The sequence below is a fragment of the Prionailurus bengalensis genome, chromosome A3 (genome assembly GCF_016509475.1).
Source record: "Prionailurus bengalensis isolate Pbe53 chromosome A3, Fcat_Pben_1.1_paternal_pri, whole genome shotgun sequence".
In the NCBI taxonomy this organism is placed as follows: Eukaryota; Metazoa; Chordata; class Mammalia; order Carnivora; family Felidae; genus Prionailurus; species Prionailurus bengalensis.
Window position 1 is genome coordinate 5,720,660 of NC_057354.1, and position 139,546 is coordinate 5,860,205.

The 139,546-nt window shown below is 54.0% G+C and overlaps 4 protein-coding genes, 3 long non-coding RNA genes and 1 other non-coding gene across 11 annotated transcripts in view; 3 read left to right on the plus strand and 5 right to left on the minus strand.

Annotated features, from left to right (window-relative positions):
- Positions 1 to 7,594: 7,594 nt before the first annotated feature.
- On the minus strand, positions 7,595 to 22,470 carry RBM38 (RNA binding motif protein 38). Its single transcript, XM_043553612.1, has 4 exons — positions 22,013 to 22,470; positions 21,077 to 21,200; positions 20,544 to 20,598; positions 7,595 to 8,087 (listed from the first exon to the last, which is right to left on the minus strand). The coding sequence occupies exons 1-4, from the start codon at positions 22,247 to 22,249 to the stop codon at positions 7,784 to 7,786; spliced, it is 720 nt and encodes a 239-aa protein (XP_043409547.1). The 5' UTR covers positions 22,250 to 22,470; the 3' UTR covers positions 7,595 to 7,783.
- A 13,657-nt stretch (positions 22,471 to 36,127) lies between these two features.
- Positions 36,128 to 58,110, minus strand: RAE1 (ribonucleic acid export 1). 4 transcript variants are annotated; one of them, XM_043553614.1, is made up of 13 exons: positions 57,850 to 58,110; positions 57,378 to 57,412; positions 55,327 to 55,423; positions 54,670 to 54,774; positions 52,515 to 52,607; positions 46,910 to 46,996; positions 46,080 to 46,166; positions 45,884 to 45,955; positions 44,794 to 44,901; positions 41,125 to 41,231; positions 40,968 to 41,043; positions 40,214 to 40,408; positions 36,128 to 36,565 (listed from the first exon to the last, which is right to left on the minus strand). In XM_043553614.1, exons 3-13 carry the CDS (start codon positions 55,414 to 55,416, stop codon positions 36,479 to 36,481), a joined length of 1,107 nt encoding a protein of 368 aa, XP_043409549.1. In that variant the 5' UTR covers positions 55,417 to 55,423; positions 57,378 to 57,412; positions 57,850 to 58,110; the 3' UTR covers positions 36,128 to 36,478. The 4 variants fall into 4 exon arrangements, with proteins under 4 accessions (XP_043409549.1, XP_043409551.1, XP_043409552.1 ...); XM_043553616.1 differs by having other exon boundaries at positions 57,378 to 57,497; positions 57,850 to 58,010; XM_043553617.1 differs by lacking the exon at positions 57,850 to 58,110 and adding an exon at positions 57,576 to 57,727.
- Positions 58,111 to 58,143: 33 nt separating this feature from the next.
- LOC122467236 lies at positions 58,144 to 59,605 on the plus strand. The gene is made up of 2 exons (XR_006292866.1): positions 58,144 to 58,826; positions 59,073 to 59,605. It is a non-coding gene; the product is annotated as an uncharacterized LOC122467236 (long non-coding RNA).
- A 3,098-nt stretch (positions 59,606 to 62,703) lies between these two features.
- SPO11 (SPO11 initiator of meiotic double stranded breaks) lies at positions 62,704 to 75,859 on the minus strand. The gene is made up of 13 exons (XM_043553618.1): positions 75,634 to 75,859; positions 73,336 to 73,449; positions 71,967 to 72,055; positions 71,475 to 71,541; positions 71,144 to 71,252; positions 70,506 to 70,592; positions 69,754 to 69,790; positions 69,314 to 69,423; positions 67,774 to 67,873; positions 67,422 to 67,459; positions 66,408 to 66,484; positions 63,878 to 63,989; positions 62,704 to 63,376 (listed from the first exon to the last, which is right to left on the minus strand). The coding sequence occupies exons 1-13, from the start codon at positions 75,762 to 75,764 to the stop codon at positions 63,257 to 63,259; spliced, it is 1,191 nt and encodes a 396-aa protein (XP_043409553.1). The 5' UTR covers positions 75,765 to 75,859; the 3' UTR covers positions 62,704 to 63,256.
- Positions 75,860 to 75,932: 73 nt separating this feature from the next.
- Positions 75,933 to 86,562, plus strand: LOC122467238. The gene is made up of 3 exons (XR_006292867.1): positions 75,933 to 76,024; positions 76,467 to 76,585; positions 85,738 to 86,562. It is a non-coding gene; the product is annotated as an uncharacterized LOC122467238 (long non-coding RNA).
- On the minus strand, positions 78,688 to 78,821 carry LOC122467467. Its single transcript, XR_006292976.1, has one exon. It is a non-coding gene; the product is annotated as a U4 spliceosomal RNA (small nuclear RNA).
- Positions 86,563 to 117,878: 31,316 nt separating the features above from the next.
- Positions 117,879 to 124,646, minus strand: LOC122467239. Its single transcript, XR_006292868.1, has 3 exons — positions 121,984 to 124,646; positions 118,648 to 118,771; positions 117,879 to 118,092 (listed from the first exon to the last, which is right to left on the minus strand). It is a non-coding gene; the product is annotated as an uncharacterized LOC122467239 (long non-coding RNA).
- Positions 124,647 to 124,772: 126 nt separating this feature from the next.
- BMP7 (bone morphogenetic protein 7) overlaps positions 124,773 to 139,546 on the plus strand; it is a 93,298-nt gene continuing 78,524 nt past the window's right edge. The window contains exon 1 of the mRNA XM_043553619.1: positions 124,773 to 125,733. Within this exon, the coding sequence (XP_043409554.1) occupies positions 125,316 to 125,733 (418 nt within the window). The 5' untranslated portion in view covers positions 124,773 to 125,315. The remainder of the gene's footprint in view (positions 125,734 to 139,546) is intronic.

The following is a 139,546-nucleotide window of genomic DNA, read 5'->3' on the forward strand; positions in this document are numbered from 1 at the left end:
CGCGGCGAGCCTACGCCACCCACACCAGGCCGACAGCCGGCCGTGTCGTTTCCTCCTCGCAGCGGCCCGGGGAGGGCGGCCGTGCTGATGACCCCACAGGCAGGTGACACAACCACGACCCAGCTACCTGTCGCCCAAGGGCAGGCGGTGACGGGCCAGGGCACCTGGCCCTTTGCACGTCGCCGTGAGGGCCCGCTGGCACAGCCCTCAGAGCCCGGAACACCGACCTGAGCCTGGATCAGCCGTTGCCGCCCAGGCCACTCTGCCCCTCTGAGCGTCAGTCTCCCCCTCTGTAAAATGGGACCATTAACCCAGTCCGCATGGGAGGGTCCTGACAAGGAGGGAACGAGCCGGCACGAGGGAGGATACCAAACCGCACCCCCGGGCAGCACTAAGCCCAGAGCCCCGCTCCAGGACCCCCAAGGTGGAAGCCGTGTGGGCCTCAAGTCCCGCCCAAGCGTGACGCGCCACATCGATGAGGAACAAGTGTGGCTGTCATCCCAGAACGGCCCCTAAGGCGCCAGGCGACCTCGGGCGAGTTCCGTGAGCGCTCCGAGCCTCGACCGCCCCACGTGTGACGTGGGCACGGTGAAGGACCCAGCTCGGCGGGCTGGTGTGCAGGGGGACCGAGGACACAGGCGGGGTCAGGATCAGCCTTCGCGAAGCCCCACGGGACCGTCATGCCCCGGACGCGCGGCATCAGCTTGAGACACAAACTGCAAGTCGTCTACGCAGTGGACGGTCTGCCTCCTTCCGTTGTAACGAAAGGCTTCCTGTATTCCAGACAGCTGTGCACCCAGGGAAACACCTACGTTCCCCGCCCTCCCTCGCGTTTAGGTATGGCCAAGTGACTAAGATCTGACCAATGAGACGGAAAAGCAACTTCTGGCAAGCCTCCCTGGGAAGTCGCAGCCCGAGGTTCTCCTTTCACCTTCCCCTCCTTCCTACTGCTGCTAGGAACTTGGACATGACGGCTGGAGCTACCGCAGCCATCTTGTGCCATGCGACGGTCTCGAGAAAGTAAGCTATGGACTAAAATAGCATAATGGGAAGTTACAAGGAGTGTGAATTCCTGATGGCTCTGGACTGCCTGCCTCAGCTCTCTTTTACGTGGGGAAAAATTAGCTTGTAACTAGCTAAGAACCACTATCATTTTGGCTCGTCTATTGAATGCCACTCAATCTAATTTTTCTTCTTCTTTTTTTTTTACGTTAATTTACTTAACTTGAGACAGGGAGGGGGAAGGGGTAGAAAGACAGGGGGAGAGAGAGAATCCCAAGCAGACTCCACGCTATCAACGTAGAGACCTCATGAACCGTGAGATCGTGACCTGAGCCGAAACCAGGGGTCAGACGCTTAACTGACTGAGCCAACCAGGCACCCCTTGACCTAAGTGGACATTGCGTATGTGGAGGTTGTATACGTCCAGAGTCTTCGTCGCAAGGGACAGAAGAACAAAATTAACATGCAAAAGGGGGAATTTATTAGCTCTTGTAACAGAAAGGCCCGGGAGTTGGCTTCAGGCATAGCTGGATCAAGGGGCCCCCAACGGTGTCACCAAGACCCTGTCTCTTCTTCACTCCTCAGCTCTACTTGCCCTTGGGCTGCTTTCCTTCTCAGGCAGTGTCTCCATAAGGCACAGGTCGTCCCTCCCCATCCCCATCCCCAACAGCTCCAGGCTTATCTGCTCCCAGCCTGGCTTCCCAGCAGAAAGAGCTTCCTTCCCCAAGAGTTCAAGTCCAGGACTGACTCGCATGGACCCCAACTGGGTCACATGCCTATCCCTGGGAACCAATCGCTGGGGCCGGGGGACTAGAATATGCCCACCCTGTCTGCACTGTGGAGCTGAGCTGGGGGGTGGCCCCAGGCTGAGGCAGTCCAGCTCCTCAAGGGACAAAAGCAGGTGCTACTCACCCAGGAAGGCAGTGGATCCCGGTGCCACCCAGCGATCACCTCAGCTGTGCAAGAGACTGGGGATCAGAGAAGGCAGGGGCTGGGCAAGCCCCACCTCCACCCCAGGTATAGGGGGCAGAGTAGCACGGAGGTGACATCGTCTGACCCCAAACCCAGCCCGCCCCTTCGTGATTACACCCCCAGAGCGGGAGCAACAGCCCCGTGGTCTCAGAGGAGCCCTCTTCTCCTCTGTGGCCCTCGGTTTTCCTCATCTGGAAAGTGGGATAACGAGGCTCCCAAGCAGCAAAGGAAGTGCCTCCCTGAGGCCCGCGTGGCTCACACCGAGCCTCTCCCTCCCTGGGCACCCTTCCCCGGCCCCGGCCCCCCACCAGCTCAGAGGGTAACAGCTCGGAGACCTGCAGGCGAACTGGCTGGGGGAGCCTCTCTGCCCCTGCCTCTGCCGGGTGCCGAGGGGAGAAACAGGTCCCTCCTGAAGGACCCCTGAGGAGCAAGGGGGCCACAGGATTCCCAGCACAGCCCAGTATGTGCTGATCCCCACGGTGGGGCTTAGGCTCCCCCACCCCTGGCTTGTCTAGGCAGGTGCCCCCCAAGCGGTGGCTTCCTGGGGAACGGGATCCCCGGAAGCACAGCACAGAGGGGGCATGAGGTGGGAGGGAGGCAGGAAGGGTGTGTTATGAGCCAATCATCACGTGGGCAACGGGAGTTCCATCCCACCGGGGGACACGCACCCCAAGTCGTCCCCAACCCCCAGGGGTGAGGGGGCGGGGGTGCTCGCCTGGCCCCACCCGGCCCTGCTCCCATGGGGCCGCTCCCGGGGGCTCATCCCCCCGAGGCTGGAGGAAGTGAGCCGGGCGGCGGGCGGTGGCCCTTGGCAGCCTTCCGGCGTGCCAGGAGAACATGGGTGCCCGCAACGCCCCGTGTCTGCAGCCACAGCCCTGGGCATGTCCCGCCCTGCCCTTTCTGCCCCGTTCTTCTCTCTGCCCCGCTGGCCAGGGCCCGGCCCCGGGGGCCAGGCGTCCAGGGTCACAGCCCTGCCATCCCTGGCCCCTGACCCCGGGCCACCTCCCCCTTCCCCAGCCCCCGCCCCGTGCCCTCCGAGCCACCAGGCCTGGCTCAGTGCCTACTTCCCTCTTCCCTGGTGGGTCACAAGCGTGAGCCCTTCAACACACTGGCTGCTGCTGACACGCTTCACGTGGACCCCAGACCACGGTGGCGGCTCTGGGCCTGTCACCAGCACGTGTGTGAGTGAACATGTGTGTGCGTACCTGGGAGTCAACATATTTGTGTGCCCACGTGTGCATCTGTGTGTCCCGTACATGTGTCCGTATATGTGTGTGTGTGTGCATCCGTGAGTGTGTGTGTGTGTGTCTGGGGGGTGGGGAGAAGAGGGGACAGGGTGCTGTGTGTGCATAAACGCACATGTGTGTGTGCCCGGCCCTCTGGGCGTGCGGGACCAGGGACGGCCTTACTGATGGGGACGAGGAAGGAGCCGGGGGGCCCCCGGGCCCCTCCCTGAGCCCGCGCCCCAGGCTGGCTGCGGGGGAGACAGCTAAGAAGGGACAGGGAGCCGTGCCCTCGGAGGACGGTCAGAGCCCGTTTCTCAAAGCGTCAGGCCCGCGCCCCTCGCCTCCCAGGCAGGTCACCTCCGGGGCCATGGGGACCCTCAGAACGTCCGAGAGAAGCGCCTGGCGCTGTGCCCGAGCCGGGTCAGCCCCGCAGACGTCCGCAGCTGTGCCCACCGTCACTATTGACGACGACGGTGGCCGAGACTGGCGGCCACGGCCCCGGCCCCCCCCAGCGCCACCGCGGTTCACCCTGCTTCCCGCTTGGAGTGGGAAGTCCACTGGGACTTTGGCAACTCTGCCTGCCCTCCGTTTGCCACCATCCAGAGCCTCAGTCCTGGGACCCAGGAGGGCGTTTTCGGGGCTCCGAGGCCGGTCCCCGAGGCTGCCACCGGCTGATTAGCGACAGGAAATGGGCTGGCAGCGGGTGGCCCTCCAGATAAGCCTGGCAGCGCCCGCAACCCCCTCCCGGCCCCCGAGCCCTTATCAGCTGCAGCAAGTGTCTCTGAGCTGGGAGCCCCACGCTGACCTCCCTGACCCCTAGCCAGTGTTGGCAAAGCAAGACCCGGCAGGCCGGGGGAGGGGGAGGCCCGGGTCCCCGGTAAGAAAAGCCAACAGGCCCGGCAGGATCGCACCTGACTCGACCCTGGGAACCCCGACTCTTCCCTGGGCAGAGGCCGGGGTCCCGCACCACAGACAAAGGGAATTTGTAAATCTCAAAGTCAAAGTAACTGGAAAAGGCCCCAGGAGGCCCCTGGGGGACCACCGGGGGCCCTGGCCAAGCCCCCTCCTCCCATCGGGGTGACCCCATCTCACTTCAAAGCCAAGGGCTGACCAGCGGAGCAGTCGGTGGGTTCTGGGGCCACATCCAGCCTTGAGCAACTTCTCAGCTCACCACGCTTCCTCCTGCCCCATTCCATGTGAACACTGCCGTGACTGGTCTCTGTCCCTCCCTCCGTTCCCCTCCTGGTCCAGCCTCTCCTGGCTCAGGACCACCCCAGACACTCTACCCCGAATGGACGGTCCTAAAACTCCCGCCAGAAATCTCTGATGCCCACTCATCACCAGCCGGATCAGGTGATGCTTGCAAGCTTCAGTTTCCCTGAACTTAAACTTTTGGGCTGAGAGCTGAAGGAGGGACTCGGCCGGTAGAAGCTGCAGGACTCAACAGCACGTGCAAAGGGCCCGTGGTACGCTGTGACTGGTGTGTCCGGCGAACAGCGAGGAGGCCAGTACGGGCCTCACAGCACCGGCTTTTACTCCCAGGACAAGGGGAGCCACAGAGGGCTCTGAGCTAAGAGACATGACCTCTCTTTTGGTGACCGGGACCCCTCTGGCTGCATGTGGAACACGGACCGCGGGAAGACGAGGACAGAAGCAGCAAAGGGCCCACGGCGAGGGTCCAGGACAGGAGGGGATGGTGCCTGGGTTGGGGGCAGATTCCTGATAGGCTTCGCTGGTGGAAACGTCAGACCTGGCAACAGGTTAGATGTGAAGGTGAGGGAGAGAGAGGAGTTGAGAGCAGCTGGAATCTCTGGCTTGGCCAGAGGGGGAGGTGACGTCTGGGCCAGATGACAGGATGGGGACAGACTGCATGTTATGGGGCCCGACTCTGCTCTGTGGGAGTACATCTGGCCCAAAGGAGGCCCAACCCGAGACCTCGAAGCCTTAGCTGAAGCCGGCCCCCTCACCAGGGTGCCCATTCCCTTCCCACTAGCTCCCCAGGAGCCCCTCCACCCCGCGCAGCCCAGCTGTGGTGTCCACCCCCTCCCAGGCTCAGGGGCCTCTCCGCTGACAGCATCGATCAGACCACACTGTGCTCAGCTCGTCGGGTCACGTGTGCACGCCGCTATCCCTCCCCAGACTGCAGGCCACAGCAGGACCACCCCTGGGTTTCCCCAGTTTCCTCAGCTCCGGTTCCATCACTGCCCTAAACTTCGTCTCCTCCAGCCACACTGGCCTTCTTTTCCATGCATCCTACCCCAGGGCCTTTGCACTTGCTGCTGTCTGCCTAGAACCCAGCCATTCTCCAGCACCCTGTGACACCTGCTTCACAGGGCTCAGCGGTATCCAAAATTATCCCATTTGTAGGCTTGTTAGGTCACCCTCACTAGATTATAAACCCCAATGGGATAGCATCGTGTCTGTTTTAGGACTCTCTTCAGTGCTTTGCCTCTGACCGGCCCATGTTTCTTGGAGTGAATGACTTCATCCTCTTTCCAGGCTGAACACTTCCTCCGTGAGTCCCCCGTGATTTCTCCCGCATGGAGCTGTGGCTCCAGCAGAGTTCTGGGAAATGCCAGAACTATCCCTGGGCTGGGCCCCCTCAGCCCCAGACCAAGACTTCCCTTCCTTGACCTCGCACCCTGCCTGCCTCCCAGCATCCCCTAGGGCAGCTGGCCCACACACCTGCTGTTCTCTCCTCTCAGCAGTCCTCACTCAGGTTCTTCTAGAAGCACTTCCCTTCTCCTGGGGACAGGTCCCTCCATCCCACGGGGTTCCGGGGAGCCACCACTCACACCATCACGCTGGCCCCTGACCCCATTCCCAGGACGCTGCACACAGCTCGTCACCTATGCGGAGCCAGTCAGCCCTCCCCTGGGTTTTAAGCAGACTGCAGGGGAGCAGACACCCAGGGCATGGGGGGGAGGGGCATCAGCTCCTTCCCTAGTTCTTGGAAAGGGGGGTGGTAACAGGACCCCGTCTGTCCGGTCACTCTGGATGGCCAGAGGCCAGTGCGGGCAGGTGCTCAACAAACACTTGACTAAAATGCCCGGCTCCCGAGCTGTGACACCAAGTGATCACCGTGGCGGTGGGGGGAGGGGGGGTGGAGGTGGGGGGAGGGGGGTGGAGGGGGGGGGGCAGCGATGCCGGAGGCTCCCGTGCATGAGAAAAATTACAGACCAAGTTTTTCTTTAAAGAAAACAAGTTTTATTTTTATAATCAGAACGTTCTAATAAAAATATTATTATAATATTAGCTACCTTTATTTTCTGGGCTTTGACTCTGTACCAGGCGTGCCGCAAAGTGCTTGCCCACGTCGGTCAGCCCCCTGAGGCCACCACTTCCCTGAGGTAGGTCCGAAGGAATACCCCCAGCGCCCCCCAACTTGGCGGCCCGCCCTCCCCAAACCCTTCCACGGGTCTCCTCCGCGAGGCTGCCCCTCGGCTCACTCCCCCCTTCCTCTGAGTGGGGGCCACCGCACGGCCCATGGTGCTCTGTCCGGGAGCCCCCCGCCTGGCGGCACCTCTCTCGCCCCACCCCCCCACCCCGCCCCCAGACCGAGGCCCCCCCCCCCCCAGGAGGCCAGACGTGTCTCTGCTCAATCCCAGGGCCCCAGCTGCTACACAGCAGGTGACGCCACGAGGGAGGGGGGCAGGCAAGGCCGGGTGGTCCTGCACTCGGAGCCCCGCCCACTCGCTGGCGGCCCCTCGGCCAGCATCACCTGGGGCCACACTCCCTCCTGCCCTTGGTGGCTGGGGGGGGGGAGGACACCCTGAGACCACTGCCCGTGGCCCAGAGAGACCTGCCTGGAGACGCCCACCCTCCGAGGGGCTCCCGGGGCCGGCAGATGCTTCGTCGCGCGGAAAATACTGCCACCGTCGCCTTGGGCGGAGCCATCGACAAAAGTGAGTCTCTCGAAGTCAAAAATAGGTTCTGGATTCTTGGTGGTGGGAGTTCCCGTTTAAAAAATAGACTGCGATTCTGAAATCATCTTAGTAGCAAAACAAGGACCATAAGAAAAAAGTTGCAGCTCGACAGAAGGGGTGTCGCCGGCTCCCCGTCGCCAGCGTGGGGTGGGCTGTCGTCTAGAAACGAGAGTCCCGGAGGCAGACGGGCCCCCCCGCACCTTCCGCCACGGCTCACCGCCCGCTTCGGCGGCTCTCTCGGGCTTCCCTGGAGTAAGGCATCTCCGAGCAGGGGCGAAGGGCAGCCGGTCCGCGGGGAGGGGCGGGGGAGGAGTGGGGGGGGGGCGGGAGGGCCCGGCCAGGTGCGGTGGGGACAGGGCCGTGGGCGCCTGGGGTGCGGGGAGGGGCAGGAGAAGGGGAAGGCGGAAGGCTGGCGGTGTGTGCGAGGTCTGGGTCGTGTCTTCGAAGAGCGCGCGGCCGTCCCTTTTTCCGAAGTCCTCCCTCGAGACGCGGCGGGTCCTGGGTTTCAAGAGAAGCGGTCTCCGGTCCGTCCGGGGTCAGGCGGGGCTCCCGCGGGGTCTCCGGAGGTACATGCGCGGGCGCGCACCCCGAAGCCCGGCCGGCCGCTTGCCCGGCGTGGGGCCGATGGGGCCGTGACGCCAGGGGCGGGAAGGACCCTCACTGCATCCTGTCGGGCTGCAGCTGCGGAGGCTGGTACTGCACGAACGTGGCGCCCGCGGGGGCCGCGGCCGAGAGGGCCTGAGGCACGGCGGCCGGGTAGCCGTAGCCCACGAAGCTGGCGGCCGTGGCGGGCGAGGCGGCGTAAGGGTACTGGTCAAAAGTGGCCGGCGGGTACTGGGCGTAGGCCGGGCTGGCTGGCGTGTATTCGATGTAGGGGGAGGACAGCGACGGGACCGGGGCGGCCGGGATCACCACGCTGGGCTGGACGATGGCTTGTGGATAGATGTAGTGGGGGGTCAGCCTGCGGGGCCAAACACAGAAGGTCTGGGTCAGGGGACGGGGCTGTGGAAAGCTGGCTCCGGAGCGGAGGGGCTGGGGGATGCTGTGTCCCCGCTCCCGAGGGACCGCTCGTCGGTCAGATGGGTATGGCAACAACACATCTTCCTGGAACACACCAGCCGTGCTGCTACCACAGGGCCTTTGCACTGACTGTTTGCCCTGACTGTTCCCACTGCCCATAACACACGTTCCCCGGCTCTCCAGAGCCCCCCCTTCCCAGTGAGCCCTTCCCAGGCGCCCCCCCAGCCCAACCCAACGCTCTGCACTCCAGCCATCCCCCCACGAGGCCCCCCACAGGGCCAGCGATTTGGGGGACCCAGGTTTAAAAAGGATTTAGAAGTTTCAGACGGTGACAGCAGAGCATCAAGTCTAGCGTGGGCCTTCTGAGCTCAGGTCCCCGTGTGGCTGCCAGGTCACACCCCGGCCCTCCGCCTCCCTGTTCGTCTCCCCAACCAGCCGCCACCACCGGGGGACACGCTGCGCTGTCCCGTCCTCCTCCCCAGCTCCGGAGCTTTGCCCTGGTCACCGACAGCCCAGAGCCCGGCCCACGGCAGCTCGGCGAGCCTCACCGAGTGAGGACTGCGGGAGTGAGGCACGAAGGACAGCAGTGAAGACGAAGAGGACGGGAAGCCCTGGGAGCAAGGCCACCGACCACGCCCGGCGCCCACGGAGCCGGGTCCGAAACCGAAACACCTTCACGCGGTGCCTGCTCGGACGCGCGCTCAGGCTGCCCTTCACGTCACCACCTTGTTTCACGACAGAGAACGGAGCTCAGAGGGTCAGCGGCTCGGCCAAGGCCCCACGGCGATGAAGTGAGGGGACCCTCCTGACCCACGCGTGTGTCCCATGCCGCAGGCTAATGTGCAAAACCGTCACCGCACGCCCGGGATGAGTCCCACGTGTCACGGGTGGGGAGACGGGGGCACAGAAAGGCCGTCTCGGTGTGGGCCCGCTCGGCCAACCAGGCGCTGGGCGGCCCCGGGCAAGTGGCTGGGCCTCTCCGGGCCTCGCCGCCTGTCTGCTCCACGTCAGGTACCCGGCAGCCCCATCGGGGCAGACGGCCCGGCCACGGGCATCAGTCTCTCCTCCGCCTCTTCTCGCACCAGCACGGGGCACGCGGGACCCAACTCCCTCCTGCACCTGTGGGGTGGGGCCCGGCTCCAAAGAGAAGCCGCTCGGAAAGAACAGGGGGCCCCGTCCTCCGACACTCAGCCGGGGCAGACACCACGGCAGCACCCACAGGATCGGCGACAATCCCGAGAACGCCAGAGGGTCACCTGCAGGGGCCGCAGCGGCACCGATGTCCCTCCAGACGCACCGTGCTCGGCCCCACGCACTGCCCTCCACGCTGCCGGGAGGAAACCGAGCAGCGGACCCGAGATGCCGTTTATGCTGTGGTATCACTGATGCTAAAGCAGCCAGATGCGTATTTATACGCGGGCCAAGGCGGCTGAGGATGGGCGAGGCGGGCCGTAGGGAGCTGCCGTTTTTACGGGTCCGAGAACCCACGTCCTATACCGCACGACGTCCTGAGCGCACAGGCAGGGGCCGGGGCCGGCGGAGGGCTCCGCGGGTCGTTACAGGGCCGATGGGTTCCCGCGCATAACCAGGAAGAAGGGGCGATACTCACGGGGGCCAAGCGCCCCCCACGGTGGGACAAACCAATGGGGTCTCCCCACGCTGCGAGGGGGAATGACACGTGCCACGGCGTGGATGAGCCCTGAGGACGTGCTGAGCAAAGGACGCCAGACCCAGAAGGCCACTCCCCCGACAAGAAACGTCCACACGGGCAAACCCGGAGGAAACGGGGGGGGGGGGGGGGGGGGGGGGGGCGGGGGCGAAGCGCCAGGGGCTCCGGCAGGGGGCGGGGCCGGGCGTGAGCGCTCGCGGGGCTCCTCTCGGGCCGATGGACAAGTTCTGGGTCAGGCAGAGCGCGCGTCTGCACACGGCTGTGAACACACTTAAGGTCTGAAAACAGCTGTTCGGTTTCAGATGTTCAGATGCTCGGTGACCCGTCCTTTGCGAGAGACAAATCCCGCTGCGGGGTGAGCCGCCCGCGAGGGCACGGCGCGCAGGGCTGCGACGATCTGGCAGCAAAGCGGGCGGGAGTCTGGGGCACACCTGCCGGTGCCTGCGGGGCCCCCAGCGCCGACCGCGCCGCCCTCCCCGCCGCCCTCCCAGCGGCAGCGCCCCAGTGTTCCCGCAGTGCCTCCCCACCCCCACCCTCTGCCGCGTGTGCCCGGGCAGCTTCCGCCGGGATCCCCGTGCTCTGGCTCCGGGCCACAGCGCCCATCCCCCTCCACCGCCCCCACTCCAGGAGCCTCCGCCGACCACCTCCGTCCTCCCCCATGCAAACCAGAGCCTTGAACAGAGCCGGGCCTGGGTTCGAATCCTGCTCGGTCTGCTGAAAAGTGCAACAGCGATCTCGCGTCTGCCGGGGCCAGGATACGGCCCCCGCAGCTCAGATTCCAGCGGGGCGGACAGACACACAAACATACCAACCCATGACCCGGAAGCGGGACTGCGGGGAGTGGTCAGGGTAGGCTTCTCGGAGGAGAGAGCAACTGCACTGAGCCCCGAGGGCAAGACAGAGCTGGCCGTGGGGACCGGCAAGGCAAAGACTGAGGCTGGAGCCAGCGTGTGCGCGGGAGGGGCCCGGCAAGGGTGCCAGGCTGTCGCTTTGAGACCACATCCCTGGGGGCTGCTGTCCCACCTCAGCTGCTGTCCCGTCCCAGCCGTGCCCTGCAGCACCTCCGACGCTCAAGGCCATCCCCACCCGGGTCTGTACCTGCCAGCGACCCCCTGGAGCCCTCACCTCCCCTGCATCTCATGTGAGCCATGGGGAGGGCTCTGCCCCGACCCCCAGGGCCTCTTCCGAGGCCCAGCTCTGGAAGGAGCCGGGCACACAGCGTGTTGATGGAACAACAGGTCACGGGGAACAGGTTCTCCGCTGAGAAGGACGAGGGGCTCCCGCAGTCAGGACGCTGCCCAGGAAAGGAGCAAAACGGGGGCACGATGAGGTGTGCCTTGGTGCAGCACCCACTGGGACATCCCTGGCACCACGAGAGCCCCCACCCGGCTCCTGGAGCCTCGGGAACATCTCTCACTTCGAGGCTCTGGAAGCCTGCAGCCCAGAACTTCTCCAAACATGGGCGGGGACGCCCCTGCCTTAGACACCCCCGAAGCACGTGCCAAAAAGGCAGATCCCCTGCAGACAGAGGGGTCAGAAGGGGTGACAGGCCCCCAGGGATCCTGATACACACCCACACTCAGAGCCACTGCCTAGACCCGGGCTTCACCCTGTCCACACAGCAGAAGGATCCAGGGCCGCAAAAATGACAGGTTTCGGGTGCCTGGGTGGCTCAGTCGATTGAGCGTCCGGCTCTTGACTTCGGCTCAGATCGTGATGTCACGGTTCGTGAGATTGAGACCCCGGGTCAGAGTGCGGAGCCTGCTTGGAATCCTCTCCCTCTCTCTGCCCCTCCCCGCTCTCGAGCGCGTGTCCTCTCTCTCAAAATAAACTTAATAAATACACACGTAAGTAGGTAAGACAGACAAACAGGGCTCTGGCCGTATTTCCCCAAGGTCCAGCCGGATGAGGCAGTGGTCACATCTGCCAGGTCCTGCACTCTCCCCTGTCAGGACCAGAGCTCTGTCCCAGCCTCCACGGGTGACGGAGGAACTGTCTCAGGCTGGGGAGGAAGGGAGACACCCGGTCCCTGACACCCCAGGATACAGCCCACCTGCGTCCGCTCACCTGCTTCCCTTGAGCCTCTGCCCCGCCCCCACTCTATGCAAAAAGTCCGAGATAACCCACAACGCGTTTTAAAGCCACAAGAGGTACTGTGTCACCGCAGTGGCAGAGTCTCGCCTCCTTGTCCATACGCTGCCTGGTACCTGAGCCACAAGGACTGGCTGCTGGCTGGAGCCTGTGACCGGGGCCCCCCTCGGGGGCCAGCTTGGGTCTCCAAGAGGCCACCCAGGTGGCAGGGCAGTCCCAGTCCAAGGCCCAGCAGCCAAGCTGCTCAGTGCATCCACAGAGACTGGACCCCCAACAGGTGTGTGCACCCCAGACTGGGATCAAAAGGAAAAGAAGGAACGAGGGGAGGGGGGCGGGTCCTGCCGCACAGTGGGGCCAAGAGTCAGAGGGGGCCACAAAGCCCCAGGAGGCAGGGCACGCGCCCCAGGCAGTTTCCCTCCAGCAAGGCCGCCCCTCGGCTCTGCATGTGGATTTGCAGAGGCTGACCTCAGGGCCTGCAGGGAGGACCAGGACCCCCCGCCAGAACGGCGGCCTCAGCCAGGGCGACTCTGCCCCTCCGAGGGACACCGGGCCACGCCTGGGACATTTCTGGGTGCCACCCTGGTGGGTGGAGTCCAGGGAGGCCACCAATCCCCCACAAGGCACGGGTCGGCCCACCGTGGAGACTCCTCCAGGGTCACACCCCTCACGTGCGGACCCTGCCGTGGAGCAAACTACAAAGCGAAGGGCACGCGCTCGGCTCTTGACCGCCCTCAGGGCCCAACGCCCCAGCCCGGTGGGCGCGGGGAAGGAGGCCGGGTGGGGACGGAGGGGCAGAGCTGCAGGGGTGTGTGCACATGCGCCCACGGGGACCCCACTGAGCTTCCGGGGGAGAAAGCAAGCCCAGCCAAACCTGCCTGGCGCAGCCCGGCGCCCCCCTCCCCAGGCCCGCACACACGGCAGGAACAGGAGGCCCTGGCCAGGGGGCAACAGGGGCAGGGCCCGCGTGCCCCGCACGTTCCTTGCCACCCCACCCACTCCCCAGAAAGGCTGGGGCGCCACCAGCCTCCACGTGCTCGACCTTCAGACCTCTGAAAAGGCCACAGGCCGCACAACACTCTGCGGGCGAAGGCTGGTCTGCCACCAGGGCAGGAGCCCCCGGGGGACGGTCCCGCCCACTCTCCCTCCGCTGCGGCCCAGGCCCCCCCCCCCCAATCCCCCCAACTGTGTCTGTTCTCCACACCCCGCCCACCTCCCCAGGGCAGTCAAGCCTCCGTCTACCACACCCCGTCGAAGCAGGTCCTCTGTGCCTGCTTCTGCCCCCATCCGGTGACCAGAGGGTCATCTTAAAAACATCCAAGACGGGGCGCCTTGGTTAAGTGTCTGACTCTTGATCCCGGCTCAGGTCGTGATCTCCTGGTTTGAGAGATCGAGCCCTGTGTCAGGCTCTGCACTCTCGCTCTCTCTCTCTCCCTCCCAAAATACGTAACTTAAAAAAAAAAAAAAAAAAAAAAAACCCAAGAGACCAGCCCACCCCCAGGATCAGAACCCTCCAGCGGCCTCCACCCTCCCCAGAACCACACCACTCCCCCTATGGCTTCCCACACAGCCAAGCCTCAACTCCCCCTGCAACTCTTCTCTACCCACTGTCCCTACTCTCACCACCCTGTTCCCCGGACGCAACGGGCACCTCCCCCAACGGGCCTTTACACTGGCTATTCCCTCTGCTTGCAGGCTTCTTCCCCAACCTCCAGCCTCACCTCCTCAGAGGCCTTCCCCGACCAACCCCCAGGTCAACGCCACCACATCCCACCCACCCCCGGCTTTATTTCCTTCTTACGACCTGAGACCCGTCATTTACTTTCCGTTCTGTTTTCTCGATGAAAATGTAAGCCCCCCGAGGGCGGGCACTTGGTGCCGACGGCCGGGTCCCGAGCACCTAGCACACCATCTGTCGAGTGCAGAGGGCCTCAGGCAGGCCGCGGGATCGCCGGCACCCAGAGAGCAAAGGAGCCTCCCTTGGGCATGCTGCCTGGGTCCTGGGATAGAAGCTGCAGCCCTTTACAAGGCAAAGGAAGCAGCCCAGCTGGAAACAGCTATTGCCGGACGGGGCCCTGCTCGCAAGTCGGGGGGCGGAACCTGGCGGCTCGGTTCAAGGCTGGCTCTGGTCCTCGCCAGGTGCCGGGCTGTGTCAGCGCTGCCTCTGTGGGGTGAGTGAGGTCACCCTCACCGCTAGGGCTGCGTGAGGATTTAATGCTCTGCACGCCCCAGAGAGCGTGGCAGCACCAGTGACCTCCTCGGGCCTGAGGGACGACAAGGGAGAGCCCCCAAGCCGGCCAGGACGCACAGAAGGTCCTCCCTCTCACGGCCACCTGGCCCCAGCCCCAGGGAGAGCAGACCAGGAACCCCGGAGGCAAAACCGGACCAGCCAGCAGGACAGCTGGGCCCACGGTCGGAACCTAAAGGTCAGGTGGCCCGATGCTCACCAGGCCTGCTCCGACCAGGCGTGACCATGACCTGCAGGACCGGGGGCTCGTGGCTTCCTGACGGCACACGGGGCAGCCGCGAAGTCTGCCGGGACCCAAGGCATGGCCAAGGGCACCCCAGCGGACTTGGCCCAGCGGAGGTTCAGGGGCAAGAGCCCTGAGTCTGGACCCTGGCCATGCCTGTCCAAGTCCCTCAGCCCTCTCTGGCCTCAGTTTCCCCATCTGTAAACTAAAGGTGCCAGCCACAGAGCCCAACAGGGCCTCTGCTGCGTCCCCAGAGGCCCCTTCAGGAGACAGAGGTCTCGGGAGCCTGAGTGGCCCAGTTGGAGAGGCGGCTGACTGCTGCACACACTCAAAGCAAAACTCCGCTAAAAGGAATCACTACAGCCTCGGAGGACTCATTTTCTGAAAGCAAAGCCACCCCCAAAAGTAAGAACAAAAAAGGCAAATGAGACCGTTTCACTTTTTCTGCTCCCTGGAGGTTTTCGCCAGCCGTGCTGGGGACCCAGGCAGCCACCGGGGGCGCAACTGCAGGCTTCTGGAAGGAAGGGGCGCGGGAGGCAGAAAAGCAGGTCCGCGGCTGGGAATCCCCGGAGGGGGCACGTGAATGCTCCCTGGGGCCACCAGACAGCAGGCAGGGGTGGGGCAGCGGCACAAAGCAGGTAAGCCGTGCCTCCGTGGGACGCCGCCAGGCCTCCCCCGAACTTGTCCAAACCCCGACCCACACCTGCGCCCTCTCCTCCAGGCCCATCCGGCCTTCCACGCGCTCAGCCCAAACCTCTGGAATCTTCTCAGGCTCCTCCGTCACTCATTCTTTAAAATGTATTGTATTCGGGATCCCACAGCTGCTCACCCTGGCCCGAGCCAGCGGCCACCCCAGCTGCGTGGGGACCCCGGCCTCCACCGCACGGGCCACACAGCAACCAAGGGATGCTGTAAGGACACAAGTGACCCGGCCCTCAGCCACGCAGGGCCCACCTCAGTCCCGCGTCACTCGGAATAAGATCTAAATGCGCCCCTGGGCCCCCCAACTCCCCCACTCCCTCCCCCGGCTCACGCTGGCGTCCCCGGCCCGGCCGCCCCTCCCCCCACAGCGCCTACCGCCACCGGGCCTGCCCACACTGCCGCCGGGCTGCAGGCCACTCTGCAGCTACGATCCGGGACGGCATCCCCACGGCATCCGCGGCCTGCCACAGAGCTGGCAAACATCTGCTGAACAAACGGGCCGAACGAATGCCCGGCTTCCTGCTTCCACCCACGTGGGAAGGGTCGGGAGCACGAACGCTCTGCTGAGCCCTCGTCGCGTTCACGCGGGAGGTGGGGAAACTGAGGCTCAAGGAGGAGAAGTCACGACCACGAGGGATCACACACACAGGCCACGGAAAAGCGCCTCCGGGCTCTCGGCCCAGTGCTCTGGCCACGGCAGCGCGAGGGGGCCGGCTGGGCCACCCGGGAGCCCTCCCGCCCCGTTCCCCCTGCTCCTCCCGCCCCAGGGCACACCCTTGGGGGTGGTTCAGACACCCGCAGGCCTGTCTGTGGCCAGGCCTCTGTCCCTCGGCTCTCCGGCCCTCAGGCTGCCAGGGCAGCGGGCCGGAGCGAGGAGCTCATCCTTGAGAGGAACCCAAGAGCCACCCCGGAGGCTGGTTTCTGTTACGGCACACGGGGACAAACAACAGGTGTGCACCGGCGGCCCACCGGGAGGGCCACGCGCCGACCCACGCCTCGCTCCAGTGCCAAACAGGAAGCTACGGTGTGGGGAGCAGGGCCACCCCAGGCACCCTGAAAGTAAAAACAAGCCATGTGACGCCACAGCGGGGAGCAGGCACCAGCTTCCTCCCAGCCCCCACAGCCTCCCGCTCTGACCTCACTTCCTGCCGCGCCCCCCCCAAAGGTGCTGATCCCACGCCCGCCCCCCACCCGGCCCCCCACCCAGCCCCCGAAGCAAAGCTCTGCGACTCACCACCCCTGCCCCGCCCAGCCTTTAATCTACTTCGCATTAGGAAACAGCGGGAGAATCCCGAGAAGTTGCAAAAACAGCACAGGGAGGTCCTGGGTGCCCTCCTGCCGCGTCCCCCAGTGGTGACGTCTTACACAACCCAGCGTGAGACCAAAACCAGGCACCTGATGCTGGCACGGTGCTATTAACCAGGCTGGAGGCCCTGGTCAGGTTTCGGCGTTTTTGGGGTGTGTCCCAGTGTGTCGTCTCTGACCTCCCGTCGCGGGCACAGATGGCCTTCCCACGGCTGCGGTCCCCATGCGAACCGCCCACCCCCACCCCCGACCCTGGTGACCCAGGTACCGGGCTCGGGCCCCTCGGCGTGCACACACCTGGGGCCTGGTGATGGCGGGGACAGCGGGGGCCTGCCCAGAGAGCATAGGCGCCCCTGGACCCACAAGGCATGTACCGCCCCAAGAGGGTCCCATAGTGGGTGTCAGTCCTGGGGTGCCTGGCTCGGATTTGCTCAAGAGCTGGCCAGAGGGAGGTGCTGGGGCCTCGTGGAAGGAAGGAGCCACCCAATCGGGCCCCCGGCCCCACACTGCGTGAGCTCAGACAAGTTTCAGCTCACCCGGTGCCTGCACGGGCAGCTCGGGCAACAGGCCTTGTCGGAGGGCTACCAGGAGCTGGGTCCCTGACAAATACAAGTCTCTCTGTGGGCCAGGCCCCCGACCCACCGGCTCTGCACAAAGGCACCCACTCAGTGCTCAAGTCAGCCCTGCATCCTGGTCTCCATCCTGGTCATCTCCGGGGAGATGAGCCCAGGCAGACCCTGGGATCCTGGCTCCAACACAGGATGACCCTGCTGTCTGGGACCTGGGGCCCGGTCTCACCCTGGCCACAGAATAGGACTTGCGGTGAATGGATGTGAAGGCCCCAGCAAGGCCCCCTTAAGAAAAGGGACGGGGGCTGTGCCCAGAGAAGCAGCTGGCCCTTCAAAAATAACCCAAGGAGAGGTTCCAAGTACAGCCAGGCCCAGGACACACCTCAGACCCTGGCAGGTCTTAGGTCTAGCCCTGGACATATACACTCTGACACCAGGAGGTCCCTTCCAGACAAGGCTCAAAGCTCTGCCCGGATATGTGCCCTCTCCAGACCACTTGGAACTTTCCTGCCTGCAGGCTGCCGACTGTCCCACCCGGGGGGGGGGTCGGCCAAGAGATGCTCAGCTGGATGGTCTATGGCCTTGGTCATGTCCTCTCATGGTTAAGTCACTGGTCACCTGCCAAGGAAGGATTCTCCAAACCTCAGGCCTTGGCCCCACACACAGTTACATGACAGGAATGCACAGCCCAAGTTAGGTCCTGAAAGACCCCATCCCCCTTAAAAAAAAAAAAAAAAAAAAAAAAAATCCCCGAGAGCCAGGGAATCCAAGCAAAAAGTGTAACTTGTTAAGAAATTCTTTGGCGAATCTCCCACGCTGATGCTTACGGCCCCACAGGCGAGGATTCCGCAGTGGCCTTGCCCAAAGGTGGGGCCGTGCAACCTTTAGACCTGTGCAAGGCATAGGATCGGAGGCAGGAACTCCGGGGGAAGTTCGGCCAGGCAGGAGAGGGGTTAACTGGTTGAAAAGGCCGAGCTGCCCAGCCCTGGCTCCCACCGTGCCCTCGGCCCGGCGCAGGCCCAGCCTCACTGCCAGCCCGCAGCACACAACACTGACTGCTGAGTCAGGCCAGCCGCGCTCCCGCCCGATTGTTCTCGTTTGCAAAGACAAAAGACAAAAGGGACGCTGACGGCCCAACTCTCCCAACCGAGGGGCACTGGGGGAAGGCAGCTGACCCCGGGCCAGCCCAGCCCTGCCTCGCTGGGAGAGCACCCCCAGGGGCCCCTCCCGCCACCCTGGACCTCTCAGCGAGGCCTGGCGGGAGGCGGCGGGACCCTGAGAAGCTTTGGGCCACCGGCTGCTGGCCACGAAGACCTGGAAGCTCCCTCTGACCCCTTGTCCCCGCCTGGGTCTCCGCCCCCTGGCAACCAACAAGAAAAGCCCGAGGCCTCTTCGTCGTCACAGGTATTAGATGCCAGCCAGAGATTTAGTTGCAAGACACGGTCACGTGAAGTCGGGAACGCACGGCGGTAAGATCTGCACCGACCCCCAAGCACCCTCGCGTGGGTGGCACTCAAGGGACCGTGAGGGGAAAGGCTGGGGCACCCTTCCTACCCGCCCACCCCAGAGAGCGGCGGCTGAGTGTGGGCTCGGAGCCAGTGGCCCGGTTTAAGTCACGTCACTTAGGTCACCCCGACAGACTGTTAACCGCTCTTCGCCTCAGTTTCTTCATCTAGGAAGCGAAGGTAACATCAGCCCCAACCTCAGAAGGCTGCTGCGAAGACAGGAGAGGATGGGGGGCAGGGGCACAGAGCACCCGGTCCGGCGTGCCGGCACCGTATGTGAAGAGGTCATTATTTCCATCAAGGAAGTCACAGACGAGGAAACCGAACGCTCAGGAAGAAGACGCCACCTGCCATCTGCCAAGCGGACCCGGCTGGAATGTGGCAGAACCAGGATTTGAACCCAGGTCTGCAGGCTCCAGGGGCCAAGTCCTGACAGTGACTGGAGTCCTAGAGGCAGCTGCAGCGGATCCGAAAAGAGCTCAAACGTGCTCGGGGAAGGAGCTGCTCCATGGTAAGCAGGACAGAGCCGCTGATGCCCGCCCCCCTCCACCCCCGGTTCTGTGCAGCTGGCCCCTGCTCCAGGCCCTGCCCCTGGCCACCTGGGACACACCTGGGGAACAGCGCCAAGGCTATGGAAAATGAGGAATGCCCTCCTCACGTGACCTGGACCCCAAGCAGGAAGAACTTCGGATGACGGCAGATGTCCCCAAATACCTCCCAAGACGGCTCCAGACATTTATGAAGCAGATGCCAGGGCGAGAAGGAAACCCAGAAGCACCAGCTCCCCGCCGCCCCCGGGCTCCCTCCCAGGAGAACAGACTGAGAGCTGGGCTCCCACGCATGCCAATCCACGCCAAGGCCACCAAGCAGACACAGACGCCGCGTGTCCGGGCGAGCACCCCCAGATCGTGGGCACGCAACAACTCCTCAGCCATCTGTGTGACCTGCCCGGTCCACCCGAGCCCAGCTCCCAGCCCTGCCAGGGAAGCCAGGTGGTTCCTCGAACTGTGCCTCTTTCTAGGGCAGACACATGCATGTGAGACACACACACACACACACACACACACACACGCACACGCACACACACACACACACACACACGCGCAGCTTAAAGCAAAATCCAGAGCCTGGGATTTGGTTCTGACAGCTTGAGAAGCACCAACGTTCTAAAAGGGGCTGTCTGTGTTCTCACCGCCCTCGCCACCCCCAGGAGCACACCCCACCCCCGTCGACACGCTGCCGGCACCGGGACACACAGCCAACATCGATCACGGGGCTGGGAAGTCACACTGCATGGCAGGCTCTTTTGTGCCCCTGAAGTGTGTGTGTCCTTCCACAAGCAGCTGCCGGGACTTATTAGAACTTAAAAAAAAAAAAAAAAAAAAAAGCCAGGCAAGGGTGAGATGCGCTGAACCACAGCACGTCGGACAAAAGGCCCACAGGCCGGGCCCACTGGGGCTGGACAGCTGGCCCCGGTCCCGTCTCACCTGCTGCAGCTTTCATAAATACCAGACCCCGGATGGCAGTGGCCTGCTGGCACCATCTGTCAGGCACCAGAGCGGGTCACCCGGCACCCTGAGAAGAACGCAGCCGCCGGGCCCACAGAGCACGGGCAGCACTTCCGGAGCCTTCACTGCCCTCCCTCCCCACAGGCCTCTCCCGAGGTCTCCGCGCACAGAACTCAGAGAGGCCGCTACCATCCCCATTCCACAGAGGGAGCTGGGGGAAACTGAGGGACAGACGGCTGTGTAGGCTGCCAGAGGTCACGCAACCGGTCACAGGGAAGCCAAGACTTGAAACCAGGCTCCGGCAGCCTCCGTGGTCTCTGGCAGGACTGGAGGAACGCTCTCGGCCTTCTCTCCGTCCTCCCGGCTGGCCCTGCCTCCCCGCCCTCCGAAGGCAATCAGGTTTATGGAAGATCGGAGAAGGTGACGGTTCGCAGACACGGAAAGGTAGATGCAAAGGGCATCGGTGGGGCTGGCGGTCCTCGGATGAAAGACTCCCTCGGGCCAAGGGGCGCCCGGGGCCTGCTTGGCCAGGTCTGCTCACCACCCTCCACACCCACCCCAGCCAACAGTGCCCACTCACCCGTAAGTCCGTTGGATCAAAGTGGGGTGCAGCTGCTGTACTCCAATGGCAAAGCCTGAAACGAGAGGCCACGCAGGGGCTCAGCCTCACCCAAGGGAGCAGAAGCACACAGCCGTGCCCTCCCCCATCAGAAGGGACAGATAACTGGCTTCCTCTACACTCCCAGGCCACCTTCCCACAAATCCCGAAGCTCCCTGCCTAAGAAAGCCAACGGAGAGGGGTAACAGCGGCCTCTGGGTATCTGTCCCCCTGGTCGCCAGCCCCGGGGAACAACTTCCTCCTTCCCTGGCGGACGGCTGACAACTGGCTGATGCGCCCTCCTCGCCCTGTCCCGCTGGCACATGCACCTGGACGACGGGGTCCAGCTCCCAGGCTAGGGGATGACTGCCCAGGGACAGCTCTGCAAGCACATGATAGCTGACGGCCACTCCTGGGGCAGGGCTGGGGAAGGGGGGGGCCCTTTCCACCCCACAGATACCAACACTGAATATAGCAATCAAGACGAGCCAGGAAAGGAAAACACAGGCTCTCACCCGTCTGGAGGCTCCTCGGCTTGGCACCCAGATACGCCAGGTTCACGTTGGCCTTACGGCCATCGATGTTGGGGTTCGGGTCTTTGCAAGCTCTCTCCGCCGCCGCCCGGTCGGCCATGGTCACCTAGAGGAACACAGATGCATCAGGGGTTTCCCTTACCGGTGGGAGGAGCAGAGCCCTCTGCTCGGGCAAGAGGCACTCACTTCCCCCTCCCTGGGGGGCCAGTTATTCAGAACCTCTGACCCAGTCCCCACCCCCACCCCCCCACCATGGGGCCCTCCTGCAAAGGTGCCCCTGGATTCCAGTTCCTCCATCCAAGTTCATGTGCTGGGAAACCTAGCTTTAGGAACAGAAATGATCCCCAGGGGAGACAAGGAACTTCCCCCTTTCCTCCCCAAGGAAGGCAGGGGCCCCGAGCTAGTCCTGCCTGCCTGTGGGGGTGCGAATTTCCTCGTGGGAGGGGTTGGGGGACACCGGTTAGAAGGAAAGTAGGAGACGTGCCTTCAAACCGTTTTTTTTTTCTTTTTTTACTTAAGCCGTTTGTTCTGGGCGTTTAAAGGAACTCTTGTAAAATACTGGAGGGGAGGGGAAGGGGTGCTAAAGGCCTCCAAAGCGCCCTGAGGTGAAGCCTCTTCTGCTTGCTTGTTGCTCCAGGAAGTCCTGGGAGTAAGCCGACTGTCCCCAGAATCTCTCCACAAACTCCGAAGCGCTAATTGAACACAGCGGCTCTCCCTTTTAACCAAGGAGTGGGGTGGGGGCAGGGAGCCGCGGCCGAGTAGCGGCGGCGGGACGGGCTGGAGCGTGAACCTCCGCCCCCGAGCCCAGGAGGGGGCAGCAGGTGCCGGGGCAGCTGGGCGTGCGCCCGCCGGTGGACTCGGCGCCCCCGGCGCGGTAAGTGCGGGGCGGGGTGCGCGCCCGGCCGCGGGGCCACTTACGAAGCCGTAGCCGCGAGACTTGCCCGTCTGGCGGTCGGTGATGACCACGGCCTCCTCGATGTCCCCGAAGCCCTCGAAATACTTCCTGAGCGAGGCGTCGGTGGTGTGGTAGGGCAGGCCGCCCACGAAGATCTTGGTGAACGTGGTGTCCTTCTGCGAGCCGTGCATGGCGCCGGAGGCGGCCGGGGGCCGCGGGAAGCCCGCGCTCGGGGCGCACGGCGCGGGCTGCAGCAGCATGGGGGGGGGGGGGCGCCCCGCCGCCTACGGACCCGGGCCGCGCGGCGCCGCGCTCATGGGCGGCGGCGGCGGAGAGCGAGCAGGACAGCAGCGGCACCGGTCCAGCAGCCGGGCCCGTCCACTGGCGGGCCGCTCCCACCGAGTGCGCCTCGCTGCGCTGCGCTGCGCTCCTGCCGGCGCTGCGGGCACTCTGCGCCCCGGCGCCCGCCCCCGGGCTTTGTAAGCGGCTCCGCCCCTAGTCCGCCGCAGCCACGCCCCAGCCGCGGCCCCGCCCCGCCCCGGGAGCGCGGGGCCTGCCGGGAAGCGTAGTCCCGGCCGCGCCCCGCGGCGCCCGGCGGGCGGGGAAGACTTGGGGCGGGGCGCGCACGCGAGCCTGAGTGAGCAGGGTCGCGTCCCCGCCGGCCCTGCCGTCCCGGGGGGCTCTCTGCGTGCCCGCAGAGGTCTAGTGAGTTAGAGTCAGCGACGGTCAGCATGTTTATTGAGCCAGGGTGAGATGGGACACAGCAACATGTATTAAAAGCTGAAATGATTCTTGTTTTATATGCACATATGATTCACTCGATGAATATTTTTCAGGGCGTTTCATGCGACACTCCAGGATGGGGGCTGCAGGGACGCACAGAACTTACGCCCTAGCTCCGTGGAGCCTCTATGAATAAGACAAGTCAGCGCTAAAAATACAGTGGACAACCCGGAGGGACATAAGCCAGGGATCTGCAATCCAGGAGGGTCCAGAGTGGTCCCAGAGACCCCCCCTGGAGGAGGTGACTGGGCAGAGGAAGTTGTTCTGGCCTCTTCCAGCTGATATCAGGGATTCCTCCCTGTAGGTGGGCGACCCTGGGGGAAATGCAAGCTGAAGGCAGTCCTGTCTCTCTGTCTTTGTCCCCAGCCATGGAAACAGGCCATCCCGGAGCCTCTGTGTGCTCCACGCCAGGCAGGACGGGCTACAAGAACTTGTTCAGAGTTGTTAGGAATTTCAACGAACAGGAGAGCAGTAAACCAAGTGTGGGGCCTTTCTGAGCTTGGGGCCCTGGAAGCTGGCCCTGGCACCAACATCCCCCACTGGTGGGTCACACCTTGGTGCAGAGGCCGACTCTGGGCACCTCAGATCCTCTGCTGTCCCAGCACAGCTGTGGTGACAGCTCTAAGTGAGGTCACTCCTGGCCCTGACCCTATGGCCTCCTCTGGGACAATGGGATACAGGTGGGGCCTGGGGGGCTGGGAGGGGCACCTGGTGGGTTGGGGGGCGGGGCGAGTCGTGTTCCCTAGTCTTTCAGGATTTCACCCGCCACCTAGGGTGCTTGACTCCAGGCCCAGACAGACTGTCTCAAGTCCCTGGACCCTGACCTCACCTTCCTTCCCTCAAGCCTCTCTGCTCCAGGCCCCTTAAGCTGGGAGGGGAGCCCTAAATTTTCAGCAGGTCTCCCCGAAACACACACTTCTCCGTCCCACCTAATTCCTCCCTTGTCCTTTCGCACACGTTCCTGCAGCACCTCAGACACACTCCTGCCTCCTTTGGGGCCTTTGCCTCATCACTTGCCCTTTATCTTGCCCGTGTGTGTGTGTGTGTGTGTGTGTGTGTGTGTGTGTGTGTGTGTTTTAACGTTTTATTTTCTGAGAGAGCATAAGCAGGGGAGGGGCAGAGAAAGAGGGAGACACAGACTCAAAAGCAGGCTCCAGGCTCCGAGCTGTCAGCACAGAGCCCAGTGCAGGTCTGGAACCCACACTTGAGATCATGACCTGAGCCGAAATCGGACCCTCACCCGACTAACTCCCGCAAGCACCCCTATCCTGTGTTTTTTTTTTAATTTCTTTCAATGTACTCCTGTTTCCCGAACCCCTGCCCACCTGCTCATTTACAGCCTCTTTCTCCTGCTAGGTGGGCGGGACCCTGGATGTTTTGCTCCAGCTGTAAGGCCTGGCAAGCAGAGGGCCCTCGGGAAATGTTTGTTGACTGAATGCACGACGGAATGGAGGTGAGAATTCTCCACCAGACAAGGGGCACTTTTAAGAGAGCCCTTTGGAAACTTTGATTAAAGTGTGGCCTAGATTTTTTTCCTAGAGGCCAGGGAAGGCGGCCACTGCCCGGCCACGTGGTCTCGGGCAAGCTGAGTCCCTTCCCCGGGTCTCAGTTTCCCCTTCCGTGACAGACAAGGCCTCTCTGAGGCCGCCCTGGCAGTGGCCACGAGGGGCTCCGGCGGGGTGGGCGGTGCCTTTCCCAGCGGCGCAAGCCGCCCAGGCGTCCCGCCTACAAGTCCCAGAGCCGCCCGCGCGCGGCCCCGCCCTCCCGCGCGCGGCCCCGCCCCCTCCCCCCCCCCCCCCCGCGCTCCCGGAGACCCGCCGGACAAAACCGGGAGGCACGCAGGACGCGAGCGCAGTTGCACGCGGGGCGGCTGGCGTCTGTCTAGCACGTGCTGGCGCTGCGGGGGCCTGGGGTCCCGAGCCAGGGCGGGGACACAGGCTCCGAAAGGGGGAAAGCGCGGGGCTCCGGCGGGGCGTTTGTGCACCCCGGGCCAGGCGGGCTGGCTGCGTGCACCTCGCGCTCCTGCCCGGCCCCGGAAGGGGCCAGGGGGCCGGGGGCCATGTGTGTCTTACCGGGCGCTTGCCCGGGTGGGGTTTCGTTCACTCGTTCATCCTGTGCCCCCTTATGCTTCCGCATCCCCGACCTCTCTGCCCATGGGGTGGCCGCACTTTCCCACTGCAAATAGGAGACCAACGTAAGGACCCACCACCGCCCTAAGAGCTTACATTTCAGGCGGAGTAGAGAGAGGGCGAATGAATGAATGGTGAATATTAGGTTTTATATTCAGGTAAATTTTTCTGGTTAGGCTGTGAGAGGGAGCAAAGAGGAGAAGAAAGATGGCCAAGAGATAACTGTTCTTTAGAGTCAGGGAAAGCCTGTGGGAATTGGTAAAAGCCAGAGCCATTGGAGGACAGGAACAGAGAGAACAGAATGAAAAGGCTTAGAGCGACTAACGTTTATCCAATATGTATTTTTTTGTTTAGTTTTTATTTATTTTTGAGACAGCAAGAGAGAGAGGGAGACGGAGGGTGAGCAGGGGAGGGGCCAAGAGAGAGGGAGACACAGAATCCAAAGCAGGCTCCAGGCTCCGAGCTGTCAGCACAGGACAGGACAAGGGGCTTGAACTCACGAATGGTGAGATCATGACCTGAGCTGAAATCGGCCGCTTAGCCAACTGAGCCACCAAGGCGCCCCCACCCCCATATGTTTTTTAAAAATTTTTTAATGTTTAGTTTTGAGACAGAGCACAGTGGGGGAGGGGCAAAGAGAGAAGGGACAGAGGATCCAAAGTGGGCTCTGTGCTGACAACCCGATGCAGGGCTTGAACTCATGAACTATGAGATTCCGATCTGAGCCAAAGTCAGACTCAACCAACTGAGCCACCCAGGTGCCCCATACCTAATGAGTACTGGGCACTTTTATGTGGTCGATCCTCACACACCACTAATGATAAAGGTCATTTGTCCTGGCATACCTGTTTGGGGTCAGGTCCTTGACTAGGTGACTTACTATTAGATGATTTAACCTTGGGGTGCCTGGGTGGCTCAGTCAGTGAAACGTCTGACTTCGGCTCAGGTCACAATCTCATGGTTCGTGGGTTCAAGCCCCATGTCGGGCTCTGCACTGACAGCTCAGAGCCTAGGGCCTGCTTTGGATTCTGTGTGTGTGTGTCTCTCTCTCTCTCTCTGTCCCTCCCTTGCTCTCACTCTCTCTCTTTCTCTCTCTCAAAAATAAATTTTAAAAAATTTAGATGATTTAACCTCAAAACAGCCTTTGTCATATGTAGGTACACCCAGTTTTAAGGCAGTGGGCACTGAGGCTCAGAGTGGCTTCCCCAGGGCCACCAAGTGAACGATGGCCAATCCATGATCCCCTTTTATTCTCCCCACAGCATTTAAGGGAGATTTGTCTCCCCACTTTGAGGGCTGCGCAGGTGAGACCTCAGAGAGGTTAAGAGAAGTGATTAAGTGGAAGTCTTAGGGGGCAGGCCCAGACTTTCAGGTCTGGAAACATTGGCCCTTGTCTGAGACCGTGCCTGGGCGTGTGCGCTTGTCATGGGTTGAATTGTGTCTCCCCCAAGATATGTTCAAGTCCTAACCCCTGGTGCCCACGAGTGTGACCTGATTCGGAGGTAAGGTTTTCACAATCTAATCAATGTAAGAGAAAGTCACATCGGATTCGTATGGGGCCTAATACCGTGACTACTGTCCTTACAGGAAGCCCATGTGAAGGCGCAGACTCAGGGAGAAGGCCGTGTGACAACAGTGGTGGAGACTGAAGAGATGTACGCACAGGCCAAGGAGCGCCATGACCCCTGGAAGCACCAGAAGTGACGAGAAAGGCACGTGTGGAACAGATTGTCCCTTCTTCGTGCACTCGGAGGGAGTACGAGTCCTGCTGCCACCTTGAGTCTGGACCTCTGGCTCCAGGACCACGAGAGAATGACCTTCTATTGTCCTCAGCCACCCAGCGTGTGCTCCTTTGCTGCGGCAGCCCTGGGAGACTAACGCGATTGGAGAGAGGAGGAGGACAGAGCCCTGAGCAGGTGGAATCACACAGTTTGTCACGCTCGGGTCTCAGAACCGTCTTCAGAGCCACGCGGGGGTCCTGGGACTCCTGGGTGTCATTCCAGGCCCCAGGCCTGAGAAGCCGCCCTGTGCCTCCCTGGGCTTCAGCTGCTCAGCCGGGAAAGGTGGGGATCCAAGAAAGGATTCTTCTGCGTGAAACACCACCAGTTTATGTCCATTCCCGTCCTCACTGCCCAACCCCTACTGGGAACAGAACCGGCAGCCGCCTTCCCCTGCGCCCCTCCCAGGTGTCTCCGGAGCCTGGGCTCTTTCCCACAGCGACAGCCAGGCTAGGACCTCACCATCCCCACCTGCGTCTCGGAGGCACCATCTGGATGCAGCCCGAGGATCGACTCAGATCTATCTTTAGTTTTCTGCCCATCCCGGAACGCGGTCAGCCCGGCGTTTGGATCAGTGGCCGCTGAGCTGGATGCTCCCAGAGCCTGGGACTCAGGCTGCATCCAGGCCTCTCTTCTGGCATCCCTCAGAAGCCCGTGTCCCTGCCCCACGCCGTCCTACACCTGCATTTGCCTCTCTATGGACTGGCGGTCTCCCCACTAGAGGTCACCTCCGAGAGGCTGCTGGCTGCTTTGTTCACTGCCACGTGCCCAGGGCCCGGCACATGGAAAGCACATGATAAATGTGTGCTGAGGAGGGCGCCTGGCTGGCTCAGTCGGTTGAGCGTCTGACTCTTGATTTCAGATCAGGTCATGATCTCAGGGTTCATGAGTTCGAGCCCCGCGTCAGGCTCCGCCCTGATCGCCCGGAGCCTGCTCATTCGTCATTCGTTCTCTCTCTCTCTCTCTCCCTCTCTCTCTCTCTCTCTCTCTCTCTCAAAGTAAGTAAATAAACTTTAAAAAAAAAATCCTTTAATAAATGTATGCCGACTGAGTGAGCCAACACACGAATGAATGAACAGAAGACTGGGATTGGAGGTGTTGGGGGGGGAACCCCGAAGCCTGTCTATTCTAATGGAGACCCAAGCAACTCGGGCTTTCTGCGGATCCCAGCCAAGGTGGCCCCTCGTCTCCATGCCAGGCTGCAAGGTAGAAGCGTGCGGGCCACCTGCACCCACCCCACCCCCAACCAGAGGCCTGAGGAACCCTGAAAGAAAACATCAACACAGCAAATCGAAAAGGATTTGCTCAAGTCTCTCTGCGGGAGACTTGAGGCCCGCAGACTTGGACGCGTTAGCGGAGCCCCATGTACCCGCCGTTTCAGGTTTGCAAGGCTCCTTTCTGCTTCTCCTCGTCACGTGGTCAAAAGCCACCCGGTGTTCTTCGCGAAGGCAGTGGCAGGGCCGTGAGGAGAGAGCAGAGGGCAGGCCAGGAGGAGCCGGCCCTACATTTGTGAGCCGTGCGCATCGCACCCATCGCAAGCCTGCCGGCAGCCACCTCCCCGGGCCTCGGTTTCCCCGGCTATGAAATGGACGTGATGGTAGCAGCTTCCTCGTGGGGCTCCTGCGGGGCCGGGAGACACAGAAAGTGCTGAGGTCAAACTCATACCGAGTAGGCGCTCAGTAAACGCAAACTCCTGCAGTTTTCGGTTTTTTACCAGCACCCCTCAGTTTCCAGCCGACACAGCTGCAGTCTGGGCCAGGTGGGGAGGTGGGGACCTTGTCAGCCCTCCCACACGTGCTCCTTCGGCGACTCCCGTTGCCTGTGGGACAGAGTCCCAAATCCCTTTGTTCGAGATGCCCTCCCGCCCCGCCCCCAGTACAGAAAGGCGCCCCTCCCTGCTTCCCCCAGCCCTGTCCCCTCTCAGGGGCCCTCCCTTCTGTGTGGGCCTGGGCCTCCCCCCTCCCCCCGCAGTCTGCCAGGACCTGAGGCCTCTCCTCCGATAGATGGTTCCAAACAACAAATGGCTAGAAATGTCACGGAAAACAAGCACATTCAAAAAACGCTATTAACGTGTTTGCAAATGAGCAAGTGATACAGGAACGTGTGTGCCCTTCCGTTGACGCGTAAAGTACCAAAAACGAGCGGTGGCTTGGACGATGCCAACGTTGTGGACGACCCGGCAAAATGGCCGGGACACCGTGCTGTGCGTGTGGCTCAGAGCCGCTCAGGTTCAGGGTCATGGCGGCTGCTGAGGCTGCACGGCCTGTGGCCTGCGTCCACGGCTCGTCCGCGTCGGTCGGACTCTGCCGAGGAAGACTTTTTCCCTCGCCAAGTTCACAGGCCCTGAATTCTGTCCACGGGCCGGGTGGGTGTGGGGGCCCCAGGGAAGAACTCCTCTGCGTCAGTTCCTCCGGTCGTGGTAATGAGTTACGCACACTTCGTGGCTCCGGGTAACACAGATTTATTCTCTCATTCTGCTTACTCTGGAGGTCGGAGCCCAACAGGGGACTCATGGGCCAGAGTCGAGGTGTCGGCAGGTCTGGCTCCTTCCGGAGGCTCTAGGGGATACATCCGTCTCCTTGGCCCTTTTCGGCTTCTGGAGGCTGCCGCCTTCCTTGGCCGGTGACCCCTTCCCTCGTCTTCCGAGCCGGCTGCCGGGTGGGCTCTCCCATGCTGCATCACGGTGACACGCTCTCCCTCTGCCCCCGTCTTCCAGCTGCTGAGTGGAAGATGGTCCCCCCCATCACCAGCATAATCGCCCCGTCTCAAGGCCCAGAGCCCTGGTCACAGCTGCAAAGCCCCTTTTGCCACATGCGGTAGATCGGAAAGCAGCGGCCATGTGTGGGGCTAATGAGGGTGTTTCATCAGTAGACAACCTGGGGCACCGCCTCCGTCCACCTTAGGAAAGTGGCCACTGCCGATCTGGAAACGTGGATCATAAGCAGGGCAATTCCCCCGCCGGAGGCTGCACGCTTTTTACTTTTTGGCACTCCGCAGGCGAGCAGGTGTGTGTGCCGGGAATTTGCAGGAAGTCGCGTCCTGTAAATGGAAGCCTCTTTCCCCCCCACCCCACCCCCCACCCTGTGCGGCTAATCCCGGAGCTGTGAGAAACCCGTGAGAGCCAGTGCTCGGGAGAGGGCTGAGCCTCTCTGCAGTGGGAGTGAGGTGCCTGCCCCGGGGGCCGGGTTTTCCCAGTGAGCACTGGTCCCGGGACCCTGCCCCAGCAGGTGCAGCCCGGCAGGTGCATCAGAGGCTGGCTCTAGGAGCTGGGGGGTGGGGGGTGGCGGTGAAGGTACAGCACGGACGTGGAGTCTATTCTGGGGCGGTGGGGGGGGGGGCAGGGGGCGCCGTGTCACACAGCTGGAAGGCAAACGGCTCCCTGGGAACACTGTCCTAGTCAGCTCGGGCTGCTGTGACTAAGGACCACAGACTGGGGGCCATGGATGACAGACATTTATTTCCTCACAGTTCTGGAGGCCAGAAGTCCAAGATGGAGGTACTGGGGGGGCTGGCAGGGTGATTTTTGGGGGGAGGCCCCTGTCCTTGGCTTGCAGATGACTGTCTCCTCCCTGTGTCCTCACATGGTTTTTCCCGGGTGTCTGTGTCCTAATTTCTTCTTAGAAGGACAGCAGCCATATTGGATTAGGGTCCACCCCGGTGACCTTATTTATTTATTTTTTAATTTTTAATGTTTATTTATTTTTGAGAGAGGGAGACGGTGCGTGAGCAGGGGAGGGGCAGAGAGAGAGGGAGACACAGAACCCAAAGCAGGCTCTGGGCTCCGAGCTGTCAGCACAGAGCCCGACGGAGGGCTCGAACTCACGGACCACGAGATCATGACCTGAGCTGAGGTCGGAAGCTCAACCGACTGAGCCACCCAGGCGGCCCCGTGGTGACCTCATTTAACTTCATCACCTCTGTAAAGACCTGGTCTTCCCGTACAGTCGCCTTTGATGCTCTGGGGGTTGGGACTAAACATAGGAATTTGGAGGAGGGGACACAGCTCGGGCCACAACAGGCACCTACTCTGCTTTTGCAGGCAACTCTCAATCGAACAGAATCATGCTTGGGGCCTCCCACGCTGGTCAAGGGGCCCCTGCTAAGTCCCGCTGAGGCGGCCAAGAACTGGGGTCCTTGTCACACGAAGTCCCAGGAGATAAAGTGAACCCTGGCACCGCGAAACACGCGACGAATCCGAAGACAAGGGGAAAGCCATGCAAGTAGTTCTCTCAGAAAAGTCCACTTCCATGGCACTTTGGCTTTAAAGGTCACCCCAGAATCAGAGGTGATGGCGGACGGGGCGCTGGAGGAAGGGGTGGGGCGCAGCCCTGCAGAGACGTGCGGCAGGGGCAGGCAGGAGCCCTTGGGCACAGTGTCACGGCCAGCCCCTCCGGGCCCCAGAGCAACGGTGACACCAGGGGCCATCTGTGCTGAGACTCCAAAGCCGGGGAGTGGGGCCTCTTGCTTCTGACCCGCGGTGGAGAAGAACCGGGGACGCAGGAAGCGATGCCCAGATGACCCAGAGGGCAGTGTGGGCTGGGCCCCGGGCAGTGCTGGTGGATGAGTTTCTTCTTAGCACTTTTGTTCTCTCCCCTCCGCTGCCTTCCCCCATCCCTCCCCCCGGGGAGAAACTCAAACTGGTAAAATAGCTACTTTTCTTGAGGGGCTGACTCATGTGTTAAGGAAGTATGCAACCAGCGTTTTATTTGCTTTGGAAACAGCCCTTCCCTTCGAGAGTCTTTGTCCGTATTAGTGACACAAAATTCACGACGACTTACACACGCCAGGCTGTAGAATGGTTCGCTCTGCTTATGTGAGCCTCGTGGTGATGAAAAACTCTCAAAAAAAACAAAACAAAACAACAACAACAACAACCCCAAAACTCTCAAAACTACAGCCGCCAGCCTCTCCTGCCTCCTCCCACCTTCTGCTGCTTGAGCTCCATGAAATCCGGGTACCCTCGCTTTGCAGGCGATCCCGCTGGCCGGTCTCTGGGGGGTCAACCCAGCCCCCTCTCTAGGGAACAGGGTGCTCTTACTGAAACTGCTCCCGATAGCCTGCAGCCAGGAGGCATTTCCCACCCACTAGCCCAGGTAGGTGGAGAGGGTTCAAAGGCACCAAAGTTAGTCTCCAAATGGCCCTTTGGGCCACCAGGGTCCACCTGGGAAGGAGATTTGCATTTCCTGCTCTTTCCTTCCCAAACCAGGGCAGAGGGATGCCAAAGGGTGAGTGGGTTCTCAGGGTCGCCCACACCGACAGGTAACAAAACCCCAATGTCCCGTAAGGGAACCACGGCGCGGGGGGTGGGGGGGGGGGGAGGCATTGAATTTTAAAGTAGAGAAGTCAGGAATCGGACCTCTGAAAAAACACTGACTCCAGTATCTCCTAAGGAGGCCATCACTCTCGGTAAAGATAAAGTGTATAGTTTTGAAGAATATTTTTCTAACGGGGTAAATACTCCTTCAACCCCACTGACAAGCTTAACGACACCACCAAGTGGAGAGCCAACCCTCATTTCCCGGAACAAGTGCAAGGAGAACACAGAACCGCCCCCCACCCCCCACCCCCCCCCCCGCCCCCAACACAGGCGCCGGAGTCGCTGGCGCCATCTGCCGGCCGCTTTGAAACACGCACCGGAGATCCCAAGACCGCCCAGCGCGTGACTTCCGTCCCTGTAGGGCCCCCGGGGGGGAAAGGGAAGCTTCCCACGGATGTCATCCCACCTGGAAGTTCCAGCGGTGGCAGCAAGAGTCTGAGCACGTGCCGTGGGCCTTAACTCTGAATCCTCAACGCCGGTCTTCTGCGAGCGCTGCTTTTAACGTCTCCCGCTCCGCAGATGCGGTCACCGGGGCTCAGGGAAGTAGAGATGACACGCTCGGGGCGCCAGCGCTGGGATTCGTCGCTGGGCAGCCCACGTTCCTCACTACGTGCGACGCCGTGCGGACACTCCAAATCTCACGTTTTCGTCGATAGTCCCTCTCTCCCGCTTTGGGGGCAAAATGCAAGGAAACCATTACGGCTGGTACTCATGGCGGGTACTGCTTGAAGTTTCTGAACCTCAAGAACTCGTCCTAAACCGTGTAAGACGTAGCAGGGAGAAAAACCCCAGCCCGGGATACGATGACCGTACGGAACGTGCATATGCGTAGACACGCGCACACACGTGTGACGGTAGCACAAGTTACGCCGAACGATACTGACCGTTACTGCGAACGACGTAGCGGAAAATAGAAAATAAATATATTTTGGGGCGCCTGGGTGGCGCAGTCGGTTAGGCGTCCGACTTCAGCCAGGTCACGATCTCGCGGTCCGGGAGTTCGAGCCCAGCATCAGGCTCTGGGCTGATGGCTCGGAGCCTGGAGCCTGTTTCCGATTCTGTGTCTTCCTCTCTCTCTGCCCCTCCCCCGTTCATGCTCTGTCATTCTCTGTCTCGAAAATAAACATTAAAAAAAAATTTTTTTTTTAAAGAAAATAAATATATTTTAATGCGGCTCCGCTACAAAAACACCAGTAGCAACAACTCCAGTCACTTCACAACCTACGAATGGATGTTTAATTTGGAAAATGCTGGCCTACACGTTCCCTAATGTGTTTGGCTCATTTCTCACAGAACCCCCTCCTTTCAAAGGAAAACCAAACTCCCGGGCCGCTGGGTGGCTCAGTCGGTTCAGCGACCGACTTCAGCTCAGGTCACGATCTCCCAGTTCGTGGGTTCGAGCCCCGCGTCGGGCTCCATGCTGAAGGCTCGGAGCCTGGAGCCTGCTTCTGGTTCTGGGTGTCCCTCTCCCTCTTGCTCTCTCTGCCCCACCCCTGCTTCTGCGCCGTCCCTCAAAAATAAACAAATGTTTAAACAAAATCAAATTTGGGTTGAATGAAAAAAAAAAAAAAGGTTTCCCAGGTCACTCCAAAAATGGCAGAGTTCCTACCAAACAGCCTAGAACATACGGAATAACGTCCCCTTGAGAGAATTTTCCAGAGCAGTACGTCATCCCTTGAAGATGGCTTTACGTGGTACGTTTTACCTTCTGTCGTATTATTTCATGGCTCGTTTTTACTGCTTTATTTTCATTGTGTTAGTTTTTATGGTTACCTCGGGCAAAAGAGAATCGTTTTCCATAGACTTCCTTTCTTTCTTGAAATTGATGGCGGTGGCTAATTTTTTTGCAAGGCAACCATGTTTTTCAAAAGCGGATCAACTGAAAGAAGTGAACAACAGTGCAAGCGGTGACCAGAGCAGCGTGCGCCTGGGACACTGCGTGACAACCGACCCCTTCCCACACGACCAGGCACTCGAGGAGCTTCTCGCTTGGCAGAACCCCCTGCTCCACAAGAGCAGCCGAGACGCGATGTCTAAGCAGGCGGTTCACCTTGACCTACCGAATCCCACCCACGGCGTCCGCTCGTCCAGGCGCATGACAGACGAAGCCACGCCGAACACGGGCTGGGCAGGCAGGGGTCAGGAGACCCCCTTGGCTGCAGAGGGCTCTGAGGAGGCTCCCGGACGCAGGACACAAAGCAGGCCACGTTTTGCAGGCCGCTCCCGGCGTCTGTGCCCCCAGGACGCGGCGTCAGACCAACCCCAGCAGGAGCAGGGAGGGGTGTGGCCACCCTGTGCCTGCAGGACTCCACCTCGGGCCCCCGGCCCCTCTCGTGCAAGGTCTCGCCACCAGGCCGCGTCCGGGGCTCCCGCCAAGCGCGGGGTCACACGCAGAGAGGAGAAAGGCCCAGCGAGACCAGAGGGGAACATACGTGAAAGCAACGTGCCACCTTTGGAATCTACGTGGCAGGTCCGCCTCACGGGGAAGCGCTCACCTCCGTTTGGGACTTTGTGACGATCCAATGCCGGAAAACGTTAAGTGAGCGAGACGACTGGTCCTCTCCACGAGGCCTACTCTCTCCTCGCTCAACGAAGCCGGGACCTCTGGTTCGAACCGCGTGTGCGCAGCGGCCTGACACTGGTTAGAAGAGTCACGATCACACGCGTGGCTTTCTGGACTAGAAGATGCCTGCGAATCTCTTCCGCGTACCTACCGCATGCAACGCACAGCTCGGGCGCCTGCAGCGATGACGTCTAAGGTGCGGAGTTTCTCAAATACTCCGTGTGCCTTTTAGGAACCGTGAAAGCAAGCATCTTAAGTCCAGTGATTCAGCAACTATTTCCTGGTGCGTCAGCGAACCCCAAGCAGGCTTTAAGGCTCTAGGTTCTGGGCCCCGGCCCCTCTACCAGGGTTCACATCTCTGTGGACGCCAGGGAGCCGCCCTCACTCCTGGTTCCGCCACCCCACACTAATTTCGGTAAATGGACCTTGATAACCACGTTTTAAGTTGGCCAGTGACTAAAAACTACCTAGCCCCTTGGTCACGTGACAAGGCCCAGTCTTGGAAAAGAACGCTCTTCGAAGCTCACGACTCGGGCCGTTTCGAGGTCCTTTCCAAGCATTGCCAGTCATGGACATACAGAGAATGAAGACACTCCGGGTAAACGAACACTGATAAATCTTGTCCACCTGCCGTGAGGGTCAGCCACCGAGATAAGCAAGCTGGACTCGGCGGAGCGGGCTACTTGCTGTCTCCCCCCACAGGCACAGATTATAAAGCCGCACGGCTGATTCGTGCAGCAGGGAGAGAAGGGAGGTGGAAACGATTAACTTGAAGATTCAGACTTTTTCCCCCGTGCACCTGCCTTCCTCCCTCAAAAAACGCATCTTTCAATGCAGAGAGAGCTGAAGAGTTAAAGGGCCTGAATTTGCTTGGGATCTGACTACCAAAGAATTCAAACCATTGAGTGCAGGCGATCTCTTTCAGTAGAAAACTTTATTTTCATTGCTTTTTACGAGTAGGCAAACAAGTCTTACAATATTATGAAAGCCAGATTTCCAAACTCAGCAAGCCAGTTTACATCCCAGTCCCAGACAGTAAAGCGTCAGATGCATTTGGGATCGCAGGGTAGGAACACAACAATGGACTCAAAGGTCAAATGTCAAAGTCGAATTTCATTTCAGATACTTACCAACCGAGAATTTTCAAGTACGAGAAATAAATAAAATAAAAATTAAAAAGCCACGCCTGAAAAGAAAACAGTTACCGGGCATGAGTTCAGAGCACGTCTCATGCAGGGGGCTCGCTCCTAACTTGAGGGCCACACAAACATCACCCGCTTGGGTCTGCACACGGAACAGGCCCCGTCCCAGCCACCAGGACGTCCGCCCGCAGAGCCAAACGACACCGGGGACGTGGAAGACGGAACGAAAGAAGCCGGTGCTTGGAGAAGCAGCGGCCGGCCCCCCGCGCACGGCTCAGGATTCCCGCCCTCCTCAGCAAGACTGCCGCTCGCTCCCCCAACGGCGTCTCACATCACAAATCAAAACCCATGATCATGCTGGGCAGGACAACCATGTGAGAGCTTAGGGGGCAGGCCAGGGGAGAGAGAGACAAAGGGAGCTTAGGAGGCAATCTTCAAAATATTTTATTACAAAATACAGTACAGCGTCCGTAGAATGTTCCCCAATGTTCTCTAATACAGACGTGGCTGAACGAAGCGCTGAAAAATGCCTGGCAGTCGCCCACAGGAAGCTGACTTCTCTAATGACTTCAGTCCCCTCAGGGCCACAGCACAGACCTGTGACAGGCAGTCGCCGTGGCCGGCTGGGCTCCCGAATGCTGAACAATGATTGTTTTCTCCAGGGGTTGAAATCCACATCCATGGCTGACAACCTACCAAAAACTGGGACCCAAATTCGTACAAAGACGAGGCAGAGTGAGAGAGAACGACTCCCGACGGCCCAGAAGTCTCCGGCCGCTACTTCTTATTCCTGGGTTTTAGTTCTTCGGCTGCGTTACGCAGGAAGATGTAATTTTTCTTCTGGGGATTATAAAATTCATGTCCCTAAAGGGAAAAAGACACAACAAGCTTATTATGAAAAAGCAAAAGTTAGCATTTTGTGGGCACTTGGCACACGCCAGGTCCTGTGCTTCGTGCATCAAACAGAATCTCTCTGGGGGAACAAAACAGGTTTCTGGCGAGAAAGAAAAGGCAAACAAACGTTAAGCAGAAACCGGTTTCGGAGGAAAGGTTAAGGGCGTGGAAGAAGTCTGTCTTCGGTGTCCCCCTCGGACGGACCATCTTTTATGGATTTTCGGCACGGAGACTCTTCAGCCCACCCCCACTTCAAGGCCCGGAGGGCCGCCCACGGGAGGAGCAGAGCATCCCAGGAGGACGGGGGAGCACTGGCCTGGACTTGAGGCCTTGAAGCAGAGCGGACGTCTGCTCTGAGGCTTCCCGGGCACGAGGGCAGGGTCCGGGACAAGCCTCCCCACGCAGACCCACAGAGAAGCGGAGGCACGCACGGCCGTCAGTGCGTCTGCTCGTGCCCGTGCTGAGGTGGAAGATCGGTATGACTCTGGGGGAGCCAGAAAAATCTGGACCAGGCTGGACTCTGAAGGGCTGGGAAGGGAAGACAGGGGGGCTTTAAACATTATCCCACAGGGAAAAGGAACAGCAGCCACCAAAGTCATAAGTGGCATTAGGAGTGATACGGGGGGGCTCCTGGGTGGCTCGGTCGGTTAAGCGTCGGACTCTTGGTTTTGGCTCAGGTCATGATCTCACAGTTCGTGAGTTCGAGCCCCCCATCGGGCTCTGTACTGACAGGGTGGAGCCTGCCTGGGATTCTGTCTCCCTCTCCCTCTGCCCCTCCCCTGCTTGCTTGCGCTCTCTCAAAAATAAACCAAAAACAAAAAAAAAGAGGGAGAGACACAGGACAGACCCGTTTCAGGGAGATGATGGGGGCGGGGCAAGGCAGAAAGGCAGCACTCCAGGGACCGGAAGCGTGGGAACAGGGAGGTGGGAAGGGACACTGACTGCCCTCTGCCTCCCCCGTGACGACAGGTTTTTGTTCATCCCTGGGCAGATGTGCCGAGGTGGGTCTAGAAGCTTTGCTCAGTGGTGACCATACGTTCTCATCGTAACACGCAAGGTGCAGCTCTTCTGGACAGGTACACTCGGGCAGCAAGCTGAGAGTATTAATCGTAAGCGATCACGGTCGCGTCCCGGAGACAACGATCCTTAGACCAGAACAGGGTGAAATTCCCAAAGCAACTCCTTCCAAACGAGAACGAGGATTTAAGCAGCGGGCGCCACGAGCTGGCGCAACCTGTTCGGACAAACTCATCCTGAGCGGCTTTCACAGCAATGAACTTTCTCACTTCCTTCCGCTACCAATGTTTCCAAGCCTGCGACACACGGAGCCCCGCGGAGAAATCGAGGCCTCAGGCCACCACCTGGCTCCAACACCAAATCAGGCAGAACCGGAAGTGCACACTTTGCAAAACTGAGCGTGTGGCTCCCGGGTGGATGGACAGACACGCGGGGCACAGTCGTGCCACGGGCTGCTACACAGTGAAAAGGATGGACCAGGGATACGCTCCACGCCATGCGTGAATTCCACAATCATCACACTGAGTGGAAGATGCCAGGCAAAAAAAAGCGTGTGGTGTAGGACTCTTTTTTTTTTTTTTAATTTTTTTTTTCAATGTTTTTTATTTATTTTTGGGACAGAGAGAGACAGAGCATGAACGGGGGAGGGGCAGAGAGAGAGGGAGACACAGAATCGGAAACAGGCTCCAGGCTCCAAGCCATCAGCACAGAGCCCGACGTGGGACTCGAACCCACAGACCATGAGATCCTGACCTGGGCTGAAGTCGGACGCTTAACCCACTGAGCCACACAGGGGCCCCTCTAGGACTCCTTTTACATAAAGCTCTAGAAACTGCAAACTCATCTATAAAGACAGAAAGCAGATCACCGGTTGTGTGTGGGGGGAACGATTCCAGCAATGCACACGGAAACTTCTGGGGGTGATAACAGCACTCTCTCGCCTGGGGTGAAGGCTTCACGGGCATCTATACGGATGCTGAAACTGATCACTCCGCACCACGACGACTGCATTGCAGGGACACGTCAGTACAGCTGCCTGACGGAAACCAAAGGGCGGCTGCACGGCCCGTATCAGCAAACGCTCAGCCACAGGGGGCACATCTGTAGAGGTCGGAACAGGCATCGAAAATAACGTGCTGAAGGGCGCCTGGGTGACTCAGTCGGTTAAGTGTCCGACTCTTGATTTCAGCTCAGGTCACGATCTCATGGTTTGTGGGATCAAGCCCTGCGTCGGGCTCCGTGCTGACAGTGCAGTGCCTGCTCGGGATTCTCTCTCCCCCTCTTTCTCTGCCCCTACCCTGCTCGTGCTCTCCCTCCTCAAAATAAATTAAGCTTAAAAAAAAAATTAAAAATTACAAGAAAAAGTAACAACGTGCTGAACAGGCAGGGCGGCCACAGGCAGAGCGGCCAGAGACAGTGACTTCCGGCTCTTCTGAGAAAAAGAGAGAATCGAAGCTGAGACCGAGACCTATGCCCCAAGAGAGCGGATGGTGACTGACACAGAGGTTGGACACGGGAGAGGCAGCAGGCCTGGAGGATAAAGGATGCGTGGGTGGGAGTCAGCAGGACTCTTCTCCCAAAGTGAAGGTACCCTAGGGCACCAGGTACACACATCCTGTCGGGACCATGATACCGGAAGAGCTCAGGAATCAAGTCAGAAACCGAAGGGTCACTGGTTTACGGTGGAGAACCCCGAGCAGAACCAGTCAGGCTGAGAGCTGACCAGGAGGGGCAGCATCCCGGAGGTGGCCAAAACAACAGAAGCTAGCAGGCGTTAACCTCTTCCGACAGGTCTATCGGTCAAGGGAAACGCGGCTCCTCCGCGAGCTCTGGCACGGCCCCAGGCTGGAGGACAAAGGAGCTGGCGGGGAGGGAGAGAAGGCGCTGGGAGGAGAAGAGAATGGAGTGGCTTGAGGGAGTCCTGTGCCTGTCTGCGGTGGCAGGAGGGCAGGAGACGGGCCAGAAGACAGACACGTGTGCCCATGGGAGGGAAGACATGGTGGAAAGGCTGCTGGGGGAGGGGACGAGAGAGACAAGGGTCGAACAATCCAGCAGAACCAGCAGCTGAGAAGCAAGCACGTGGGCTGGCCGAGAGGCAGCAGACATCAGCCAGTGGCCCGGAACTCAAGCACCCGAGTCAGGTCCCTTCGCCACTACGCCGGGACGCCTCAAAAATGCAGCCACGATCCAGTCAGCCCCTAAACCCTCTCCCCAGATAATACACAAAAAAGCCACGCCTCCAGCCAAAGCTCGGTGACCTGGCCCTGCGGCCCCTGCCCCCTGCATGACCACTTCCTCTCTGGCCACCGCCCCAGCCATCGCTGAAGGACGTGCGGCTTCCAGCTCCCCTCTGCTTCTGGGCTCACGATGACCAGACCCTGCCCAGGGGCAGGGTCCCAGGGAAAGGCTCTACAGGTATGACTTCACGGGGTCTGCACACCTGGTGAGGAAAGCCTGCCATTTCCCTTGGAGGTGACGTGATGGTGACCTGCCAAGGCCACCAGCGAGTCCAGAAAAGAGTCACAGCTCGAGCCCGGGCCTTCCGCCTCCAGCCTGGCGTTGTCACCCGAGAGAGCCCAGGGCAGGACTGGGAATCCTCACCTTTGACCAGTCGTAGCTGGAAGCATAGGCAAATATGTTCCCATTGTGATTGAAGCAGCAGGCCGATATGGGCTGATCTAACTGTTCCGAAGTTTTTAGTTTCGTTCTGGCATCTTTGTCCCAAAAGCTGAATCTGCCATCGGATCCCACAGTGGCAAGGGTGCCGTGAACAGGATGGAATGCGATCCCGTTTACCTGAAGGGATTGACACGCACGGTGAGAAGTGGACGACAGAGGAGAAAGCACGTCTCTACCAGGACGTGCTTCCTGCTGCACGTACGAAACAAAACGTACAGACTGTCACTTTGTGAGAGCCGGCTGCCCGCTGATCACAGAAGAAACTAGCCACGCTTCCAGAATCAACTGCCAGCCCAGAACTGAGTCACGCCTCTTGTTAGGGACACAAGTCAGCAAAAATCAACACGTATGCGGCTACTGACACTGCGGAGAGGACCCCACAGGAATGCCTTTTTCTTTCTCAGCAAACAGCAATTTCTGAGTTTTAGCTAAGCGAATCAACTGCCTACCAGCACCCGAAAGGAGGTGGATGGCCCCGAGAGCCCGAAGCGAGAGCCCGAAGCTTGCACCCGAAGCAGCAGGCGGAGACCAAAGACAGTGTGTGTCATAAAAACAGAAACCCGGGCCCTACAGCATAAGTCATCTATCTCTGCCTGTGACCCCTAATGACTCAGCCACCCACCTCCAAGTCTAGTTTCTAGACAGGTTCTCAAGGTTAAAGTTTCTAAAAACATACCGCGTAGATGTCCTGAGGAGCTGAGGTATTGGTTCCGTTCGAGCGGTGACATTTGAAGGTGAAGTTGTCTTTGGCACTGAAAAGCAAAGGCCCAACTGAGTTTTCCTTTCTGAAAGAGTCTCCAGTGAAAATTCACAAGCGAATTGAGCCCACTTACGGATTTGGGGGGTTGATGTAGTGAATAGCAACCCTCCCCTCGATACTTCCCAGAGCGAAACCAGTCGGCTTGTTCTGTTTATCTTTGAAAATAGCCACGCATCGATGCTACCGTTTGTGGAGACAGAAAAAGAGAACGTTATCTATCACGATGTAAAAGACAAGATTTCGTACCTAAGTGAAAATAAGTAATTTTCACCGTTTTTGGGTTTCAGAAGAACCAGAAACATATTATACAAATACGACACAGAAGTGACTGCTCGTCCTCCAGTAAACATCACTGTCCACCTTTTGGGAAACCACTTGTACTCGGCCACGTGACTTTGCGGATAAACCGCAGACGGCGTGCTTCCGTCCGGTGCCGCTCGGCCTCTGGCGCCACCAAGGCCTGTCACTCCCGCGGTTCGTGTGACCCTCGGAGCCCCACCACATCCTACCCCGCTGCCGCCCATCGTGGGGCGGGGGGTGCACTCGTGTCTCCGACCCACGGCCCACCACCAGGTGGGCTCCCTGCGGCGACTCACCCAATGCTTCTGAATCCGCTTCCCCAGGCAGAAGAGGGAAACGGCGTCTGCCCGGCAACCACAGGGGAAACCAGGGCCGAGTGGGACAGGGGACGTGACCAGCACTTTCTAACTGTGACCACACTATGCAGAAGCAACACACCGCACCCCATCTAACGCTGGGTCTGGGGACCCAAAGGAGGGTCTCCTGGACTCTATAGAAGACCCCACAAAAGAGCCCGGGACCCAGCCCCCGTGGCAGAGGACCAGGGCCTGGGTCTTCGTGCCTCCTTCTATCCTTTCATCTACCTTTGAGAGAAGAGCATGCCGGCGAGTGGGGGTGGCGGGGAGGAGGGGGGGAGACAGAGAGAGAGAGAGAGAAAGAGGGAGAGAGAATCCCAAGCAGGCTCCGCGCCGTCAGCACAGAGTCTGACGCGGGGTTCTATCTCACCAACTGTGAGATCGTGACCTGCACCGACATCAAGAGTCGGACGCTTAACCGCCTGAGCCAATCGGGCACCCCGTCACTTCCTCCTTCGAGATGTGACAACCTGGCCTACCCCCGAGAACCACCCACCCTCCCCAAACTGGACATTTCATCTTCCTAGAGGGGTTCGGGAGGCATGAGGGCAGCATCAGAGCCTGGGACGAAGCCATAGAAGAATGATGGTAAAGAGCAGTTTCTGTTGTAACTTATTAGAGCGCACAAATTTCCTAAGTAAACAGAAAAGCACATGCTAGTTCTATTTCTGTACCGTTTGCCTTTTTTTGAACAGAAAGCCCATTACTACTGCAAGTAGAAAAAAATTAATATAAAGAGACAAAATCTGTAAGTTCTTACAGGTCAGCAGGAACCATGGCTCGTCAAGCTGTGCCTCCCATGCTCAGCACAGAGCCCAGGAACTGCACACCTCTAGGGGGCACCATCTACAAGAACACAACCACACAGCAGCCCTATGCAAAGGCTGATGGCATGCCTCAACAAATGAAAGGCCAGGGTGCCTAGAAGCAGGAAGTAAAGTCAGATCAGACTAGGTTTTGTCTGGGAATCTGGGATTTATCCAAAGGGAAATGAGAAGTCACTGCTGGCTTTTCGGCAGAGGTGTGGCAAAGTCAGACGTGCCACTAGAAGAAAGAGCCCCCCCAACCCACGCGTGGAGAGCAGATCAAAGGAGGGCACAGACAGAACCTCTTACAGTCATTCGAGGAGATTTGGATTAGATGTGGTGGGAGGGAAGGAACAAAATGAACAGATTCTAAAACACCTGCAGAAGTGAACCTGGGGACCAGGGGGACAGGCGGAAAGGAGGGGGAGCAGATCAAGGATGCCTCTCCGATTCGCAGCATTGACAACAGCAGGTGGGTCTCATGAGATGCAGAGCACCTGGGGAGGAACACGCTGGGGGTGGGGGGCGGGAGCTGGTTAAGATCGTTGTTTTGCTCAGCAAACATCTACAAAAGCCTTCTACCCACCAGACTGGGCTGTAGCTGGGAACGAAGCAGCAACAAAGAGAAATCTCTGCTCTTACTGAGTTTACATTCTAGTGGGCAACACAAAACGAGACACATGAAACACGTCACGCGTTTATTTCTAAGGTATATACACACACGCACACACACAGTTTGGGGGAAAACAGCCAGGGAGAAGCCTGAGGAGGGGTAACACCCAAATAAAGATCTGCAGAAAGTCGTCCGGGGTTTAGTGGCGGGTACTGTTGGGCTGAGACGTCGGGAGACACGTCAAGGAGCTGTCAGACTGGGGGTGTCCTGCAGGCATCCCGGAGGCGAGGTCTGAGTCCCCAGCCCACAAGGTTTACCAAAATGACAGCAGGGACGGGAGAGGAGGTCCTGCTTCAGGAGAGGAGGCAGCGCGGCCAAGGGCAGGCACCCAGGGAAACTGACACGCAGCAAGAAGCAGTGAGGAAGACGAAGCAGCAACCGCGAGGCAGGTGGTAAGAGGCTGGCGTCGTGGAGAACAGGGACAGGGCGTTTGAGAACATGTAGGGACAGTGGTGAATGCTGCTGGGCTGACAGAAGAGGACGGCTGGTCAGCGTCCACCGGAATCACTGACGAGGAAGCCCTCGGTGGCCAGCCAAAAGCTGTTTCAGAGGAGTCACGGAGGCAGAAGTCTCAAGGGAGTCGGGTGAGAAGTGAGTGGGAGGTAAGGAAACCAAGAAAGCGCAGGTGAGATGCTTAACTGCAGAGGAAAAAGGGGTCCGGGTGGGACCAAAGGATGTGGGCCAAGAGTGTTTTCTCGGGTGAAGAAGACTAGGGCACATGTCAGGGCCGGTTGTGACATCAGGAGGGGGTGGGAGTCCAGACAACCCCCGCCCCCGGAGGAGATGGGGACCACCAGCACGAGGCTCCACAGACCCCCTCCACACGACGGGCCTTCCCAAGGGGCACACGTCCCCTGACTGGCGGGAGAAAGCGGGGGCAAGGTGCAGGCGCAGGTAGCCTTCTAGGTTCAGCGGGAGGAAGAGAAGCTCCCCACCGCTGGTTCGTATGCTCTCGGAGCAGGAGCCGAATGGATGTGCAGAGACAAAGGTAGGGGAGGGAGAGCCTAGGAGTTTCAAGTGAAGAAAATCTAAGAGTCTGTGGCAGGTGAGCTGACGAGAAAAACCCGGTAACTGGGCGGGATGAAGGCACAGCGGAGGCTGGGAGCGATGCCCACGATGGAACCAGTCCGCGGGGGTATGCGATCTGATTCCGCAGCATCCAGCTGTCCGGGGCACGTCTGGAGAGGACAGAGAAGTCTGGCTTGTCCAGGGATGGACAGTAGTTACTCACTAAATACTTGCTTATATCCTTAACTTCACCCCCTTTGAAACTACTTGCCGGGGCGCCTGCGTGGCTCAGTTGGTTAGGCATCTGACTCTTCATCTCGGCTCAGGTCACGAGCTCATGATCTGGGAGTTCAAGCCCTGCATCGGGGTCTGTGTTGACAGCTCCTGCTTGGGATTCTCTCTCTCCCTCTCTCTGCCCCTCCCCTGCTCACGCTCACTTTCTGCCCAAAGAAATAAACCTTAAGAACTTTAAAAAAACAAACTTTAAAAAAAAGAAGATGCTTACAGGCGTTTGGAAGCACAACTGTATCCCAATCGTGCGCAGTGAAGTGCGTGTGACACAGGCTCGTAAGTATGTGCATCCTGGTCACGTGACTCACCTGATGTTTCAGCGGGGATTCTATCCTCCTGAATTCAGAGGGCTGATTCTCTAACTGGTAGACGATCAATCCCCTCTCTGCAGTCGCCACCACGGCCATAGGGTAGATCTAGGGAATGGAGGAGGCAGGGGCGTGCTTCAAATGAAGGACTGTGGTTTTTTTACACAAAACTATTAGGTCAAAATTCTTTCAGAGTCACAAAAGTAAGTCTGAATTTTTTTTAATTTAAAAAAGACCACTGGTATCCACATGTTTCATGAAAATCTGCAGAAACCGTATCTGCAACTAGAACGTCCGTTTTTAAAAGGTTCGTTTTTTAAAACTATAAAATACAATCATTTGAAAAGTACACTGAGGAGGAGAGAAGAAATCAAAGTCACCTACACCATCCCTTCAGATGACAGCTGTTGTCACTATCACAGTGTGTTTACTCTGGTGTTTCTTTGAGCATTACGCACATATAGGCATGTACGTATGTTCCTGCATAATCCGGATCCTTTACTCGAGGTGTGTGTTCTGAGAACGCTACTGGTGACTGTGCAATATTCCCTCAAACAAACACAGCACCAGGTTCGTTTAATCTCCCTGGTCCTGTTGGCCCATTAGGTCACATCCAAGGTTTCGTCGTGTTACACAAAACAAAACCCATCTGCGTCGTTTTTCTCACAATAAATTCCTAAAAGTGCGATTACTGGTAGTTCGCACAAAACTTTAAGACTTATAACCAGATGGACAGAGAAAGTTCTTCAGTTTCTCTTCCACTCACGGTCCCCAAAGATCCGGTGCCACGCCACAAAGTTGTTGCCAGTTTTTCTACAGCAACCAAAAAATGTTATAGCCTGATGGCAAGTGGCTTCCTGCGTATGTTCGAAACACAAGTGGCAAAAAAAAAACCCGGCAGCAGGATTCGGTAATTTTGGAACAAATCCAGCACAAAAATCTCCTGATTCAAGACGACAGGAGGTCTGAACTACATCCTCTGGGAACTTATTATTAAAATTCGAGGGATTTTTACATTATCCTCTAATCGCAAGACGTCAAGTTTTGTATTTCTCTTAAAAGGATACGTATTAAGTCGGAAATTCCTCACCACATCGGCGCAGTAACATCTTTCAGGGAGTTGCAAAACCATCATGGGATTTGATGATCGTGTATCCCAAAACTAGAAGGAAGAAAAAACAACAAAAAGCCAGTAACTGACCATTCAGAGCTTTAGTGCAAACAGCATGAGAAGTCAATGTCCATCCTGGTCAGGCCGTGCGGTCCCCTCAATGTCATAATCATACCTTCAAAGTCTTATCCCAGCTGCCAGTCATCACACAGCTGTAGTTTGGAGCTTTGATCCAATGGATGGTCTTAACAGGAGCGTCGTGCTTTCGAAACAAAATCAGAACAGATCAAGATAAATGTAACCATGTGCCGAAAGGCCTCAGTTCTGGAAACTCAAAGAGAAGGAATGAACTTAAATATCAAGGTCGTACCAGACAAACACCAAAGGATATCCAAGCCCTTCCCAATGACCGTGACATCCAATTTACCCCGAGAACTTATATCTACTTACCATTCTGACAAATGTCAGTTTTATTTCCCCCCTAATTAGCGAGCACGTGAGAGTAAAGCAAGCCCCTTCCCAGGGAGGCGTTCAGAAATGACGAGTAGGGCTCCACCACTCTTGTTTATACTAAGGCGCTACGAATCAAGAAATCAAGGAGATGCTTCTGGCAGTCACACGGCCCCGTGATCTCGGAGTATGCGATGCCTTTCTGAAAACGTTTCCACGTCAAGGGGCCCTTCTCAAACAGGTCAGACCCTCTGGTTCTTGGCCCTCTTGCCTCCGATACTCCTGCCTTAGCAGTCTTTCCACAAGAGCGTGCCTGCTGTCCCCGAGCAGGTTAACAGCTCCACGGGCGTGTGCAAGCGTCTTTCTTGCTCGCTGCCGTGTCTCTACCCCTACGGAAAGTGCCTGGGATACAGCAGGCATTCAATAAATACTTGTCGAACGAACGAGTATCCAAGTACAGTTGGGAAAAGGCAAGCCGCACGTGGGTGTCGGAATGTCAGATACGTGAATGTTGAGGCCCACGGGCACCAGCCTTTTGTGGACGGCGTTTATTACCTGTGCAATCTGTATTGCTTGATTACTGTTGAGGTCCCACATTTTGGCAGTTTTATCACATGATGCTGTAAATACTTTGCTCCCATCCTAAAAGAAAGTGGAGAAAATTTGTCATTGGAAAAAAATAAAATTTCTATCTGTATATTAAGTTGATCATATTGAGGCAGATTTCATTTTGCAATTTTTAAACAATTTTTTAAATGTTTACTTTTGAGAGAGAGAGAGAAAGAGAAAGAGCACAAGTGGGGAGGGGCAGAGAGAGAGGGAGACACAGAATCCAAAGCAGGCTCCAGGCGCTAAGTGATCAGCACAGAGCCCGACGTGGGGTTCAAACTCAAGGACCATGAGATCATGACCTGAGTCGAAGTCGGAGGCTTAACCGACTGAGCCACCAGGTGCCCCTGCAATTTTTATTTTTCTAATTATCTGGGGGCTAGTATATTATAAACTACGCTGTCATACCCAAAACGTGTTTTAGCTTCATTTCTTTATTACTGATTTATTTTTCTAAGAAATACCACATAAACAGGATGAAAACCATCCAAATAGCACTTGAAGTTATACAGGGAAGATGAGGTCTCCCACCCTGACCTGGCTCCTTCCTTATGGGCCACTCACTACCCTGTGGGAGTAGTTTTTGGGTATCCTCCATCTGTGTGTATTACCAGGGGACGTTTATACCTTTTTTCTTGTTTTGATTAATTTTAAGCTGTTTTTTTTTTTTAAATGAATTTCAAGCCCTCACAAAAGTTGCAGAAATAAAACCACGAACATCTGTAAACCTTTCACCTAGAATCACCAATGGTAAACACATTTATGGTATCTATGTAGACACACGTGTATATCCATAATCATTACACATTTGTTCGCCTATGTATCCAATAACATTCTGAAGTGCACACCATAAAACTACACTAATTTTTATTCTTTAAGTTTCTTTAATGTTTATTTATTTATGAGAGAGTGAGAGCGAGCACATGTGGGGGGCACATACAGAGAAGGAGACACAGAATCCAAAGTGGGTTCCAGGCTCTGAGTTGTCAGCACAGAGCCCGACACGGGGTTCGAAGTCACGAACCGTGAGATCCTGACCTGAGCCGAAGTTGGTACGTTTAACTGACTGAGCCACCCAGGTGCCCTTACGCTAATTTGCAAAAATCACTGGTCCTATGTAAACTATAGAACAGCTTAAAAAATTAGCAATCATGGTGTGGTGATTTTAAAAATATTCAAATACAGGGATGCCTGGGTGGCTTAGTCGGTTAAGTGTCTGACTTCGGCTCAGGTCAGGATCTCACGGTTCGGGACTTCGAACCCGGTGTCGGGCTCTGTGCTGACAGCTCAGAGCCTGGAACCCACTTCAGATTCTGTGTCTCCCTCTCTCTCTACCTTTCCCCAACTCACACTCTGTGCCTCTCTCTCTCAAAAATAAACAAACGTTTAAAAAAATTCAAATACAGACTCATAAATTAGATCAAATACAAAGAAGCACAAGATAAGTTTTAAAAAGAACAGTACTAAATGGAAAGTTCTAGACCAGCGGTTGGCAAATTTTTTCTTTAAAAAACAATTTTTTTTTATGTTTTTATTTTACTTTTGAGAGAGAGAGACACACACACAGTGAGAGCAGGAGAGGGGTGGAGAGCGAGGGAGACACAGAATCCGAACGGGCTCTGGGCTCTGTCAGCACAGAGCCCGACGTGGGGCTTGAACTCACAGACTGCAAGATCATGACCTGAGCTGAAGTCGGAAGCCCAACTGACTGAGCCACCCAGGCGCCCCACAAATTTCTTTCTTAAAGGGCCGCTTATTTAGTGAATTTTCGTCTTTATAGGTCTCCGTTCCAACTCCTGAAGTGTTACACTTGAAGGCAGCCATACACACTATGTACGTGAGGGAGTGTGGCTGTGTTCCAGTAAACTTTATTCCCAAAAATAGGCAACGGGCCACAGTCTGCTGACCAGTGACCCAGATTATGTCATTTCTGGTTCCAAAGCTCTAAGATTTACTGCCATCCCTCCCCAGCAAGAAAGTCACCAGTTCTGCAACTGAAAGACAAGATACAACCTGCCTGTGTCGGTGACGTCGGAAGGCTCACTCGGTAAACCCTCAGAAAGACACCGACGCATGCGATGGCCACCCCCAGACCGAGGGACGCGCCGGCCTCTCCGTCGCACCGGCAACGCCCGTCCTACCAGCCGTGACCAGCACCACGCGGCAGCGGCACACGAGAGCCCAGTGGGCGCCGACCTCGAGGCTAATCTACCCGAAGGCGGGGCAGACGACAGCGCTCGTGTTCCCGGCCCTGTGTTCTCCACCCAGCTGCTCTCCACGCTGCTACGGCCACGGAGCGAAAATGTCCTCAGAGGGCAAAGAATCATCTTCGCCAAGTTTGGTTTTTTATGCCTCCACGGTCGCTCTGGCTCTTTCGTGCTTCCGTGCCGTTACGTACGCGGCTTCCTCTCCCGGACGCTCTTCCCACGCTGGCCCATTTCCCTTCCTGTAGGCCTATGAGGGAGGCGGTCAAGCACATGGGCTCTGGAGCCAGGAAGGTCTGGGTCTGGGCCTAGACTCGGCCACTCACTATGTTCCCTCAGGCAAGCCTGTCATCTTAACACCGTGCCCGTCGGTTTACGTACGTGTAGTCTAGCTGTCACAAGTTCTGCCGCCTGGAATTCTTACTTGTTTCTACAGGTCTGTCCTAAGAGACCAGAAATTCCATGAATATGGTATTTGCCTACCTGGCCTGCTTTGTTTTCCACTCTATCCCCAGGGCTTTAGCTTACTAGAGGAGCCTGATAGTTATTTGCTGAATTAAATATGACCCGTCGTAATCATTATCACCTTCATTTTACAAACGCGGAAACAGATGGAGAGATCAGGTAACCTGCGAAACTGAAAACACTGAAGAGTAGAGCCCAAATTTGAACCTAGGCCTGGACTGGATGACACAACGCTCAAAAAACTAGAGGCCTGTGTGCAGTTCGTTTCTCTAACTCTTGTCTCTTCAGTGAAGCCTTCACGGCACCCTCCCCAAAATTTACAGTTGCTTTCTGTGTTCCCCACTACCCAGCACCAGCACACCTTCTCAGAACTCAGAACCCTTCGTGACGGTGCTCAATCCCTCCAGCAGATGACGCACAACTCGGGAGAAAGGAAATAAGCTGTTCTCGTTTTTATGTATCCCGAAGCCACTCAATACATCCTCTACCAGTTCATTTTACTTCTTACCTAGTTTATAAGAAACTTTACATTCTGATCCATCACCAAATCAGAAAAAAAGACAGGCAAAATAAATCAAGTATTTTAAATTTACTCAAGTTATTACTTTTCCACATGCAAATTAAAAGTAAGTTGTGGGGCCCCTGGGTGGCTCAGTGGGTTTAGTGTCAGACTCTTGATTTCAGTTCAGGTCACGATCTCACAGTTCATGAGCTCGAGCCCCACGTCAGGCTCTGTGCAGACACCGCACAGCCTGCCTGAGTTTTCGTGTTTTTTTTTTTGGAGAGGAAGAGAGAGCATGTGCGTGAGCAGGGGAGGGGCAGAGAGGGGGACAGAGGATCCCAAGGGGGCTCTGAGCTGACAGGCCAACAGCAGAGAGACCAATGCGGGGCGTGAACTCATGGGGCTCAAACTCATGAAACCGTTAGATCATGACCTGAGCCAGACACTCAACCGACTGAGCCACTCAGGCGCCACCCCCCCCTTCCCTGGGAGTCTGTTCTTCTCTGCCCCTCCCCTGCATGTGTGCTCACTCTCTCTCTTTCTCTCTCTCAAAACAAACTTTAAAAAAATAAGTTGTATCTGTAAAAAATGCACCTTTTCAAATTGTTTTCACAGAGCTATTATCAGTCTCCTACTAACCCAATCAGATATGCCAAGAAAACACCTTCAGATGACAAAAATGCTCAGAGAAGACCATCACAGTTAATGATGAAAACAGGAGCAACTCTGGCTCCTGAACCATCCCGAAATATTGATGAGTAGCAGACTCCTTTCTTAGTTAGAAACTAAGTAAGATCACGTCATTTAAAAACGACCACATAAAACAGGAGTAACTGGCAATTTCTCATAGTTAAACGTATACTCACCATACGACCCGGTAATCCATTATCTACCCAGGAGAAATGAAAACTTTTGTTCGTGGCAATTCCAGGACCCAAGTGTTTACAGCAGCCTGTAAAATGGGCAGCCCTGACCAAAATGGGCAACAACCCAAAGGTCCTTCTCCTGGTGGCTGGGTGAGCAAACGATGACCCGGCCACGCAGTGGGCCATACCACTGGCACGACCACCTGCACGGGGCTCAAAGGCACCACGCGGAGTGAAGGGGCACTGCGGGGCGGGGCGGGGCGGGGCTGTCTGCGCGACCGGGCACGGGGAGAGCCACGGGCACCAAAACCACACCAGTGGTTTCCAGGGGCTGGGATCGGAGGAGGACGTGCCCACATAAGGGCGGGGGGGGCGGATTCTGGGGGCTGATGTTCTGTTTTTCGACCACAAGTCTCTGCAGCCTCAAAAACTGACAGAATTACACACTAAAAAGGTTCCGTTTCATCGTCTGCAAATCATGCCTAATGAATCTGACCGAACAAATGACACAGAAGGCCTGGGAGGGGCCGGAAGGCCTAGCCTCCCCAGCATGGGGGTACATCTGTCTGCCCATCAGTCAGGCCCGTTTTCTTGCCTCCGCTGGGCTCAGCCAACCGGGCCACAGCGGTGGCGGGAGAGAAAGGCTGAGCTGTCAGTGCCCCAGCCCCTCCTCTACCCAGGGGACCGGCCTCTCCACAGCTGCGGCCCGCCACACCCACCTTCCCTTCTCTGCTGGGCCTTGTGAAAGATCTCTCCATTTAGACTCTCCCCAATCCACAGCAGAAGCTCAGAGCCACATTAACTTGGACATATTTGTTTATATGACTGATGTTCAAGATTCGGAAGGAAAAACAGAATTCTAAAACCCTAAAAAAGACTTTAAATGTCTGTTAATAGAAAAAGATTATTTTTTTTTCTCTAGCATTTATTTTCTGAGATACTAAATTTCCAATTTTAAAACAACATAAATTTATGGCATAAAGGTAAAAAAAGGTTTCCAGAAATTATTTAATCCTTTGCCCAAGGTAACGTGTCAATAAAATGATGAAGTTGTGTTTTTTTGTTTTTTTAATTTTTTAAAATATTTATTTACCTCTGAAAGAGATAGACAGACACAGTGAGAACAGGGGAGGGGCAGAGAGAAAGGGAGACACAGAATTGGAAGCAGGCTCCGGGCTCCAGGCTCCGAGCTGTCAGCACAGAGCCCAACGCGGGGCTCGAACTCACAGACCGCGAGATCATGAACCGAGCTGAAGTCGGACACTCAACCGACTGAGCCACCCAGGTATCCCTAAAATAATGAAGTTTTTATGCAAGAAAAGCTTTCAGATTAACTAAAGCCAACGTTAACGGACCCCCTTAGGAACATCAACGCATTCAGAAACTCAGAATTTCCAACAATGTGTACAGATACCCGCTATTTGTGGTTTGGGTTATATAAAAGTTGAAACACAAACTCTGGATTACACACGATTTTACACTGCAGAAAACACGAAAACTTGAATGAGACTCACATCACTCCAGCAGACATCTAACACCGGCCCCGTATGCATCTGCTGGGCTTTTGGGATCGTCTGTCCGCTATCTTGAACTTCCCAGCAGCGAACCTGTAGCGATACGACAAATGAACACAAACAGCAAGCCACGGCACACTGCACGCAGTAAACACCTGATAAGGAACGGGGCAACTTACGCATACAGAAACATCTCCTACCAACCTCATTAACTTTAACAACAAAGCGATTGAGGGGCGCCTGGGTAGCTTCCTCGGTTAAGCATCTGACTGTCTATTTTGGCTCAGGTCACGATTTCATGGTTCGCAGGATCAAGCCCAGAGTCGGGCTCTGTGCTGACAGTGCAGAGCCTGCTTGGCATTCTCTCTCTCTGCCCCGCCCCAGCTTGTGCTCTGTCTCTCAAAATAAACATTAAAAAAAAAAAAAAAAATGTTTGCTGTGCTGTCTTTCTATGCACACGTTGTCTTCAAGAAACTAGATTACAGGGGCGCCTGGGTGGCTCAGTTGGTTAAGCGTCTGACTTCAGCTCAGGTCACTATCTCGCGGTCCATGAGTTCGACCCCCACATCAGGCTCTGGGCTGATGGCTCAGAGACTGGAGCCTGCTTCCGATTCTGTGTGTCTCCCTCTCTCTCTGCCCCTCCCCCGTTCATGCTCTGTCTCTCTCTGTCTCAAAAATAAAAATAAAACGTTAAAAAAATATATATACATATATAAAAAAAAAAAGAAAAGAAACTAGATTACAGAGTACCTTCACTCTCGTCAACACTTTTCTCCCTTGCATCATTAGTTGCCATTACACGTTCTTCTGACGTTTTTTAGTGACTCATTTGAAGTCTTTCCAGATACTACATGTAGAAACCAAACCTGCTCAGCCATGGCTACCTTCCTCCCCTTGCTGTTCTCCTCTCTTCATCCCCCTGCCGCCCCACTGCCTCCCTGCTGCCGAAAAATCTTTTCCAAAACCTTTAAAATGGCAATCCAGCATACAAACATACCACAGAATACCATTATTAGTGGACTAGCACGGAGACTTCTTAAAATGAGGTGGTATCGGGTAGCGGCCAGGAGTCTAGACCCTGGGCCATATTGCGCGGGTCGGCAGCCCCGCCTCGCCCCTCCCTTACATGTGGGCCCTGGGCCAGTTATTCTGCTCCTGAGCTCACGAGCTGCTTCATAAGACGGGGAGGACAGTGAAGAGACTGCTGGAGAGTCTGCAAGAGACAGCCTGGGGACGTTCCTCATGCCCCACAGGGGAATCACTAAGATGCAACGTACAAACTTAAGGATTTCTCACAGGTATGGCCGATTATCTTGCAGGAGCCCCGTAGCAATCTACATACTCAGCAGCGGTACATGCACGGTTTCGGCTTATCTTTGCCGGGACCAAGCGTTACGCTTTCCCGCTTTTAATTTTCGGTAACGTGAGGGAGTCTATCACCTAAGTCTGAATTCATCTGCTCAGGAGTGTGGCCGGATGGCTCCAGTCCACACCGAGGGGCCACCTGCACTCCCTCTGTGAAGTGCCTCTTCACATCCTTTGCTTATTTTTCTAGCAGAGTTTTTATCTTTCTGCGTACTGTGATTTTTTTGCCTTTCTTCTTGTACGCCACAGGCTAAGCGTAACACCTACGCACGATCTGTGCTTTGCCCGAAGTTAAACAAGTTTAACGTGTGCCTTACGAACATTTCAGGATAAGAAAAGAAATTTATGTATACTACCACGGATAACAGTCATTCTCAACGATACTACATTTGATCTGGGAATCCACGTCAAGTTACTGAACTAAGGTAGGAAATTTTTTTAAGGTCGTATGTATACACGTACGTATGTATACGTACGTTTGTAAAGTAATCTCCACACCCAACGCGGGGCTGGAGCTCACAACCCTGAGATCAAGAGACATGTGCGCCACTGACTGAGTCGGCCAGGCCCCCCCAGAGGAGGAAGTTTTGAGTGATGCCTATGATCATGCTTTCTTAACAAAAATCAGGGTAACAAATGATGTCAGCACACTCAGAAGGGTCACACCCTCTAACCGATTTCTTTCTTCATTCACTTCATTCACTTGGGAAAGAACGGAGCCAAAAGGAAAGCTAACCCTGTCCATACAAAGAGAGAGGACTTCTAGAACGTGCACGTAAGGAGCACTTACATCATTAGCCCACGATCCTGCAATAAGAAAGTTCCCGGGCAAGGTTGGTGGGCTAAAAGATAGACAACCGATGCTATCATCAGGAGAGGATGTTACTTCAATATCCTGGGGGGAAAAAGTCAGTGTTACAAAGTATGCATCATTAATTTCATTCAAAATTGTTTTCTTTCTCACTAAGCACTCAGGGTAGACTTTCCTTGTGTTCAAGAACTAAATGAACTGGACCTCTCTTACTTTGATCCCAAAGGGGAAGCTACGGGAAGGACCAGCATAGATGGGAGGGACCAGACCCAGCACTCTCTATGAAATGCCCATCATGATATCTTCCAAGCGACGGCCCACTGGTTCACTGTGGCCTCAAAGTGCTTGATCAAAGTCATTGCCTGTCCCCACCCCAAAGGAAATTCTAACTCAACAGTCGTGGGAACCCACAGTTTTAACAAGCACCACGGTGACTTAAGAGATGGGGAAAGTTAGGGTGCCCGGGACACTTGGGCAGTGGACACAGCTGCCGTGCTCCCGAGTTGGAGAAAGTGGGCTAGACAGAGTTTCAGAGCTTTCGCCCCAAAGGAGGCTCCCGCACCACTTCAGTGTCTCTCACTCGGGGAGGCCCTGGCGCGTGATTTCCTCCAAGTGCCGCGAAGCTTTCCGAGGTACCTTCATGGGGTTGTGGTTATCTGTGCTTGTGCTGCCGAACATGCTGGTCCCACTGGTTCCGAAACCCGAGGTTGTTCCGAACAGACTCATTTTGGCCCTGAAAAGTAACGGAAAACGTTAAGGACGGGTCCTTTCTTCAGGAATCAAGATCACTGAGAGCTAACTTAAAGCTAATTCAGCCACAGAAGAAAAAGAAGACTCTAAATGAGTTTCTCTCTTCTCAAGACATCTAAACATGTGATAAGCAGGTACTTTTTAAAGATGAACTTTCTACTTTAGGACTGTTTTTGACTTACAGGGAATTGCCAAGACAGAGTTCCCACACACCGCACAGCCAGCTTCCCCGTTCCCCTCGCACGTTTGCCACCGTTAGTAAACCAATACACGACGGCCGAGTGCTTTTCAGTCACCAGCCAGAAAATAAATTCACCCACGTTTTACGTAGTTTGAGACGCTGCCCTTGGCACCAGGAACACAACAGTAAACCAGCAAAAGGCCCCACTCTTCAGGTCACCACTCAGTGGGAGTTTCCTGTCTTCTTACTAACTTCTACGCTGCTTTAGGTCAGCATCTCCGAACGAAGTCACTAAGACAAGCAACCAGTCCCGGCAAAGTTCAGCAACTTCTCCGTACAAGAAGTTTTAAACAGTACTCCATCGGGTCTGCTCGAGTACCCAAAGGTCTGGTATTACATCCCGGACAACACAGAATGGGGAGACCGCTAGGGATTCTGGAAAGGCATCTGGGCTTCCCGACTCCATGAAGCAAGTGGGCGCCCAGCGACTCGGTCAAAGCAACGGCTATGATCCCGTCGGCATCTGAGAACAGCTCTGTGAGAGGACGTTAAATGTGAGCAGTGCCCGGGCAACACCAGCTCACTGCATGAGAACAAGGGAATAACAAGGCTTCTGCAGGCAGAGTCCAGGAACCAGTGGCTACACGGCTTGGGGCAGGTGACTTAGCCTCGATTTTCTCATCCCCGAAAACAGAGCCACGAATGCCCACTTCACAGAATCACGAAAAACAAGGGAGGTCGCGCGCGCACACACGCACGGCGCCTGAAAATTCTCTGTTCCTTCCCTCTCTGCAGCTCTCAAGTTGGGAGAGAACGTTTCTGCCACGTGGAACCCGGGGAAGGAGCAGGGGTCATGCAAGCATGAACCAGGCTACGTGGACCGCGTGTCATACAGGACGCTGGGACCCCTCAAGCTCGGAGGACCCGCGTACAACTCAACCGCACCTCCCCGCCTGCGCCACCCGCTGCGTGCCAGCCAGGCTGGCTCTGCTGACGCCCTTCCTGCGCGTGGACACAACAAGGTCCACCCGGCCTTGGAACATTGCTGCTACCTGTTCCTTCCGCCTGGGGTGACTCGCCCTCCCCCATCCTCCCAACGTCTCAGGCTGAATCTTCAGACCCCCAATTCAAAAGCCGTCTCCCGAGCACTTTTGGGGGGCGATGGAAACGTTCTAAAACTGGACTGTGGTGACGTTGACACAACCGTAGGCAACTTCCCAAACCCATCGAAAAGGTCCGCTTTAAAAGGGCTACAGTAGGGGCGCCTGGGTGGCGCAGTCGGCTGGGCGCCCGACTTCGGCTCAGGTCACGATCTCGCGGTCCGTGAGTTCGAGCCCCGCGTCGGGCTCTGGGCCGATGGCTCGGAGCCTGGAGCCTGTTTCCAATTCTGTGTCTCCCTCTCTCTCTGCCCCTCCCCCGTTCGTGCTCTGTCTCTCTCTGTCCCCAAAATAAATAAACGTTGAAAAAAAAAATTTAAAAGGGCTACAGTAGAAGGCCGCCAGACCCGTCTGTTGCCAAAAGGTCACCTCCTCAGAGGCGTCCCTGTTTTCCTCATCTGACATCTCCAACCTCGGACGACATCGCCCTGTTTTCTGGACGGCACCTGTCAGGATCTGATACTGTTTGCAACCAGGCTCTTCCCCAAGAGAAGGTCAGCTCCGGGAGGACAGAGGGCTGTCTGGATTCTTCCCTGGCACACGCCTGACCCTCAGCACAGTGCCTCGGGCACGGCGGCTGGGACTGGACAGATACTTGCCTGGGGGACGCGTGTCTCCGTGTGTACAGCAAACACTTGGCAGAGAAGGCCGGAAACAAAGAGACAGATCAGTTTCAGACAGTGGTCAGTGCAACGAAGAGAGGTTAAGGCGGGAGAAGACTAAAGGGGATGGATGCCCTTCTACACTGATCGGGGAAGGCTCCTCCGAGGAGGCAGCATGCATCTGATAAGCCAGACCTGTAACCGGGGAGGGCAGAGGCGACAGACGCTGCCATCAACTCCGCGACCCTGCCCAGTGCCTCAGTTTCCCCACAAGAAGGACGAGGGGGTTAGACCCCACATGACGCCGAGGCCCCTTCCAGCTCTGGCGTCCCTCCCAGGGGCCGGTAACGAAGCCCGCTAACCGGCCGGCTCGCGCCCCGGCACCTCGCTGCGGGGCTCACTCCGCCGGGGGACCCGGCCTCGGAGGCGCCATGGCCGCGGGGAGCGAGGGAGGCGGCACGGGGCCTACCTGAGTCGCGCCGCGGCGGGGGGGCAGGTGGCGGGGAGCGGGAGGAACTCGGGGGCCTGCGAGCCCACCCGGGCGAGGAGGAGGCGAAGGCGAGGTGGCGCGAACAGAAAACCCAAAGGCCGAAACACCCTCACGCTGGTGGAGGAAACTGCCCCAATTACCGCGGAGCCACTGCGCCTGCGCTCCGGGGCCACTTCCTGTGCCGCCCGGAAGGCAGCGAAGAAAGAAAAAGCCTTCCCCCTCTCGCGAGACGATGACGCATGCGCAGAAGCGTTATTGACGCCGAGAAGCAGTCCCCGTGCCAGCAATTTGCGGATTGGGCGTAAGTTGGTGTGGCCCGCCTGCAAGTTGCCAAGCAACTGTTTTAATAAATTCGCCGCTGCCGCTCCCGCCCACGGAGGATAGTTAGTATTTTCTCTCGAGAATTAAATGTCTAGCAGAATTCTGATTGCCGCCAATTCAAGTCCAAGGCCATCCTCGGAGAAGCTGATGGAATGCTGCCTCGGGCTGCGGTGAAGTCCGCCAGCCTGGGGCCCTGCCCTGGCCTCCTGTCTGCCGTCCGGGGCTCTTGGGGCCTCAGTTTCCTTTTGTAAAATTGGCATCATGATGCCTGACTTCAGGAAAGTTCTTAATTGGGATCGAGTGAAGTAACACACATGAAAGACTTTTGCGAAGTGTAAGATTCCATAAGAATGCTAAGGGGTTGTTAGGACACACACATGGACGCGTGCCAACTCCAAAGATTTCAGCTGGTGGCTGAATTTCTGAAGGAAAAGAAGAGAGAGGGATCTCCTGACTCTGTGGGACATACACTGAACCTTCTCCTTTGCTATTCAGTGTGGTCTGCGAACCAGGAGCCTTAATATCTGCAGGGGACTTTCAGACCCACAAGACCTTTTTATAAAATGCAGATCGAGAAGGTCCAGGGGGTGCTGAGCAAATTCCCAGCTGAGCTGGCCGCACCGAGTCTAGATGAGGTATTTGGAGTCATTTGAGGTACCTTTTGTAAAGTTGTGCTGCCTGGGCCTCCCTCTCAGATTTCTGATTTAGTTGATCTGTGGTGGCACAGGGGGTTAATAGTTTTTATAAGCTCCCCAAGTGATCCTAAGGAGCAGGCAAGATTGAGAACCTCTAGTCTAGATCGTGATAATAATGAGAGCTCTTTATCTCCTATAATTTCCAGAGCAGCCCTATAAAGTAAGTACTGTAATCCCATTTTATAGAAAGGAAAGTGAGGCTGAGCGAAGCAACCTCCTTGTCAAGACATCATACAGCCGTTAAGCAGCAGAGCCAGTGAAGCCTGTCCGGTACGGAAGTCCCCCAGCATAATCTTGGAATCATCTCTGACAAGTACTCCCTCCTCAAGGACACCTCTCCTCATTCTTTCCCAAATGGATCATCTCCTACCATCGCTTCTTGAAGACTGCTTCTCATATTCTGCCTCATAAAACGGCAGGCATTTGCCTCGTCTTGCTTGCTAGACTTTAAACTGTGTCTTACTCCCGTGCGTATCCTTTGCAGCACCAAGCTCTCAGTGTCTTACACACAGCTGGCGTGAAATCAGCGTTTGTTGAATTATATTTCCCACACCTGAGGAATACTCCAGAAACTTCTATCATGATACAGAGTCTTGCACAATCCTGGTGCTTCATCATATTTTTAAAATGATCTTTCTGCTGTTTCGGGGGAACTAACTGACAAGCTGCTTTTGCATCGACCCCCCGGGGAAGAATAAAAGCATGTGCACGCAAATGTAGCAACAGCGAACATTCCTTGACTTTTCTAAAGTGTCATTCCAACAGTTTACGGGAATTATCTCATTTAGTCCTCACAATGAGACTACGGGGATATTATTCTTGTTATCTCCAATTCGCCGTTGACAAAACCAAGGCCAGCCACACAAGAAGCGAGTCGAAGGGGGAGCTGAGATGCAAGCCGCGTGCCCCCCAAATCCTACCCCACAGATGGCAGATGGCAGCAAATCACCGCCACTAGCAGTGGCATCTTTCCCACTGGCAACAAGAAGGGGGACCAAGACAATCGAAAAGCAGGGATAGAATTACCGAGCCATAAAGTATAGGCAAAACATCATTAAAAATAAAACAATTAAAATTAAATTTCAGCTACGGCTATCATTCACATTGGTAAACACTTGCGCTGTTATTACACAAGACAGGCTTTATGAAGGACCACACAGTTTAGATTACATTTCTAGGTGAATACAAACTAAACAGGCTTATACTTTTAGTATCAATTCCTTTTCATTTAAGGTGACCTTTAATTTTGAAATTTAATTACGAATTTTTTTTCATGTTTGTTTATTTTTGAGAGAGCGCGCGCACGCGCAGGCAGGAGAGGGGCAGAGAGAGAGGGAGACCCAGAATCCGAAGCGGGCTCCAGGCTCCGAACTGTCAGCACAGAGCCCGACGGGGGGCTCGAACTCAAGAACCGCAAGATCCTGACCTGAGTCGAAGTTGGACGCTTGACCGGCTGAGCCACCCAGGCGCCCCTGATTACAAAGTTCTCATGTGTTGTTTAAGGTTTTGTAAACGGCTCGGTTGCCAAGAAGCACAAAGTGCAGCTTCACAAGGAATCGGAAGCATCCAGAGCTGATGACACAGAATGAATTTTTGTCAAGTAGTACTCAGTCTCACACAGGAATCTTCGTGGTTTCCTCAACTTCTTTTGTCGCTTCTCAGACTCTTCTGCTCCATTCCTTCCAACGCTGACTTGAAGATATTTTAAAGAAACATCCATCCAAGAGTGGAGGATCTGAGAGAACAGTAGAGTTTCTGCCAGCAGAGGACGCCCTTGGCTCGTGTTTACAGGATTGTTCCCCCCGGGGTAACAGATTTTACCGGTGCACAAAAGTCCAAACAGAAGTAATGTTTCTCGATACTTTACTACAAAAACATTCTGTTGCAAATATCTCTTAGTGCACATGTACACGTGGTTTAGCTTTGAGAGCAACCGTTCTTTTCGGCACCAATAAACAGGTGTCTACATCCGACAGTTCAACTGCGATGCTCTCATTAAAGGAAGGAAGTCATAGATGGAAATCCCAGAATGATTTTGCTTATTCTGCAGAAGCTGCAATATTCTCTCCTCCCATTTTCTTTTCCCAAATAACTGAAAATTATTTTAAGTAAATTTCCAATCATAAACTTGAAATGACTGTAATTGTCTAAACTGAATGTATCTGCAAGCCCCTTTCAAATTTATTTTCCAACTTGCTTAAAGTTTACTTATTTTGAGAGAGAGAGAGCACGCATGTGCATGTGCAGGGAAAGGGCAGAGGGAAAGGCAGAGAGAGAGAGAGAATCCCAAACAGGCTCTGCACTGTCGGCGTGGAGCCCGACATGGGGCTCCACCTCACAAACCGCAAGATCACGACCTGAGCCGACATCAAGAGTTGTCCACTTAATCGACTGAGCCACCTAGGCGCCCCTATTTTCAAACTTTAATTAGACTACTGTAGATGTTTCATTCCTTTCCATTTGATAGTCTATCCGAACGAATCCAGACATCGTGCAGCTTGACCATGTATTTCTAGGTTAGTAATGTTCTCCTTTACACGACGTGTCAAAGTTCAGCGATGTGAGATGTAAAGGAAGGAAGTAGGGTATAAATTCAAAGAAACATTTGTGATTTATAAAAATGTCTTTACAATTTGGTAGCCTCACAGAATATTCTCAAAATGAAATACCTGGTTCTGAGGCGACCAGGGAAAATCACATAATTTTTGACATTACAGGCTTGGCATCAGGAGGACCTGACTTGGCCCCCAGCCAACGAGAACTGTGGACCCTCTCCGAGCAGTGTGCACACTCGTGCTCCACACGTGGAGCCCTTCACATGTACTGGTGTCATGATGAGAGCAGGAGCCTCGGAGCCAGACTCTGGCGTTAGGTCCCAGCTCCCGCTGCTTAGTAGTTGTGTGACTTTGGGAAAAGCTATTAGCATCTCTGTGCCTTTGTTCTCTTATCTGTAAAGTGGGGCTGATAAAAGTACCTAGCTCATAGAGTTTCTGTGAAGATGACGTTAATGTTCAAAAGCACCTAGAAAAATACCTGGTGCGTAAGTGCTATACAAGTACTTAATTTTCTTATTATATTACCTCATTTAATATGTACCAGAACCTCTTGAGTAGGGCCAGCTTCGTGGGTGTGCAGTCACGCGGGCCCCAAGGGCGCTTTAATTCCCTGCTGCTGCTAACTTTTGAATGAGGACCCTACAATTGCATTTTGCCCTGGGCCCCACATATTCGGTAGCTGGTCCTACTCTTGAGGTAAACAGTGTCACTGTCCCCTCTCTGCCATGTCCTGGCTATGTGTCCCGGGAGAAGCAATATCCCCCGTGTTCTCACCTGTAAACTACAGATGTAATTAACTACAGACCTGACGGGGCTCTTGGAAGCTTTAAGTAAGATCACGTGTAAGCAGTGATCAGCACATGGAAGTTCTCAGAAATGGCATCCACTACTATCATCGATAAAACATCATCACTTGATAAAATCACCAACATTTCTGTTCTCCTACAAATCTATATTCTTGCTTATAATTACCAGCAGTTCTTCAATCCAGGGAAAAGCTTGCTGAAAGTAGAGAATAAAGTCATAAAACCCAACTCTGGAAAAATTAAGATAGGGTTAGGAGGGGAGAAGATCAAATCTTTACTGTCACAGAAAGACCTTATTAAAATTCGAGGCTTCTGCAAATCTTGAACATGTTCTATGTTTCATAAACACGGACTAGAGGAGAAGTCAGGGGACTTGATTTGGGGTGAGAACGGATAAAGCCCTGGAGAAATTTTCAAACAAATTATTACTAATAAGAGGCATACTCAGAAACGAAATTAAGTGCTTCGGTTTGCATCAACCCAAATATTTATTCATAATAAATTTTACCACTTTCACAAGTGAATGAATGGGCTACAGCCCCTACACCAAGAAGGAAAAAGAAAAAACAAAACAAAAGAAAACAAAAAGCAGCTAAAAAGGAAATGCCGGATACTGTGATTCATTTGCAACCTCTCAAATCTAGGTTATTATTTGTTTTGATACTGCAAAGATACTTCGTGCCTTAACATTAGTCGTACTGTAGAAAGTAAATAAGGTATTTCTGTAGACCTTGGTGACATGTACACATTTTTTTTCAAGTAGAATTTAAAAGTCAAAATAACTTCTATTTCTTTTATAATTTACTTTAGAACATAAGATAGAACTCAATCTCTACAGAGAAGGCCAAAACAAAGACTTCTAGAGAAAACTGTTTTGACAAAAAATAGAACTAACGTAAAATTATTTTACCTCTACAGAGTTAAGAATATACATTCTTTCCACAACAGTATCTACTACTGAAAACTAATGAAAAGCCTCTTGGAATCACAAGGTATATTCTGATACGTTTTATATCCATCCTCCAAATTTTAATTTGTTAGGTAAGTACACTCTGGAAAGGTAATCTGATGAAAGGAAGGTCAAAGCTTGAATTTCTGCCTTCATTTTAGAGTCCGCCATTATTTCCATCTGCCAATAAAAGTAAAGTACAGCCGTAACAGGGTCCCGTGTGACACTTCTGTTGACTCAAACTAGTAAGTCTAGACTTGTTTTATTCTCCAAAACCGTGGGCAATAGCTTTCGAATCAGCCAGGATATTCCAGAGCTGTCACAGCAAAAAATGTCAGAAGAATACCCAGTATGGCTGTGTGTGATAACTAGGAATGGTCTGGGGTCTTTCTGATTCCTTTCTCTTCTTCCCCCACATCCCCATAAGCTATGGTAAAGCCATAGACAATGGGTATATAACTATGATGAGGATAAACAGATCAGCTCCATCCAGCTGATCTTATCTATTGGCATTCCTAATTCAGTGTTTCAACAACCATTTACCGCCACACAACACCTATGCTAGTTGTTGGTAATATAAAATTTCAAGGAGGATATTTTCAACATATTATGTGAATAGCCACTATGGAAGTTAAAGGCAATAAAACATACAACACTTGAACTTTAGAAAAAAAAACCTACTTCTTTTCTCCAAAATGGTTGGCAAGTAACATAAGGTCTTTTCAAGACACTGTCCAGTTTCATCTGGTCCCGTTTTGTCAGTGGAATTAAAGTATCTCTAGGTATATTTAATCTGGAAAAATATATGAAAAAAATCAGCAAAAACAAAGTGTTCCTATAACTTGAAGAACACATATTTGTTTGTATTTATTATACTATTTCAAGAAACTCTAAAATAACAGATAAGCAAGTTATTTTAAATTCAGAATTGGGGGGATCTGGCACGTCCTAGACCAGCAAGTATTCGGGTTCACAATGGAAGTCTGCTCTAAATTGTTTTTCTTCACATCACACTCACACGACAGTGAGAAGAAGAACACAGACACTGGTTACAGACCCTAATGCCAACAGCGCTCACATCAAGCGTGTGGACACCAGTGTGGCTCCCAGAGCACTACGGCCTTGAAGCAGTGAGCTATTTATTTAATTTTTTTTTCAATGTTTGTTTATTTTTGGGACAGAGAGAGACAGAGCATGAACGGGGGAGGGGCAGAGAGAGAGGGAGACACAGAATCGGAAACAGGCTCCAGGCTCCGAGCCATCAGCCCAGAGCCTGACGCGGGGCTCGAACTCATAGACCGCGAGATCGTGACCTGGCTGAAGTCGGACGCTTAACCGACTGTGCCACCCAGGCGCCCCGAAGCAGTGAGCTATTTAATGTGTGTGGCCAGCAGCAAGATTCACTGTGGGATCTTAGGCTCCACTGAGCGCTTCATTCTTTGCCATTCATCGAGAATTTTCCGGGCCAAGGAAGTTAGTCTATCTACTCACTTCTTTTCACATGTGTGCACACACACACACGCGCGCATATCTAGTTTTAAATTTTCGAGAAGTAGGTTGTAATTTTTTTTCTCGGTGTGTGTTTTAAAAATAGAACATGAGGAGTCCAGGATTTATGGTATAGACTAACTTTTGAAGTGACAAATCCTGGATTTCCCAGAAGAGCTCCAGTTTCAAACAGTCGTTTTCAATGTCCCCACAATTATGATCATTTGCCAGTGGCAGCTCCCGGATAGGGTGACAATTTGATTAGAAAGGGGGGCCTAGAGGATTTCCCATGAAGCTGTTTACATAGCTATCACATTTTTCCCCTTACTTCGTTGTACATTTATTTGGAGTGGCTTTGAGGGCACTGATGGAATTTAGGAGACGCAGCTACGGTTTCTGCAAGGCCCTTCACCTTAGTAATTATCAGATCATTTGTCCCGAATTCGTTCGGAAGGCTTTTCATACAGGCAGATCACCCCGAAGGGATTTTGACCATACACGTACACCAAACTGAACAAAACTTTGAGTCACTGGAGCGTAACTATTCAAAAATCAAAAACTGAATGTTTTATGCCCTCATTTTTGAAGAAGTGGCAATCACCCAAAACCTGTTCGTGTTCCAAACTTAGGAAATAAGGAGCAGTTACCAAGGTTTGCTCACTGCTTAAAGAAATCCGATAAACATGTTCTCAAGTTCACTCATGCCGGCCAATTAAAACAATAAAATATTTTTAAATATCACATTAAGCAGAGATGAATAAAAGTGATGATGTCCTATGCTGAGGGACAGGCGGGCTCTTCCTCTCCAGGGAAAACAATTAACCTATCCAGAGGGCAGTCAACGTCTTAAAAATGTGCATACCCTTTGACCCAGCAATTCTGGGAATTCAGCCTTCGGGAGTGAGGGACTAATTAAAGATGTGGGCAGAGATTCAGTTACAGCAGGGTCCATCAAAGCACTATTTATCAGATTATTTGGAAACCACCCAAATGTCTGACTATGAGGCACTGGCTGAATAAACACTGGTACATCCAGAATTGGAACTCAGTAATGGAGGACATTAAAATGAGGTCACGGAACTGTATTTATTGATACGGAAAAGTGATTTCATTGTGTTGTTGTGTGAAAAGAGCAGATTACAAAATAACAGGGTATGATCCCATTTTTGTGAAAAAGTGATGGCTATGTACAGAGAGCAATAATAACGTACAAGGGTGAATAATAACGTACAGATGAACGAACACCGTTCATCTGTAGGTGATTTTTATCTTGTTACATAATGACATTTTTCCTATAGTGAACATGTTATGTTCAACTCGCCAAAATTGAGGCTCCCAAACTTTAAGTAATCTTAAAATGAGATTTTCTTATGAAATTAAAAAATGTACATCTATGGTAAAATGGATTCAGGTGCAACCAATGATGTTGTCAATTATTACCATTTAACTACATGCGATGTCTTATACTTTCTGAGTATAAAAATGCCACAAAATCTCTTAACCATAAAGGTAAAACAAAAAATATGTTCCGAGAGTTCAATTAATCAAATTCATTGAAGTTTTAGAAATTGAAACAGACATGGTGACTTTAACTCCTGATTCTCTAACCCTGAGTCACAGCGAACAACATAAAGACGACACACGAAGAGCTTTTTAGGCTCGTTGTTACATATTACGATGAGTCATCATTTCAAACACCCTGATTTTACTAAAACCATCTAACCGTTTAATATCAGAAGGGAGGAGACCAAGCCATCTAATAGCTGGAACTGTGAGATTATGGGCTTCAAAAGACATCGCCTAAAATAAAGAACAAAAGTACATTGGGTGAGGCTAAAATGCAGAAAGCTAGCATAGTTGTTTGTGCAGCCTAATTTTTTACACATTAAGAAAGACGAGCACTAACGACTTCACATGCCCCGAGCCTATGGAACTAAGGAAATCACCAAGAGTTTTGCTAAACTGGGCTTTCACTGAAGGTTTTAAAACTGCTCTAGTATTTCCACATTGGTTTTATATAAAGTGAAACCATAAATAACCTCTCTGACCTGCATTTGTTGTTGTTTGTGGTTCTATATTTTAACATCTTGCTTCACTATCCCTTTTATCTCAGTATGTAGGTCATATACGCCAGGGATACTCCACGTGCATACCAGTGGTTCCCAAACTTTATCATGCAACAGAATCACTTGGGGCCCAACCCTAGACATTCCAATTCAGGAGGCCTGGATGGGGACTGAGATACGCATTTCTAGCAAGTTCCCCGGCAATGCTAACACTGCTTGTCTGGGACCGTACATTGAGAACCACTGATATATGGTAGCTGGGGACTCCGGGGGTGGAATTTGGGGATGTTTTCATTTTACCATCTGGTGGGAGTGAAGGGAATGGGCAACGTCAGAATTCAAGGCTGTATATAACTTCAGAGTTTATTTGGCAATGAGACGTTGTTGTTACGGTGAGGCCCCACAGTCACTAGAACAGGCTGGGAGAGCGGAAGATAGTAATGCCTCTTGCCCACAGCTAATCCCATTCTGTCATCTGTGGTCACATTTGGCATGCCAGAAGCTGGAATCACAGCCACTGAAACAGAATGGCCTCAGACTAGGAGAGTAGCTCCCCTGTACATTTTGGGGGTCCTCAGCTAACAAGGGGTCAATCCGTGGATACAACAATCACTCTGATGACTATGAACTACCTCAACAGTAGGAGAGGAAAAATACTTCTCTCTACTCACCATAGATCCATACTTATAGATGCACATTATTTCTATGCCTGTTAAAAGAAAGTTACCTTTACAATTAGTTTCTTTGTATATTGCAGGTTAGATCATCATTAACGCTATATGTAACATCTGTAATTCTTATTTTCACAGATACTACCAATAAAAAACTTATGGTTTGGCTTCCTATGGCAAAAATAGCAAGAAATTGCCTCACGTGATTAGAGTCATTAATTTTACTCTAATAACCCTATTCTTTTACAATAATCTACGGAAGTGTCCTAAGAGCAGAAGAGCACAACTATGAATATTGTAAACAGGATTTAGTTAAGACAACTGTTTCCAATCATCCCCAACGATAAGTCACCATGTGGGTCGGCGTCCACAAGAGTGAAAACAGGAATGTGAAACGTATCCCACAGCTTCTTGACTAAAAGTCTCGTGTTCAGATCAGGTACCCCCTTTCCCTAAAAGATTGAAATGACACAACTTTAGTTCCAGCAGAAGGAAATGACAAAATATTTTCCTTATTTTATTAATAATTTAAAAGTTAAAAAGTTGGAGTACTTTAAATTTCAGGTGGAAGACTGGTGTAGACTGTGAAAAAAATGCAGTCTACACAACAGAGGGAAAAAGGCCCACGTACGTTCATAACTATGACTCTACTATCCCAGTCCTGGGAAATAATCCTAAGGCAACATTTCGGCAGAAATGGGAATAATAACAAGTCGGACACATATAAAGATGTTCACTGCGGTCTTATTCAAGATGACAAAAACTACCGCAAGTAGCCGAAACAGTTAACAACAGGGACACGGGGAGGCAGCGCTGCACACACCTCACGCTGCCTTAGTCCAGCAGGTGTCATGGATTACGCCAGTTTTGGGTTTTTTTTTAAGTTGACTCACTTTTGAGAGAGAGACAGAGAAAGTGAGCAGGGGAGAGAGAGAGAGAGAGAGAGAGAGAGAGAGAGAGAGAAACAGAGAGAATCCCAAGCAGGCTCTGCAGTGTCAGCACAGAGCCCTACACAGGGCTCGAACCCATGAATCCCGAGATCATGACCTGAGCTGAACTCAAGAGTTGAACACTCAACTGGCTGAGCCACCCAGGGGGCCCTGATTATACCAGTTCATCAACTTCTCCCACACTACCCCGTAGCAGGAAGCTTACCCCCCTCTGCTAACTGATGCCTGTGGCCGCCTGTGTGTCATCTCAACGTATACTTCTGCGTTCTTGGCCGTTTGGGGCGCGTATATATATGTATGCATATGTATGTATATAGAATCAGGCTCCCTTTGATGGAATTAATGCAATTACATGACATGCAAACCCACGGGAGGCAGAACAGAGCAGCTCTTGTGCGTTCAGTCCTCTCCTCCCCGAAGCCCCAGGGTTACCATATCACAGTTGACGCCGGCGGTGGTAGGGGAATGGCGAGTAGGTGACTGAGAGCCTGTGTAAACTCACTGTGATATTGGAAAATCACTGGTATTTAAGAACTGGGACCACCACCTTGATTTTAGTCAGATTTGAGGAAGCTTAAATAAACACACTGGGGTGCACCTGGGTGGCTCAAGTCCCCATCTCATGGTTGGTGCGTTCCAGCCCCACGTGGGGCTCTGGGCTGACAGCTTGGAGCCTGGAGCCTGGCTCAGAGTCTGTGTCTCCCTCTCTCTCTGCCCCTCCCCCACTCACGCTCTGTCTCTCTCAGAAATAAACATTGAAAAAATCTTTTAAAAAATGAAAAAAAAAATAAACACCTTGGAAATTTTGAGTCTACAACCATAAAAGATACACCATATTGCTGACAGAACGTTGAGCAAGCTGCACAGATGTTATAAACCCCTCTGGCCAATCCCCAAAGTAGCGTGCTAGCCTTGGAATTGAGGTCAAGGTAGGTAACATACCGTAACCATAATGCACGGAGACATCCTGTTGCAAAAGTTGTCATCCAGGAGTCGCTGAAAGGTCGCATCTTTTTCCACAATTAACAGAAATTTTGCATCTGTAATTATATCTGTGACATTAAGGCTGATAATTTGAAGGCAGGAGTATTGCAATTTAATCACCAACTTAATAATGATGCCACATAAATCCATTCAAAAGCAGCTACAGATATAGTATTTTCCTTTTTACCCTCAACTATATAGGCCTATTCACATATTTAGATATCTGTCTCTCCTACTAGTTGGGGATCTCCTAAAAGAATCGTAAAGCAGAAACCATGTGTGTTCATCTTGACCACGATAGGGTCTAGCTTGATGGTTACACATTATGAAGGCTTGGTCTATGGAATGAATGAATGAATGCTCTATGAGCTTAACTAGTTTCCCCACTCAAAGGATACTTCGAATACCTTGAATATTAGATGGCACGGCAACAGCCTAAATAACAAAACAAGATAGCTTTTATTTTAAATAAAAAGCAAGTATAACCACATTCAAAAAATTTATCACAGAAGCCCTACATTTTCATTTTCCTCTGGATATACCAGGCATCAGAGGTTTACCCCTCAGAAAAGAAACAGTAGGAAACAGATACACTCCTCAGTAAGAAAACAGACACGCCACTCAAACTACTTCCTTGCAGGTGAGAATCTCTTGGAAGCTTTGTGGAGATCTGGCTTAGGCAGCAGAAAGGGATGAAATTTAAGGCCTCCTTCTCTTAGAGCGCATGAGTGTCGTCTTGTGTGTTTCTAGACTGCTGTGCATGCTAGTGCTGTGGGCTTTCTAGGTGCCCAAGCCTAACAAATAGTTTAGCATTAAAGGTATCAATTTCAGAACCAGAAAACTGTGTAAAGATTACATAAAGAATCATGCTAAGATAGCCAAGCTACGTTCTACCTGAAAACAAAGGTACAGTTTTTTTTTTTTTTTTGAAGGAAAGCGTATCTTTGTTTATTTCACTATGACATTGGACAATTGGCGTATTCTGAAACTATGTAATGTGCAGGCCCAGAAAGCATATGCCTACTCACCATTCAATTTTATTTGAAAATCTTAAACTCCAAACTACATAAGAAAGCAGGAAATAAAGCACATTTCAAAAACAAAGGATCTGCAAGGGAGTTAAAGCATGTGAAAACATCAATATGCTTACTGTTGTACCACAGGTACAGTGCACTTTGGTTCCGTCTTCCTCGATATACCTTAAGTTGCCAGCAATTAAACCTTTTGACGTGGATGACTGAAAAAATAATAGCCATACTTGAACACTTTTTCACTAACATATTTTATACTGCTAAGTCAATCCTCACGCTCACCCACCTGACTACATGTGTTTTAGCTCTGACTGGAATTTAAGACGTGAAGGAGAAAATACATAAGGTGTTTAGGCATAAAAAATATTTAGTAATTCACCTGTTTTGGTCCATTCATCCAAGGAAATATATTGAGAGTCGATCATTTAAATTCATAGTGAGAAAAATGTAGTACCAAATAATATCAGAAAAAGGCACAGATTACATTTATTTTTCTATTATAACTTTACACAAACTTTTATTTTTTTAAGTTTATTTACTTATTTTGAGAGGGGGAGGGACAGCGAGAGAGGGAGAGAGAGAATCCCAAACAGGTTCCATGCTGTCAGCACAGAGCCTGACATGGGGCTCGATCCCACAAACAGTGCGATCATGACCTGAGCTGATACCAAGAGCTGAACGCTTAACCAACTGAGCCACCCAGTGCCCCGCAAATCTTCTATTTAAAAAAAAAAGTTTTGTATTTAATGGTACTTACTATATGTAGACTCATCCTCGGCACTTTTAACATACAAGAAATGTCATTGATAATATTGTCCACGACCGTCTGGTTACCAAAAAGTTGGCTGTCAGTATAATAGATGTCTCTATGAAAATTAAATATATATTTTTAATTAGCCATGTTCTCTTTGGAGTATTGGAGTATTATTTGCAGGAAGCTTTCATTGGATGAAACACAACATATAAAGAAAGTAATTTTTTACCCACAGTAGACTGTGGCTCTTATGTACCATTTCAAAACATAATAGGAGTTAATCTAAACGAACTCTCACATTGTGTCTTAGCGATTTACCAAAACAAGTATTTACCTTTTGGTTGCGTGAGTGTTGCTCTGTACCAATTTATAAATTATGGACAATATTTTAAGAATGAGAGCTGCAAGATAAGATGCAACGAACAAGTTACTCATCATTTCTCTTATTAATTCAAAACATACTGCTATCAAAGATTTCAACTGCCCCCTGTCACTATCCATGACATTAAAAAAACTGTCATTCCAAAATAGAAGTATTGAGTACAGAATAATAATTTCCTGAAGCATCAGATAAAATGAATTGCTCTCTGAACAGCAAAACCAAGAGAACGCTTTTTCACTGATTCATGTACCTTGTAAAATCTATTTGGAAATTATAATCTATTTCCATGGTTATTGACTATTGACAATGCAAGCTTCGGTAACTCTACTTCAGGTGTAAGGGTGGTCTATGAAAGAACAACTAAAATTATTCAACTAGGAACAACTGAAACCCAGAAAACAACCAAACTTATTTATGACTAAAAGCTAAGAAAGATTAATTTACCAAAATTTTTAACTGATTTTGGTGAATCACTTTTGATTTTTCTCCTGGTACAATGAGGGACCATCTGAAGACCCACAGAATCTTCAAACCTGTCATTTTGTTGAAAGGTAATAAAATAAAAAAAAAATAATAATTAACTTCTAATCATCAAACAATATACACTTAGTGTCCTCTAACACACATAATCTAAATCTTTATTTCTTCTCAGCAGAAGCTTTAGGACAACTTCATTTATAACCTTAGATAATTCCAGGTGTTAATTAGGTAATTAGCTTTGCGACACACAGAGGTACTAAAATAAAGTGTTTAAAATACGTGAATTAAGTACCTTTAAGTATAATGTGTGTATTTCTTTCCTGGGAAGACATCAACTGTATGTAAACTATTTTCAAATATTTCACAATTTTATTAGCATTTTGGCTTATTTTGCCCATTTAATAATTTTGCTCAATTTAACAAGTTTTGAAATATTGTATTCCTGACTTATCCCCAAAGTTACACTAAATGAAATGACAATTTGTGTTAGGTGGTTACACTGAACTGCCAGGCCTGTCCTAAAGGTGGCAGAAGGGTACCAGGCAAATAGGCCAGGTCTCCGCTGCTTCTGGACTCGATGAAACCTCTCTTGCAAAATGATGTAGAATGTGATTCAGAAGTTTACAGTTTGTATTAATTAATGACTGTAAACGAGCATTTAGTGAGTAAGGGGATCCCAAATTACTTTTATTCTGTTTCTGTAACCCTTATGAGAGCTACCACAGCTTTTTGCTATTTAGATTCTACAGGCTGAGCCCCTGAAAAAAAAAAAAACAAGCTATGTGAGTAGGTCAGAAGGCTTTGACAAAATTGTTTGCTCATTTTAACCCCTCGGACACATGACTTAGCAGGAGGGAGATCAGCCAGGAGGAAGAGCCTCTGAAGTGCGCTCTATGTTCCAGATACATTTATTTTCATTTCAGTATCAGGATCGGTTGTAGCTGCCCTGAGCAAGCAGTTCACTTTTACAGTATTTTTGCAGAATCCCCCTGGTGGTGTTTCCCCGCTTTGAGTGCTAGAAAAGCTTAGATCCAAGTTTGGAGCCTATTTTTAACAGGACTGTAAGACTTCATCATATGCGTTTTGACTTCTAGCCTCTTTTGGTGCTTCCTTCATGGTTCCTAGCATTGTTTCCCTTTGCCTTACCTTCCACATCTACTTCTGGTTTAAATGACCTGCCTACGACGTACGTGTTTTTGTAAGCACCCTTAAATCCTTCCAGGAAGGGTAAACGCGGTAAAAAGCATGAAATCGGACTAGAACTCTAACTCGAGTAAATTAAAATAATGACATAGATAACTGTATTTAAAAATTTAAAAGGCAACATGCCCACTTTATATTTTCCCAGCTCGATCTGTTGTCTATTGTGAACACGGGAGCTTTATTTCTTGCCAGGCTGGTGATGACGTCTTGAATAACACTTTCTATAGATGCAAGAACCTCAGAACTGAAACAAGAAACACATTATGATTCAATCTTAATTCTAAATTAGGCCTTTTACAACATGTACCATTCCCCCAGATCAACACTAAAGTAAGTTCTTGTCTCCTTGATTGTTTTTTAAGACTAGGTAATTTCCCCTCTATACCGCTCTCTCCCGCTTTTGACATCAGCATTGCATTAAAACAACTGTATGGATAGCGGTTACTTACAGAGAAATTTCATTTGCTTGTAATTTTACTTCCCAAATAGTTACAACTGAACTAAAATCTCCCTTTTAGACAGTGTTAATGACTAGACAATAGAATTTATAAATATATTTTACATCTCGTCATATTAACCTACTTAAATCCAAACTTGTTGGCTTGAAATACTGCTGATAACTGTTTTAATTAAAAATGATGGAATATTGGCTTTGAGTTGAATTTCTTCCCCCAAAAATGCAATGCAAAAACATTCCAAAAGCAATATTTGTTGTAGCACATCGCCCTGATTGATCTCATGCCTTAAATCTGCCCTTTTGAATTTTAGTGATAGAAAGAGAAAAAAGTTTAATCACTACCATGAAAAGACTTGGCAAAACCATGACACCACTTTACAGCAAAATATTAAGACTTAGCCCAGTTTTCTGTGAGCTGACTTTTAATTTCACAAGCCATCAGCTTCAAAAAATGTCGTTCGGTTATAAATACCATTAGCGTGCTGCCTAAGAAGGGAGATCAAATTAAATGTAGAAAATGGGCAAAATGTAGAATGTTCTAGTTTCCACAGAAACTTCAGAGCTTGCTTTGAAAATGCACAAATCAGAAAGTAAGTTTCAAAAGAATCAGTATTTTCTAACATGGCGAGAGAAAAACGGACTCACATATCTCATTCATCTTTCCAGTTTGGGGAAAAAAAAAAAAAGTTGCAAGATTAACACTGTGACAACCCTGAAAATACAATTAGATTACTTTACATCGGAACCGTAATCACGGGACTTCCGTGCCCTCCTTCCCCTCACCCTCATCACTTCTCTCCCAAACTAGTTTCATAAAAATTGGTTTGCTCGTAGGTATTCCACTTTTGTTGTTGTTCATTTTGTTTTGTTCTGTTTTTCTTTTGGTAGTCGGTTTAGTCTTAAAAACACGCCGGTAATTTGTTTAGGCTGAAAAACTTTGCGGAGGGGGGCCCGGACGGCTCAGTGGGTTAAGACTCTGACTCTGGATTTCGGCTGGGGTGGTAACCTCATGCTTCATGGGATCTACCCGTGCGGTGGGATCTGCGTTGCCAGCGTCCAGCCTGCTCAGGACTCTCTCTCCCTCTCTCTCTGCCCCTCCCCCTCCTCTCAAAACAAGTAAACATCGAAAAACAAAAACAAAACAAACTTTGCCAATAAACCAGAAAAGCCGACCTAGGAAAAGAACAACAGAGCACTTTAGGCAAAAACGATCCAGAACATAGTCTCTATAGTTCATTCCAAGTTGAGTAGCTGGAGACGCTCCGTAATGACTTCATCAACACCTCACTCTAACCAACTAAGCCAAGCCGCCAACTGCTTTGATTTTCATTGAGGCGCGAACATCCCCTCCACTTCCAAGTTAAGTAAATCCTTGTCGTAGCGTAAACACCTTCTCGTTCACTTTGCTAAACCCCCCTAATTGAGCGGCAACTCCCAACACTCATGTTCCCTTTCTCTTCCCCACCCCCACCTCCACCCCCACAATCCTGAAAGCTTTTTAGGTTAAAATGCTCTCCAAAAAAAAAAAAAAAAAAAAAAAAAAAAATTTTTTTTTTTTTTTTTCTAACAAAGACAAAGCCAAAGTTTAGGTCAGCCTAAACTCCTCGACTGCAGAGAATCTTAGGAAACCTGCGAGCCTAGCTGTGGGGACGCTCCTGGAACATTCTAGATGGCGAACATTCTAGAAAACAAGGGGGTAGGGGCTCTGTCACGAGGCTTTTTGAGTTCAAAATGAGAGCTGAGAGCGGAGGAGATGGAGCGCTGCCGAAGGACTTCTGTCGGGGTTCATGGGTGGCCTGTGAAGGAGGTCGTCCTGCGGCCTCAACACCTCAGCATCTCAAGGGAGAAGGGAAGGGGCACCAGCCACGTCCCTCCGGAGCGCCTCACGCCCCCACCCCGGGGCGAGTGGGGACCCCCGGGGACCCCGCTGCTAACCGCCCGGCCTGCGCGCCCCGCAAGGAGCCCTTCTACCTCGAGGCCAGGCGCGTCCCCCCGTCCGCGGGCTCCCCACCGCCTCTCCTCAGGGCGGCCAGCAGCGAAGCCCTGTGTTGGTCCAAAACCTCGAAGAACGAGGCCTCAGGCCCCACCGGCGCAAAGGCCATGGCGGCCGACAGCGACAGGAAGCGCTAAGCGCAGGAACCCCACCAGCGCCCGCGACGGCCCTCCCTGGTACTTGCTGCGCATGCTCCCTGGCGGCGCGTGCCCTTGGTTGGCTTTCTGGCTGGGACTGCGCATGCGCACTGTCCGGGCAGGCGTATAACGACTCTCGCATGCGCATAACGACTCTCACCGAGTTGAATTCGCAGGCGAGCAGGGCTCGATCGGGTGCGGTGCCACCCCGGGAGGCAAAGTGATGGGCCCGGTAGGGACCTGTGTTTGGACTGTTGGACCCGGTTTTCCTTGAAATGAATTTATGTGTTATTTGGGGGGAGGGTGGTATCTAGGGAAAATCATACCAGCAGTTTTTCATTAAAAGAAATAGTTCTGGTGATCCACCTGTACACCAGATGCAGTGCTAGGCACTGGGTTCAGCTGTGATCAGGGCAAACAAATCTCCTGGCCTTACTAACATTCATAGAGCAGCCTCTTTCTTAATTCTCCTAACCATCCCAGGAGGTTCCTGATGTGGTCATGGCGCTTTAGCAGGCCAGGAGGAAGTGAGGTTCACAGCTCAGTCGGGCTATGGTAACATCCCAGCTTGATCACTTGCAAGGATCACCAGGTTTAGCAAATTGAAATACAGGACGCTCCGTTAAATTTGAATTTCAGATAAACAACAAATACCTTTTTTTTTTTTTTTAAAGGATAACTAGGTCCCATGCCATCTTTGGGACATACTCTTACTAAAAGTTTTCCGACATCCAGTATTTCATCTAGCAATCCTCACATTGGACCACACCCTTGCCTGGCAGATTGGAGATTGGTGAGTTGTGTCTCTCCCCACCCCCCCACCCCCCCACCCTCTCTTGAAACCTTTGAGCAGAAGATAGGAATTCCAAAGCCCCAGAGAAGGACTCTTGCTTCAGGGGGAATGGTGCCCTTGACAGAGAGGACAATGGGGAGAGACCCTAAAGCAAGGTAGGTCCCAGGCCTCTGGGGGCCTGGTCCTACATGGATGGGAGCCTGAGGGCTTTGCCACGGAAGAGCCACCTGACCGCAGGCCTGCTCCAGAAAACACTTTATTCCCTCACTTGCTGGGTATTTGATAGTTTTGAAACTAAAACTGCTTTGCTGTCAGAAATGACAATGAACCCCCTCTGTTCATAATGGGCACTGAACTGAGGGCCTTTGTTATTCTTATTATCACAAATACTTCCTTACTGCCTGCCCTGAGCTAGGGATTGTCGGGAACTGAGGACACTGCTGTGAACAAGGCAGGCTTAGTCCTTGCCCTTTGGGAGCTCACCATCTAAGGAGAGGATAAAGAAGTGAACGTTGAGTGATCAAGTTGGCAGGGTGCGTTCAAATCAACAACGCTAAGAGGTAAAAATCATTACCCCCATTTCACCGAGGAAGAAACCGAGGCTTGGGGAGCCATCAGTTTGTGCAAGGTTGCACTCTGGTATGTAACAGGGGTGAGAGCGAAATCGTGACCCCGAATTCAAGCTTTTTATCATGGGGACAGGAGGCACCACTACAGGTCTGGCTGGGGAACGTGTAGTGTAATTTGTAGAGGCTTCTCTGGTGATAGAATTACCCCGCTGGCCTCAGTTTTCTCCACTTTGAGATGAGGGCGGTGCCACAGGTGGGCTCTAATTTATCGTCCCCAAACGAGGAAGAAACAAAAGGCCTTTGAAGGGAGAGGGCAAGTCAGTGACACCAGCTAGGCTTGTCTGCTGGGAAGTGCCTCTCTCCTGGGACTAGAACCATCTGTCCAGCTGTCTCTGGCTCTCGTGAGGACAGGCCGTTCTGTATCACAGAGCGCTAGGCTCAGCCAGGAGCCGGCGGCCTCACCAGATCTATGGAAAGTCCTGAGCTGGGCAGGGGCACGGGGAGGGGAGGGGATCGACACCGAGAAGGGAACAACCCATAATAAACTTGGCATTCCTGCGGGGAGAAACCACAAGGGGCAGACTTGAAAGGCCTCGCTGTGTTCCCACCGCGGCAGACCAAAGCGGGAGGCGTTAGCTGTCTTTGCAGGAGGCTTTCAGGTATCCAGCCTGCACTCGGGCGACTTGCCCTGTGCCCACCACCTCCACATCAAAGTCAACTAGCCCAGCCCCGGGGCCCTGCGAGGAAACCAGAAAAACAGATTCCGCCCCTAGCAACGGATCGCAAATGAAACTGGGCAAATGCCCTTTGCGCTTTGCGGGGCAGTCTTGGTATGGGGTTCTTCTGCCTACCTGCTGGCCAGCTGTGCTCGGCACAGGGACAGAGAAGGGTCACAAAGCCGCACTCAAGCTGCTCTTGGGAAAATGAAAAGCTTTCCCCCTACGCCCTACTAGTGGGCCTTACCTCCGAACCCAACCTGACATCCGGAAGCTTGTCTGAGGGCCAGAACCTCCGAGTGGGCTGGAAAGGAGCATTATTTAAGTTAGGCACAATGATTGTAGGGAAGGATGGGGAGGCCTTTCTAGCAAAGTGGACAGCCGACGATGCCCCGCTTGTTACCTTTAAGCAAGGTGGCTTCTTCAGCAGCTGTAAGTGGATTTTAACATCATATAGAGTGTTGAGGAAAAAAAAAAGTAAATTCCACAATAATGGCTTTATTTGGGGGGCTTTATCGGGTGTTTTTATTTTGTATGTATGGGTTTTTTTCGCTTTTAAAAAATTATAAGAGGGATATATGCTTTTCGTAAAATATTTACATAATTCAGAAATTACAAAATGAGAAGGGTTTTCTTTTTTTTTATTATTTTTTTTTATTAATTTTTTTTTTAACGTTTATTTATTTTTGAGACAGAGACAGAGCATGAACGGGGGAGGGTCAGAGAGAGAGAGGGAGGCACAGAATCCGAAACAGGCTCCAGGCTCTGAGCTGTCAGCACAGAGCCCGACGCGGGGCTCTCGAACTCACGAACCGTGAGATCATGACCTGAGCCGAAGTCGGCCGCTTAACCGACTGCGCCACCCAGGCGCCCCTGAGAAGGGTTTTCAATTAGCAATAATTGCGCCTCGGATAAACCTCGTTGGCTACAATACTGCCCCCGCGCAGACCCTGAAGGTGTGAGATGAAAGTGAAAGGAAGCCCCTCTCCCAGCATCTACTCACTGCCGTACCTTCATTTGTCCTACTCCGCACTCTGCCCTCCTCCGGACCCTGGAAGGATTCCTTCTCGCCCCGGGGCCTTTGCACGTGCTCTCTAGCAGTTTGGAATGTTTCTGTCTTCTTTCTCTCCTACTCTCCGCCCTCCCTCCCCTAAAGCCAGCTTTGCTAATTCTCCTGTATCCTTCAGATCTCCGCGTGGATCTCCCTGGACCACCCCCAAGTCTTGACCCTTGGTGCCCCCTGTCTCCACATGCCTGCATTCCTCTACCCTGTCAACGCCAGGGACTGAGCTCATCCGGTAACCCCACAGTCCCACTGTGCCTGGCACACAGACGGCACTCCGCAGTATTTGTGGAGCGGATGAATGAATGACGCCTTGCGGGATTCTGTCTGTTATCTGCTTGTAGTATTTCTGTACATCTTTCTGCACGTGCCCACATAAGCATCGTTTTTTATATGAATAAGACCCTACATTCTCCTGGGATTCTGCCACCGGCCATAATAATAACTGCGGTTTGCTGATGCTCAGACCCTGAGCCGAACCCCATGCACGAAATCTCATTTACTGCCTTTCATTGTATGGGGAGAAAGTCAAGGCTCAAAGAAGTACAATCCGAACTCCTGGCTTCACAGAGAGGCATCTGGCAAAGCTCTGATCCGACGAGAACAGCGTCTGTGCTGTGAGCTACTATATGTTGTTGCCTCAAAGTCAAGGTAATTTGGTGCTGATGAACGGATCCGTTCATTTTTCGTAGGCAGGGTGATTCTAGAACAGGATATATGATGCCAAGCCGATCAATACAAGGAAGATGATGCAAATAAGATCAGCAAAATATTCGTGAGCATGTGGGTTATCTTACTGATGAAGGCCTGGAAGTTGTTTGTTTGAGAAAGAGAGTGTGCTGTAATATGCACCCCCAGGGACCCAGCATGAGCCCCTGTGACTCTGGCCAAACCTTTCCATCTACGTCCACCCCCTTCCCAACCCTCCCTCCAGATTCTTTGGAAGCAAATCCTAGGCATCGTATTATTTCATCTTAAGTATTTGAATGCGCATCTCTAAAAAATAAGGACTCTTTTAAAAATAACTAGAATCCTGGGGTGACTGAGTGGCTCAGTTGGTTAAGCATCTGACTTCTGCTCCGGTCACGGTCTCATGGTTCGTGGGTTCGAGCCCCGCATCGGGCTCTGTGGTGACAGCTCGGAACCTGCAGCCTGCTTCGGATTCTGTGTCTCCTCTCTCTGGCCCTCCCCCGCTCAAGTGCACTGGCTCTCTCCCTCTCTCTCTCTTTCTCTCTCTGTCTCAAAAATAATAAATAAACATTTAAAAACTAAAAAAAATAATCATAGTCCCATTTTCATACCAAGAAGAACATATTTTACAATCATCCCTTAATACTTCCTAATATTCTGTCACTGCTAAAATGTCCCCAGTTACTCCACGAATTGTTTTTACAGTTTCTTCTCATCAAGGTGCAGATGAGGCCCATCCCTTCATGGCTGTTGGCTGATACAGCTCTTAAATTTCCTTAATTCTACACCTTTCCCCCCCCTTTTCCTTCCTTGCCATTTATTTGTTGAAGATACCGAGTCATTTGTCCCAGAGAGTTTCACGCAATTAATAGTTTGTGGATCGCACCCCTGTGGTGTCATTTAACATGTTTTTCTGTCCCTGGTATTTCCTGTAAGTTGGAAATTAGATTTAGGGGCTTGACTGGTCTTGCTTGGACCTTCCTTTCCTTCCTTCCTTCTTTCCTTCCTTCCTTCCTTCCTTCCTTCCTTCCTTCCTTCCTCCCTTCCCTTCCTCCTTCCTCCTTCCTTCCTTCCATCCTTCCTTCCTTCCTTCCTCCCTTTCCTCCCTCCCTCCCTCCCTTCCCTCCCTCCCTCCCTCCCTTCCTCCTTCCTTCCTTCCTTCCTTCCTTCCTTCCTCCCTTCCCTTCCTCCTTCCTCCTTCCTTCCTTCCATCCTTCCTTCCTTCCTTCCTTCCTTCCTTCCTTCCTCCCTTCCCTCCCTCCCTCCCTCCCTCCCTCCCTCCCTCCCTCCCTTCTTCCTTCCTTCCTTCCTTCCTTCCTTCCTTCCTTCCTTCCTTCTTCCTTCCTTCCTTCCCTGTATATATCATAGGTAGTTTGAAATGTGTATATTTCACTATATTTCACTCCACTATAACCTCCTAGGCCCTCTATGGCTGGAGCTTCCAGGTTGAGAAGCTCAGAGCTGGCCTGAGCCTCTCATTAACAGAAAGAGAAGCCCAGCCCAGGAGGCAAAGTCACGCTCAGCAAAAACCCTGCAGGGTTCAGAATCCCTCCACAGAAGACCAACCCAGAGGAGGAAATCCAGGGAGCGATTTTGCAGCCACGGTTTCCCTCCACTTCATGGAAGCGTCCTGTGGATTTGCAGGGAAGGCTCTGCAACCTGGCTCCCTCCTGGCTTGCCGGCTCGCAGAGTGGCTTCTGGCCACGGCCCAGCCTGACTCATCCTCTCTGCTTCTTATTTCTTTCTGCCTCACACCCCAACTGGGCTGCTAATCACTCCCCTCCACCCACTAGTGTGTGTGTGTGTGTGTGTGTGTGTGTGTGTGTGTGTGTGTGTGTGAATTGCTGTAGCCATGGCCTAGAGACACCCCACCACAACTGTTTCCCAGCCCTCCTCCAGCCTCTAGTCTCTGCCTCATTTGAAAAATCAGTTGACACTAAACAGCGCCTTGCTTTGATTTAAGGAGACTTAAAAAAAATTTTAAAGTAGTTCTCATCGTCCCTCTCCGCCACTCCTTTTTCTTCTTTTATTGTTTGTGTTTCATTCTAAAGCCCTCTTGGCAACTGGTTTTGACAGAAAGAGAGCTTTTACCAAAGACCAGAAGGCACATTCAGTGCCCAAAACCAAGGTGATAAGACTCCTAAGGTGTTTTCTCCTCCAGCTCCCTCTTCACTACGCCCGAGTCCATACCAGAGGGCTTGAGGGCTTCCGGATTTACGTATTGACCTGGATCATCACACACACGCAGACAAGCGCCTCCCTGGTGCCCAGGGCCCTTCTTGACACGTAGATTACAAAGAGGAAGATCACTGAGGCACCTGGGTGGCTCAGCCGGTCGGGCGTCCAAGTCCCACTTCAGCTCAGGTCATGATCTCACGGTTGGTGAGTTCGAGCCCCGAGTTGGGCCCTGTGCTGACAGCTCAGAGCCTGGAGCCTGCTTCGGATTCTGCGTCTCCCTCTCTCTCTGCCCCTCCCCTGCTCACGCTCGGTCTCCCTCTCTCAAAAATAAATAAACATTTAAGAAAATTAAAAAAAGAAAAAAAGCACGATCACCAAGTGCCATGCACGTGTTGCTGGTATTTTGGTGGGGAAGACAGATCATAAAGAGAAAAACGAACACACGACATAGAGTCAGTAATGCTGTGTTGCCTGGAAAAGAAACGCCAGTGTTTGGACAGGAAAGAGTGAAGACATGAACACAGAGAAGCTGAATACTAAGGAAGGGCCAGCCGCAGGCTGGGGGGAGCAGCACACGCCAAGCCCCTCAGGACAGATGGGATCAGAGAGCAAGGCAGTGTTGGTGGAGGGTGACAAGGACAGGAAGGTGGTGGAGAGGCGGGGCCGAGGGCCAGACCATCAGAGGCCTGTCCGCCAGCAGGAGGAGTTGGGACTTTGCTATAAGGCAATGATTCCAACTGGGGCAATTTGCTTCCACAGGACATTTGGCAATGTTGGGAGGTGTTTTGGCTGTCACGACCTGGGGGGGGGGGGGGGGGGGGGGGGGGGGGGGGGGGTTGCTACTGGCGTATGGTAGGAAGAGGGTGGCATTAAACATCCTGCAGGGCACAGGGCAGCCCCCACAGCAGAGAATGAACCTGTCCCTGATGTTAATGGTGCCAAGGCTGAGAAAGCCTGCTGGAAAGGCAGGCGGAGGTCATCAGAGGGTTTAGAGCAAGGGAATGACATAAACTGAATCAAGAAGGGAGAATGGATCCCGGGGAGTGAGGGTGGAGGCAGCCAGACCGGGGATAGGAACTGCATCTGGGCAGGCGAGAGGTTCTCCTGGACCAGGACGCTGTCCTCCCAGGTGGAGAGAAGGCACAGGCTTGGGGATGCTTTTCACAAAGAAAGCCATGGTCACACATGTTTTGGAAATGCTGCATACTCCACCAAGATAGCAGTCTGGCGTGAATCCCACAGCGAGATTGGTTGGGTTCAAACCTTGGCCTTGCCCCCCCTGCTCAGGCTGTGTGATCTTGAGTAAGTGTCTCAACCTCTCTGTGCTTCAGTTTTTCTACTTCTAAAATAAGAATTAGTACCTACCTCCCAGGGTAGATTGTTAGTATGTGGGTTGATTTGTTAGTATGTGTAAATGAGTTCGTATATGCCTGGCACGTTGTGGACACTCGACAGACTTTACCTGTTATTCGAGCGCATCCCTGTTAAGGGTGCCACCACCCTTAACCTCTGTGTCTACAAATGCAAGGCTGTGCATAAAAATCTTACTGAACCTGTGTAACCCGCGTTTGCCAAACTTCCGTTTTTCGTGCCTCTTCCTCAGTGACACGCAGAAAACCAGATATCCATAGAACATTTTAAAATCTGTAGAAACTTTAAAGAACAGCTATCCTGAGATGTAAGTCACCCGGCATGAAATCCACCCTCCCAAAGTTCACAGGGTGCGTTCACAGAGCTGTGCAGCCATCATCCCGATCTACTCGGAGAACATTTTCGTGTCCCTCCACCCGCCCCCCAAGAAACCCCCTGTTAGTCACTTCTCTCTCGTTGCCCCCAGCAACCTTCCGTCTTTATAGATCTGCGTGTTCTGGACAATTCACGTAAATGCGATCCTCCCACAAGGGGCCTTGTGGGGCTGGCTTTCTTCACTCAGCGTGTTTTCAAGGTTCATCTACGTGTATCTGTGCTTTTTCTTTCTCCTGGCCAAGTAAACATCCCACTGTGTGGAGAGCACCATTTTGGTTTGCCCATTCCTTACTTGGTGGGCGTTTCGGTGGTTTCCACCTTTAGGAATGACGTCGCCACCGACATTCATTCCCGTACAAGTTTTCACATGGATGCATGTTTGCATCGCTCTTGGGTCCAGACCTCGGACTGAAGTGGCTGGCGCGTGCGCGGCGTTTTGCGGAAGAGGGCACTCTCGGAGATGGGTCGGTGCCGCCGTTTTTGTCTGCTCTGCCAATTTCCTTCCTCCTCCCTCCTTCCTGCGCCCCCTCGCCCCGCTCCCCTCACCCCCTCCACTCTCTCCACCATCCCGGGGGCAGGGCAGAACTTTGCCACTTCCCAGATGTGTGGTCTTGAGCAAGTGATTTGCGCTTCGCTAAGCCTCCGTTTTCTCCTCTGTAAAGTGGGAATCGGACGAAAGGAGGCGGTCTGCGGAAAGCGCTTGCTCTGGTGTCTGAAGCCGGTATTGTGAGACCTTACCGAGAGAAGTTTCCTACCTTGGTAGACGGGGTTGCAAACGTGTAAAGGGTTCCTGGGCTTGTCTCTGAACAGGACACGGGACGTGCACGTCCTCACCTCTGCCAGCTTTTGCCAAACGAATCTCTGAAGTGACCACCCCGATGCCACTCCCCTCGTCCGTGTCCTTGTCTTTTTTCCTTTTTGCCTTTCGGAGGGTGTGAAAAGGTGTGACTTTACGATTTTGATTTGGCTGCCTGCCACTTCCCTGGGCCTGTTTAGCACCTGCAGACACCCTGTGAGGCAGGCGCTGATCTCCTCCCCATCCTGCAGATGAAGAAACCAGCTTTGAGAGGTGAAGGGCTGGCCCGCGAGTTTGGAGCTCGGGCGGTCTGGCTCCGATGCCTGGGCTCCCTGCCTCCGCCTCACTGGGCCTCCTGTGGAGCCCGGCGCTGGCAGATAAACACGAGCGAGACCATTAAGAAATCTAAGAAACATGTGCATCCTTTCATTCGACAAATATTTATTGAGCATTTACTCGGTGCCAGGCTCTGCACACAAAATAAGTCCCTGTCGCCAGGGCTGGCAGTCCAGCGGGGGAGGGAGAGCGAATAAATCTGTACCGTCACGTAAGCTCTGCAAAGAAAAACAAAGCAGCGTTAAGGAGCTGGAGAGGGAGAGGGGCGCTGTTTCTGTCAGGAGGTCGAGGAAGTCTCGTCAAGGAGGTAGCATTTGTACAGAAACACGATGAGGTGGGTCGTGAGCCACACGGGCACCGGCCAGGAGAGCTGTTTGGGGGGAGGGGATAGCACCTTCGGGCTTCGAAGGAGAACGCGGTTGGGACGTTGAAGGAGCTCGAGAATCCTCCAGCTGGCCTCCCAGGATCCCCGCCCTCTGCTCATTCATCCAAACATGAATCTAGGTGCTGCTGTGTGGGGACTCTGTGTTTGCAATTAAAGCCCCAAGTCAGTTGACCTTGGGATGCAGAGGTAAGATGGGCACATCTGACCTCGTCAGGGGAGCCCCTCGGAGGCAGAAAGTCGGCGCTCTGCGGCTGGAGGCCGGAGGAAATGTCAGAGGGCCCGGAAGCCGAGAGGATTTGAGGTGCTGTGGCTGGCTGAGGTACAGGGGACCGTGACATGGTGGCCTCTGGGAGCTGGGAGCTTCCCGGGGGCTGAAAGCCGCCAAGGAGATGGGGGCTGCAGTCCTGCAACCACGAGGAACAGATTCTGCCAATGACAGGAATGAGCTTGGTGGGGAGCCTGGGGGGCTCAGTCGGTTAAGCGTCCGGCTTTTGATTTTGACTCAGGCCATGATCTCACTGTTCACGAGTTTGAGCCCCGTGTCGGGCTCTGTGCTGACAGCTCGGAGCTTCCTTGGGATTCTCTCTCCCACTTTACCCCTTCCGTGCTCAAGCTCACACACACTCTCTCAAAGTAACTAAATAAACTTTTTTTTTTTTTTTTCTTTTTAAAGGAATGAGCTTGTAAGAGAACCCTCAGCTCCAGGAGAGAGTGCAGCTGGCCAACACCTTCCCTGCAGCCTGAGCGAAGGACCAGCCACGCTGTGCCGCACTTCCAAGCCACACAACCGTGAGCTCGTAAAAAGGTGTTGTTTTAAGCTCCTGAATTTGAGTCGTTCGTCACGTGGCACAGAAAACGGATATAGAGGTCGTGTAACTACCACCGGGTGAAGCCCAGGAGGTAACAGGCCAGACCCTGCAGGGCCATCGGCCGCGGGGAGGACTTTGCATTTGTGCTGAGGGACCCAGAAAACCACGCCAAGTGCATAACTCTCAGACGTCCTCGCCCTCTGTTCCCCCTCGCCCTTCTCTCATTTTCCGTCCTGCCCGGTTTTCATTCCATCGCCACCCCCTACCTCCTTATATCTGTCTACCGAGGTGTGTTTGCGGATCGCCCGGGGCACTGTTGACTGTGAGTGACGGGAAATCTCACAAATTACTTAACCCCCAAATCCGGGACTTCAGGAATGGCTGGATCCAGGAGCTCAAGGATTACTTTCAGAAGTCTGCGTCTTTCCCTCCCTCTACGTTGCTGTCTTCTGCCTTGTCTTCTGCCTCACCTTCGTTCTCTGGCAGGCCCTCCCCACGTGGTGGCTGAGATGACCACCAGCAGTTGGGTGTCGCAGCCTGTCACCTTAACAATCCAGTCAGAGACCCCACCTTTCCACATGGCTCCCCTAAGAGTCCTGGGATGACCCGGAAAGGCGCAGCTTGGGTCACATGACCGATGCAGAACCAATCACAAAGGGCGGGGGAAGGGGAACTGCAGAGGGGAGGCCTCAGCCCCATACCTGTTCCTGGATGTGGGGCTGGGGGGGGGGGGGGTGCGGGGTGGGGAGCAAGGGGCCTGCAGGGCTACCTTGAAAGCCCCCGGACTGAGAAAGGGGAGGGATGGTCCTTTGGGGCCTTTCGGGGGGGTCACCGGGGTGCTGTGGATAGCGAAGGGGGGCAGACGCCGGTGGGGCGGAGCCAGCACCCAGCACCCACTGGCGCCCAGCTCCGCCCACGTCTCTGGGCGCCGCGGGGGCCCGGGTGCCGTGGGCGATACGGCTCCTGCAGGGTGACTCCAGCCCACCCTGTGTTCGCTCCCGCTCCGGTCGTGGGGCCCTCGCTTCCCCCCTCGTTATCTCTGCATCCTATTAGATCCTGGCACAGGCAGCGGGCGGAGGTGGAAACGCCACACCAGCCTGCCTTTGCCCCGGTTGTTTACTGGGGAAATAAATAGAGAAAGAAACTCGGCAGAACAGATGCTTGGACCGACGCAGAGGCCCTGGGAGGCTCGTGCGGTGGAGTCGTCTTCATAAACAGACGCCGAGAGGAGCAGCCCGGAAAGTCTGTCCAAGCTCCAAACAAACAAGGACCCGGAGCCAAGCGTGAGGCCAGCCGGAAGGTCCCAGCCAGGGAGGGAGAGCCCTGGGGTGGGGGCGGTCCAACAGGACGCCCAGCCCTTTGCTCGCGTGTGGGGGCAGGGTGGGGGTAGTTGGAGGAGAGGGGTGGGGGGCGCCAACATCGGTATCTTCCGCTTGCTGCTTTTTAAAGGCAGTGTTGGAAAGAGGGCTGGGGGGACAGGTGTGCTGGTTGGCTCTGAGATCCTCCCCTCCCCAGACACCAGCATGCACTGTGCTTGGCCTGACAGTGGCCTGTGAGGACGTGATGGGTGCCCCTCCCCCTGCCCCCCAACCCCATTCTGCTGCTGCAGCTACACCAGCCTCCAGGGCCTCCTTGCTGTTCCTGAAATACACCAGTTCGCTCCTGCCTCAGGGCCCTTGCACCTGCTGCCCCCCCCCACCCCCAGCAACACTCTTCCCACACACTGTCCTGCGCCTTGCTCCCTCACTTCCTTTAAGCTTCTGCCCCCTTAAGTCATAGGACTTTGGATGAGGCTTAGTTATGCGGCAATTAGCAACCCCAGACTCTCCGAGTCTGTGCAGGGTGAAGGGTCACCTCTCACACACACTACACATCCCGTGTCATGGCCTGGGGGGCGCTGTTGATCACTCAGAGCCCCAGGCTGACCCAGGCGCCTCTATTTGTATTTTCATGGTCACCGGAGCTGTGGGAAGTCACGCAGCGACTCTGCAGTTCCTCCCAGAACTGGCACCTGTCACGTGTCTTTGGCCAAAGCAAGTCACAAGGGTCCGGAAGACATTTGGGGAACAGCTCCGTGTTACCCTGTTCCTGAGACACCCTGTGTCTGTGCCCCCCCCACCGCCGTGCCCTGGTTCTCTGCTGTGCCCCTCCCTACGTGAGGTTGGCTACAGCTGGTTGCTTATTATTTCCTTCTCCCCTAAAATCTAGGCCCCCGGAGGGCGGGCTCTGTCTGCTTTAGTTCGCTACTATACTGCAGCACTTAGAACACTGCCTGGTATACAGTAGGCACTCAAATAACATTCAGTCACGTCGATCATAGTAGGATGGAGAGTTAATGTCTAAGGATGCTTACTGGGGTGGGCACCATGCTGAGTGCTGTTCGTGGATTGACTCCTTCATCCCTATCTCGGGCCTATGGGGAGGCAGGGCTGCCGTGACCCCCGTTTTCCACACATGGACACTGAGGCTCAGAGGGGTCAAGACACTTGCCCGAGGCCACACAGCAAGTTAGTGGGCAGAGCCAGCCTCCTGACCTCTGAGAGGTCCTGCTGGGCCCAACTCCATGTGATCGGGGCGGAGAGTCACCGCACCAGCTGAATGTCCTGTGTGTGCGCGGACGGGGCCGCGGGAGCACGTGCAGAAGGCAGGGTCACAATGGCAGTGGCTTCATCTTTATCGCTCACCGGGTACTGCGCTTAGTGGGGCACATCCCATTTCATGCTTACGAATCCCCCCTCCGCCCCTTCCTGGCCCCTCTCACCTGTGTGAGACTGTGACTAGGGGCCTCCGTTTGCCCATCTGTAGAGTGGGGGGGGGGTGACCATCGTAGCTGCCTGACGGGGTTGTGAGGCTAAAATGCACTGACAGCGTGAAGTGTTCAATACGCGGGAGGAATCCCGGTTTCTAAGACTCTTAGTGGCACCGAGCGTCTGTCCTAAAACATTCGGCGTCTTCAGGAGTCGGCACGTTCATCGCCTCGCCGTTTGCCAAAGCGAGAACGCTGCAAACACTCAAATATTCTCCGGTACTTGGTGGACTCGACCAGCGTTTTGCAGACACACAGCAGAAACCCGGGAGGCCGATGGTGGGAACGGGTACCAGCCGGGTACGCTTCGGGGGGAGAGCCGCGTGTGTCCCATAATCCCACTTCAGTAGATTATACTTTTGCCTTCTGTATTATACATTTCTGAAATGTTTAAACAGTTTATTTTATTTCTTTTTTTCACAGAGAGAGAGAGAGAGAGAGAGAGAGAGAGTGAGCTGGGGGGTGGGGAACAGAGGGAAGGAGAGGAAGAGAATCCCAAGCAGGCTCCCCACTCAGCACAGAGCGCGACGCGGGGCTCAGTCTCGCGACCCCGGGAATCACGACCTGAGACGAAATCAAGAGTCGGACGCTCAACAGACTGAACCTCCCAGCCGCCCCTGTTTGGGTTTTTTGTTTTGTTTTTTTTGAAGGTAGGGGTTATTTTGTAGTGAGGGCAAATGGGAAAGTGTTGTGAGCCTCACATCATGCAAGTCAGTGAGGACCTGGGTATTGAAACTACCTTGAAAACTACCTCTCTTTGTTAGGGCGGGAAGCCTTTCCCGAAAGCCGACGGTACGCAGGCCCCTGAGTCTCATCTGCCAGGATGGGGCATAAGCCAGACCAGAGTCTGAGTTTGTGCTCATATTGACCTACATTCTCATCACAACTCAAAGATGATGATATTAATATTCACAGTGAAAGCAGTAGTAGTAATAACGACAGTTAACGTTTACCGAGTGCTCACCCTGTGCCAGGACCTGTTCTCAACCCTTTAGATGCATCATCTCATTTAATGCTTCAACAGCCTATGAGGTAGCTAGGTAGCCACGCCCATCTTACAGATAGAGAAACTGAGGCCCAGAGAGATTGATAATTTGCCCGAGGTCACACAGCTAATAAGCGGCAGAAGTTGGTGAGGACGCAGGCATTCCAGCCACAGAGCCTTTGCGAGGAGCCCCCAGACCTGGAGTGAACCGTGTCTGCATCTGGGAGGCTGGGCTACTCTGAGGGAGGTTTTCTTGTTTCTGCTCCCATCTGCCGCATCTTGAATGGATCTTTTATTTACTTATTCATTTGTTTTCATGTTTATTTATTTATTTTTGAGAAAGAGAGAGAGGACAGGGGAGGGGCAGAGAGAGAAGGAAAGGCGGAATCCCAAGCAGGTTCCGCACCGTCAGCGCAGAGCCCGATGCGGGGCTCGAACCCACGAACCGCGAGATCATGACCTGAGCCGAACTTAAGAGTCGGATGCCCAAGCGACTGGGCCACCCAGGCGCCCCTTGAGTGAATCTATTAAACGAGATGCCGCATCCACCCCTTATCCGACGCAGCAGCAACGGAAGCCGTTGGTCACCGGGCGGCTCGTGGTTGTGGGGCCACCACCTGCGAGGTTGTCCACCCAGATGTGGTGACTGCTCTCCTCGGCCTGCCGCCCTGCTGCTCTCTTTCCAGAATCTACCTTGTCTGGACCACATGCTAATGAGCTAACTGAGAAGGTCTGACTTACTGGCAGCGTTTCTTGATGAAACCCACTTGCTCCATAGAAGAGCTGGCACGGGCAAAGAGACCTGAGTGACAGGACCGTGTGTGGATGCCAAGCGGCGTTGGGACCATTTAGTTCAAGGGGTTGTCTGGGTGCCGGCACCACCTCCACACACGCGACTGGCGACCGCACCAAAGCGGGTGGGTATGGTTTTCGAGGTCGTCGGGAGACGCGGCGTGGGAGGCAGGGACGAGGGGCCGACTCCCCTCGGGCCACGGGGGACGGCCGCACCCCACGCGGACGAAGCGCCAGTGGGCTCAGCCCCGGCCCGCGAGCGAGGGGAGTCTGGCGATGCCCTCACAAGGGGACCACGGTCAGACCTCCAAGACCCACTTGTGCTGCTTCCATTCGGCAGCGAATCAAGAGTTGCCCAAAACAGCAGGAACGAAGACTTTAAGAACCCCCCCCCCCTCAGCTCCCTGAAGGAAGTTGTCACATCTGTGTGTGACGCCTGGAGCTGCAGCAGCATCTTGTGACCGCGAGGGGACAGCCCCATCTGCGGTCGGTGGGGGAGAGCAAAAAGAGCCCGGACCCTCGGGGAGTTCCCAGGGACGCTGGTCCCAGGTGGGACCGCCTACCAGCGGCCGTCACGTTCGGCGAGAAAAAGCCACTCTCTCATTGTTCGATCCACTTCTACTTATGTATTCTTTTAGTGTTTATTTTTGAGAGAGAGAGAGAGCAAGAGAGAGAGCGCGTGATGGGGGAAGAGGCAGAGAGAGAGGGAGACAGAGCATCCCAAGCAGGCTTCTCGCTGTCAGCACAGGGCCCGACACGGGGCTCAGTCCCACGAACAGTGAGATCGTGGGCTGAGCCGAAATCAAGAATCAGACGCTCAACCGACTGAGCCACCCAGGCCCCCTGTTTGATCCACCTTTAATCGACTGCCCCGGGCCCTCTTGTCAGACGTACTCTCGCCTACGGAACGGTCCCCGTGTCGCAGACCCACTGCGAGAATTAAGTGAGGCGAGGAGGCTTGTGAAGCTCCGAGCCAGTCCCCCGTCCTGTGGCGTCGGATACGCGTCAGCCCCACGTGGCTGGAACACGAAGCCCTTCCACATCGCCACCGCGATGACACGAGGGTAAGTCAGAGGCCCTCACGGAGCACGGGCCACGTTCAAGGCTCCGGTTTGCACGCGAGGTTGGCACTCCGTCCCCGTCCCCGTACGGGGGCATCGGAGGTGCTGGCTGATAATCTTCATCCTACACACCAGGAAGCTGAGGCACAGAGAGGGTGAGGAACTTGCCCCAGGCCCCCAGCAAGAACGCACTGGAGCTGAGGCTCGAACCAGGCCTGCGTCCCGAGCTGCAGCGTAAGACCGCCCTGTCCGTCCCCGTCCCCGGTGGAGGCACTCCTGTGGGACCCGCGAGCCCCGCACAGGGACCTCGCCCTCGGCTCCTGGACGTCCCCAGCTCAGAGCTTCCACTCGTGTCTCGCCTCCTCCCTGCGTCTGCTTGGTCCCGAGGCGCTCCCCGGGGAGGCGGGCAGAGCCAAAAAACCCTGGCTCGCCTGCCTGGCTAATAGAACTAGAATGTTCTTGTCGAGATGGGTTTCTTTTGGGGATGGCCAAGCAAGCCACGTACTCAGCTGCTGGAGGCAGAGGACAAACACGATGTGTCATCGGGGACTCGGCCGCGGCAGCTGACACTTGTCCCTCGCTCTTAGGGGCCGGCTGTGCCAGGAGGAGACTGTTCTTACGCCAAATCCAGCATCGCCGGGGGAGTTTTCATAATTGCTGATCACTCCGGGCTTCCCTCCCACGTTCTTGTCCCTTCCCTTCTTCTCCCGAGGGGACTCGCAGGGTCAGCTTGCGGACCTCAGTCGCTGGGACATCGCAGCCCCTCACCCTGTGGGGAGGGGGCCCTGGCGGTCTTCTCTGATCCCTTGACATCTCCTGCTTCAGGGAATCCCACAGACTGGGCGGAATCTGAGTCAGAAACCGTTTCTGTTTGCTCTTGAACATGATCCCCGGCTCTCTGTGGGTTTCCTTGGCTGGCGTCAACCTGGACGGCCGGTTCCCTCTGGAGCGCTAGACCCCAACACTAGTAACATCGCCTCCGAGCTCCCCCTGGGGCTGCAGCGAAGGGAGAGAAGCCGGGAGGCGGCCGCTGGGTCCCATCAGCCGCGGCCCGCGGGTGCGGGTGCGGGTGACAGCATCCAGCAGGACGCGGCTCGTGTGCCTTATGACTCAGTGCGGGAGATAATTGCACACAGATCTGTTTTCTTTTTCTTCCTATCTGGTTATCTGCAGCTCCAAGATACCCACCCTTCCCTGCACGATTTGCCATCAGGCAAATGTCTGTTTTGTTGTGTGCTTGTAAATCCCTGTCTTGATTTTCTCACCGTGTCCAGCCGCTGTGGCTTGTGGTGGGGAGGGGCACGTCTGCATTTTGGCCCCCTTGGACATCCCGTCTTGGGGGTCTAGCTTCTTCTTGCTAGTCACAGACGGATGACATCGTATTTTGGGTTGTGCCGATCTTTTGGAGACTCAAGAGTAGGCGGAATACAGGATTCCAGGTGGGCTGCTGGGGGCTGGGGGTCCCCGTCCTCACGTGGTGCCTTAGGCTGTGAAAGCCAGAGCGAGCAGGTGTGGTCTAGGGATTCTGCCTCCTGGGTCAACCCCATCAACCGTCTCTCTCTCTCTCTCGCCATTTCAAGCCCCCTCGTATAACTTTCCCTGCTACGAGATGGCATTGAATTTGACCAGAGTGTGACCAAGTCACAAATACATTCCCTTTGGAAATGTCCTCACTGTGCCTCTCCTTCTAGAGGGTCCACATTTTCAAGCAAACTAGAAGTCATTCCCTTTTCAGTTCCTGTCTTTCTCCCGTCCTTCGGGCTGTTGGTTCGTTTTTTTCTTCCTACCGCCAGTTGGCATTAGATCCCATCTGATCGTGCATCTGACTTTCGGTTTGCTGCGGTTTCCTCCCACCGCGATGGCAGCATCGGGACAGATGCAAACCTGATGGGTGCTCCGCCCTCTGTGTCGAGAACTGTACCCCGGGCCGTGCAGGAACTCAACTGGTACTTGGGGATCGATTGCATGGAGCCACTCACTAAATATGAATCAGTGACAGTCCCGTGGTGCATGTGGGGCACCGAGGTCAACTGTGACGAGTTGGGGACGGCTGGGTGAGGCGCCGTGCTGTATACATGTTCCACGCCCATGACCGTGTTGAAAGGGCGGGGGGGGGGGGGGGTGGGCAGCGGGGCAGTCAGTGAGCGGGGCTCTGCGGTCCCACCGTCTGGGTTCAATTCTGGCCCCAGTTCTCGGTACATCCCTGCCCTTGGGCAGGTTGCTCAGGCCCCTCTGGGTCAATTTCCTCATCTGTAAATCCCCCCCGTCTGGGGATGATGTTACTACCTATCTACCGGGACGTTGTCCAGATTAAATAAGGTAATGCGTGCAGCGCACTTAAAAGGTGCTCCGTGCAGGGTGTGGGCTCAGCAAAGACAGTCGTTACTAATCCTTACAGCAGCCCTACTAAGCGGGAACCACTATGATCCCGACTTAGCAGACTGGGAAACTAAGCAAGCTCATAAACAGACAGAGCGAAACAACACCCACCCTGTGCTCAGCGAGTCTGCATTTAATATGGGACAAATGCACAAAAAAACTCGGCTCTGCATTGCATTGTGCTTAAAAAAAAAAAAAAAGAAAAGAAAAAGCCAGATGCAGGCAAGGTGCTTCAGATCCCATTCCTTATGGAAGGACAGGCTCCAAAGCCCACGCTCGGGTCACAGCGCTATATTCCATGGCTTCTGGGACGCCTTGGCACGACTTCCGTGTCACTCGAAGAAAATCCCCGGTTACGCAAGCACATGGGCCGGGGTGCGGCCTCAGGAACAAGCAGCGTTGAGCATGTGACACAAACGGGCAGCTTGAAGACGGCTCTGTGAGTGGGAGAGGCTCGTCACAACCCAGCGGCATCTGCAGGGACGGTTTAGGCTAAGCGTGCTGGTGCAGTTGGTTCACGGGCTGGCTTGGTGATGGGGCTGCCTCGTGGTCTCCAGCCGACGTCTGTTTACTGACGGTGTCCCGTTTCTGCTTTCAGGGCGCCGAACCTGGGCGCCGAGAAGACACCTAGCGGAGTCCCCATGTGCTGCTCCTTGAGAGACCAAAGAGCAGCTCCACGCCCTGAGTAGCAAGCCGAGACCTGTCTCACACCGAGGGCCTGTGAGGGGTAGTCATTACCGGCCTGGCCTTTGAATCTTGCCGGTGGTGGTATTTACATGCTTAAAACGTGGCTGAGCAGACAGCCATTTCCTTGGGGAGTTAAGTCATCAGCTAACAGTGTCTGCAAATGGCCGCACGGAGACTGCCAGGGAGAAGGTTCAGGGTCACCGATGGCTCCGGGCGTCACTGGGCCACACACGGGGAACGGGAAGAAAAGGTTAGCCGTAGTAGTCACGCGCCATGCGTCGTGCACGACTTGTGTATAAGACGACTCGTGAATAGGAAGTATTATCCCCATTCTGCAGAAACGCAAACTGAGTCTCAGAGAGGTGAAGTAATCTGCCTAGGTCACACAGCTGGGACGCCGGACGTCTGAAGTCTGGGATATCTGATTCCAGATTCCATACGCTCACCCTCAGTTGACTCACAATTCTCCTTTTTCGGGAAACAGGGAAGAAGACAGCCTCAGGAGAAGAGGGAGGAGACTGTGAGGGAACAGGAGAATCGGAGGAAGAAAGGGGCGCCGGTGTGGGGGAGTGAGGTCGGGTGGCCTTGATGATTTGCACAGGCCTCCCAGAGGAGCCCCAGCCTGTCCGGCAGGAGCGGCAGCTTGCAGCCAGCCACAGAGCTCCAGGAAGAAATCGAGGGGGTGTGGCCACAGAAGCCACTTCAAAAGCAACCCCGCGAGTTCTGCCTCTGGTGTCAGCAGGACACTTAGGTTGCAAGTGACAGAAAAGCTAATCAAGCCAGCTTAACAGAAAAACAGAAAAATAAACATGGGCTCCCTCAACTTAAAAGTGCAGAGTAGATGACTTCAGGAACGGCTGTGTCCAGGTGCTCCAACAAAGCTTCTCTCTGTGTCTGTCGCCTGCTTTTGCAGGCAGGCGTTCTCCAAGGAGGATGCAAGTCAGCAGCCCCAGGCTTGTGTCCAATGCTTTTGCAGGGGGGAGGAAGTGGCTCCCTCACAGGAGTTCCAACAGAAAGTCTGGGACGGAGCGGCACTGAGTAGGACTAACGTTGCCTGGGTCACGTGCCCATTCCTGAACCAAGCACTTTGGTCACAAGGGGATGAGATGCTCTGATCGGCTCATCCATACGCAGAACCAGAGCCAGCCCCGCCAGAGCTGCCTGGACCCGGGAGGGCGCGTCTCCGAGAGAAATTTCCAGAGAAAAGTGTTAAGCATACTGAGGAGCGGAGACAGAAACCTCAGATGTCCTCTACCAAGCTTTCTTTTTCTTTTTCTTTTTCTTTTCAATTTTATTATTTTTTAATTTTTCAAAATGTTTTTATTTATTTTTGAGAGAGAGAGACAGAGAGAGTGTGAGCAGGGGAGGGGCAGAGAGAGAAGGAGACACAGAATCGGAAGCAGGTTCCAGGCTCCGAGCTGTCCGCACAGAGCCCGACGTGGGGCTCGAACCCACGAGCCGGGAGATCACGACCTGAGCCACAATTGGACACTTAACCGACCGAACCACCCAGGCGCCCCTTGATTTTATTTGTAAGTAATCTCTATACCCAACATGGGGCTCGAAGTCACAACCCCAAGATCCAAGTCGCACGCTCCGCTGACTGAGCCAGCCAGGCTCCCCAAGCTTTTTCTTAGTACAGTGACAGCACTCGTTTATCACCGCCCTGCGACGCTTGTCACTGTTATCCCCTCCCTGGCTACAGTAACTACCCAGACCTCCGACTGCGTGCGTGCTTGAGTCTCTTATAAACCACACGGCAGGGGCGCCTGGGTGGCACAGTCGGTTAAGCGGCCGACTTCAGCCAGGTCACGATCTCGCGGTCCGTGAGTTCGAGCCCCGCGTCGGGCTCTGGGCTGATGGCTCAGAGCCTGGAGCCTGTTTCCGATTCTGTGTCTCCCTCCCTCTCTGCCCCTCCCCCGTTCACGCTCTGTCTCTCTCTGTCCCAAAAATAAATAAACGTTGAAAAAAAAAAAAAAAAACCACACGGCAGGATGCCCTTCCACGGGGCGGCTCCCGTGTTGTCCGCCCCACCCCCCTGCCCGTACCTTCGACGATATTTTCTCTTCTGTTTCTATTTTGTTCTTTTCTCTCTTTTTTAAATTTTACCTTTAAAGAGAGAGCGAGAGAGAGTGCAGGGCAGGGGGGAGGGACAGAGGCAGAAAGAGAGAGAGAGAGAGAATATCCCAAGCAGGCTCCACGATCCACGCAGAGCCTGACCTGAGGCTCGATCCCACGACCCCAGGATCATGACCTGAGCTGAAATCAAGAGTCAGACGCTCAGCCGAGTGAGCCACCCAGGCGCCCCCTCCTCTGTCTATGAAGTAATACGTGACCGTGTTGGAAAATACGAAGAATCTCACGCTCAGAGGAAGCCATTCATAGTCCATTCCAGTTTTTTCCATGTACTATAGGTACTTTCTCTATAATTATCAGGTCATTTGATGCGTTAAGTTGTGTGCGTCGCTCCTTCCCGTTAGTGGCTTAGCCATTTCTCTGCCTCCTTAAAAGCCCTTTGTAAAGACCATGGTGGCCGAGGCTCTGAGCCTTGCGCCCCACCCCGCGGCCAGCAGGTCTGGGGACAGGGATTAGCGGCCGCACCAGGCCCGCGTCGGGCGAGCTGCGGAAAAGCGGTTCGCGGATAGGAGGAGAGCTGCTGCTTCGAGCAGATGGGAGGGTGGCTGTTGGACTGCGTCGGGAAGCCGGAGCCGGGGCGCTGGATTCAGACGGGGCGGATCCTGACCTGTGGGATGACCCCTGTGGGGTCAGCGGGGAGCCTCCTGGGCGTCTGAGCCCCTGCTTCGGGGCGGTGAAAACCACAGGATTGTCCTGATTGAAGGTGCGGTCTCAGTGCAGCCACGCAAAGCGAGCAGACTCACGAGATTCATTATTTACGGGTGCCAGGACCGGGGGGAGCACAGTCACGAGCGAGCAGGGTCGCGAGCACCTAGTACTTCTAAGGTGGTTGGGGCGGAGCCTGACTCCAAGAGGTTGTATTAAAAGGGGACTCGGGAGAAGCAAAGCAGAGACTGATGGCAGAATCCTAAACTCAGACGTATCTAAATGTCCAGACTCGGCGTGAGCAGGGTTGTCGTGCTATAAATGACCAGGGCGGCGTCTCAGAAAAATAAAAATTGTTTTCCTCATCGCGACGATCGGGCTCCTTCCCTGGTGCCTACCTCCAGCCTTCCTCCCGGCTAGAAGATGCGCCGTCAACTTCTCTGGCTGCCTTGACTCCCGTAGTCCCGTGAGGCTCTGTCCTTGTGCTGTCCCCCATCGCATGTCCTCTTGTGTTTCCTGGCCGGGGCAATTTTATCTCGCTCTCCCGTCTGACTGCAACATCACGTGTGGCTTTGGCCTGCCTTGTCTTAGGCTTGTCTGGACACATGTCCACCTACCCCTGGAGGCGGGACCTTATTTCAGTGGCTGCTTGATGAGCGTCTACAGGGTGGGGGGGGGGGGCTCCTGCTGAAGATACTGTGAAGAAAAAACAGACCTGGTCCTGCCCTTGGGAAGTTTACAGTCTAGACTGGTGGACAGATGTCATCAGTCACACCAAATAACGTGAAAAGTGTTCTAGACCTTGAGGGCATGTTTAAGCGGGGAGGAGGGGCCGGCGGCAGGGGGAGTGTTTGAATCAGGGAAGATTTCATGGAGGAGGTGATACCTGAGCTGAGTTCTGAGGGGGTGTTATCTGGTCCAAGAGACAGAGAAGAGAGACCGAGGCAAAAGGAGCATGTGCAAATGCCCTGGGGGAAGCATGGTGACCTCAGAAGGGGGGTGGGGCTGGAGAGCTGGGGTGGGGGATGGGGGAAGGTGGACAGTAGGGGAAGGGGGCCAGAGAGGACCATGGGCAAAGGCATGCCGCGCCTTGGGGGCCCGGTGAGAATTTTGATCCCCGTTCTAAGAGCAATAGTGAGGTAGGGATTGGAATGATCAGAATGCCATAGTATCAGTGAAGCATTACAGTGTATCAGTGGAGTATCAGCAGAGGAGGAGGGTGGGCCGTTCCATTATCGTCACTGTCTTCTGGGGCAAACCTGTCTCTTTCGCCACTGACCCAAGTAGCACATGTACCAGGTTTTTGATCCAGGCATCTGAGCGACTTTTCAATGTCAAGCGTGTATCCACTCATTCGCCCACTCATTTGTTCGTTCAAAATACGGGCTGAAGGGTGCCTGCAGGGCTCAGTTGGCTAAGGGTCCGGCTCAGGCCATGATCTCGTGGTTCGTGGGTTCGAGCCCCACATTGGGCTCCGCGCTGACAGTGTGGAGCCTGCTTGGGATTCTCTCTCTGCCCCTCTCCACCCTGTTCGTGCTCTCTCTTCCTCAAAGTAAATAAATGAACATTAAAAAAAAAAAAAATACCGGTCGAAGTCCCTTCGTGCGTCCAGCACTGGTGAAGTCCCAGCAGGCGTCTCAGGATATAGAAGAGGCTCGAAAAACATTTGTTGGACAACAGAGTGAATCTCTCAAGAGCTTGCCAGTGGTGACGTTCTTGGATGTTGGCGGCTTCGTGTTGTGATGGCTTCAACCCATCACGCGTTGAAATTCCAGCTTTTACATTTTGTAAAAACAGTAACTTGTATAAAAAGATGTACACGTTAATTACAAAGGTGTAAATCCCACCATCTGTGATTTGTGTGATTTGAGATAAATTATTTCAAAGCTCTGGGCTTCAGCTTCTTGACTATATGAAGGGGAATAACAGAGGTGCGGCGGGGGGGCTCATTCAGTTGAGCGTCCGACTCTTGGTTTCAGCTCAGGTCATGATCTCACGGTTCATGAGTTTGAGCCCCACGTTGGGCTCCACGCGGATGGTGCGGAGCCTGCCTGGGATTCTCTCTCTCAGCCCCTCTCCCCCCCTCAAAATAAATAAACGTGAAGAAGAAGGGGGCTATAACTAACTGCAGCATGTGCAGAAATGAACTAAAGTGAGGCTAACGTCTCACATACTGCCTGATAGCAGAAAGCCCTCAGTGACACTCGCTCAGGTTATGCTCACGAGCGAGTCGGCTGTGCACCCTCTCGGGCACTCGGATCCAGAATGGCCGAGAGAGGTGTGTCCGAGGGAGAGGGGGAGGAAAGGAAGATTTGACCACCTTGGTCTTCTGTACCCCCGTGGGCTCTTTCCTCTCCCACCTTCCAAGGCAGGGGGGCCCTCAGTGCCAGCTCCGAGCACAGAAGCCAGCAGACCTCTCTGGGTGGCCAGCGGGGACTGACCCCGGGCCACAGCGGGTCCCATCTCTTGCTCGCCTGAGCCGACCTGCAAAGAGCGAGACCTCTCCTAGCCCCGCTCCCCATCACCTACGTCAGAGTCACCCTCGGTGCGCTGCGGTTCCTTTTGCAAAGTACAGGAGGGCCCTTTCCAGGTCAGTGCGGTGGAATTTGAGCCCTGCAGCGGGGCTCTCCCCTTTCCACAGTCAGCCCCCTCCCTGGTTTGTTTCCATCCGTCTCTCAGGAGCTCAGTCTCTGTCCTCCTCTGAGGGGCGCGATTATGGCCATCTTCATTTCAGTGTATCTTTCTTATTATACTGTTATTTTTAGATTACACCAGCCAATGCACCCTCACTTCAAAAATACCGAAACACGAATCTCAAAGTAAAGCCCTTTCCCTAGAAACGAGCAGTTTGTGAAAAATTCTTTAGGAAGTTTTCTATATGTTGACAGTATTTTTTCAACAAACACGGGTAACGCTACGCATATTATTTCAGTCTTTTTTTTTTTTTTTTGCCTTTAAGCACATCTTAGACGTCGTTCCAGATCGAATCCTTCCTGTTTTAACAGCAGCAAAGAATCTGCCGTGGAGATGATCTATAGTATATTATTCCCTCCCCTACAGGTAGATATTGAGTGGTTTTCTAATTCTTCGCTATGACAAACAGTGCAGTCATGAACAGCCTTATGCCCATATCGGAAAGCCCTGGAAGAATCATGAAGTTGAAACCTGGAATTCGAATCTGAAAAGCAGAATCAGTGGGCCAACCAATAGTCATAACGGGAATCAAGCCCTTACTAGGTCGCAGGCATGGCTTAATGCTTTCTGTTTATTAATTAATTTAATCCTCACAGCGACCTCTGCAATGGTCACTCTCAGCCCCATTTCCAGGTATGGAAACCGAGGCACAGACAGGCGAGGAAATGGAGATCACAGCTGCTAAAAAGTGTGTTTTAAATTTTGGCCCGTATTCCGTTATTGACCCCCAGAAAGACCATATCCAACTATTCTCCTGCCAGCTGACCCTTTCGCCCTGCTCCCTAACAAAAGCGGGTCATTGATAACTGTAGCCCACATTTACGGAGGGCTTCAGACGCGCTGTATGCAGGGCACCTGGGTGGCTCAGACTCTTGATGTTGGCTTGGGTCATGATCTCGCGGTTGGTGAGTGGGCTCTGTGCTGAGACACCCAGGCGCCCCCAGAGAGCACTTTCGCCTCCAGATAACAACCAGGGGAACCCCCAGGAGGTTTTCCATCGGGGGCAGTCACGTCTGTGCCCCTCCCCGTGCTCTGCCCCCCACCCCCACCCCCAACGGCACCCTGTCAACTCATCTACTTTGCTTTGTGGCCCTGCCACCATCCACCTCCAGGTAAGGCCTGTCTGTCACTCACACCTTAGTGTCAATTGCTTTACTCAGCTAATTAGCTCAGCACCGGGCCTGGGCCTGCCGGAGGTCCAGACTTCCCCTAAGGCCTTAGCAGGAAGGAGACAGACTTACTTCTGAGGGAAGATAGCCCCAGGCTGAGTGGGGGTGACCCAGCAAGGACCAGGAGACAAAGCCGCCTTCAGGGAGCCCGGGAGTGAGCCGGGAATAGGGGGGAGAGGGGTGGCTCCCTGGCCGCTTAGAAGGAGTTGGGGCGGACCAGAGGAAGGTGCCAGACCCGGCCACTGCTTGCGGGAGGTGGGGGGTAATAACATGGGCCCCCCCCCCCCCAGTGGTCTGCGAAGCCCTCAGGTGACAAGGTCACTGCCTTCACCGCATCAGGGCGGCCTGTGTGGAGGCTGCCCCCGCTGGAATGTAGCCCCGGCCCAGGGGGCCGGTTCTGTACGTCCAGCCACAGGTCCAGCTTCCCTGTGGCTTCTTCGAGTCTCTCCTTGGGCTCTGTCTTCACCCGCTCCCCACCTGCCCCCTTGGCACTCTCCTGGAGTGAAGACAGCAAGCTTCGGGGCTGGAGGTGTCCCGAGAAGTGGCCGGGGATCCCCCGTCTGCACACCGAGCTCCAGACTGCTCAGCACGGTGGACCTGGGGCTGGCGGCTCTTCGCGGCTCGGGTCCCCGCTCGTGTCCCCACACATCCCACCCTGCGGCACCCACGGGCCCATGCTTTCCGCTCTGCGCCCCAGAATGCTTTTACCCCGGGAAGGTAGGGCCGCCCCTTCCCACGGCAACCCTTCTCTGCCTCCCCACTCACCCCGCAGCCATGGGAACGAGTAGGGATTTGCAAGAGATGCCCTTGTGCCCTGATTCCGTGAGACGCTAACTGTAGGGGAAGCGGTTAGGGTTGTTCTGGAACCTTCTGCACTGTGTTCGCATTTCTGTCAGTCTGCAATGACTTCCGAAACAAAAAGTTAACAACAAAGGGACCCGTTCCTCCCGACAGTCCTACTGGGCCCCACGTGTCCTGCGTCCTGCGCGATGGGACCTTCCTCTTTATCCTGTGGGTCAAGGTCTGACCTTTGTCCACCCGCCAGCCCCGTGTGCCCCCATGAATACAATGCCTGGCCTGACGGGAAAGCCACTCAACAGACACACGTGTTGCCTCCCTGAACCTCCCCCCCCCCCCCCCCCCGCCCTGCTTTCGGCTTCTCAGGACTTGATCACAGTCGGTTTGGCCCTTAACCTGCTGCTTGAAACCACTTGGCTAAATGTCTCTGCAGTAGGTCGGGTCCCCCCCCCCCCCCCCCGAAGTCGCCAAAGATGTGTGCCCAGAGGCAGCCAGACAGGGGATGGAAGAAGCCAAACCCGGGGGTGGTTTCAGACGCGAAGCCGGGCTGGGCCCGATCCCACTGGAGGTTCTGGACTGTGGAGGACGCTCAAAGCCTGGCCGGCCTCGAGGCGGGGGCTGGGCTGACCAGCAAAGGCCATGCGCTCTGAAGAGAAGGGCAGGTGCGGGGCCCCGGGGTGCTGGGGAGGGGAGAGCAAGGCAGATGCCGGGGGACGGACAGGAAGGGAAGGTGAACAGGGACGTGCTGGCACCTGCAGGCGGGAGCCGGAGGCCCCGAGGATGGACTGGAGCCCGTCCCCTCTCGTTCTCTGGCTGCCTGGTTCTCGCTCCCTCTGGCGGCGGTGACAAGGGTGCCCCGCAGCGGCGAGGGCATCGCGACAAAGCCCGACACCTGCCTGGCCCAGGAGTCGGAGAAGCTGAGGGAGCAAGAGGGGAGGAGGAGGGCCAGTGACGGGCCTGGCATCGCGGAGGTGAGCCAGCCAGCAGGCGAGTGTCGGTCTCTCCGACCGCCCCCCGTGATGGGCTGACTGTGTCCCCGCCAAAGAGACGTTGAAGTCCTGTCCCCTCGGATGCCGGCTCGGTGATCTGAACAGGACAGGGACGTTTGGACGCAGACGTGCAGAAGGACAGCATGAAGGTGGCTCCAAGCCAGAGAGCGCCTGGGGCCACCGGAAGCCGGAAGGGGGAAGAAGGATCCTCCCCTGAAGGCTTTGCAGGGGGCACAGCCCTGCCGACCCCTTGGTTTTAGACTTTGAGCCCCAGCGCCGTGCGAGAATAAAGTCCTGTCTTGTTAAGCCATCTAAGCTTTTGGTTCTTTCCAGAGGAGCTGTAGGAAACTACTCCAACTCCCTCCCACACCCCACAGAGAAGGGGGTGCCCCCGGCCTCTTAGACGAACGGCACCTCCTCAAGGAGCACAGCTGAGCCAGGCCCTGCCCCGGGGCGTCGGGTCCCTGGGCGTCCCTGTCCAGCCTCCAGCGGCCCATTCGCTCCGTGAGGTCAAGCCTCCCATCCGGCTCCTTCTCTTCAGCTGCCCCAGGCCGGGCCAAGTGCCCCGCACAGAGTGGGGCCTCTTGCACCTGACAGAAGGGGGCGGGGGCCGGCAGGGAGAGAGATGTGACCATCGCAGCCTTGGTGGGCAGGAGAGGGGACCTCCTCTAGCCAGACCCTCACTGGTCAGCAGATGAGACCCCAGCTTTCCTTCCTTGCTCCTGAGGGACAGACAGCCCCAAACCCTGGCTGACCAGGCCCCTCCGAGTGTTAGTTTATCAGGACAATAATAATCTTCGGGGTGATTGACGGTTTGGAGGGATTACCAGCCTATAGTGGGGAAGCTGATAGGCATTTATTACCTACTTCACCATTTAAATCAAACAAACAAAAAAAAGCCTTGTTGCCCAAAAGGTGATGAATGTTTCTGTGGAGACACCCTATGAAAATGATTCATTAACATGACCAAGAACTGCCTGGCCTCTTGACCCGGGGAAGAGGTTGGATGATCCCACAAGAGCAGTGCCCTTGGGGGCCTGAGAGAATTCGGGGGTTTGTTTCTTTCTGCTTGGGGTGGGGGCGCGGGGGGCGTACGTTCACAGGTTTCAGCCAGGGTGCTTTGTGGGATTTGGGGTTTTGTAAGAACCCTGACCCGTGTTCACCTCTGACAGCAAAGCTGCTCGCTGCATTGTGAGGGAGTATTGCCTTGAAAGAATCCCAGCGGCTTCCCCAAAGTCTCCTCCTTCTAGAATCATCTACGGTTCAGGGGCCAGGTAAGGATGTCACGCCTGTGCTGCCTGATGCGGCCAACATGGAATAGAGGACGCCAAAGGTTTGATGTGTGGAAACGGGGCGGACAGGGACCGTGGCGACGTGATGGGCAGCGGGGGCTGGGAAGTGGCAGGTTCAGGTGCTCCCTCCGCCACACCCCCTCCCCACACCCTTGAGGAGGAGACTTCTCTCTGAGCCTCGGTTTCCTTGTCTGCTCATACTCAGACCTGGTTCCTCGGGGTTTTGCGAGGGTTCGTTGAGAATCAGAGCAAAATTCCTGAGTCCGTTCCCAAGCGGGGCTGAGCACAGCACCTGGTGCAAAGGGAATGCCGTGCAAAGTCACGCTGGGGCTCCCTTCTGGCTACTTCGCCACAATTCCTGCCTCCCCAGAGACCCCCACCGAGCCCGTGCGCTCCAGGACAAGCCATGCTCTCTGTAGGCCCCCAGCTTGTTGCCGTTTCCTGGAGTCACAGGTGACGCTTATGCCAAGTGCTCCCACGGCTTTCTCTCTTTTTTTTTTCTTTTTTTCAACGTTTATTTATTTTTGGGACAGAGAGAGACAGAGCATGAACGGGGGAGGGGCAGAGAGAGAGGGAGACACAGAATCGGAAACAGGCTCCAGGCTCTGAGCCATCAGCCCAGAGCCCGACGCGGGGCTCGAACTCCCGGACCGCGAGATCGCGACCTGGCTGAAGTCGGACGCTTAACCGACTGCGCCACCCAGGCGCCCCACGGCTTTCTCTCTTAACCGCAGCCAGCCCATGCAGGAGGCACTGGCCTGAGCCCCATTTTCCAGGCTAGGAAAACTGAGGCCCAGCGAGGGTTAAGTGCCTCACCCAAGATCATGTGGCCACTAAGTGATGAGTGCTCAAACTGCACCCTAATCTGTCTGAACCTTTGTCTTTGGTATTTACAAATGTGCCTTGCCAGCTGGGAGAGGCCGGAAATGGGTGAATGTTTCTTAAGGAATCAGGTACCAGCATCTTTCCTTCCCTTTATCTCATTGAATCACCATGGTGGCCCTTCCAAGTGGGTATTTTATTAGTCTTGATTTATAGCTGCTTTTGGGGAGGCAGGCGGGTTTCGAGGTAAAATCACGTTTGGGTTCAGTCTCGCTATGGAGCTGTGTGACCTAGGAGCAGTTGCTTAACCTCTCTGTGCCGCAGTTTCTCCCGCGGTAATCCTGGCACCCAGCTCCTACGGCTCTTTGAGGCTCAGTGACTTTGCATCTCCACAGAGGGCTCACGGCAAAGGCTTTGTCCTTGTTGCCTGTGATTATTGGGCCCCGATGGGCTGGGGTCTGGCAACGTCGGTCCCCTTGACATTGCTCAGTGGGTAGCAGTGATAGGCGGGCTTCCACCACTGGAAACTGTCCACGCCTATCTGACCCACACTGAACACTACTGCCAACAACACCCCTCCCTTTCTCTCTCTTATTTGAAGATGAAGTTCATATTTCTACTATCTGCTATAGGTGTGTCTGAGAAGGGAAAAAAAAAAAAAGTAATTTAAAAGCCTGGAATTCAAAACCCGCAATCCTTTGAAGCCACAGCCAGCTGAAAACATTGCAGTCAACTGTAGTCACTCATGTTTATCAGGGGAGAAAAAAGGTTCACTCCAAACAAAAGCGCTTACCAGGGAGAGGGAAAATATGAGAAGTATTCGGTCCAATGCTTCATTTGCACCGGATCGCACTTCTGAGCAGCTTAACCAGCAAGGCGTTTCACCCACTGGGGGCTCAGCCGCTTCCCCCCCCCCCACCCCAGGAAGTTATTAAGTTGAAAATAATTAAGGTTGCTAAGTGATTTCATGCCTGTGAAACCACTAGAAAGGAATCCCATCCTTGTTTAATTAAGAAATGAAGAAAGAAGAGAGAAGGAAGGATGAGAGGAAAAGGGGAGGAAGGAAGGAGGGAGGAAGGAAGAGAAGAAAAAGGAAGCGAGGAAGAAGGAAGGAAGGAAGGAGGAGGGGAAGGTGGGGGAGGGGAGAAAGGAAAGCCAGTGATACTCTCAGGGGGATGGGGCTCTTCTGGGGGCTCCCTGGGAACAGCTCTTCTTATCACAGAATGAGCTCATTTCCTGCTCAACTGGAAAGTGGTTCCTGCCGCGGCCTCCCCCCCCCCCCGGTTGCCCCCACCCCTTAATGGCACCTCCTTGCTGCAAACAGGGGAGAGCAAAGAGATTCTGAAGTTCTCGTGGCATATCCCGTGCCAGCTTCTGAAGACTCGAAGGGTCCCAGCTAGAACACTGAGCAGAACTTCTGGATGCAGACTGGCTCCAGTGTTCCCCAGGTGGGTGGCCTCGGGAAAAGGCCCTGACTTTTTTGCCTGTCTAGGATTTCACTTACGTGCACAAGATCAGTAGTACAGTGGTCTTGCCTCTCTGGTTAGACCAAACCCTATGAAACTACTGTTTTTGTAGGTCAAAAATGGCCGAAGGTGAGTGATTCCATGTGATGGTACCAGAATCAGCTAACAAGAAGGAGTGTGGGAGTGTTTTGAAAATGGCTACATGTCGTGCTGATGCGAGAGGCGAGCTAATTCTACAGGTAGTCACCGAACGTCGCCGAGGTGCTGGTGCTGGGCTGAGTCGGCACGTTAACGCGGACATCACTCGATCCTTGCAGCAACCCCAAGGACGGATGCAAGTAATCTTCATTCTGCGGATAAGGAAACTGAAGCTCGTGTGGCCAAAATCACGCACTCTAGGACATTTGCCTGGGATGTGTAGCAGCCCGGATTTGAACCCAGGGAGTCTGGCTTCAGAACCCAAGGTCTCCGCCATTAATCAATCATCAACTATTTAAGTCAATCTGTTCATTCATTCAAGAAATATTTATTAAAGTCTTTATTTTTTTTTTTCCAAATGGGCCAGGCATGGTTCTAGGCATTAAGAATACAGTGATAGGGAAGACAGAGTCCCCAAATCTGTGGAGAGAGAAAGATAACACATAGCAGATAAGGAAAAAGGATTATAGATAATGGTAGTAACAGGAAGGAAGATAAGAGGTGAGGTGGGGAGGGGAAGGCTATGATATCATGGAAAATCCATATTTGGTCTTTATCCCTAGTTCCTGGCACAGAGATCTTAAAACCTTTGGGATTTCCAGAGTGATGGGGGTAATAGGAGCATCTTTTGTTATAACATTTGGTCTTTGCCTCTGGTTCCTGATACAGAGGTCCTAAATCCTTTGGAATTTAGTGAGTGGTAGGAATGCCTTTTGTTCTAATGAGGTGATTCTTGGCAGGTCCCTAAATAGCTTCATGATGGGGGCTGGTCACCCGAAAGACTAAATCTTGATTAGAAACTTGGAACTTTCAGCCTCATCCCCCAATCCCAGGGGAGGGGCAGGAGCTTGAGTTAACAATTAAAGGTGGTCATGCCTATGTGATGAAACCCCCCCTACAAAACCCTAAACGATGATGTTCAGGTTGCTTCTGGTGAACACATCCACGTGTTGGGACCAGGATGAACCCCCATTCTGCAAGGACAGAGGCTCCTGGGTTCAGGATGCTTCCAGCCCTATGTACCTCTTCACTGGCTGTTCATTTGTATTGTGTTCTGGGAGAAGTTATAACAAATTGATGAACCTGAGGAGGGGGTGTCATGGGTGCCTCCCCCCCCCCCCGCCCCCAGTTTATGGCTGGTCTGTTAGAAGTATGGGAGGCCCAGGTACCTGATGCAATTGGTACCTGATGTTGGCACCGTCTTTTGGGGCTGAGCCCTTAACCTGGGGGGTCTGTGCTAACTCTAGGTAATGTCAGAATTGAATTGAGTTGCAGGACACCCAACTGGTGTACAAAGAATTAAAGTATTGGTTGGGGTAGGAAGAAGCATACATTTGGAGGAGAAGCAAATCATAGTTGGTGTCAGAAGTGGGATTTGTTAGCCTTGCCCCAGTTCATGGGAACATGTGATTTGAAAAGAGAATGGATGGAAGGCAGGGGATGAGAGGCTGTGGGTTTCTGGGTGGCCATGTGGTCACCCCTCAGCCGGAGCAGCCGCTGTACTGTAGTCAGTTATTAAAGATAAAAGCTAGCAACAGAATTCAGAGTTGGATCCAACTTTTGGCGAGTTGGTTCACTGAATGCATAAGGAAAAGCAAACTAATAAGAAAAAAGCAAAATATGTAACCCCTTGGTTACTGTTATCTGTGATAGCAAAACTGGAGTTAAAAGAAATGCTGAGTTGTACCTTGATGCTAGACAAAGCTCAGATTTCAGGCGGTCAGAGGCTGGCCATCCATAAAGGGGAAATGAGTGGGGGGATAACAGAGAATACCCCTAAACTCTGGTCACCAAGAAGGTAGTCCACGTGACAGAAGGAAAAAAACCAAGAAAGTATTGAAACCAGGGGGTATGGTGTGAAGGAGTCTCAGTTTGTAGATCAGTATCATCAGCTTCCTGAAGAATCTTTACTAAGATTGATTTTGAGGGGCTTCTGGGTGTCTCAGTTGGTTAAATGTCCAACTTCAGCTCAGGTCATGATCTCATGGTCCATGAGTTCGAGCCCCATGTTGGGTTCTGTGCTGACAGCTCAGAGCCTGGAGCCTGCTTCGGATTCTGCGTCTCCCTCTCTCTCTGCCCCTCCCCCACTCTCTCTCTCTCTCTCTGTCTCTCTCTGTCTCTCGCTCTCGCTCGCTCTCTCAAAAATGAATAAACATTTTAAAAATTTAGAAAAATAAATAACTACAATGGATTTAAGTGACTAACTCGGGCACAGTAACCTTATGCTGCAGAGTGGAAGAGGCTATTCTGATGGGGCCGTCTGGGTGGTGACATTTGAGGAGGAGGCTGGGTGTCTGGAACATCTGGAATACAGTGAGAGTGGTAAAGGCAGCCAGAAGGTGGGGTAAATGTGGCCCGTGGGGCTTTGGGGGATGCTGGGGAGGAGGCCGTGGCCACGGTCCAGGCACAGGTGGTGGTGGCTGGGATCCAGCAGCAGGCAGGGGAAGTGGGTAGAATCCAGATCCACCTTGAAGGGGGGAGTGGTAGGATCTGCTGGGGGATGAGACGTGCCAGGAAAAAGACAAGGCTGTTGGCTTTGTTACTCCAAGTCCACAGCTACCGCGTTGGGGAGAAAGGACTAGAAACCCAGGCTCCCGACATTGGTCAGATACTCTCTCTGTCATCCGTTCATTTGAAAGCATTTCTTGAGTTCTTGCTGTGTGCCTGCGCTGGGCACTGAGACCTGCTGTGTGGCCAGGGAGCTTCCATTCTCGAGGGGAAGGCAGATGCCAATCACAAGGGTCTTAAGAGCCCATATCATCACATGGGTGCAGAGAAGCTGGGTGCCCTAAGGACACACGTCAGGGGACCTCACTCCTCCAGGCTTCTTGCCGAAGGACAAAGCTGGACCAGAAAGATGGCCAACACCTCTCAGGTCCAGGGAGCGCGCCGAACAATTTATAACAGTGCTCCCATGCCACTTTGGTAAGAAACCTACAAGGAAGGAAGTGTTTTTATTCCCCTTTTACAGATGAGACAACCCAAGGTTCCGTGGGAGGGGGTTGGTTGGCCAAGGTCACAGCTGGCAGAACCAAGATACAAACCCTGGGCTTTGGATCCTAAGTTTCATCCAGTTCTCTGTTCAAAATCCTCTGGTGTCAGCCCCTTCCCATTACTGCCTGGAGAAAAATAGACGTGATTAATAAATCACTGTGTCAAGTAATAACCATGTTCTACCTCGAGACAGTCCCCTGTGATAGAAGCAGGTGTGTTTTTTTTGGTGGGGGGGAGGTGGGGGAAGCATAAGGGAAACTTGATGAAAGTCCAGAATTTTCCCCGTGAAGTCCACATGACCTTTAATTACTTACAGATTTAATAGAATATCACTCCACATGATTTATTCCACTGAAAGATTGATTAGTAATACAACTTGAATTGCAGTTCATCTCCCCATGCAATTTAAGATGATTTAGTGCCAAATAAAGACTAACCCCAAAGGCCTTGCTTCAAAGAGCCGCTGTCTCCCTTGTTGTTCTAACGCATTTGGGAGAAATTGTGAGTCCACTGGTCAGAAAGCAATTCGATCTTTCCTGGCCTTCAACTAAACGAGGATCCGGATCCTTCCAACCTTGACGGGGGTGCGGGCTTGATTGGGGTCTGGGTCACTTTCTTCTGGCCCCGGGTCTCTCAGCTTTGGCATCATGGACATTCGGTCTGGACCCACCTCTGTTGTGGGAAACCATGCTGGGTATTGTAGGATATTGATTAACATGCCTGGCCCCCACCCACCAGATGCCACTAACACCGTCCCCAAGTTGTGAAAACTGTAAATGTCCCCAGACATTGCCACATGTCCCCCTGGGGGGCGCAGAACTGTCCCTGGCTGAGAACCACACTGATCTAGACCTCACTAAAGTGGGGAACCAAAGCGTATTCTTTAGAAAAGAGCAAACGAGCACACTTAAAATCTCACTTGTGCATGTACAGTTGAAAGCAGAGAAACTTGGGCATCTGGGTTCCTCAGTTGAGATTCCTATTCTTGATTTTGGCTCAGGTCATGATCCCGGGGTCATGGGATCGAGCCCCACGTTGGGCTCTGTGCTGAGTGTGGAGCCTGCTTGGGATTCTCTCTCTCCCTCTCTCTCTGTCTCTCTCTCTCTCTGTCTCTCTCTCTCTCTCCCTCTCCCTCCCTCCCTCTGCCCCTCTCCCCTGCTCACGCACACACCCCCCCTCTCCCAAACAAAAAGAAAACGAAAGAGGGGAAGCTTTCTCCAAGGGATACATCGTTCCCTTTCATTTCCTTATCTCTTTGGTCCCCGTTGTTACATAGACAATACCCTTCGGATGCCTCCAGGGAGACCCTCGGGGGACGGACACTGTGGACCTCGGGTTTCACCAGAGGTGTTGAGCAGGACACTCTGTGCCCTGGCAGCGGCCGGTGGGTTTCTTCTCTTCCGCATTCTGGATCATGCCTGAACCAAAGGGACTCCCCAGGCCTCCAGATGAAAAGCCAAGTGGTCGGAAATGTGGCTCCCTTAAGGCAGTCTGAGTTCTCGGGCCAGAGGAACACACGTTGTTCCATTCAGCGGCTAGACTCCACCAGCTTCTGGGGTTTCAGCTTTGGGGAACCCCTGTCCCTCCAGGATGACTTCTGATGTCCCTGTGTGTGTGCACGCACGTGAGCCCGAACACGTTGCAAGCACTAGTCATGGAAATTTGTGGGACAGTCCTGCTGTCGGCACCCTCTCCCCTTTTCCGTCTTAGACAACAAATAAAACAGCCCAGTTCTCCTCTGCGGCAGGACCACCAAGGCTGAGCAAAGGGCCGCCAGCCCCCTCCCGAGGGTTCCCCTGCACTCTGTTCCACTCGCCTCTTTCAAGGACGTCTCAATGAGTGGCCTTGTTGAGACGTCCACTAAGGCCCAGACTAGAAGGGACCATTAAAAACAGTTTAATCGGAACAAAAGAAGTTCTGTTCTCATTGTCCCCCTGGTTGCAGTTTGGATGCAGCAGCTGAAAACGTATCTGCACCAAGCAACAAACCGGGATCCAGCCACGCTGCCGAGTTCACCCTCCGCAGAGATTTCTGGATGGATCCTTGGAGGAGATAATTTACAACTGAAGCAAAACACAAGGAGAAGCCTTTTTATTTGGCACAAATGTTTCCTATTAAAAGCCTTCGCAAGCCCCCGGTAACTGGAGCTCTTCCCCCACCCCTGGACAAGCTCAAGGTGATCCTAGCAAGGCACACAGAATTCTGAAAAGAATTCTTGGTTTGGATGCTGACCCTGTGTGCGAGGAACAGTGTGGAATTGGACCGTGGAAAAGCATACGGAGGCACAAGCATGCGAAAGAGGAGTGTCTTTGGGTTGATTTTAAATGCCTGTCTTGAAATCTTGGTGGTGAGCAATTTTCTGCCGCTGAGAAGCTCCAAACAGGCAGGGGCATTTGTGGTAAACCTCCAGAGCCTTCCGGAAACAGGGAGAATTGCCCCAAAGTGGAGCTTTTGGCGTGTCGTGCGGGATGGGAACTGCCGGGGCCGGTTCTCTGGGACATCAGGTAAGTTCGGTGCCATCTGTTCTTTGGAACGCACCCCCTCAAAGAGGCCATTTTAAATGCTTTGGTTCTCTTTTTCATCCGTTTTTCATTCTCATTTTCACTTAATTGAATTCTAGTTTTGATTTTAATTTAAGATTTTATGTACAGGCAAGGATGGAATTTCTAAGGACGACTGGGTTCAGAAGCTCATCTCACCCGACCCGTGGATTCCTGCTCCACGCTTCCAGAAGGGTGAGCCCGCCTGGTTGTGGGCCTTCTCTCGCTGTGCGGGGGTTTAACGCAGCTCGGCACCTTTCTCGTGCGGGCTCGCGAGCAGACGGAAACCAAAGGAGTCACAGGGACCAGTCTTACCGTTTTGGGACTCAACTTGGGGCAAAAGGTGACCGCTAAGGTCTGAGGCGGGCCCTTGATGCGCAAACACCCAGGAACTGGCCAGAAGGCCGCAGGGCCACAGTTGGACCAAAACCCTTCTGCGTGATGGCGGATAAAAGCCGCAAAGAGAATTCGGTACCAGATCGGTGTCATCGCCGCTTTCCCCCCAGTGCCCGGCAGCCAGGGGTGCGCAGGGACCCGTCCTCCTTTGACCCCCGAGGAATTCCTGAGTAGGAATTACGAGGCTGCCGCGAGGACCAATGCCGGAGACTCGCCACCATTTTTCAAGTAATCGTCCTACACCAGGCGCTTCGTGGACCGTCTCTCTGAGTCTTCCAGGCAATGGGAGGGAGAAAAAAGGAGAGTGGCGACTCTGCCCACTTTACAGACGAGAAAATGGGGCCGCAGAAAGGTGCAGGCTCGCGCAGTTGGCGGCAGGTCCCGGTCCCCCAACCACGCTCTGAGTGAGCAGGGTCTCGGGCAGGGGGTCAGTAAACGTTTTCCGTTTTCTGTAAGGAGTCGGATCGTAAATATTTCTGACTCTGCAGAATGTACGAGCTTTGTCACAGCCACTCAAATCTGTCGTCAAACACGAAAGCGGGCTGAGAGAAGAGGTAAGCAGGTGGCCGTCGCTGCGTTAGTCAAACCTTATTAACCAAAATAGGCGACTGGATGTGGTGCGCGGGCCATAGTTTGCCGCCCCGCGATCTAGTCCCTCGACCACAGGCAAACAGTCGCCACGTCACGAGGACGTCGGGAGACCGGAACCAGTCAGGCTGGCGGCACGTCGAGACCGGTGTTGCCGTGGTCGCTGACCCCACGTCCATCCTCCCTCGCCTCCTACCAGAACCGGCCAGAAGTCCTCACCGGTTGGCCTCTGGGGCAGCTAAGCGTGCCTCTGTGACCCCGTGCTGGCCGATGAGATGCCCGGAGCTGGGCAACCCATGCAACCGTGAGGCCGTAGGCCACGGGCTGAGGGCAGCAGCGTGGGGTGACCAGGGGGGAGGACGTCCTCCCCCTACGCTTCCCGTGGGCGGAACGCACATCTCCTCTCACGTTTCTGACGCACACAGCCAGATGCGATCCTACGGGTTCAAATACCGGGTCCAGCGCCGGGCGCAAAGTGGATCCTTAAGAAACAAAGTAGAGTCACTTCTTGGTCAAGTCAGAAGGGAGGTCTCTGACCCTCTGGGGCATACTGAGTGATGGGTAAGGTAGGAGGTGATACGTTCTGGCCCGAAGGCAACGTCAGTGCCCCTTTTTCCCCCTCAGTTCCGGGAACAGTTGGGAAGCTGTCGGGGAGTAGGAGGAGAGAGCCTACGTGTGCTCCAGCCATGGCCGCGTTCACAAGGTCATGACTGTGGCTCTCCGTCTCCCGGAGACAGAGATGACCTCTGAATCATCTTCACGGCCCTGGGTGGTGGTACTGAAACTCACCCACCATGTGCCTGTGGACGGTTGGGGTGGAGCCTTCTTACCACCCCCCGCCCCCCCAGGGATGGTTAATTTTAGGTATCACCTTGACTGGGCTAAGGGAGGCCCAGATGGCTGGTAGACCATTATTTCTGGGTGTGTCTGTAAGAGTGTTTCTGGAAGAGGTTAGCCTTCGAATTGGTGGACCGAGTCGAGAAGACGGCCCTCATCGATGTGGGTGGGCATCCGATCCACGGAGGGTCTGAGTACTGCGACAATGTGGACGGAGGGCCAACTGGCCGTCTCTGCCTGAGCTGGGACATCGGTCTTCTCCCGCCCTTCGGCGTCTATGCCGCTGGCTCTCCGGTTTTTCCTACTTGGACCAGAACTTACACCATTGCCTCCCCTGATGCTCAGCCCTAGACTGGATTATACACCCGCGTCCTGGTTCTGCCCCAGGGCATAGGTCTCTTGTTGGGTTGAACCGGTTCCCGACTCGGGGGTGGGCAGGTGACCCAGGCCAGGAAACTCAGGTGCTCCGTTCCTTGGCCCAAGACCCGGATGTCCTTTTTTTTTGGGGGGGGGGGGGGAAGCAAGAATCTCTCTGTCTCCACCATGGTCACCAGCTGGCACTGTCCATCTAGAGCGATCGGTGGCTGAATCCCCTCCCGCCCCCCTCCCCATGCAGAGGATGCCAGTCCGTGGTAGGAAACAAGGAAGCCAACACGAAGACAGATGCCAAGTCAAAAGACGGAGCTGGAGGGCTGGAGAGAACAGAGCTGCAAATCAGAGGTTGCCCCGTGCGCCCTGGGAGCCGGCACTGCCTGGACAGTGCTGAGCGGCACCGCTCTGATTTGGGCTCGTGTCATCGGCACTCGATGCCCTCCTGACTTAATATAACAGCTCAGGGAAGCGCTGTACTTTAATTAAAGGCCGAGAAGCTTTGAAATGAAGAAACCTGTCTGTCCTTCTCCGGCTCGTCGTTTCCTAAGCTGACCCGACCGGGAAGTGCCTTTTCCATGTACCACGTTGCGTACGTTTGATGAACGGTGAGAAAAGAGAGGGTGTTCCAGGCAGTGAGGCAGCAGAGGCGGGGAGGTGACACTCGCGACATCAAACTCATCTGGGAAACGGAGCTGCGGGGTGGCTGCTCGGAGGCCAGGTGTAGAGAATGACCCCGCTCCCCACCTCCCAGCTTCCTGGGTGTTTTAGGGTTCTGCTCCTGAGTGAGGAGATCTGTCTCCACGTGGGGCCATTTTCACAAGATGACCTCTGTGAGTCACGTTCCATTGTTTTATCTTTAAAAATTCTGCCGCAGAGACAGACCCCCCCCCCCCCTTTTTAAACACAGGATGGCTTTATCTTCTCAGTCTGTTTATCGCCGAATGCCAACAAGGATTTCGGAAGTCACAGATGCCTCGAACTAACCTCTAAGAGGGACTCAGTGTGGCCAACCTCAATTGATTTTTTTTTCCCCCTTCGAAAATGGAAACGAAACAACCAAATGTCTGCAATTAAATGTTCTGGTTATAACGAAGCTTTTGAACCCCTGTAAATCATCCTTTTATTTCTCTGGCTCCCACCCCCAACCTCCAGCAAGTTCCCACAAGGCGTTTGGGAATCAAAGAATATTACCCCATAAAAACAAAATCAGGGCCGTGGTGCCAGAGACATGGGAGGACATGGGACACATTACAGCCGGGAGGTGGGGGTGGGGGCGGTGGCTCCAAGCGCTGACCCTGTCTACCATTCATGGGAGCCCCGAAGAAAAATCCTCCTCGGACTGGGCATCCAAACAGCAGCTGCAGCAGGAGAGCTGGGTCTGAGGTGACTGCAATCTTTGCAACCTCTTTGATGTCTGGGAATGTCGTGCTTCCTGGTTATGCAACCGCAGATAGCTTCCTGGGAGCACACTCTTCAAAGGCGGCCGGGGATGGGTCTGGCTAAAGACGATCCTGGGCTTCCGACCAGAAGCGGACGCATACATGGCTGTGCCCGTGTCTGGACTCTGCTCCGGGACAGGGGCCCCGGGCTGGGGGCATGGGCTGACTTCTTTTGGCTGTCAGGATGAAGCACCCACTCAGGCCAGCCCAAGAGGGTGATGGGGTCATACAGACGCCGGGGTCCGGGGGTCTGGGCACAGGGATCCATCGGGCCCCAGGAAAAGCTGGGGTTAGAAGGAGTTTCTGGGGTCAAGTGGTCCAGGTGCTCTTGGGATTCACCCCTGGGTCTTTGTACGTGGCGTCGCCTCCTTCGGGGACACCCTTTCCCTGTTTGTCACATGCCTGGCTTCTCAGACGTCACCTTGGCAGAGAGCCTCTCCCTTGTCACCTGAACACCCGAACCCATGGTCGTTGTAGTCTATCCCCAGCTGTCAAGGCCATTGTGCCACCCCATCCGCCCTAGGAACACTGGGTGCCACGGTGAGCCTCTCAGGAGCACCTAGCGGGGACAATGCTAGCTAGTGACAGCTGGCTCCTGATTCGGAGACAGGCGGCGTTCCGGACAGAAACCGAGGTGTCAGGGAGTTCGTTCATTCTCTCAGCGGGCATTTGTCGGTCATGCACTACAGGCAGGACGCTTTCTGGGCTCGATTTACGGTGGTGCACAAGTCAGACCAAAGCCCATGCCTTCGTCCCCGTGGGGGAGAGACAAGAAAGCAATGAACATGTAACTCTGTGATATTTCAGGTGGCAGTATGTATAAGCGTGTCCCACACACTTTGGGACATACTTAGATTTAAAAATGAGGCATCATCGTTGATCAGAAATGCAAACGCGCCTGGGTGTCCTGCGTTTTTATGTGCGAAGTCTGGCACCCTTACTCAGTGGTCAGTCATCGTGTGAGCCACGGAAATAAAAGTTGCGGCTGGCTTTATGGAGAGGTGTGGGTGGAAGGCAGAAGGCAGTCAGAAGCAGTTGGCCCAGGTTTTAAATGCCGGCACTGCCCTTTGTCCTGGCCAAGCTCTTTGACTTCTGGGCCTTTGATATCTCCATCTGCGAAGCGGGAGACAGAACATCTAATTTCGGGCTGTTGGAAGATCCAAGATAATCCGCGATGCGCCCGGCACCACATAGTTTGTGTCGTCAGTACTGACCCTCATTATTCTTTGCATCATAGGTAACCCGAGCTCGTATCTGTTCATCTTCCCGAACTATGTTTTCACATGAGTCAGGACTAACCTATTTAGAGTGAGGGTTGATTAAGAGGGAGGCAATAAAGATAACACTAAAGCAGGAGGAAGAGCATTTTTTTTTTTTTATATAAAAAAGACTGGGCAGGAACACAGCGAGGGAGGCCAGAGAAGGAAGAAGAAACACGCATGGGGACATGTATAATATGGGACAGTGAAGGGTTCCCAGGACCCTGGGAGCCAGAACCCCAGAGTTGAATGCCAGCTCTGTCCTGACTCACTGGGAGACGTTGGGCCCCACACTTTTTCTGTGGGTCTCGATTTCTCTATCTTCAAGATGAAGGACACGATACACACATTTGCAGGATTTGGGTTGCAACCGCCTGAAACTCACTACACGGTGGCTTAAACGATCAAACGATCTTTTTCAATAAACGAAGAAATAAACGTTTAGTCTCAGTACGTCTCAAATAAAGCATGGGACGTACTTAGACTGAAAGTCGTTCATTATTGGGGCGCCTGGGTGGCATCCGACTCCGGCTCAGGTCACGATCTCGCGGTTCGTGGATTCGAGCCCCGCGTCGGGCTCTGTGCCGACAGCTCGGAGCCTGGAGCCTGCTTCAGGATTCTGTGTCTCCCTCGCCCTCTGCCCCTCCCCCACTCGCTCCCGCGCACTCTTTCTCTCCCGAAAATAAATAAAAGATTAAAAAAAAAATCGTTCATTATTTGTCCGAAATCACATTTAACTGGGCATTCTACATTCTTCTTTGTTAATTGGAGCAATTACAGCCACCCTTCCTCGCTCTGTTTAACCGGAGAAGCTCTGTTTCTGTTTTCTGTGTCGAGCATATGTGAAAAGCGTCCTTGATCAAAAGTTCCAGCTGCTGAAAAAAAGAGGCCTGTAAACTTTAGACTGACATGATTCCCGTGGCCCCTTCCAGCTCCCTGATGCTGTATCCTGCAGGCTTGTAGCTGTAGGCAACAGAAACCATCTGGGGCTGACGGGTACAGGAAAGGAGTTCACCAGAGGATCTTGTGGGGCTCACAGAAGTTCCAGGAAGGCCAGAGAACCAGGTTGGGGGTCTCTGCAGTTGGGAACATGGCCCCAGATGGTTCTGCAGAACGGCCCAGGCCCAGGCTAGCGGCATCTGACTGGCTGGGACCTGGTCACATGCTCTGGTTGCAAAGCAGGCTGGTCCAGGGCATCTCTCATCTGGGGGTGGGGGGGGGGTGGGGGGTGGGGGTGGGAGGCTGCTTCCCAACATGGGAGATTCCCTGAACACAAGGGAGGACTCAGACGCAGAGGGGAGGAGGGAGACCCTTGGAGGCAATGGCAGTGAAGGCTTAGGGTCCTGGAGAGAGAATTCTGGATTTTGATGTTTGTGGGGGAATTTTCTGAGCTGGCGGGGGGGAGGGGTGCTGCTTTGAAACGCACAGACCTTGGGGTCCTTTGGTGTGGGGAGTGGGGAGGCTGCATACACCCTCCAAACCCAGCAGAGACCTATACAGGGACAGTGGCAAACTGGAGTCCGGCATCTGGCTGGTAGATGGGTTTTCTTTGGTCTCACAGTTGAAAAACAAATTGAATTAGCTGCCCATACACACTGAGAGCCGTCACATAAAAGCAGGGTTTCCGCTTCTCTTGAAAGTTAGCATTCTGTGGGAACGTCAGAATACAATTCCTGGATGGCACCCCCCCCCCCACGCCCCCACAGGAATGTGGCTTCCAGCTCACCCTCTCCCCAGCCCTCCCTGTTAGATCTGGGCCCCGGGTCCCTTCCTTCTGTTGTGTTTGTCTCGTGTGTGGTCTCCTTTAGTGGAAGAGGAGGAAAGTTAATTCTAACTTCGGAAACGCAGAGTCCGCACACCGGGTGGGCGACATCAGCACCCCCTGGGAACCGAGTAAAGGTGCAGAATCACAGGGCCCACGGGGACCAGGGGTGTGGGTATGCGCATTTTGACAGCTGGGGGGCGGGGTGGATTTGGGAAATTCAACAGCATGGTCAGGATGGAGAAGGTTTGCTTTCGGATCAAGCGAGGGGGAGAAATGATCTGCTCCCAGGCCACTCAACCACCAGGTGCTTCAAAGCCCGGGCTGTGTAGACAGATGCGGCTTTGGATGATGGTCTCCTCCCGAATGAGTAGCGTGACACTCTCAGAATGCCGGTCTGCTTCTCTGTGGTCCGAGAAGAACAGACCCGCGCCTGGGGGAGGGTGACGTGGGCTTAGGCAGCGAACGGTGTGGCAGGTGCCCCACTTCGAGCTTGCCAGCCGCTCACGTCTGGGAAGGAGGAAAGGGCTTCTTCTGCCGCTCAACCAAGAATAGTAAATGCTCAAAACCGGTTCCTTCGACTGAGGAAGAAACAACAGTCGTGCCAGTAAGAAACAAAACCGAAGCTTTCTCCTGGCTCTTTGGGAGACCCTGATAAATAAATCTATCTGGGAGCATCAGCTTTCCCTGGAGCGAGTGTGTGTGTGTGTGTGTGTGTGTGTGTGTGTGTGTGTGTGTTTTCCATCTGCAACTGTGGCTACTGCCACATGCACTGAAGACCGATAGGAGCTGTTTCGTGTCTTACTCCTCTGTTGAAAAATGTGTGCAAAGCCCCAGGGAAAGCGAGCTTGAGTCTGTATCTCCAGCGCAATGAAAGGTCTGCATGGAAAGCCACATTTCATTACAGGAGGGCTAAAATAATTTCCTCTCTGGGGCAAGTAGACACACACACACACACACACACACACACACACGCGGATCTGCACACAAGGATGTGAAACCCTGTGCACGAGGAGGCTCTCGGCCCCCTATTCCCCGCGGGCGTCTGACGTCCGTCCAGGTCATCAGGCCATGGCCAGGTGGGGAGACAGAGGGAGCAGCTCGCTAGACTGGCCAGGCTGGGGAGAGGGTGCCCCCGGGGAGCCCCCAGGGCCGCTGAACTTCTGCCGGGACAGGTGGTACAAGGGTTCTGCTGGGGAAGACGAGGTCCCTACCTCCCGCTGAATCTGAGCGTCAGCAGCGTTACTTTTTTTTATTGCCTTCGAGACACATGCTGACTTGGTCAAAATCGCTCCGGCAAGATGTGAGCGATGATGTATGAAATGAAAACTTGCCCCAGCGCTGAGAGCCGGGTGTGGACTCTCGGCTGGGCCTGGCCAGACACAGCGATACCCCTCACGTTTCCAGGCTGTCTTTCAGCCAGGCGAAGCAGGCCCCAGGTGTGGAGTAGAGAGGGCGGATCCGGTTACGGCCGGCCGGGCAGTCCTGCGCTGGGCGCCCAGCTCAGGGAACCACAACCGGGGTGGGGGCTGGGGCACCGGCTGCTGGGAAACCAGATAGGCCCCCGGGAAGTTCCTGGGCCCTGGATGGCACAGGAGGGGCGCCGGGGGACAATGAGGGGGTCAGAATGCAAGCCTTGCCCTTTGATCTCTACTACTGTGATCGTGCTCTGTTCTCACCCCTCACCCCGGCTCTCGATCTCTCATAATCGGGAGAAACGGACTTTTCTCTGCTTGGCCAAAACCAGACCCTCACGAAGAATTGTGTTGTCGTTGTTGAATTTTTTTAATGTTTATGTTTGAGAGAGAGAGAGACAGAGCGTGAGCAGGGGAGGGGCAGAGAGAGAGGGAGACCCAGAATCCAAAGCAGGCTCCAGGCTCTGAGCGTCAGCAGAGTGTGATGCGGGGCTCAAACCCACAAACCACGAGATCATGACCCGAGCCGAAGTCGGTCTCTTAACCGACTGAGCCATCCAGGTGCCCCAGGATTGTGTTTTTTTTTTTTAATTTTTAAAATGTTTTTATTTATTTTTGAGACAGAGACAGAGCATGAGCAGGGGAGGGGCAGAGAAAGAGGGAGACACAGAATGGGAAGCAGGCTCCAGGCTCTGAGCTATCGGCACAGAGCCCCACGAGGGGCTCGAACTCACAGACTGTGAGATCATGACCTGAGCCGAAGCCGGACGCTTAACCGACTGAGCCACCCAGGCGCCCCTGTTGTTATTTTTAACTTAGAAGGCTTTCCTGTTAACATATTTTCCTTTTCATCCAGATCGTAACAGACACTTCTCAAATGCTTTCTCTGTGCCCCAGTCACCTTGCAAAGCACTTTACGTGAATTGCATTAGCTTCCAAATCCTTCTGGGAACCGTAGGAGAAAAGTGACCCTAGGAAATGGGCGCTAATAGCCTCCCATTATACAGACAGGGAAACTGAGGCACAGAGCGCTTAAATCTCTGAGACACAAGGGCAAGTGGCAGGGCTGGGGTGTGAAACCAGACAGACAGGCTCCCAGGGCCAGGCGGCTAGCTCCCCTCTCCCCGACTTTCTCTAAACAATCTCCAAGATTCTGATGGTGTCTTCAGCTCTCAAACCAGCATCCCATACATTCCCGGCCAGATATTTCTCGCCTGTGTGTTGGCATTCATTCATTCATTCATTCATTGGTCCAGCAAGCATTCACTGAGGGCTGGGTGCAGTGCTGGGGACTCCTGTGGGGGAGGAAGCAGGGAAAATAAAGAACACACCCCCTCCCCCAGCGTGGATGGCAGGAAAGATAAAGCTAAATCACGTTGTGGGAATTCGGAGGGAACCTTATCTTTGCCCAGATCTTGGATATGGAGAGCATGTTTTCTCTTCGCCTTGCATGAGAAAAGACGGAAGGGTCTGGGGGTGAGGGGTCTGGGAGACACCTCGCCCTGGCGCCTGCATGGTCAGCCCTCGGTGAACTGTGCTTTTCAGGTATTGGTTCTGCTTATTTTGCTATTCATTCAATGGGCGCTTACTGAGCACCTGCTGTGGGCCAGGCTCCACTGGGCTCCCGGTGGGATGTGCCGAGGGGTGAACCATAATCCTGGCTTCAGGGCCTTCCTGGGGTTGAGGGGAGCAGGGCAGATGCTGACCAATCAGTTGTTTTCATATGTAAATCGGTAGCTCCAGCACCTGCTGCCCCTACCCCCTGCCTCCCTCGCTGGCCACCATCCCCCTGAAAAACTTAAGAGTGGATTAAAAAGCAGACAGGGCTGCAGCAGAGGACTGGGGAAGAAAGTAACCTCCTTCATCTCAGCCGGTGACGGAAGTGAGCTCAGGGGCAACAAAGCCCCGCGTCTGTTCCTTGTTCTGCACAGCCTGTGCACCTGCTGGTCGCTCTGCCTCGGATGCCTTTCCCTGGCGAAGCTGGCTCTCCCTCCTCCTTCCAGGACGCAGGTCAATGGCAGCTGGTCCAGGAGATCTCCTTCCCACTGCCTCATCCTGTTGACTTAGCCCCGTGGCTTATCACAAGATGATCTAGGGCACGCCCCTCACCCATGGACTCGGGAGGCCCGCCAGCACTCCTCTGACTGCCTCCGCAGGCCCCCGCGTTGGCTTCCTACCCACCACGATGCCCGTTCGGGTCTCTGCTCCCTGACCCTCCTGTGTTCCCTGTGCTGCCCGGCCCTGGCTGAGTGCACCACATCCTTCTCCGAGAGAATCGAGGGACAGCACTGCCACCCCTCCGGACCTCTAAGCCCGTTGAAGCTTCCCGCTTCGTCTCCTCTGGGCTGAAAGCCAGCTTTGCGATGGAGGCCGCCGTGCGGGCTCGCTCTCTGCGGTGCCCTCCAGCCCAGCACTGTGCTTGGCACTGGGACGGGCGCGTAATTTGCAGGGCCCAGTGCAAAATGAAAACAGGGGCCCTTTGTTCATAGATTAGGAAGAATTGCAACACAGAAGCAGCAGAACATTAAGCCAAGCGTGAGGCCCTTTTGAGCTTTGGGGCCTGGGCGTCCCCACGGTTGCCCGCCCAGGAAGCCCACCCTGCCTGACTCGGAGGAAGTCCTTCACAAACCTTTGTTGAAGGAAGGAGTTAATGGATAAAGGGCAGGTGGAGGGGGCTTTCAAAGGGCCTTGACTGACAGGTGGGCAGAGGGGCCTCAGGACCTGTTCCACCTGGAAGCCAGGGGCCTAAGAAACATGAATGGCTCTGACCTGTAAGCCTTGTAGATCTCTTCCCCTTGCCTGGCCTCCGGCCTCTCTTCTCCGGCTGCCATCTTGTCTAAAAGCCCCCAAAGGACTGCATGGCAGAACCATCTCTGCTCCGGAAAACTCTAGAAGGCCAGGTTTATCTTGACCAACCCCGGAGCTTTCTCCTGTTCCCAGGTGAGGCTTAGCCAGACTGTCCCCCCACCCCCCACCAGCTGGGGCTCTTGTCTCCCAAACTCAATACTTTACCTTCCTCCCAAACTCTTGTGGTGGCCCTCCATCTAACCCACCATCTGGGAACTCCTAGCTTCTGGATTTGCCTCTTTGGGGCAGTCCCAGGAGGGGAGGGAGGCAAGGTTGAACTTGTACCCACGGCCTCATTCGCACTCCGGGGGAGTATTTTGCTCCCGTTTTTACGGATGAAGACATCAAGGTTCTGAAGGGCAGTAATTCACTTAAGTTCCCCAAACATCATCCGAGGCGTCTGTGTCCATGCCCAATAGTGCTGGGCCCCGAGGAGCTCAGGATGTTTGTGGGGTGAGGGAAGGCCAGGAGGGAAGAAAGGAGGTCTCAGGCACAGAGCCACAGAGGGGAACTGGGTGCAAGGTGGATCCTCAGACGATGCCAAGCCAGGGGCTGATGGGGAAGGGCGGACATGGGGTGGGGTAGGGGCCAGGGTATTCAGTCCCAGGCTCGGGAGTGCTAGGAAGTAAAGGCGGGGGGGGGGGACACGGCAGAGGGGAGGAGGCGAGGCAGGTTCTGCAGCTCACACAATTTCAATCCTTCAGCAGATAATGATTTTGCGGCCACAGTGGCTACCAGGACCCGGGTCCAAGGCGCAGCGGGTACAGAGGAGGCTCAGAGAAGCCAGGCCTGGGTCTCCGGGGTGGGGGACTCCGTTTCCGGTGTGTGTGTGTGGGGGGGGCACGAGACAATAAAGGCAGCACGAATAACTCAAAACAGGAATCCAGGCGGTGAGGGGGAGTTCAAGAAAACACAAGAAGTGACCTTACCTCTCCTGGTCCGGGAGGAAGTGGCACCCGAGTGGCACTCGGAGGTGGAGGGTTGGCTATCGGAGCTAGGCACAGAGGGTGAGAAGGGAGAGAATTCCGGGCGGGGGGGGGGGGGGGGGGGGGGCAAGAGCGAAGGCTGGCGCTAAGCGCTGGGAGGCGCACAGGGGTCAGCGTGGCTGGAGTAAATGGGGGGAGGGGGCGTGGTGGAGCAGAGGGGCGGGAGGGACTCGGGGTCACCTCCTCCGGGAAGCCTTCTCGGATTGCTGCGCGGCCTCCGCACCCAACCCCCCCCCCCCCCCCCCCCCCCCCGCTTCTTCCCCTTCAGCCCGAGAAGAATCCCACCGGTCCCGCTCAGGCCTCCTCCCTGGCCGGACTCCGCGTCCCCAGAGGGCAGGGCCGGCTCGGATTCCTCCCTCCGCATCCCCGCGGCGTCCCGCCCGGCGCTGGGCACCCCGTGGGCACTCGGTAAATATTTGTAGAGCGCACTAGAAGGAATGAATGAACCCATTGGGCGCAGCTGGGGGGAGGGCGGGGCCGAGGGCAGGTGGGAGGCCGCGGGCGCGGGAGGGGCCCTTGGAAGCCCGTCCTCCTCCTCCTCCTCCCAGGCCCCAGCGCGTACCAGTCTGGAGCTCCCGAGGCGGCCTCTCGTGCGATCAAGGGCGCGCACCGCTGGGAGAGCGACTCGGGGCCCCTGCTCTCCGCGCCGCAGTTCGGAAGAGAGTGGGTCGCCGCCGCCCGAGGGCGAGAGCGCGAGCGGAGCCGGAGGAAGGAGCGCTCGCTCGCCCGCCGCCTCGCTGCCTCCCCGGCGCTCGCTCTGCCGGCTCCTAGGTTTGCCGGCTGCTCCTCCCACCCGCGCCCGCCTCCTCGCTCGCTCGCTCGCTCGCTCCAGCCGGTTTCCGAGCCCCGCGGTGAGCCCGGGCGAGTGCGGGGCGAGGGACCCCGGGGCTAGCGCCGAGCAGGGGGCGGGGGTCCGGGCAGAGCGCAGCCGGCCGGGGAGGGGCCATGTCCGGCGCGGGCGCAGCGGGACCCGTCTGCAGCAAGTGACCGAGCGGCGTGGACGGCCGCCTGCCCCCCTCCGCCACCTGGGGCGGCGCGGGCCCCGGTGCCGGGTGCCCGGAGCCCGGGTCGCGCGTAGAGCCGGCGCGATGCACGTGCGCTCGCTGCGCGCCGCGGCGCCCCACAGCTTCGTGGCGCTCTGGGCGCCCCTGTTCCTGCTGCGCTCCGCCCTGGCCGACTTCAGCCTGGACAACGAGGTGCACTCGAGCTTCATCCACCGGCGCCTCCGCAGCCAGGAGCGGCGGGAGATGCAGCGCGAGATCCTCTCTATCTTGGGCTTGCCCCATCGCCCGCGCCCCCACCTCCAGGGCAAGCACAACTCGGCGCCCATGTTCATGCTGGACCTGTACAACGCCATGGCGGTGGAGGAGGGCGGCGGGCCCGACGGCCCGGGCTTCTCCTACCCCTACAAGGCCGTCTTCAGTACCCAGGGCCCCCCTCTGGCCAGCCTGCAAGATAGCCGCTTCCTCACCGACGCCGACATGGTCATGAGCTTCGTCAACCTCGGTGAGTGCGGGCAGGAGGGAGGGGGTGAGCCTCTAGGTCAGGACGGGGAGGGGGGGGGTCCCTTTTTGCACGCAGCCCGCCCATCTTTACACTCCGGGCGGTTTGCAAAAGCGCAGTGCCGGCGCAGGGTCCGAGCCCCCGTGGACCCCAAGCAGCGCGCGCCCCAGGTAGGGCGAGCCGCGCTCCTTCGGCCCGTGGGAGTTTGGCGGAGGAAGGGGTTGGTTTGAAGCCCCCTCCGGGTGAAGTCGGCCGGCCGCACCTCTGGGGGGCCGGAGGCGCCGGGCCCGCCGCGGCTCAGTTCAAAGCGCGGGGCTGGGTCATGTGAGCTGTGCCGGGCCCGCGCGGCCCCTGCTACCTGGATTTAAAGGGCCCTGTTGGGCGAAGCTGCCTTCCCGCCTTTTCGGGGCCCCTCTCAGCCCCGCCTGGACCTGGCATCGCAGGCGTCGCACCCCCTTCCCCGCCGCGTGAAGCCCTACCTGTCCCCTCGCGGTGCGCCCGCCTTGGCGTGCGGCGCGCCGCCAGTGTCTCCGGGCGCCCTCCTGGCGGCCGGGCGCCCCCTTGCCTCCCAGCTCTCCTGGCGGGAGCTGGGGAAGAAACGGTGCCATCGCGAGCTTTCTATTTTAAATATTTAATGATAGGTCCCGGGCGGGCAGAATCCATTTTCGGCGTTTATCACGTGTGGCGCGCAAACCGCGGGTTTTGGCGATTGAGTGGCGCGGGATCTCCGAGCAGACGCTGCCGGGGGCGGCGGGGGGACCTAGCTCTCGCCCGGAGCCGCGATGGCCCCGGGGACGGGAGGCTGGCGCTGCGGCGGGGGCGCGGGGGCTCCTCCGTCTGTGCGCGCACGGTCACCCGACTTGCTCAAACTAACCCCCGGCAGCGCGCTGTAGGACTGATGGTCAAATATTTGGTTTCCCGAGATAACACGCCCCGATAGCGCTGTTTCCTGAGCCGATTTCATTCTACGTGTGTAACTTGCTGCGAAAATGCGAACGGAGCCAGGACAACAAACTCACGCCCACGGGCGCCGTGTCAACAGGGAGACGATACCGAAGCCCCCCGCTGGGGGCGCGGGGCAGGGAAGGGGGCGCGGGGAAGCGGGGATCAACCCTCACGCTTCCAGCACCGGATAAGGTTCCCTGAGTTCCCGGGTCGCCATTGTCTGTCCTAATAATAGCGAGAAATCAAATAGTGCAGCGACTCTCAGCTAGAAAAGGGTGGGAGGTTTAGATGCCGAAATAAGTTCAAGAAAGTTTAAATTATACTAAGCAGCCTGTTAGAGGGAGGCAGCTCCATATGTCCTGATTTAGAACAATCTCCAAGATGCATGAGGTGGAAAAAAGCAAGGTGCAGATCAGTGAGGTTACGTATGTGCTTGTATATCATCCGTTCCCCCTGGAAGAAGATGCCATGAACGTGAAATACATTTTACGGGGGGGGGGGGGGGGTAGCCCTAGAGCTGGGGCTTAGGGAGTGCGAGCTGGGGTCTGATTTTTCATTGTCTGCACTTTTGTCTGTGTGCCTTTTTTTTTTTTTTTTACAATGTGTATTTATGACCTACACCAGAACCTAAAGAAAAATTCCAAATATATTTATAAAAGCGGGGCTCTGTAACCATCCTGAAGCTGGGGGTTAGCCAAGGCCCTTTCTCTGGTGAGGGATTTATGGTATCTAATGCTCTCTTGGGTCCCCGTGACTCTCACTGAACGCAGCAGGTCCCAGGGGTGGCCCTCAGAGCTAGGCTGGGGTCGTTAGAAAGGTATATGTAAACCCTGGCTTCTGTGGAAGGCTTTGCAAACCCAGTGCAGAAAAGCACCCTGTTTATATGGATGAGCCTCGGTGGTCAGGGCTCCCCCCACCCCAGAGTAGGACTAGGCTGCTGACTGAGCGCCTCTGGGAACCTTGGGGCAGGGCTGTTTGCTCTCCCTTGGTGGTGGGAGCGAGCTGGGACTTGTTTGGGAAGGCCACAGCTGGGTGGTTCACCTCCTCTGGCTGAACACACACCTTTCAACCCGTTAGCCCCATTTCTTTCATCTTGAAAGGACAAAGACCGGCTTGTCTGAGCCTCTTAATCAGTCGGGCTGGCTTTGGGCTTTGTGGGACAGTCCTGACTTTCTCAGGTCTTGCTTTCTGGAACATCACTCCAAATTAGATGGCAGAGTGGCTTTTAACAGAGTGCGCTGACCTTGTTTTCTTTCTCTCGCCGTCCCTAGAACTCGAGGTAATTAGTTGGGTGAAGACCTGGGCTGCAGTTTGGCAAGACTCCTCCTGTAGATGCTTTAAGGTTGGCCTTTAATTTCTGCTGAGCAACAGTGCAGGAGTAAACCGCCCGTCCCTTCCATTCTGTCCAGGCTCCAGAATTTCTCCATGGGAGGGGCTTGGGGGTGGCAGCCGGGGGTGAAGGGGAGTGTGTAGGAGACTAATCTGGAAGCTAAGTTTGCAGAGGGAGCACATGGTTTTTCCTAGGGTTGCAAAGCGCAATGGATCTGTAACATACCAAGTTTTCTAAAGGTGCGTTTAGTCTCACTTTATCCAAGCAGAAGAAAATGTCATTTGTCCCTATCAGACCATTAGTTGGTATCATGCGGGGGACCTGGGGTGACGTTGGGGGGCTGTGGGTGGAGAAGCTGGCGATCTCCACCACCCTCTCCTCCCTCCACTGCACAGCACTGCTGTCCTGCATGCCGGGGAGACCTCTGCCTGGATTCTGAAGGCTTTTGCAGACCCAGTGCATTACTCTTCTGTCTGCAGCCAAACCCGGTTTTGTTCCTCTAAGTTGTTCTCCTTGGAATTCTAGCTTTTTGCCAGGCTGAGTGGGGTCTAAGCTAGAGAAGGAGCTGGGAGAGAATGTACAACAAAACCAGGTGCTGAGAATGAGGACTTCAGACCCCACCTTGTGACAAAGACCAGCCTGTCTGATGAACACCCCCCCCCCCCCCCCCCCGTGTAACGCTAGCTGAGCTGCAAGGGAGACTCCCATCTCAGCCTGGGCCCCTTCGCTTCAATGGTGAGATTTGTAAACTGGTTTGGATTAACAAGCCCCTGATTCCTCTGTGTAGAACTTAAGTTTTTGAATTCAAAACAGGCTACCTTCTCTGAAGTTGTCCCCAGGCAATGTGAGTTCTGCAGACCGAATCCAGCCAGAGCCCCCTACCATTTTTTTTTTTTTTTCTTTTTGCCTTTGGGGAAATCCAGCGGCCCCTTTTGGAATCTTCAAAAGAAGCCGGCCGGCATTAGGGGTGTACGATGGGTGTTCGTCTCCGGCCCAGGTCATGAAGGAAGCAAATTTGTTGAATCTTCGGAGCTGGATTAAAAAAAAGAAAAGGCTGGAAACCGGTCATTATTGGACTGCACGTATAAAAGTGGCTTTTGTTAATGCAGCCAAAGAGCGGGGAGAAAGAAGGCTGTGCAGTTTTTTGCTTTATACCATCTGGCTGTTCTTTTTGTTGACAAGTGTTTGGCATTAAGATCTCTCCTCTTGCCCCTTAAGAACAGGCCCTACCACTGTAGACTATTAGAAAAAGATTCTGTTACAGTTTAAAAATTTCCTTCAGGGAGTGCTTCGAGAAGGGAGCATGGGCTGGAGGCATTTGCAGCTGTAACCTGGCTTGTGTTAAAATTTGGAAGGGGCGGATCCACATTCCAGCACTTGGAGCGCAGGCCCTCACTGGTGAGCAGCTGGAGGTTAATATAGATGTCACACAGGCTTTCCCCCTTCTTTCTAGCTTTCTTTTCTTGTTTGCTGCACGGTGTCCTCACTCTAGGACTGCACCAACAGCTGTGTGCTTCGGAACCCTGGCGAAATCGCTCCCCTTAAACCTCCTTTTCCTGCTTCTCAAATCACAGATCTTCCCCCACCCCCACCCCCCACCCCTTTTCCCAAGGATGTATGTGCCCCGGACTTGAACTTTCTTGATCTTCTTTGTATGCCCTTCGGGAATCCAAGCAGGTTGAGGCCGAGCCCTGGGTGCCAGCCTGCTGTGGCTAGTTTGGGGTTTTGATTCCGGGGCTCTGCTTTGGTTGTGGAGTGGGGCGAGGGAGGTGGCCCGGATAGATTGATTTCAGGACTGCAAAGGGACGATTCTGTGAATGCCCAGAGAGAAGAAACCGCTCCTAAAGCACAGCTCTTGGGACGCCTGGGTGGCTCAGTCGATTAAGCGGCAGACTTGGTTTCGGCCCAGGTCGTGATCTCACGGTTCGTGGGTTCAAGCCCCACATCGGGCTCTATGCTGACAGCGCGGAGCCTGCTTGAAATTCCCTCTCCCCCCTCCCGCCCCGACACCCCTCACCTTCTCCCCCCTCCCCGCCATCTCCCCATGAAGAAATGAACTCAAAAGTAAAACACAGCTCTCGTGAGCTGTGGGTCAGGGGCCTTTCATCCCGGGGTAGGGCTCTCAAACCCCTGCGAGATAAACCCAGCTGGCGTCCGATCCCCTGACGGCCAGGATGCCTGTGATGTGAGCGAATATCACATGTCCGCTGAACTCCGAGACAAGTGATGACTTCATTCCGGGGAGAGTCCCATCTAAGTTGATTGATCACCCCTATCGCTTTAATATCTTTTTTCCCTATTGGGTAAGGTCATATTTGGCCCATTGCAAGCATCACAGTGTCCTAACGCTCCCCCAGTCCCCACCCTCCCCAGACTGCCCATCCGTTTTGCCAAGTGAATATTTTGAATGGAGGGCCCGAAGGGCTGGCCATGCTTGTTTCTTTGCAGTCACTCTTCAGACCTAGCTGGGGGCTGTCGACACACCGTTTCTGGCAGGCTGCCGCGTCACTTTGCCTCAGTGCCGTCAGGCAGTGTGGCGGGGGTTAGGGCACAGGCAGGGATGCGTGGGACCTGTCATGTTATTGTCAGAAGGAATGCAAAGAAATGCCGTGAAAACGTGGTGGTGGGTGAGCAACGCAGCTGTGTGTACTTCTTATAAAAGACTCAAGTCCCACTGGTAAAATCAATATATTGAATTGCATGACCCTCTGCTTTTAATTAGTTTGAATCAAATGTGCCGGTGCCATTTTGCCTCCTGTCGCCTTCATGGGGTGAGGAAATACCAATATTTACATAGAAACTGTTAATTTGTGGTGAAAATGATGGCACATTTAGCTTTACACACCCAAATTGCTCAGGCTTGATGGATCCCAGAGCAATGTGGAGTCGCGGGGTGACGTCACCGGGGCGCGGGAGCAGGGCAGAGGCGGCCCCAGGAATGCGGGGTCGCCTGGACCCTGGATGTCGCGCGTGCAGGTGGGAGCTGCCGTGGGTGCGGGTGCCCGGGGATGCTGGTCTTCTACGAATTTGGCCGGTTCTTACCCGGTGAGCCAGAACTGGTGCGATTGACCCGTGCATCATCTAAAATCTTTCCTCGTGAGCATTCTTACAAAGCTGTTCAGCGGGCACTTGCCTTTCTGGTTGTTTTGAGTCCCTGCTCCCAGCATGCTGGGTCTTTTGTACGGGGCAGCTCAAGGCACAGTGCTTTATTTATTCCAGAGCTTCAGATGCTTTTCTTTCCAATTCCTGAAACAGTTTATAGAGGAAGGGGGGGGGGGGGTTCCTTCGCTGCAAACGATCCCGTGTATGATCACGGCTATTATGTGAACCATTTGGTATTAGCTGTGTGTTCAGCTGCAGTTGAATTCTGGGTTTTGCAGCAACTGGCATTTGACAAATAATATCTGACAAAAATGTGACTTGGTATTTCTTAATATGGAACAGATATTTTTTCATATATTTCATAGTTGACCTCCCCCCCCCCCCCCGCCCCCGACAGATTGCTTGAACCCAACGGGGGAATGACGCGGTGGGTGAACACCGGGGGCCCGCCGCCGCGTGTTCTTCCCCTCGCCAGAGGGGAGTGTTTATGATCTGGGGGGCGGGGGGGGGGGAGGACATCAGGAGCGCAAGAGTTTGACACTTACTTATGTGAAACTCCGAGAAGCATGTGCGATGTGGCCTTTCAACATTTGTAGCAGAAGGCATTGTTGGGAGCTGCGCAAAGCCTTCGCTGATCCGAGTGGAGTGGATTGAATTAATGACAACTCTGAGCACCAGTTTTAGGGTAATTGCTTTATTGTTTTGGAGCCAGGGTGCTTATAATCCGGTTCCTGTACAAACATGTTTAACGTGTGTTAATGCATTTGCAAACCAGAGCCTCTCAGCCCGGCCCTGCTTTCCATTAATTGATGTCGGTAGCATGGTACAGTATTTCAAAGGGCTGGCCAAGTATAAACTGTGTTTCCAATTTCCTTCCTTTCCTGTGTTTGGAATGCCAATGTTAATTTGTTCCCTTGCGGGAGAGGGGGCTTCCAACTGCAGCTTTCTATAAAGGGCTTCACGGTGAAGGTCTCCAGCCCTTGCTGATGCTTGGGGCTGCCTGGCCAAGTTTCCTGACACTTTGCAGCTAATTCTGGGTGATATATGGAGTGGGGGGTTGGGGGGCTTCACTGCCTTGTAACGGAAGTTCTCGGTGACAGCCGAGGGTGTGACTTGGCAAGGGAGAACGGCACGGCATCCGCCGCGATTTCTCCTTAGACACAGCTTAAACCCATGTGTCTGTTTCCTCTCTGGTTGCTGTGTGACCTTGGACAAGTGCCTTAACATCTCTGAGTTCGCGCCCTCGTTTTGTAAAGCTGGGTAACGATCCCCTCCTTCACAGATCCTGGCGAAGGCACAACCCTGTCACACACGTGTAGAGCCTGGCACACAGTAGGTGCGCACGAAACGGTGGCTCTCGTTTTTATTGTGGTGGCCACAGCACTAGTCATTTTGCCATATTGGTCTCGAGGTGAGGTTTTTTTAAAAAATTTATTTCTTAACGTTTATTTATTTTTGAGAGAGAGACAGAGAGAGAGAGAGAGAGAACATCAGTGGGGGAGGCGTGGAGAGAGAGGGAGACACAGAATCCGAAGCAGGCTCCAGGCTCCGAGCCATCAGCCCAGAGCCTGACGCGGGGCTCGAACTCACGGACCGTGAGATCATGACCCGAGCCGAAGTCAGACGCTTAACCGACCAAGCCACCCAGGCGCCACCCCCCCCATATGTGTTTTTTAGTACTTAAAATATTTAGGTTAAGCCACCCATGTTATTTTAAAGATAGCAAGAAAATGGCCCCCAAAACGTGTGTGTGTTCGCACACACAACGATTTCCTTCTTTCCGAGATCGATGAAATTTGAATGAGCACACCAAACTTCTTTGAGGATAAACAGAGTATAATGCTGACTATTCCTCTTGCTTTTAGCATCTATGGCTATTTAAAAATTTTATTTCCAGGGAAACTAAAACTTGGGTGAAGGTATATGGGAACTCTCTGTACTCTCTGTGCAACTTTTCTCTAAGTCAAAAATTATTCCAAAATAAAAAGTTTTAATTAAAAAAAAAAAAAAAAAGCCCAGCACTGAACTATTTCTTCCCACCCCTTCTGGAAGATGGTCAAAGTACAAATTGTCTTTTCCTTCAAGGGAGTGACAAGCCCACAGCATTCATTAACAGAACAGCACAGCCTCCCCACTCTTTATTGGAGCAGGTGCAAGGCTCTCCCCCACTCCCCCGGCTGGGGTTAGGCTGCAACAAAGCCCTGTGTGGATTCAGTGCGTTTAGAAGCCTCTGGAGACCCTGGGACGAAAGAGAACGTCTCCAAGGGCCGGAGACGAGGGGTGGGCTTAATCACTCAAGGCTTCCAGTAAATTCCCTTCAGCTCTTTCTGCACTGCTCGAAAAATCTGACTTAGTGAGTATTAGGTTTCCCTGCATCTTTGAGGTCACGTGTTACTCTTTCCCATCTTTATCTCCCCAGAGTGGCTTTCAAGTTCCAATCTTTTGTTGTCTGGCTTAATTAAATTTGGCTGTGAATAAAAACTTGCACCGTTTCCAAAATCGAGGACTCGCATGTTTTTTAAGCACTGGAGTTAGGCCTGTGCTGTGTTGTCATGCCAGCCTCTCGCTTGCTTTTATGTAGTTTGGAAAAAAAAAAAAAAAATCTAAACACTTAGCGTGACAGTCAGCTTAGACTGGTTCTGTAATGGTCCCGGTGCTCATCTGCCCCGGCAATTTAAGGCGGCCAACAGAGGCAAGCAAGTTATTCTGCGGTTTCAATGACTTGTGTTTGGCCTTTGATAAAGGACTCTTTTCTTGACCGTTTTTTCAGACATTCTTACTATTTTGTTCTTGCACTGCCTTGCCAAATTCTCATGGCACAGGAGGTGATCAGATATTGGCTGCTTCCATGCATGAATGAGTTGAAGATGTTCTAAGGCAGCTCTTCTGAATTTTTTTTTTTTTTGCTTTTGCCTCTCTGCTTGTAAATTTCTGGGTCGACACCCTAATTAGAAAGAAGTCCTATTGGGGCGCCTGGGTGGCTCAGTCGTTTGAGCCTCGGACTTGGGCTCAGGTCTTGATCTCATGGTTGGTGAGTTAGAACCCCACATCTGGCTAGCTGCTGTCAGCCTGTGTGCACAGAGCCCGCTTTGGATCCCCTGTCCCCTGCCCTCTGCCCCTCCCCCGCTTGCACTCTCCCCCCAAATAAATATTAAAAAAAAAGAAATCCTACTGTTTTAGTTTCTTTCTTTTCTTTTCTTTTTTTTTTTTTTTTTTTTTTTTACCTTATAAAACATAACTAAAATATAAATTTAAGGAGGAAGGCACTAAAGGTAAAAACATGGGGCGCCTGGGTGGCTCAGTCGGTTGGGCGTCTGACTTTGGCTCAGGTCATGATCTCGCGGTCCGTGAGTTCGAGCCCCGTGTGGGGCTCTATGCTGACAGCTCAGAGCCCGGAGCCTGCTTCCCATTCTGTGTCTCCCCCTCTCTCTGCCCCTCCCCTGCTTGCACCCTGTCTCTCTCTGTGTCTCAATAATAAATATGTTTAAAAAAAAAAAAAAGAAAGAAAGAAGGCCCTAAAGGTAAAAACAATGCAAAATTCTGATGTTAACTGATACACATTTTAACTAATTGATCATTGTTAATTAATACAAAATTGCACTTTTATTTAACGAGACACCTTCACCTAATTTTGCTCTCACAGGTGAGTTCATGTTGTGCGATAGAATTTGATGGCTTTCAGAATCGTGGCCCAGCAGTTCGGGATCAGCGAGCCAAAGTCCTGGTCCTACATTTTTATTATTTTGGCCCTCCATTTGCCTAATCAGCATAAGTGCAGTTATCACATGATAACAGAGACCGCAGTCTTGGTAGGCTAAACCCCCAGAGGTTTGTTGTTCTCTTGTGTTAAGTTTGGCTCCATTGTGGCTTGGTAGGGGCTCCGCGCCTTGGCCGGGTTGGCAGGGGGCGCAGGTCCCCTGGCTGATGGGGCTGACACCCTCGGTGTCACCTGTTCCCAAGTCGAGGGAGAGGCTCTGTGAATTGTGCCTGGGCTTTGACAAGTGAATGCCCCACTTCTCACATTTCATTGGCCAGAGCTGGTCACGTGGCCACACCTGACCCAAGGTGGGCGGGGAAACTAGAACCCCAGCTTGGAACGGGGAGCACCAGGAGGAACCTGGGAAGTGTGGCACTATGGGGGAAGGCTTTCTCCCGGGAAGAATATGGCAACGGAAGAGAGGAACTGTTGGCTGAAACACGATCCTCACTTTGTATTTAAAAAAAAAATGGTTTTTAGGGGTGCCTGGGTGGCTCAGTCGGTTGAGTGACTGACTTTGGCTCAGGTCACGATCTCTCAGTCCGTGAGTTCGAGCCCCGCGTCGGGCTCTGTGCTGACAGCTCCAGGCCTGGAGCCCGCTTCGGATTCTGTGTCTCCCTCTCTCTCTGCCCCTCCCCTGCTCATGCTCTGTCTCTCTCTGTCTCAGAAATAAATAAACATTAAAAAAAGATTAAAAAAATGTTTTTTAAATGTTTTTATTTATTTTTGAGACAGAGACAGCGTGAACAGCAGAGGGGCAGAGAGAGAGGGAGACACAGAATCCGAAGTGTTTTTATTTATTTTTGAGACAGAGACAGAGTATGAGTGGGGGAGGGGCAGAGAGAGAGGGAGACAGAGATTCCAAAGCAGGCTCCAGGCTCCGAGCCCGTCAGCCCAGAGCCTGACTCGGGGCTTGAACTCACGGACTGTGAGATCGTGACCTGAGCTGAAGTCGGAAGCTTAACCGACTGAGCCCCCCCAGGCACCCCAAGATCCTCGCTTTGTATCTCATCCACCAGTTACGCAGAGATTTTTATCAAAGCTTGGCTGGTAAATTTCCACCTTCCCTGACGTCCATCGGTCCTTGAAATGTACTTAATTGTGATTGTAGTATTTTCCCCACATCCCAGTGGATCCCTCTAGCCTCCCCCAAGTGCTTGCACCCCATTGTGGAGACCAGTGTTTCTAGAAGTTTCTGCATCACTGAGGTATTGACATGGTTCAACAAGAAGAACCACTTCTCTCTCTTCCCACTTGTAAAAAGACTGACCTCTTTAGGACTCGTCTTTCAGCAAAAGCACGCTCCAGCCTCCGTCTGGTTCCCCACCCAGAGAATCAGGAGCCTGATTCTGGTCCTGGCTGGCGCTTGTCCGGCTTGTGCAGATTATTACTCTGCCACGAAGTCTTGCCCCGAGTGGGGGTGCTGCCTTTTCTGCCTGGGCCTCAGGGCCACTACCTGTAGTCCGGGTGGGATCTTGCAGGGCTGAATGTAGGGACTGAATTCAGAGAGTCCTTCGTTAGCTAAATACGTCACTGAAATAAATCCTAGTGATAAAGGACACCATCTTTTTGTAGCAGCCGTGGAGCTCTTACACCCCTCTTTATCAGGCTTCTCATTCAGTTCTCTCAACATTCTGCAAAACCAGTCATTCCCCTTTTATCAGGGAGCAGGAAGGTAAAGGGGCCCCAACTTGCGTCGCTAGAAAGCTGTGGGGTTGAACGTAAAGCAGTAAACTCTTTTCTCCTCGCCCCAGGGAGGTATGTGAACGGGGGCTGGGGGACACGCAAGGGGCGTGGTGTTGAGCCACCAAAACACACGCTGAGCCCTTGACCTTCACTTTGTGGTTTGCTGCATACCTTTTTCTTTCATCATCTATCCTGCTTATGATAACTCCCTCCTCCCTCTCTGGGACCTCAAACAAATTGCCAGGGTGGAGGGTCCCGAGTGCCGTGGACCGGGGCTCCCACATGCACCCCACTCCCCTTGGATGGTGAAATTCCAGAGGCAACTAAAGATGGGTATTTAAAATTTTTTTTGGTGGCGGGGGGTGGGGGGGGCATCTGGGTGGCTCAGTTGGTTAAGTGTCTGATCAGGTCATGATCTTGCGGTCTGTGAGTTCGAGCCCCGTGTCGGGCTCTGTGCTGACAGCTCGGAGCCTGGAGCCTGCTTTCAATAATTCTGTGTCTCCCTTTGGCTCTACCCCTCCCCCGCTCATGTTCTCTCTCGCTCTCTCTCTCTCTCTCTCAAATAAACATTAAAAAGTTAAAAATAAAAAAAAAAATTAAGGTTATTTGTTTGAGAGAGATAGACACAGCATGAGCGGGGGAGGGACAGAGAAAGAGGGAAAGAGAGAATCCGAAGCAGGCTCCAGGCTCTGAGCGGCCAGCACAGAGCCCCACGCAGGGCTTGAACCCACAAACCGTGGACCGTGACCTGAGCTGAAACCAAGAGTCAGATGCCCAACCAGCTGAGCCACCCAAGCGCCCCTAGAGATTGGTATTTTAATAGCAATACCTCAAGACACTCTAGAGAAGACTAGAATCACCAAATGCCTAAATGTCCATGAGCAGGAGATTGGAGAAATAAATTTGCAATCCGTTTATTTATAAATTTGTAATCAACCAGAAGGGAACGGAAGGACTTCTTTCTTATGTAGCAATACAGATTCAGAATGATGTCAGGACGGAAAAAAGCAAGTTGCAGGAAGATGTTTAAAGGTATAACCATTGGACACTGTGTCGAACCACACACACTCAGGAGGGGGCACCGGGTAATACTATGTGTCGTCCGTGGGTCCCTACGTATGAGGTCACACCAGGGGCACTCCCAGCAGCTGCCTCTTGGGAGGCAGGGAAGGAATGCGTTTGGGGAGAAATATCAAGTAAACTCCAACGGTTCCTGTCAAGTTTTCTTTCTGTTAATAAGAAACCGTTAGGAAGTACAGCGTATCCCGCGTTAGATCTTGGAACAGAACGCGGACATCAGTGGAAACTGATGCGATTTGAAAAACAGTCTGGAGTTTTCGTTAATAGTAAATGGAGATGGGCACTGGTGCTTGTTTCTTCGCTTCGAAAGGGCCCCATGGTCCTGGGGGATGTTCACGCCAGGGGAGGCTGGGTGAGGGTGTTCGGGAGCGCTCCACCAGTTTTGAGACTTTCCTGGAAATCTAAAATTATTCTAAAAAGAAAAACTTTATAACAAAGGAAGCAACCACGATATTAACTCTTGGTAACTCTCTATTGTGGGTGTCTGGATATTGTTACACTTTGCGATCTTTGTTGATTGCATTTTTGTTTCCGGGCCCCAAGGCCTCGGGGGAAACCCTCCCAGAGAGCCAGTCTTAAGAGAATGTTCGGGGTATCATGCCCCAAGGGCCAATAACTAATCAATCCACAGACCCACTAGCACGACAGGGACTCAGCTGGCAAATGAAAAGCCTGTGCAGCTGTGCCCTGAGACCTTTAAAACTCTTTCTGCCCCCGTTCATAAGATGCCCAACGTGAAGCAGACATTCGTTTATGAGAGCAAGAGACAGGGTGGGGGGGGGTCATGTTAGGTCTCTCGGCGTTCCTCCTGGTCCTGAACTTTGTAAAACGCACCCCCCGCCCCCGCCACCTTCCCCTTTCTCAGGTTCCCTTTTCTGATTGACTTGACCTAACGTTTGTTGAGAGAGAAGCCCTTAAAAATGGCAGTGGGGCCTCAGAACCTTCCAGGGCTAGTAAATGTTTATAGGGTAGAGGCACCGGTTGGTCATTTCCTTTAGGAGGAAACAATAAATGAAGCTACTCGAACCCCGGGCTCCTCATTGTCTTCATATACTTGGGGGAGGGGGGGATGGGAAAGGGGGTCCAGAAACCTCTCGTGGCTCAGACGCCCTGGGAACTGGGCGGTGCCTCCTTTGGGTGGATGTAGGGCAGGGTTTCCCAGTCTTGGCACTCTTAGATTTTTAGCCAGACGGCGCTCTGTGGTGAGAGCTGTCTTGCGTGTTAACAGGGTGTTGGGCAGGCCCTGGCTCCTCCCTGCCAGGTGCCCGTGGCACTGCACCCCGAGGCGTTTTGTGTCCAGACATTGCCAATGTCCCCCGTGTGTGTGTGGGGGGGGGGGGAGTTGCCCCCAGTGGAGAACCACTGGTGTAGGGTACCTTTCCTCAAAGTTAGAAACTGATTTGAGAGCCTTTGCTTCGAACCCGTCGGCCCATGGCGGTGAACGGGCGAAGCGGCATTTCTAGACCGATGGATCATTTTCCAGTCGAAAGGAACACGGACTGCAACCAAAATGTGAGCCCTCTCATGGGAGCACAGCACTGCCTGGGTCTGAAACACCCTGGGGACAAAGAGGGAGGTCACATCTCTACAGAGTGGCATCGTCTCCCAGGAACCAAAGTAGTTTTGTTTTGTTTTGTTTTGTTTTGTTTTGTTTTGTTTTGTTTTGTTTTGTTTTGTTTTCATACTTTGGGGAGAGCACAAGTCGGGCAGGGGCAGAGAGAGGGGGACAGAGGATCGGAAGCGGGCCCCGTGCGGACAGGCTGACCTCAGCGAGTCCGATATGGGGCTCGAACTCACAAACTGGGAGATCGTGACCTGAGCCGAAGTCGGACGCTTCACCGACCGAGCCACCCAGCTGCCCCACCTGAGCATTACAGTGACTTGTGCTCCGTGATGCTGAAAGGTTATTAGATGCA

Bases quoted from the DNA above. Each gene is read 5' to 3' on its own strand.
- RBM38 (XM_043553612.1), bottom strand. From the start codon at position 22,249: ATGCTGCTGCAGCCCGCGCCGTGCGCCCCGAGCGCGGGCTTCCCGCGG. The intron at 20,599-21,076 runs GTGAGAGCCTGT...CTCTCGTTTCAG, and splicing joins GCCGAGGAGCCTCCAGACGG to GCTTTGCCATTGGAGTACAG. The intron at 8,088-20,543 runs GTGAGTGGGCAC...TTGGCCCCGCAG, and splicing joins TTGATCCAACGGACTTACGG to GCTGACCCCCCACTACATCT.
- RAE1 (XM_043553614.1), bottom strand. From the start codon at position 55,416: ATGAGTCTGTTCGGAACAACCTCGGGTTTCGGAACCAGTGGGACCAGC. The intron at 45,956-46,079 runs GTATGATTATGA...TCTTCCTTCTAG, and splicing joins GCTGGGATAAGACTTTGAAG to TTTTGGGATACACGATCATC. The intron at 41,232-44,793 runs GTGAGTCACGTG...CACAAACGGTAG, and splicing joins AATCCCCGCTGAAACATCAG to CATCGATGCGTGGCTATTTT.
- SPO11 (XM_043553618.1), bottom strand. From the start codon at position 75,764: ATGGCCTTTGCGCCGGTGGGGCCTGAGGCCTCGTTCTTCGAGGTTTTG. The intron at 69,424-69,753 runs GTATCCTTTGAG...TTAATGTCACAG, and splicing joins TAATATTCAAGGTATTCGAA to ATATAATTACAGATGCAAAA. The intron at 67,874-69,313 runs GTATGTTACCTA...TCAATCTTTTAG, and splicing joins CTCCGTGCATTATGGTTACG to GGAAAGGGGGTACCTGATCT.